Source organism: Oncorhynchus nerka, linkage group LG2 (assembly GCF_034236695.1).
Source record: "Oncorhynchus nerka isolate Pitt River linkage group LG2, Oner_Uvic_2.0, whole genome shotgun sequence".
Taxonomy (NCBI): Eukaryota; Metazoa; Chordata; class Actinopteri; order Salmoniformes; family Salmonidae; genus Oncorhynchus; species Oncorhynchus nerka.
The window spans coordinates 78,754,067-78,866,049 of record NC_088397.1 but is presented as its reverse complement, the minus strand read 5'-3'; the positions used below and the strand labels follow the sequence as shown (position 1 = coordinate 78,866,049).

Here is a 111,983-nt window from a genome sequence, read left to right as displayed (position 1 = left end):
AGGCCAGGGTGTGACATGGATGATTTATGTGTCGGCTTGTCTAGGGTTTTTTGTAGATTTATGGGTTTGTGTTCTTTCAGGTGTCTAGGTAAGTCTATGGTTGCCTGGATTGGTTCTCAATCAGAGGCAGGTGTTTATCGTTGTCTCTGATTGGGAGCCATATTTAGGCAGCCATATTCTTTGGGTATTTTGTGGGTGATTGTTTCCTGTCTTTGTGTTTTCTGCACCAGTTAGGACTGTTTCGGTTTTCACGTTTATTGTTTTGTAGTTAGTTCATGTGTTTTGTAGTTAGTTCATGTTAAGTGTCTCTAATTAAAGAACCATGAACTATAACCATGCTGCGTTTTGGTCCGCCTCTACTTCCCAGGAAGAAAGCCGTGACAATAGCTTGTTCTTGATGGGCGAACATATATATTGTATTCATTTTAGATAAATTCAACAGAATACAATATTATATAACAACATAGAATAGATTGGAATGAAATAGAATAGTCTGCAAATGATAGCCTTAAAGTGTTCAGCGATGAGTAATTCCCAATGGGGAAACACCGGTCATTTCAATGAAATTACATTGAACCAACGTGGAATAGACATTGAAACGACGTCTGTGCCCAGTGGGATGTATGTTCTTGATAGGCTATAATATATATTTTCATTCAGTTCAGTACAGTTATTCCGTTAATATTTCTTATTGGCACCAATCTGTTGGATTTAAACATGACGAGTGCTATTTTTGCCCGTGCAGAGTGTTCCACGTGTATGGAGAGTTACAGTGCATTCGGAAAGTGTTCAGACCCCTTCACCTTTTCCTAATTTTGTTACGTTACAACTGTATTCTAAAATTGATTAAATTATGAGTTTTTCTCATGAATCTACACACAATACCCGATAATGACAAAGAAAAAACGTATTTAAAAAAAAATGGTTGCAAATCTATTAAAATTAAGACAGAAACACCTTATTTACACAAGTATTCACACCCTTTGCTATGAGACTCGAAATTGAGCTGGGGTGCATCCTGTTTCCATTGATCATCTTTGAGATGTTTCTACAATTGGAGTCCACCTGTGGTAAATTCAATTGATTTGACATGATTTGGAAAGGCACACACCTGTCTATATAAGGTGCCACAGTTGACAGTGCATGTCAGCAAAAATCAAGGCATGAGGTCGAAGGAATTGTCTGTAGCGCTCTGAGAGAGGATTATGTCGAGGCACAGATCTGGGGAAGGGAATCAAAACATTTCTGCAGCATTGAAGGTCCCCAAGGACACAGTGCCCTCCATCATTCTTAAATGGAAGAAGTTTGGAACCACCAAGACTCTTCCTAGAGCTGGCCGCCCAGCCAAACTGAGCAATAGGGGGAGAAGGGCCTTGGTCAGGGAGGCGACCAAGAACCTGATGGTCACTCTGACAGAGCTCCAGAGTTCCTCTGTGGATATGGGAGAACTTTCTAGAAGGACAACCATCTCTGCAGCACTCCACCGATCAGGACTTTATGGTAGAGTGGCCAGACGGAAGCCACATGACAGCCCATTTGGAGTTTGCCAAAAGGCACCTAAATGATTCTCAGAACATGAGAAACAAGATTCTCTTGTCTGATGAAACCTGAATGCCAGCGGAAACCTGGCACCATCGTTACGGTATAGCATGGTGGTTGCAGCATCATGCTGTTGGGATGTTTTTCAGCGGCAGGGACTGGGAGACTAGTCAGGATCAAGGGAATGATGAACGGAGCAAAGTATAGAGATATCCTTGATGAAAACATGCCTCAGCATGCTCAGGACCTCAGACTGGGTCGAAGGTTCACCTTCCCACAGGATAACGACCCTAAGCAAAGACAACACAGTGACTTCAGGACAAGTCTCTGATTTTCCTTGAGTGACCCAGCCAGAGCCCGGACTTGAACCCGATCTAACATCTCTGGAGAGACCTGAAAATACTGTGCAGCAACACTCCCCTTCCAACCTGAGGAAGCTTGAGAGGATCTGCAGAGAAGAATTTGAGAAACTCCCCAAATTGAGGTGTGCCAAGCTTGTAGCCAAAGGTGCTTCAACAAAGTACTGAGTAAAGGGTCTGAATAGTTATGTATATTTAATATTAACGTTTTTATTTTTAATACATTTGCTAAAATGTCTTGCTTTGTCATTATGGGGTATTGTGTGTAGATTGATGAAAGAAAAAACGATTGAACCATTTTTAGAATAAGGCTGTAACATAACAAAATATGTCAAAAGTGAAGCGGTCTGAATACTTTCCAAATTCACTGTATACTGCTGCTAGTAGTGTGCCTCTGAAAATATATACTGAAGATGTACGCAAGATGGCACCTTCAGCATTGGAAAGTAAAATATTATTCTGACGCATTCTGCAACTGTTACGTTATTCAAATGATGTTGAAATGGTGTTTGGGAATATTTTTCACCAAAGGCTATACATACCAGGCTTAGCCCAAAGTTAGAATCAGAGACCCTTTAAATGTTCAGATCAACGGTATTTACAATATTCATGAAAACCCTATATAGTATTTTAGATTTTGTGAAACTCTGTGGAATCCCTTGTGTTTCGCCCAAATGAAAGGGGCATTCCTTAATTATCAAAACATGCAAATTCAGAGGCTTCTTTCAGTTTCTCTAGACCCCAGTGTAGAAACGCCCCCTAGTGAAGCCCTGTAGTCAGTCCTCCACTTCTTCCCGTTTAGGCGTTTTTCACACAGGGACCGACCCGGCGGCCACTGGCAGAGACACAACGACACGGACTCCCACAACACATTTAGGATTTTAACCCGCTTTAGTGTAAATTAAATATTTAAGAGGCAAATATGGCAACGGAAAACATGGAAATGAACGGAGATGCAGACAGAGAGCACGGAGGAGAGGTAAGATAGTCTACGATGCAAGAAGCTGTGAGCCCGCAGTCTGCAACAGAGACCAGCCCCAATCTACGTAAACATGTTTGGGTTTTTTTCTCAGAAAAACGGCCATAACCTATGCCGCAGTTTACTGCATATTGTTTACATTGTAACCTAACAGTTATAGTTTACCATATAGGATACAATGTAACTATTTCTCGCTACGCGGATGTTAATCGGTAGTTCATTTATTAACATCTCACATTCTGTGCTGAAACTTTTCTTTGTGGGGCTTCAACAGGACTATACTAAATTAAGCACCAGTCTCGTCTGAATGATTGCAAACCCAATACAATAGACTTACTCGTAGTCTATAATGGGCATATTAGCATCGTTTTTGAGTATAGTTTGCGCGTAATGATTACGCAGTATGCTCGTGAAAATTAAATTCTGCAGAAATACAACACGCGCCTGTTGTCATGGGGATTATGCTCGGAACAGTGGATATTTTATGAGATTGGGAGCGTAGCCAATGGGCCTGTTGGTGGCCATCAGCATCGACCAAAGGCACATAGATGTATTTTGGAACGTAAAGAAAAGGTCTATACGGATTGTGCTGCCATCCTGTTAGAAGGTAACAGATAATTTTATTACAATGGTTAAATTGGATTTTCATTGTGTTCAATGGTGTTATTTGCCCCCTAGTGGCGCTTTCTGGTACTTAGAAAGACAACGCAAACGGGAAGTTCAGAATTTGGATTGCACGCATAGAAGCAGCTACAAACAACGCTACGGTGCAGGTCTTTCAATGTAGTTATTTCTTGTCACGCTTCAGCCTTGGAAAAATATTTGTTTGTAAGTTCGATTCAAGCATTTAGCTAATGATGATAATCTTGTTATTGATAGAGTTTCTTACATATCAATGTTGGTTGCATTTACTCACAAATTGCAATGCCTTTTGTGTATGTCGTTAGCTGTATTACTTTGCTCATGCGTCATGCAAACGAATTGTAAAATATACAATACTGTAGTTTTGTTACTGTTTCTAGTGTAATATGCTTTGTTATTCTACATAGATGGTTATACATTATTAGAGTAATGAAAGGAGCAATTACCATATGGTTAACAATTAGCTATATGGTTTGGCATCATGCCAGATGCATGGTACCTTAGCGCGTGCTTTGTATTTATGCAACTTCAAATGTTTAATGTACAGCTACAGTATGTCGTTGTGAATTGAACACTAAAGTATATTCTTTTATGTATTTTGCAGTTTCACAACATAAACGTTTTCAATATATTCATTCAAGAAAAGTCACGCCTTGGGAGTTTTATTGAAGACTTAGTTGTTAGCTATCTGTCTAGTTTTGCATGGGAACGCAACTCAAGGGCAGAATACGGATAATTAAATGCCACACATTAAATGTTAAATACAGACAGAACCATATCATTTAGAATTGTGTGTATTTTATGGGAGGGGGCTTTAACCCTTTTGACTATATAGCATACACAACCCTTGATCACGTTTTAGGCCTTTTTCGAAGACCATTGTCACTAACCTTTGAACTAGTTCAGGTTTTCTATTACAGCTAATTAAGTAATCAGTTATAGTCCAAAACCCACCTGTTGAGGATTAAGTGTGAGATCATAGCCATGCTCCTGATTTAGACTACCTACACGAGGAGAATCCCTTTATCGACTATCCTTCAAATATTATGTTTGATGTGTTTGAAAACCCAAATCATGAAAAGTATCAGAGAACTTTATCTACCAAACGATTGAGCCAACAATGTTTGGTAGCTAGAAGATGGCAAGAATGTTGTTGTCAGTTGTTTATAATTAACCAAACTGTGTTGCATTAAAAATACATTACACAATTAGAAAGTAGGGGGAAGTGGTGACTTCCCACATTCATAGCAGGTTATCCAGGGGCCATGCTTGTGAATAGGTGACATATATTAAGGGGAAAGCCACATCATTTTGTTACTAACCTAGAGTAAACACCTGTTACACCACAACAATAGGTTATAACAATGTCAAAGGCCAAAGGAAAGCAAGTAGAATTCCCCACATGTCCCCATTCATGTATGTTGAGGTGACAGCTCTGAGTGTTCAGTGCTATGTGGTTGTTAGTATTTGGTGTAATATGGCACAGAAAACAAACATTCATTTGGGCAAAGGTAAACGTCCTTCCCTACCAAGAAGTTTAAGTTTAGGCCTACTCAATGTCTATGTCCGAAATGGCCCCCTGACCTATTCTCTATATACTGTAATGCACTAGCTACCAGAGACCTGGTCAAAAGTAGTGCACTATATATGAAATAGGGTGCCATTTCAGACCCATTTAGTGTTTACATAATTATGCAGGACACTTTCAAATCACTCAGTATTGATTTGTCTTGTTGGTGGTCTGCCGAAAACTAAATAGTTTTACGTAGCCTCAGAGACCATGTATGCTTAGCGGTCTAATTATCTGTTTGGTTGGCAGACCAGAGTTGTCTGCAACTCTGTCATTCTCCTCAGTGGTTTATTCAAGGTTGTCTGTTGTGCGTGTTGTAGAAAACACTGCAGTTCTCAACAAAAAAAAAACTCTTTGAAGAACATATTTTGAATGTCCAACATCCCAAGTGAATCACAATGAGCAACATAAAGGAGGTGTCCAGTCTTCACCTGCTCTGCTCTGTGAGCAAAGTGGCATAATGGCCTGGGATTCCGGAAATGATTGACATTTACAGTACCAGTCAAAAGTTTGGACACACCTACTCATTCAAGACTTTTTCTTTATTTTTACTATTTTCTACATTGTGGAATAATAGTGAAGACATCAAAACTATCTTCACTATTATTGTACAATGTAGAAAATAGTAAAAAATAAAGAAAAACCCTGGAATGAGTAGGTGTGTCCAAACTTTTGACCAGTACTGTAGGTAATGGGCTAGGAAACACTGTTACCACCGATAAATCCACAATAATTGAGAATTTCAATAAGCATTTCTCTACGGCTAAGCTTTCCACCTGGCTACCACTACCCCGGTCAACTGCCCGGCACCCTCCACAGCAACCCGCCAAAGCCCACAGCATTTCTCCTTCACCAAAATCCAGATAGCTGATGTTCTGAAAGAGCTGCAAAATCTGGACCCTTACAAATCAGCCGGGCTAGACAATCTGGACCCTCTCTTTCTAAAAATGATCTGCCGAAATTGTTGCAACCCCTATTACTAGCCTGTTCAACCTCTTTTTCATTTCGTCTGAGATTCCCAAAGATTGGAAAGCTGACGCGGTCATCCCCCTCTTCAAAGGGGGGGACACTCTAGACCCAAACTGCTACAGACCTATATCTATCCTACCCTGTCTTTCTAAGGTCTTCGAACGTCAAGTTAACAAACAGATTACCGACCATAACGAATCCCACCATACCTTCTCCGCTATGCAATCTGGTTTCAGAGCTGGTCATGGGTGCACCTCAGCCACGCTCAAGGTCCTAAACGACATCATAACCACCATCGATAAGAGACCGAATTCATCGACCTGGCCAAGGCTTTCGACTCTGTCAATCACCACATTCTTATTGGCAGACTCAACAGCCTTGGTTTCTCAAATGATTGCCTCGCCTGGTTTACCAACTACTTTTCTGATAGAGTTCAGTGTGTCAAATCGGAGGGCCTGTTGTCCGGACCTCTGGCAGTCTCTATGGGGGTGCCACAGGTTCAATTCTCGGCCGACTCTTCTCTGTATACATCAATGATGTCGCTCTTGCTGCTGGTGATTCTCTGATCCACCTCTACGCAGACGACACTATTCTGTATACTTCTGGCCTCTCTTCGGACACTGTGTTAACTAACCTCCAGACGAGCTTCAATGCCATACAACTCTCCTTCCGTGGCCTCCAACTGCTCTTAAATGCAAGTAAAACTAAATGCATGCTATTCAATCGATCACTGCCCGCACCTGCCCACCCGTCCAGCAGCATTACTCTGGACGGCTCTGACTTAGAATACGTGGACAACTACAAATACCTAGGTGTCTGGTTAGACTGTAAACTCTCCTTCCAGACTCACATTAAGCATCTCCAATCCAAAATTAAATCTAGAATTGGTTTCCTATATCGCAACAAAGCATCCTTCACTCATGCTGCTAAACATACCCTCGTAAAACTGACCATCCTACCGATCCATCGACTTCGACGATGTCATCTATAAAATAGCCTCCAACACTCTACTCAACAAATTGGATGCAGTCTATTATAGTGCCATCCGTTTTGTCACCAAAGCCCCATACACTACAAACCACTGTGACCTATACGCTCTCGTTGGTTGGCCCTCGCTTCATACTCGTCGCCAAACCCACTGGCTACAGGTTATCTACAAGTCTCTGCTAGGTAAAGCCCCGTCTTATCTCAGCTCACTGATCACCATAGGAGCACCCACTCGTAGCACGCAGGTATATCTCACTGGTCTCACTGGTCACCCCCAAAGCCAATTCCTACTTTGGTCGCCTTTCCTTCCAGTTCTCTGCTGCCAATGACTGGAACGATCTGCAAAAATCACTGAAGCTGGAGACTCATATCTCCCTCACTAGCATTAAGCAACAGCTGACAGAGCAGCTCACAGATCACTGCACCTGTACATAGCCCATCTGCAAATAGCCCATCCAACTACCTCATCCCCATACTGTATTTATTTATTTATCTTGCTCCTTTGCACCCCAGTATCTCTACTTGCACATTCATCTTCTGCACATCTACCATTCCAGTGTTTAATTGCTACATTGTAATTACTTCGCCACCATGGCTTATTTATTGCCTTACCTCCCTTATCCTACCTCATTTGCACTCACTTTATATATTTTTTTTTTTCCTAATGTATTATTGACTGTATGTTTTGTTTATTCCATGTGTTACTCTGTGTTGTGCTATGTGTCGAATTGCCATGCTTTATCTTGGCCAGGTCACAGTTGCAAATGAGAACTTGTTCTCAACTAGCCTACCTGGCTAAATAAAGGTGAAAAAAAAGATGACTATGTTACGTAGAAAAGTCCTGATCAAACTCAATGGAAAACAACTGTGCAATCATCGAGCTCTGTTAGTTTCTTGTTTTTACCCATCGGTGTTGATCTTAAACCTGCGGCTTATACTAATTGTTGAGTTTTGTTCATATAGAAGCAACATGAAGAGCCCACATATGAATCTCACAGTAAAACAACAACAGTTGTTCAGTTGATGTACTACCAGTGTATGAACAAGGAAGGCAGAGGATGTGAAGGAAAAAGGAGAGCTGAGAAGGGCTCCCATCTCTTACATGAGCAACAACATTGACAGGTCAGCAGTGTCTGTTCAGACCCACAATGATCTGTTTGTTACTCAACAATCATGCTTAAGAAAAGTGTCTGGCATCACCAGAATACGTAATACAGTACACGTACTGTATCTCAGCCTGTTATAACACTCTGGACATAAGCAGCAGAGGTAAGTCCCTCCTTGGCCCAAGAGAGGGAGAGGGACAGATAACCAGATACTGAGAACAAGGCCATGAGAAGGTTCCCTCATTAAGTATTTCTAGAACATTGTTACATTTTGAATACAGCCGTATAGGAATCTAGCCCATTTGAAGGACAGAGATGGGCAACAAGATTGAGTGAGAAAAATGTCACCCAAAAACTGGGCCAGAGAAAGGGAGTGAAAGTCAGAGAATGGAATGAATGAAAGACAAAGAAAGATCAGTGCAGGAATTTGAGGGTTATAAATCAGTGAAGGAAAGCAGGCTGTTTCTCAGAGAGAAGTAACTGTCCAACCATTGCCAGCCTCGGTCACAAGGACAACTTTTTCCTCTGTGGGCTGTGAGTGTTTTTAGAGGTGGTGAGAGGCATGTGGGCTTCTCTGTTTTACATTGCCAACCTGGGCACAAGGCTCTCCTTGTTTTTTGGATGGTCAGGCTGGACGGTTCCACCCAAAATAAACACTCTGTCCTCAACCCACAAAGACACCTGGGTAATGTTTGGTTTAGGAATCCCACTTTTTCAATAATGTAACAATTTCACTTCATATTTTCCAACCCGCTCTACTGCAGGGTGGTAAAGTAGAGAAGAGGCCTTCCTCCACAGGGTGAACTGCTTTCTCCTGGTTTACAGTTTCAGTATCTACACCCTGGTTGGCAAGAAACTGAAGAGAAGACATAGCACATGATCTCTTGACCTCTCTTCCTTTCTATCAGTTCTCTGTGCACGGTGCGCAGTCACCATGGACCGAGGGCATGGTTACACTTCCTGTTAAAATAGTCCCACAACACTTTCATTTCCCACAAATCCACAGCAGAGTCACTGTAGGAATCCCCAAAATGTCCACATACTTCCATTGAAACTTTATCCTAAATAAGCTGAAGGTCTGTATGACATAGTCAAAAGTTCAGTGAGGACATTAACTCATCATAGTGTTCATATAATGTAGCATAGCACCAGCATCTTATATAATAATAATAATATAACTAACAGTGTGCTCTCCTACAGGTTCACTTACAATTGTAACCAGCCAGTGACGTACCTGAGTTAAGTCCATAGACATGTGGATAGATAGACATATGGCTAGATATATGTTATGTTTATACTGAACATAATTGATGTCTTTGTCTAGTCTATGTTGTACTAATGTTAGTCTCTCTGTATTCATGTTAGCTTCCACACCTTAGGGGCAGGAATCACAGGGCGACGAGGGGTGCTCTGAACATGAACCACTACGCCAATAAGAAGAGTGCAGCAGAGAGCATGCTGGATGTGGCATTACTCATGGCCAACGCCTCCCAGCTGAAGGCAGTCCTGGAGCAGGGCCCAGGTTTCACCTTCTACAAACCTCTCATCACCCTCATCTCTATCTCCCTCATCCTGCAGGTCACAGTGGGCATCCTACTCATCTTCATCGGTGGGTCTCAATTCTATTCTATTCAACTTTATTAATCCCCCCCAGGGGTAAATGAAGAAAGTAATCGACACTCTGTCTGGCTCTGGTGCTAACCAGCAACTGTTTGCTTCCCAATAATATTGCCTTTCTACTGAAGAGTGAAGTCATTCAATACTTCCCACAAATCTAAAAGCATTAGATTGGTGGAGGCATGAGCTAAGAGTTTCCACTATATTTCTTATCCCAGTCATTCCATTTTCTCTTTCAAATCAGTGAAGGGCAGTGCACACTTTGGGAGGGAGGAGAGATATTTGGGATGTAGCCATAGATTGATGAGGCGTGGGGCCAGGAGCGTAGAAATATAATGAATAGAACGGGTTTGGAACCTCTTATCCTGACAATTGTACTGGTAAACTCCTGGGTACACTGGTTGCCTGGTATTGTGATGCAATAATTTCCATGGTAATATAGCATATTAATTCAAATTATGATGTGGCTCATGCAATGGAATGTATTTTTGTAATGTCAGTTGAGTTGATTCAACAAATCACAGCACTGATTGATGGGTACACTTCCTGCTTTGCTCTTATTGGTACACTCAAAATGGCTGCAGGTCCACCCATTATGCCATCATTGACTTGAACGGGGATGCCCATTCTATTCATTTTATTTCTGTGGCCAAGAGTTTATCCTGACCATGTGACCCGACCCCCATATGACATGGTCAGGGAAAACTCCTGACATTAATGATGAGACATGAAAACTTGGATTATGGTACTATTGTTCCTCCTCAGCTCCAGGAACAGATCAACTCCCTGACCCTACTTTATGATTGAATCCCAACAAATATTATGGGCTCTATTTTAACAAACCTAACGCAATGGTAGATCTATACGCTGGCGGTAGCGCTGTATGTCCAGGGGTGTGTCAGAAATACTTTAGCTATTATTCCAGAATTATGAGCTCAATAGCTGGTGGTGGCACGAAAGAGCTGAGTTTTGATGAATAAAGAAGTTATAGGTGTGACGAGGGCTTGGCCACTCACTGGCCAATCAACGTGTTCCATGGCTTAATACAGCGTGCGTTTGTCCCAAGTTTTGTAGGTTATTGGCGGTCTTTGTGTTGTCATCAACTCCAGTTCGGCTGTGGGGACGGAATATTCACTTCCTGGTCCAATGTGGATTGATACAACAGTTTATTAATAGCATATGCTACAATATCGAGTAATACAACAGTAAAAAAAAAAAAAAAAAAACGGTGTTAAGAGAGGTGCCTTAATCGACGTCATCTGCGCCAGGGTAGGAGTTGTTGCTGGGGACTAACTGCCTTGCTCAAGGAGCAAACAGCAGATTTTTCCACCTTGCCAGCTCAGGGATTCAAACCAGCAACCTTTCGGTTACTGGCCCAATACTCTTAACCGCTAGGCTACATGCCTGGATACTTGAACAAGCAAAATTAAGTATGCAAGCAGGCATATGTGCAATGTTTTAGGATGTGCAGTACATTTTAAATTCAAGGCTCTCTGACTAACAGACCATTTAAACACATTTTATGGATAGGCTACTGTGAAAAGCCAGGATAAAAAAGGCACAACACTTTGCTGTTGAACCAGTCTTAGTAGCTTAGGCCTAGGGTAAGGGTAGCCTATGGAGAGCTCGGTATGAAACAGGAAACAAACAAAAAACAGTTTGTTTTTTAAAACAACAACAATATTTCTAAATAGGATGGGGTCAGAAGCATGACATCATAAAATGCTTCTCTAGTTCCATGGCACTGTGTGCACATGTAGGCCTAAATGTCTTTAGGTAGGGTAGCCTAGTGGTTAGAGCGTTGGACTAGTAACCAAAAGGTTGCAAGTTCAAATCCCCGAGCTGACAAGGTACAAATCTGTCGTTCTGCCCCTGAACAGGCAGTTAACCCACTGTTCCTAGGCCGTCATTGAAAATAAGAATTTGTTCTTAACTGACTTGCCTAGTAAAATAAAAAATAACATTTGCACGTCTATACAAGATACTAGGCTCCTGTCAATTGTATTGTTGCCTATGTGCGAGGCATTTAATCGGACGAGAGGCGGTCTTTGAAAATAGGGATGGACAGCCTACTTGAACAAGCAAAATGAAGTATGCAGGTATGTGAATTGTGAATAATGAAAAAGCATGAGGGAAAATAACAAAATATTTCAAAGCACTCTCGGTAGACCATTTAAAACCCTGTTATTCATACGCTACTTGGCTAATGACCAGGATAAAAAGACCCATCTATGCGATGCTGCTAAACGAGCCTTGATTAAGGGGAGGGTAGGCTATGCTTGGTTTTTAATCAAATTAAATGAAATAGGGGAAACCAATCTTTTTTTAAATGTTTCTAAGTATGAGATTCACCTGCACAAAAGGCACTCTCTTCTATGGGCATTGTGTGTCATGGCTGAGCTTCCGCTCCCACTGTGTTACCATTAAGACCTCCGTTTTGTGGGTCTTTAACTTCCCACTAGCGCTGCATGAAATTGTCACTTTTGCACTTGTTTTTAAAGACACAACTCAAATATTGCCACCCCTCGCACTTCAGCGCAAACGGGCTGATGTTAGACAGGTAAGTTGCCGAACCTAGAACCTAGAAAATGCCAGTGTGCCAGATTTTACATGACGAAATTGCAAACTAACATGCTTTTTGACCTAGTGCCTCAACGCCAGATAAAAATAGAGCCATATGTGTGTCTGTCGGCCTGAGATTGGCTCTCTCAGCAAACACAATATTATCTGTGTACTGAGTGAAGCCTGGTCCATCACACCCCTGGCCATAATATCCTAATGTCCCCTGCCAGGGGCTCCCATTGTGTGTGTGGGAGAGTTCAGGAATGAGACCATTGGGTGTTGTGTTTCTCCTCTGAGCTGGTTCAAATTAGGATTACTCAGCTTAATGTCCTGAGGGGGAATTGCTAATGTTACAGGAGTTGTGTGTCTGCACTGAGAGCATTTGAAAAATGCTAAACTAAACTGGGCCCTAACTCTCACCTCAATCTCCACAACATATTAGCCATCTCCAGTGAGGAATATAATGAATGTCCTAGATAATAATTCACCTGAGGGTAGGAAATGTCAGAGGCTGTATCTTCATATCAGATGGTTCAATAATGATTAGTAAGACAATGCTGAATAAATGATGGTTAAAAAGCCAGGCGGGCCACCATGTGGTAGAGCTGAGTTCACTTGTCCAATCTTGTCTACTTGTCCAATTTTGTCTACGCACTCAGTGATTACTTCAAAGGGAGAGGGGAAGAATGCACTTTTAAGGAATTCAAACAGTGCCCCCAGTCTTAGAAGCAACACTTGAAAACACTGGCATAGCTCCCTCTGTTGGTTGGATTGAGGACATGCTTGGAGACAGTAAATTAATCCTCAACATATTTTGGTGTCTCTCTCTTGTTCTGTAGTAAAGTGGAACGTGAACGATGAGAGCATGCACTTCAAGCTGAACATTATGGAGAATGTCACCACAGCACTCGTCTTCATCATTGTTGTAGTCAATGTCTTCATCACAGCATTTGGCGTCCAGAAGCCCAACACCAACTCCTAACTGCCCTCACGCCTTACCCATGGTCATCAGCTAGTACACAGGTAAAGGCATTATACTAGTGTTATATGTACAATACGCACATACTTTGGTAGTGTTTGGTAATCATACATGTATGAGAGTTGCATGTCAAATTCAGGTTACATGAGCTTTATAAATACATGACCAAAAGTATGTGGACAGCGGCTAGTCGACAGCGGCTAGTCGAACATCTCATTCCAAAATCATGGGCATTAATATGGAGTTGGTCCCCCTTTACTGCTATAACAGCTTCCACTCTTCTGGGAAGGCTTTCCACTAGATGAGGGAACTTTGCAGTGGGACTTGATTCCATTTAGCCACAAGAGCATTAGTGAGGTTGGGCAGTTAGGCCTGGCATGCAGTCGGCATTCCAATTCATCCCAAATGTGTTCGATGGAGTTGAGGTCAGGGCTCAGTGCAGGGCAGTTAGGTTCTTCCACACAGATCTCAGCAAACTATTTCTGTATGGACATCACTTTGTGCCGTGGGGCATTGTCATGCTGAAACAGGAAAGAGGCTTCATCAAACTGTTGCCACAAAGTTGGAAGCACAGAATCGTCTAGAATGTCATTTTATGCTGTAGCATTAAGATTTCCCTTCACTGGAACTAAGGAGCCCGAACCATGAAAAACAGCCACAGACCATTATTATTCCTCCACCCAACTTTATAGTTGGCACTATGCATTGGGGCAGGAAGCATTCTCCTGGCATCCACTAAACCCAGACTCGTCCGTTGGACTGCCAGATGGTGAAGCGTGATTCGTCACTCCAAAGAATGCATTTCCACTGCTCCAGAGTCTAATGGCGACGAGCTTAACACCACTCCAGCCGACGCTTGGCATTACGCATGGTGATCTTAGGCTTGTGTGCGGCTGCTCGGCCATAGAAACCCATTTCATGAAGCTCCTGACAAACAGTTATTGTGCTGACGTTGCTACCAGAGGCAATTTGGAACTCAGTAAATCAAATCATTCTACTGCCAGTGTTTGTCTATGGATATTGCATGACTGTGTGCTCGACATTTTACAACTGTCAGCAATGTGTGGCTGAAATAGCCGAATCCACTAATTTGAAGCAGTGTCCACATACTTTTGTGTATATGTAGGTAGGCCTACTGTTACAGTTACAGTACTGTCACACATAGGTGAATCTTATATTAAATGTTTGATATTGGAATTACCTACCATAGCTGCAAAGCTGTACTAACCCAATTACTGCTACTTTACAGGCCAGAGAATTTCAGTGATCCAGTCTTCCATAGGCCTCAAGCCATCAGGTTCTCTGTTACGTCAAAGACAATGGATAGATCAACTCTACAGGACTCACACTGGCCTTTCATATCCACAGCCAGTCAACATTTCAGAGGCAATTACAAACTCAGAGTTGACCATCTTTGTCTTTGGCTTTCCATATTAATTTCTCAGGATCTCAATCAGATTCTCAGTTGCATTATCAAGATCAGAATTTGTCTTCCCCTGGTCATTTACCCTACTTCATGATGTTACGTCACACACTTCATCAGTTGCTATTTACATGCTGTGAGAACATTACATTGTTCAAATGACCAATGGCGTTCATTTATTGTCTTTTCAAATATCAAATTAAATTGATTTATATAGCCCTTCGTACATCAGCTGATATCTCAAAGTGCTGTACAGAAACCCAGCCTAAAACCCCAAACAGCAAGCAATGCAGGTGTTGAAGCACGTTGGCTAGGAAAAACTCCATAGAAAGGCCAAAACCTAGGAAGAAACCTAGAGAGGAACCAGGCTATGAGGGGTGGCCAGTCCTCTTCTGGCTGTGCCGGGTGGAGATTATAACAGAACATGGCCAAGATGTTCAAATGTTCATAAATGACCAGCATGGTCAAATAATAGGTCTGGGACAGGTAGCACGTCCGGTGAACAGGTCAGGATTCCATAGCCGCAGGCAGAACAGTTGAAACTGGAGCAGCAGCACGACCAGGTGGACTGGGGACAGCAAGGAGTCATCATTCCAGGTAGTCCTGAGGCATGGTCCTAGGGCTCAGGTCCTCCGAGAGAGAGAAAGAAAGAATTAGAGAGAGCATACTTAAATTCACACAGGACAGCAAGCAATGCATGTGTAAGACAGGAGAAGTACTCCAGATATAACAAACTGACCCTAGCCCCCCGACACATAAACTACTGCAGCATAAATACTGGAGGCTGAGACAGGAGGGGTCAGGAGACACTGTGGCCCCATTTGATGATACCCCCGGACAGGGCCAAACAGGAAGGATATAACCCCACCCACTTTGCCAAAGCACAACCCCCACACCACTAGAGGGATATCTTCAACCACCAACTTACCATCCTGAGACAAGGCCGAGTATAGGCCACAAAGATCTCCGCAAACGGCACAACCCAAGGGGGGGCGCCAACCCAGACAGGAAGATCACATCAGTGACTCAACCCACTCAAGTGACACACCCCTCCTAGGGACGGCATGAAAGAGCACCAGTAAGCCAGTGACTCAGCCCCTGTAATAGGGTTAGAGACAAAGAATCCCAGTGGAAAGAGGGGAACCGGCCAGGCAGAGACAGCAAGGGCGGTTCGTTGCTCCAGAGCCTTTCCGTTCACCCTCACACTCCTGGGCCAGACTACACTCAATGATATGACCCACTGAAGAGATGAGTCTTCAGTAAAGACTTAAAGGTTGAGACCGAGTTTGCGTCTCTCACATGGGTAGGCAGACCATTCCATAAAAATGGAGCTCTATAGGAGAAAGCCCTACCTCCAGCTGTTTGCTTAGAAATTCTCGGGACAATTAGAAGGCCTGTGTCTTTTGACCGTAGCGTACGTGTAGGTATGTACGGCAGGATCAAATCAGAGAGATAGGTATGAGCAAGCCCATGTAATGCTTTGTAGGTTAGCCCTTGCCAATCAGCCCTTGCCATGACAGGAAGCCACTGTAGGGAGGCTAGCACTGGAGTAATATGATCAATTTGTTTTGGTTCTAGTCAGGATTCTAGCAGCCGTATATAGCACTAACTGAAGTATATTTAGTGCTTTATCCGGGTAGCCGGAAAGTAGAGCATTGCAGTAGTCTAACCTAGAAGTAACAAAAGCATGGATTAATTTTTCTGCATAATTTTTGGACAGAACGTTTCTGATTTTTGCAATGTTTCGTAGATGGAAAAAAGCTGTCCTTGAAACAGTCTCGATATGTTCGTCAAAAGAGAGATCAGGGTCCAGAGTAACGCGAGGTCCTTCACAGTTTTATTTGAGACGACTGTACAACCATTAATATGAATGGTCAGATTCAACAGAAGATCTCTTTGTTTCTTGGGACCTAGAACAAGCATCTCTGTTTTGTCCGAGTTTAAAAGTAGAACGTTTGCAGCCATCCACTTCCTTATGTCTGAAACACATGCTTCTAAGCGAGGGCAATTTTGGGGCTTCACCATGTTTCATTGAAATGTACAGCTGTGTGTCATCCGCATATCAGTGAAAGTTATATGATCTACAGGGTTATTTTATACATATCCCAGAGCCGCTGTCGTGGTGACTTTGTTCTAGAAATACTTGATGTACACACCCAGCTGCTGCGCACGCGTGCAAGAGTCTTCATTCTACTTTTAGCTCTGTACAAAAACAAGTATTTCTATATTTTTACCACCCTAGCTAAAACCCAAAGCACAGCTGTCTTAACTGCTATCGTTAATGCAGTAGAGGTTTGCAGATGTTTTTGGACTTCAGCTTATCTGGGTGTGCTGTAAACGCAGTGGTGAAAAGTACTTAATAACAAAAATACTTTAAAGTAATACTTAAATCGTTTTTTGGGGTATCTGTACATTACTATTTATATTTTTGACAACTTTTACTTCACTACAATCCTAAAGAAAATAATGTACTTTTTACTCCATACATTTTCCCTGACATCCAAAAGTACTCATTATATTTTGAATGCTTAGGACAGAAAATTATCAAATTCACACACTTATCAAAATAACAACCCTAATCATCCCTACTGCCTCTGATCTGGCACAGCCCCATGCTAAACATGTGTACATCATTGTACAGCAGAGAGGAGCGGAGATAATCAGAGTCCTGTATGAGCCTGGGCCTACATATCGTGTGTATATATATATATATATATATATATATATATATATTTCAGGCAGTACTGTACAGTTTAGTCATTAAGGGTTAAAAAATTCAAATAACTATCCCAAAATAACCAGGTTTAAGTTACCAGACTTTTGCAACCTAACAGTCAACAAACCTCAACTTGGTATCAGAGGGGACTGTGCGTACTGCCTTATATATGTAATCTCAGATCTGTCAGATACAGTATGTATAGTTAGAATTTAAATGTACATGTATATACACCACAGGATGCTGCTGAGGGGAGGACAGCTCATAATAATGGCCGGAATGGAGTGAATGAAATCAAACATATTTGACACCATTCCAGTCATTCTGCTATAGCCATTACCACAAGCCCTTCCTCCCCAATTAAGGTGCCACCAATCTCCTGTCATATACAGTACAAAATATTAAAGGACACCTTCCTAATATTTATGGAGTTATCTCCCCCCCACCCACCCATTGAATGGTACACATACATGTCTCAATTGTCTCAAGACTTTAAAATGATTCTTTAACCCGTCTCCTCCCTTCATCTACACTGATTGAAGTGACATCAATAGGGGATCATAGCTTTCACCTGGTCAGTCTATGTCATGGAAAGAGCAGATGTTCATAATCTTCTGTACACTCAGTGTATATATTTGTGTTGAAGTGTGTATGTCATGCCTCGTTTAGCCTTGACAGTATAATAGTTTTTCTATTTTTGTAAATGAAGGACCAAATCATTTAACCCCACTTAATATACGTTGTTTTATGCACTATATGCAGTAGAACACTTTACTACTCTGAAATGAAGTTTGTGAATAAAATACAACAATTTGTTCAGATATTGTTTTTTTATTGTCCATGCATGGAAAGGCCAATGAAGGCACTTGAGAGACTAAGACAGTTAGTCTGTGGGGAGACTCCTAACTTCCACTTTTAGACATAAAAAGAGTAGATATTACTGGTGTATCACAGCTCTATGTCTACACATGGATTATATCTGGTAGGTTACATGTGTATTTAACATGATGTTCCCTACTATAAAACAATATAAGCCTTATAATCTACTTCCCCCATTAACAAAATTGACCTTAACAAACTAAACATAATTACAGCAAGTTAGTGAACAAAGACTTCATGCATGTGTAAGACAAAACATAAAACATGTTGGTTAGAGAAGGCTTTGAAAATTCTTAACATTTGAGAAAAGTGAGAAATAGACTGAGGTGAAACAACACGGTTGAGACCTGAAATGTATTCATTTGTATTGTTTTTTTAGTGGGCATAATAAAAAAAGAACACTTTCAAAAACAGTGACTTAGTACTATTTTCACTCAAAAAATATTTAAAGATGGAATCCGCAGTAGGGGAAACAGCGCTACTGTCCCCCACACCGCCATTGTTTTGTTGGCGAACCGGAGGTAAGGAGCCTCACACCAAAATAAAAATGCAGAAGATATTCTGCTGTTCTATTACACGTCCAATGATGTCAGAGAGTAAAAACTGTGTTTGTTGTTTACAGTAACCTCTTTGTTGTGGCAAACGGACATAGCAGTTTCACCATTAAGGATTCCAGCTTTAAACATCAGGAGATAAGTCAATCACTATAACGTGATAGTTCTAGTGAACATATTGCAATCTCTCTGATATCGCTAGGTCACACATTCATTAAACTGTGCCTAGATATACAAACATAGTGGACCTGGATTCATCTAATGTAAAGATATTATGTGGTGGACATTTAGCCCAAGCCAAACACTGGGCGCATATTATAACATTGTTATTACATTTGTGTTTCTTATAATCTCCCTGACAACAGAGACATTATCACAAAACAAATAGCAATAAATTTAGTGCTTGGTTGTTTTTTTCTTGAACAAATTAAACATATCATCTTATAAATACACCAAATAAATGTATGTTTTCTAATGTCAATCCCCTGAGTATACTGAGCAGTACAACACATACCCTGGAAAAGGTTCCGTATTTAAAGTGAGCCTGGTCTCTGGGTATTCTGTACAAACCCCTACATGTCTACTGTGTCCACGCCACACAAATTAAGATGAATGCAGACATAATCTCTGATGCTATTCAGTAACAGAGGCTTACATTTAGTGTAATAATAGTTGCTTTCACCAGAGAAGAGGCATGTCTATAACTAACCATTATTAGGACAATGAAAGTCCATAAAAACAGAGCTGTATGAAAAATAGTCAGCGAAAGTAAGATCCTTAAACCCAAAAGATAGATATATATATAGTATTTACAGAGTTGTAAAAAAACAAATGACTTAAGGGCTTTAAGGCCCTACTGAGACGAATCAAATAGAGCCCAACCAAGCTGTACTAACCGTAGTTGCTGTAACTAGCAGAGTTTGGTTCAGGCTGGCACGGTAGTGTGAAAAGGGTGTAGTGTAGTGTGGATGTCCGGAAGCACCTCTGGAGTGTGTGTTCTGATGTGCTGGTGGTGTTGGAGACACACCCACTACTTCCTGATGGGGTCTTCAGTGTACCATATGAGAACCTCTCGGGCTCGTCGACCCAATCCAAGAGCAGCCATGCCAAGAGCCCTGCTGCCCCTTGTTACTTTGGCCTCTGCAGGACAACACATGGACGGTTCAAATTTGTTTTGTTCCCCAACAAATAATCATGATAGCATTGACAACTTCAACCTAATGAAAACTGAATAGGTGTAAAAGCCCAAAACCAATGAAAAAGCTTGCCCTGTCAGGTATGAGATGCAAACACTAGAGCATTTTAAATTACATAAAAATACACTTTTTTTAAATCGGTGATGTTATTGTTTTAGACATCCTTTGTGTTTTATGTTATTTTTCTCATTCTTTTCACTGCTTCTTCCTTGTTTGTTTCATTGTAAAGTGTCATCCGATTGCACTTTAAATAAAGTTTGATTTGTCATAACATGAAGATGCAATGTTATGCTTGATTTTTCTTTTTTTTAAGTCTACAGGAGTACAGACGAGCTGTAAAAATGTATGATTTCTGGTGTTCTTACTGGTCTGTTTTCTTTGGGGAAAAAATAAAAAATAAATTTACTCACCGCCATAGTAATGTAGTAGAGCCACCCCAACTGCAACACTGAAACAACTCAGGAAGAACATATGACCTGGAGAGGGAAGAGAGAGCAGAAGACAGTATGTGAGAAAGAGAGGTATGTACCGTAAAGGGCATGTGTGTTTACAGTACATGTGTTGGTAAGTGACAGAGTGTGCACTTTCTGTGAGTATAGCTTACCTCTGTCGTTTAGCACATATCTCTGCTGAGTGGGTGAGGCTGCAGTCGTGAACGGGTCTATAGAATCTGGGAAAGAGATTGCAAAATGTCAGCGATAATGTCATCCTCACTCAATCAAATCACATTTTATTTGTCACATGTGCCGAATACAACACGTGTAGACTTTACAGTGAAATGCTTACTTACAAGCCCTTAACCAACAATGCACAGTTAATAAAAATAAGTGTTAAGAAAGTATTTACTAAAATAAACTGGAGTAAAAAAAGGTATTTTGGTGTGAATAATAATGAGAGCAAATGTCAGATCTCCAGTGACTGATTGACAGTCGGAGAGACTAACCTCTGAGGCGGAGACGCGTGGGTAGGCTGAAGTACACCTCTTCCACATGCAGGTGAAGTGCCCGGTAGAACTCCCGGCAGGCCTCTTCACCTTTCCCCTGCAGGTGAGCCAGGAGCTCGGCCAGTCGGACGCAGGTGGGCACATCAAGGTCCCTAAACTGGATCATCAAATCATATTCAGCATTCCAGGAATTCAGAAACACATTTTCTGTGAACGCTAGCCTATTACTCAATTTTAACATTGTGTTACAGTCTGTCTGGCGCTGGTCTGACAATGAAACAAGTAGTCATTCTCAGACTCTTAGTACCAGTGGAAGTTACCACTACCCTGGGTCAAAATTATTTTACTGGGGAGCAAGACTCACTTTGGTGGCCTCCTTGTCTGTGAGGATCTGCGGGTAGATCCTGTTGAGCTGCAGGATGAGCTTATCCACTAGTTCTGTGTCCAGACGACGGTCTGCCCTAAGGAACCGACTGTCCTCCAGTAGCTGGTCATGGAAGCTGTCTGACAGTCACATTGGAATGAATCACAACATGAAAATTATAATAATAAAATGGGAAGACATGAGGATCACACAGTTCATATTTGGGCAAGGATATGGAATGATTGACTCCCTAAATGAGGATATGGGATATACAGTATAAACAAACTAGGACAGTGAAATCTCAAAATATGCTACTAGAGTCAAAGTTTGAAGAGGCATTTACAGCAGAATGAAATCTAGTTACATTTTTTACATTTGGAACGTTTTGACAGAATAGGTAGGCTATGCCAGGTCGACATTGATTGTCTGGACATGGCTTGTCCTAAAATAGCCAAGTACACGTAGTGACTCTAGGGTGAAATGTAAGTTAAATGCCTTGTGCCTCGCTGGCTGCTCTCGGGGACATGATTTTCTTCGGTAGCCTATACTTGCCTCTTAAGAAAATGTGTTGAATTCAGCTCAGTCTGTGTGTGTCTAATGCTAGTAATGTACAGTATCTTTTTGTGTTAGAATGTGTAAACGGGTAGGGTACAACAACTTGTGATATCATGTTACATTAGTTCAAAGGCAGGCGCGAGGTGCAGTCTACACCAGAAACAATGTTGCTTAGAAATAGACGTATCTGCCGGGAACACTACACGTTGTAAAGGGTTAGGCTACCAAGTGTTAGCACGATAGCAAACATTACATTAGAAGTTGGAAGTGCCATGTCATTGCCATTCAAAACTCTCGAAAAGACAAGGAGGAAGCTGTCCACTTGTTGACAACCATGCTCTCCCGCCCAGACTGGTTACGTTACGTTCAAGCACAATATCATGTGGGTAAGTGTAAATGATACAATTAATTTTAAAAACATATCCATGGCATAAAAACAGAAAATACACTAGTACTATATTATAAGAAGTCTCCGCCAAACCTCCCATTGTGGAGTCGCTTCTGTTCTTTGTTTAGGACCCTCCCTCGAGATCATCAACCCGGTGTTCACTAGTTACCACAGCCACGAAGTCATAATTATGGCTAAACCCGCGTATTTCTACAAATGATCTTCTTAAAATCTGGTTTTAAACCTAACCTTAAACACACTGGTAACATTATATCCAACCCTAACCTTACATTAGGGCGAATTTCCCCCCCCCCATACATTTTACGATGACGTTCATTAGCCAACTTTGTGGCTGGGGTAACTAGTGACAACCCATCAATCCAACACAACTGCAGGGAGTGGCTATAACTTCCCCGGAAATGCCCAATAACACGTATCCATGACTAAATGTATCAAAGGTACACATTGAATATAAAGTAGCCTAACTTTCGGTTTTTTCAGTGAGATTTAACATCCATAATGCGGGATATGTAAAAAAGTTGTAAATGCTATGAAAATGTGTTATGATTTGACCTCGTTTGATTTACAGTAAGGCCCAATATCACGCATTTTAGGATTAAGCTATTATGGCTATATTTGTATTGACTAATGCATGTTGGAAAACTTCCTAAATTAATACACAGGTCATTTTAGAGGGACACATTGAATGACTGAAGCATAAATATGATTAGATAGTGAAGATACTGTAGAATAGATCAATAAATACACACACATTCACATTTGTTGTTGTTGTTTTGGCTCTGTACTCCAACACTTTGGATATGAAAATATACAATGACTATGAGGTTAAAGTGCTTTAATTTGAGGGAATTTTCACCCATACTTTGAGGGACCAAATGTATTAGGACAAATTCACTTTTGTGTGTATAAAATTAGTAAAAAGTTAAGTATTTTGTCCCATATTCATAACGCACAATGATTACACCAAGCTTGTGACTCTGGTGGATGCATTTGCTGTTTGTTTTGGTTGTGTTTCAGATCATTTGGTGCAGAAATGAATGGTAAATAATGTATTGTAATTTTGGAGTCACTTATATTGTAAATAAGAATATAATATGTTTCTAAACACTCCTACATGAATATGGATGTTTCCATAATTACAGATAATCCTGAATAAATGGTGAATAATGATGAATGAGAAAGTTACAAAGGCATAAATATCATACCCCCTCACTATTCTAACCTCACACTATTGTAATGGTGAGAGGTTAGCATGTCTTGGGGGTTTGATATTTATGTGTCTGTAACTTTCATTATTCACAATTCACTCAGGATTATCTGTGCTATGAATATGGGACCAAATAATTAACTTTTTACTATTATACACATACTGTATAAGTGAATTGTTACCCTAAAATGAGAGGACTATGTACAAAAAGTACTCTAATTTCTAAACGGTTCACTCGATATGGTTGAAAATACCCTCGAATTAAAGATGACAGTCTGCACTTTAACCTCATAGGATAACCTCATTGTATCCTTTAACATCCAAAGTGCTGGAGTACAGAGCCAAAACAACAAAACATTTGTAACTGTCCTAATACTTTTGCAGCTCACACTATATAAAATATAATCCCAACACCACATTAAGACTAAAGTGAAGTTTATTTGGCATACCTTTAGGCAGAATAAAGACTAAAGTGAGGTTTATTTGGCATACCTTTAGGCAGAATAAAGGTAACTATGAAACATGCACCTTGCCAGTGCAACATCATCATCATACAGGTAGGCTGTTGACTTCTATTGAGCACACATCTCACCTACCATCTCCATCCAGAGTCTCTTGAAGACGACATGAAAAAAGGCATCGATATTCTATCAATATGGCAATAATCATTATCGACAATGCCAACATACATGATATTGTTTAAAAATAAATACAAACAAGTGAAGTTATTTAGTACAAAGATATACAACTCAATTAGGATCAAGATTGTGAGTAAGAAGTAGTAGTAAAATGTAACAATAGCATCAGCAGACAAACAGACAGAGAATGTTTATACTGTGTTTCTATATCGATTGCGTTCAAATTGCACTTGTAAAAAAAGAGAATCCCAAATGTAACTTTTATTGCATCAACAATAAATTAAATGGCACTGCAGATGTGTTCATGACTTAACTTAGTCTGTTTGTTGAAATCACAACAACACTTTTAGAGGATGTAAAAAGGGCTCATAAAATTGCATTAAAACAGACAATACAAAAAGTCTCCACCATAGTCGCCTGAACTTTGCCATACAAAGGTAGAGTATAAATAAGTATTTGCATTAGTAATTTCTCCCTCAGCCATCACCGAAAACGCTCTGAACCACTATTAACTAGGCAGCCAAAGTTAACAGCTGTGGTATCATTACTCTTAAAATAAGGTTTACCGATTAATAATAATCATAATAATAGCCCCTAAATTTGCAACTCTGCATGCTTGCAGGTTGGCAGAATCACTTCACACAATTCACCACAGTTCCTATTATTTTCCTCAATCTGTTATTGACTGGGGTCATAACCTCTCACCACAATTCTCAAAGACATAGAGAACATTCAAATCTAAATCCAGCTTCTCTTTTGTGGACAGAACAAACTACTGGTCTAAACTAAGGCCAGAAAGTACCCACTGGGCACACACTGGTTGAATGTCCTGCTGGAACATCCTGCTCTCACTGAAAGTACCCACTGGGCACACACTGGTTGAATGTCCTGCTGGAACATCCTGCTCTCACTGAAAGTACCCACTGGGCACACACTGGTTGAATGTCCTGCTGGAACATCCTGCTCTCACTGGAAGTACCCACTGGGCACACACTGGTTGAATGTCCTGCTGGAACATCCTGCTCTCACTGGAAGTACCCACTGGGCACACACTGGTTGAATGTCCTGCTGGAACATCCTGCTCTCACTGGAAGTACCCACTGGGCACACACTGGTTGAATGTCCTGCTGGAACATCCTGCTCTCACTGGTTAACTTTTTTTAAGCACATTATCAATATGTGACAAGATTTGAAAAAAAGAGAGAAAAAACTAATTCCAATTTAAGATGTTCATCTATGTGCTTGTAGAGAATGTCTGTTAGCTTGTGAGTCCTATTGAATATTGACCCCAGAGAAAACTGGAGCAAGTTAGTTCCTATGACTTTGCTGGTTTGCTCTCCATGGAAATGTTGTTATCAATCTGACAGTTATATAATGACAAAAGCTCAAATATTTAAATGACTAATTAATGCTCCAATGACCAAACATGTAACAATTCTTAAAAGCGTATGAACACCTCACAAATTCACTGAGGTGTGAATTACAAGCAAAAAAAAGAGAAATAAAAAGACATGAAAAGTGTGCAGTCATCAGGGGAAACACAGACAGAGTAATACCAGTATAGTGGTGGACAATGTGGGATGAGTGACTGAATCACAATGGGGGGGTCAAACTGTTGGTCATAGCCACAGAAATAGACCTAGATATCTCTATGGTCATTCCCACAGAAATAAACCTAGATATCTCAATGGTCATTCCCACAGAAATAAACCTAGATATCTCTATGGTCATTCCCACAGAAATAGACCTAGATATCTCTATGGTCATGCCCACAGAAATAGACCTAGATATCTCTATGGTCATACCCACAGAAATATACCTAGATATCTCTATGGTCATTCCCACAGAAATAAACCTAGATATCTCAATGGTCATTCCCACAGAACTAAACCTAGATATCTCTATGGTCATTCCCACAGAAATAGACCTAGATATCTCTATGGTCATGCCCACAGAAATAGACCTAGATATCTCTATGGTCATGCCCACAGAAATAGACCTAGATATCTTTATGGTCATGCCCACAGAAATAGACCTAGATATCTCTATGGTCATTCCCACAGAAATAGACCTAGATATCTCTATGGTCATTCCCACAGAAATAGACCTAGATATCTCTATGGCCATGCCCACAGAAATAGACCTAGATATCTCTATGGTCATGCCCACAGAAATAGACGTAGATATCTCTATGGTCATCATACCCATGAGTCTTTGTTGTTTCCTGCAGCCACACCAAGACACCAAACCCCTGGGGATTTCACGCGTCTGTAAAGGTCAAGAGTGTGTGTGTGTGTGTGTGTGTGTGTGTGTGCAGAAACAAAGTCCTCACACTACAGCAGTACGTGTCTCTGACATTTGTCTCAGGCCAGGAGGGGACACTGAAGTAATCATCGGCAAGCTGACTGTCAACCTTTGAAGGACACGGCTTGATTAAATTACTGTAAAATAGAGAGATAAAAAAATTACATTAAAATCTGAGGTTTAGATAATCATCTGGCCAGTCTTCATTTGATAAATCTTGTTTGATTAAACGGTTACCTATGTTAGTGGCAGTGGGGAGTCAATGGGGTCAAGAGGATGGTTAGTCATGTACAGTGCAGGCCTGCTGGCTGCAGGAAGCAGAGGACTCAGGTATGGTATTGTATTCACATGCAGGTTAGAGGATTGATAATGATTTAGGAGATGCGTTTTCAGATGACAGGTTAGAGAAGATGATGAGGAGGGTGGGTTGACAATTGGGTGATAGCGTTATAAGAGAACAGCAGGAGGTATATTATACAGTCCTCAGTAGAGTACATAGTCCTCAATAGAGTAGAGTATATAGTCCTCATTAGAGTAGAGTATATAGTCCTCAGTAGTGTAGAGTATATAGTCATCATTAGAGTATTTAGTCCTCATTAGTGTAGAGTATATAGTCCTCAGTAGAGTAGAGTATATAGTCCTTAGTAGAGTAGTCCTCATTAGATTAGAGTATATAGTCCTCAGTAGAGTAGAGTATATAGTCCTCATTAGACTATATAGTCCTCAGTAGAGTAGAGTATATAGTCCTTAGTAGAGTATAGTCCTCATTAGATTAGAGTATATAGTCCTCATTAGAGTAGAGTATATAGTCCTCAGTAGAGTAGAGTATATAGTCCTCAGTAAAGTATACAGCCCTCATTAGATTAGAGTATATAGTCCTCATTAGAGTAGAGTATATAGTCCTCATTAGATTAGAGTATATAGTCCTTAGTAGAGTATAGTCCTCATTAGAGTAGAGTATATAGTCCTCAGTAGAGTAGAGTATATAGTCCTCAGTAAAGTATACAGCCCTCATTAGATTAGAGTATATAGTCCTCATTAGAGTAGAGTATATAGTCCTCATTAGAGTATATAGTCCTCAGTAGAGTATATAGTCCTCATTAGAGTATATAGTCCTCATTAGATTAGAGTATATAGTCCTCAGTAGAGTATATAGTCCTCATTAGAGTAGAGTATATAGTCCTCAGTAGTGTAGAGTATATAGTCCTCAGTATAGTATACCGTTCTCAGTAGAGTAGAGTATATAGTCCTTAGTAGAGTATAGTCCTCATTAGATTAGAGTATTTAGTCCTCATTAGAGTAGAGTATATAGTCCTTAGTAGAGTATAGTCCTCATTATATTAGAGTATATAGTCCTCAGTAGAGTAGAGTATATAGTCCTCATTAGACTATATAGTCCTCAGTAGAGTAGAGAATATTTCTCATTAGAGTAGAGTATATAGTCCTCATTCGAGTATATAGTCCTCAGTAGAGTAGAGTATATAGTCCTCATAAGAGTAGAGTATATAGTCCTCATTAGAGTATATAGTCCCCAGTAGAGTAGAGTATATTGTCCTCAGTAGAGTATACAGTCCTCAGTAGAGTATATAGTTTTCATTAAAGTAGAGTATATAGTCCTAAGTAGAGTATTCAGTCCTCAGTAGAGTATATAGTCCTCAGTAGAGTATACAGTCCTCAGTAGAGTGTATAGTCCTCGGTAGAGTATAGTCCTCATTAGATTAGAGTATATAGTCCTTATTAGAGTAGAGTATATAGTCCTCATTAGAGTATTTAGTCCTCAGTAGAGTATATAGTCCTCATTAGAGTAGAGTATATAGTATTTCATTAAAGTAGAGTATATAGTCAGTGGAGTAGAGTATATAGTCCTCAGTAAAGTATACAGCCCTCAGTAGAGTAGAGTATATAGTTCTTAGTAGAGTATAGTCCTCATTAGAGTAGAGTATATAATCCTCAGTAGAGTATATAGTCCTCATTAGAGTATATAGTCCTCATTAGAGTAGAGTATATAATCCTCAGTAGAGTATATAGTCCTCAGTAGAGTAGAGTATATAGTCCTTAGTAGAGTATAGTCCTCATTAGAGTAGAGTAGAGTAGAGTATATAGTCCTCATTAGATTAGAGTAGAGTATATAGTCTTCATTAGAGTATATAGTCCTCAGTAGTAGAGCATATTTCTCATTAGAGTAGAGCATATAGTCCTCAGTACAGTATAGTATATAGTCCTCATTAGAGAAGAGTATATAGTCAGTGGAGTAGAGTATATAGTCCTCATTAGAGTATATAGTCCTCATTAGAGTAGAGTATATAGTTCTCATAAGAGTAGAGTATATAGTCCTCAGTAGAGTAGAGTATATTGTCCTCATTAGAGTATATAGTCCTCAGTAGAGTAGAGTATATTGTCCTCAGTAGAGTATACAGTCCTCAGTAGAGTAGAGTATATTGTCCCCAGTAGAGTATACAGTTCTCATTAGAGTAGAGTATATTGTCCTCAGAGAGTAGAGTATATAGTCCTCGGTAGAGTAGAGTATATAGTTTTCATTAGAGTAGAGTATATAGTCCTCAGTAGAGTATACAGTCCTCAGTAGAGTAGAGTATATAGTTCTCATTAGAGTAGACTATATAGTCCTCAGTAGAGTAGACTATATAGTCCTCAGTAGAGTAGAGTATATGGAGTTTCTAATCCTCAGTAATGTTGTCCTGAAAACCCTCAATAAACATTTCACAACCATCCTACGCTGATAACCATTTCTTGGTTTCATTTATACAAAACCGGACCCATGTTTAAATGCTTATTCCTAACTTTAACTAAGCCTAATGTATCAATGCTCTGGTATTTCTCTTCAGAACAAACCTTGTTCGACAATCTCCATTACATAAAGTGCCACGAAAACAAACCACATCACACATAATCACTTTATGATATCAAAACACTAAAGTGCCTAAACTCACAGTTTTATTTAGTAGCTACAGTACATGTAATTGCACTTCTTTAGTTATCCCTGAGTGGTTTTGGACCAGACAGAAGCAGCAGGGTAGAAGCCTCTGGCAGTGAAAGGGCCTTAAGTCTGTCTGCCTGTCTGTCTTTGTCTGCCTGTCTGCAGCCGACACTGCCGCCTGTCTGACTGACGGTTATACTCTCTTACACTTTCCTCAAAACCTCTCGTCATAAGAGCTACATAACACTGTCATAATCATGGCATAACATAGTCATACAGATTATGCCATGTACACTCCTGCTCTAAAGTCATGTAATAACGCATACATGCTACACCGTTAGCCACCATTGTCGTGGTTACAGCAACATCCTTGACAGAACCATGCCGGTGAAGCTCAGCAGTGCAAAGCGTGATGAGAGGTTAGAGGTTATGATGGAGGTTATAGAGTTCAAAGGTCACAGTAGATATTGTACTCCTCTCTGCAGAGGACTATGGGGCCTCCCAGGATGCCGTGGGGCTCGGGGAGGACCCAGCAGGAGCATCTCTGACTTACGTGATGATTGGCCGAAGCCCCTTTGCCCCGCGCCGACGAGGTCTTGCCCCGACTGCTCGTCGTTGCTCCTGTAACCCCACCACGGCGCGCCTGCTCATGATCAAACTCCAGGTCCTCCAGACGCTGGGTCAGGGCAAGCTTCTGCTGGATGGCCATGCGGAGCAGGGAGTTCAGGGTCTTCTTCTCGTCCTCCGCCGCAACCAGCTGTCTCTGCATCTCGTCCAGCTGAGTTACGTACTCATCACACCTGAGAGACGGAGAGAGAGGGAGGGGGGACAGAGGGAGTGAGAGAGAAAGAAGGGGGAAAGAGAGAAAGAGGGGGCAGATGGAGAGAGAGGGGGGGAGAGAAAGAAAGCAAGATATAAGAGAGAGAGTAGCATGAGTCCAACATTGAGTGCGGTTACATGCACACAATAATGTGATTTTTGGGATAGATTAATATAATAGTTAGAGTAAACCGTTTACATGCTTTGCAAGAAAAACGATTTGCCTAATAATCCTGTTTACATGGACACATCTGAAATCAGGCTAGCTGATGGCACTCTGATAAACACAGAGAATCAGCAATACAAATAAATGTTCTCCCACAGCGAACACTAATTTCGAGAAGCATAATTGATTTTGAGTTTGGAAAATACTTCTAAGATGCATACATTCAGTTGATTCAAACACACTTTCCTCGCACTAAAGAGGGAGGCTTGCTTGGCTGGTGCTAGCACATGCGCATCTTCACATGTCCTAATAATTCAAAAGATCAGAAAACCAGGTATTTTAATCGGCGTATGCTTACTTTTATTTTGACCGTACGCCGATTTAAGATAAGCAGAGTAAGGTGTTTACATGACTATTGCATAATCTGCCTACTGCCATAATCAGTTAAATATCGAATTATTAGTGAGCATGTAAATGTACTCAATAACACAAAAGATTAATGTATAACTTTCTCCACCAGGTGGCAAAATTTTTATTTTTCTGCTGCTGCCAGTCGGTGCATGTTTTCTCCATTTAGACTCACAGAGCCGCATTTTCCAGATGCTGTCAGGAGGAGCCTGCCAGCGGACTCTGAGTCACTTCAGTATTACATCAGACAGTTCCCACAATGCCCTGTTTCTCCTACACACACATATGCAGACTCTGGCAGAAAAACAGCTCCTCAACTACCTAAAAGCTCACTGGTCTCTCACTTATAGCTAAAAGGGACCAATCTGTTCTGTTCTTATTCCCTTAGATTTTCTAAATAGTTAAAGAGGGAGGAGATGGATAATATGGGGGAAAAAGCCCACTATAATAGATTAATAAAAATATAATATAGGGTTTAATTAGTGTTTTAATGATTTTAACCTTTGTATAACATGAACAATTCATATTTCAACTATTTATTCCAATAAATGTCAACTACTGAATTCCAATAAACCTTTGAAGACCTACCCCTTGTTTGGATATGATGGGTGTGGACAACATTTACCCTCTTAGAAAAATGGGTTCAAAAAGGGTTATTCGGCTGTCCCCATAGGAGGACTCTTTTGGGTTCCATGTAGAACCCTCTGTGTAAAGGGTTCTACACAAAACTCAAAAAAGTGCTACCTAGAACCAAAAAGGGTTATTTAAAGGATTCTCTTATGGGGACAGCCGAATAACCCTTTTAGGTTCTAGATGGCACCTTTTTTTCTAAGAGTGTATAGATTAATAAGGTTCCAAAGGTGCCCTATTTCTTGGTGTATTAAAAGCAGACTGAGTAGGCCTACTGATAACTGCTCTTAGCGTGTATCGACTAAGCCTTGCCTTGTTGCGAACATGGCCCGTAGTGAGGAGAAGGTGGCAGCGTCTTCTTTCAGAGCCTTCAGCTCGTTGCGGAGCTTCAACATGGTATCCCTCACCATGGTCTTCTCGTTGTCGTATTTACTCTTCAGGTTGGCCAGCGCCACCTCAGCCGTCTACAGAGTAGAATAGAGCAGAGTAGAATAGAATAAATACATTATTGTCAAGTTTATTATAATGGAGGGCTGGGGTCACAGGTTACTGGGTTATCTTGACCTTTTGCTAATTTTAACTCTGTCTGAACTCCTACACACAAAGTAAATACTCTCAACTACTGTGAATTTCATACAGTATCACCTTCACTTTTAAACAGTATCAACTGCTCATGCACACACCAACACACACTCAAGCATGCATACACTCACAAACTTCTGCTCACATGTTTGTTGGCTTTGAGCACGGTCCTCAGGGTGGCGATCTGCTCCCTCTTGGTGCTGAGGAGGGACTTGAGTTTGAGGATCTCCCCCATGCAGGCCTCGCTGTCCTTATCAGCCACGGTGCTCAGCTCCATGGTGGCCATCCTCTGGCGGGACAGCTCTGTGGTGCGGTCCACCGCCTGCTGCAGGTGACGGATCTGGTCCCTGATGATGGCCACCAGGTTATAGATGTTCATAGGCTCTGGGCGGGATTCTGGGGCTGAGACTGGGGCTGGGGCGGCTGGGTCATTGGCTTCAGGTTTACTGGGGTCAGTATCAGGGACCAGCCCGTTGGAGAGCAGAACGTGGGACAGACGTCGTCCTTTCCCCTCCCGGCCGCCCCCGCCACCTACGCTGGCCTTGCCCTCCTTGTAGTAGTCAAGCATGACCCGGTTGGGCGTCTCGTTGTTGCACATGCACACGTGGTTGTAGAGGTTGGCCAGCTCCTCACTGAACACCACCAGTTCGTCCTGCGCCACATTCAGACTTCCCTGCGACTCGCCTGCCGACTCGCTCACCCGCCGCAGGTCCTTCTCCAGGCGCTCCATCTCCTCGTGCTCCCCCCGGCTGCTCTTCTCCAGGGAAGCTAGCTTCTCGCTCAGCCCTGCCACGTTGCTCTCCAGGTGGGCTCGCTCCTCCTCGTACTGGCTCCGGCATGACTGGTACTCTGCTTTAAGAGTCTTAAGCTCCTGTCTGAGCTCCCCGGCCTCGGACACAGCCACTGTGTACTTACACTGCAGGATCTCAGGCCCGTTGATGTCCAGCTCGTAGTAGTCCCCGTCACCATTGTCACGGCTGTCACGCTCCTTCTCGCTGTCCATGGCCGAGTGGCGCTCCTTGCTGGCCTGGAGTTTCCTCATGGCGCTGAGGTTCTCGGTGAGACGTCCTACTATCTCCTGCTGCTCAGACAGAGTCCCGTGGGCCACCTCTAGCTGCTTCTGGGCCTCCTGCAGGGAGGAAAGTAGTGCTACCTTCTCCCGCTCAACCTGGACAACACAGACATTGGACACAGTCACACAACAGCAATGAGAAATGTCTGCATCACAGTCCTATTTCAGCTTGGAGTTTATTAGTATGGATTGAGAAATTATTAGGCAATTACTGTGTATTTACCATTTTACTATACAATTTCTATGTAAATACCAGGTAAATAGCTGGCACTAGAATGAAGTGTAACCCAAAATGCCATACGAATTTAGGTTTTCACACTAGTGTGAGACACTGTCACTCAAGAATTTCACAGCGTATTTATTCACCTGGATAAGAGAATTATTCTAATCAGTCCATGTAGCCCATCAAGTCCCACATAGGGTTCCATTGATGTGTCTTTGACTCTGCCGCTCAGGTCAGTATAAGTAATCAATGTCCCTAAATGGATGACCACTGTGCTCCTCAAAGCTTAATGGACTTTCCAACCATAAGGCAAAGGACTGTTTACAGCTGGAGGGATGTAAGCCTATCTATTTTCCATGCATCACACACAAAGCTTGATAAGCTCGATAACGCTAAGAATTACTTTATTTCTTTACCAGGGAAGTTGACACCTTGACAGTTGACTGTGAATAAAGCAAACAGGCTAACCATTTTTAAAGTCCTTGCCTGCTGCTACTATGTGGTCGTCTGAAATGTGTCAACTGTAAACAGAGTTATCCATACCTGCATGAGCTGCTGCTTGAGTTTCTGGATCTCTGAGATGTTGAGTTCACTCAGCAGGTCATCCACTAGGCTGGGGGCGGGCCGGAGCTTGGCTCTGTTATCCTCGTTGCAGTCTGCAGCCATCTTAGCCAGGCCATTCTCATAGCCATGGAACGAGTCATCATTGTTGGGTTCGTTCGTGGCAGCAGTGGGATCCTCTCTGAACTTGAAGCCGTCCAGGGAGATGTTCAGGGGGCTGTGGTGGTACGGTAACAGGTTGTCCCCAATGGTCATGTAGTGGGACAGTTCTTTACGCAGGGCGGCCTTCTGCTCGCGCTCAGTCTTAATGGTCTCCAGAGCCTCGGTCAGCTGGTGCTCGGCGATCTCCCGCAGGCGCATGGCCTCCTCCAACTGGCTGTGGAGGCACTGGGAGTCCTCTTCCAGACGACAGATCTCATGCTTCAGACCCTCAAACTCCACCTAAGAGAGTCCACAGCACATCAGAGGAATCACTAAGTAAATACGGAGAATCCCTTCCATTCCTCATTACAAAAGCATTGTTTTGTCTCATCCCCACCAGTTGGTTCTTGTATCAATGGCCTAATTCGTTGGTCCTGTCACTTTACCACCCAAAGTGTATTGGCTACTCTACAACCTTTACCTCTACCCATTACCCATAAAAGCCCTCATCCTGCCCTCATCTCCATACCCAACAGTGCCCATTTATTTTCCTGCCTCAGTGGAAGCCTCCTCCCTCCCCCTTCCCCTTTCCTGCCCCAGTCCTGGTCCCTTGCCCTTCCTCTCACCTGGCTCTGTCGGAGCAGGGACACCTGTTTCTGCAGGGAGATGTTCTCGTCCTCCAGCTCACTATAGTCCTGCAGCAGGCGTGCCTCTCGCACCTTATACTCTCTGATGTCATCACGCAGTTGGCTGCGCTGCAGCTCCACCAGCTCAGAACTCTACACAGCACAACAGAGGAAAAAATATCAGAAAGTAGGCTGCTACTTTAAGGAAGTGTGCATATCATCAAGAAAGTTTGTTCATAAGCAAGTTTGTCTTGAATGGATATGGCACTTTCAACAGACGAGGGAAGAGAGGGGAAGAAAAGGGCGAGAGAAGAAGTGAAAGAGGAAAACATCATGTCAGAGAGTGCAATACAAGGACATGTGGATTTGATCCAGAATGCACCCAATGGTTGTACAGTAATGTCAAAGCAGCATCTTATGTGGCTGTATGTCAGTGGAACTGTGTTGGGATGAGATCTTGGCACCGTAGCAACTTTAACCAGGGGGTAACAAAATCCAGTTACCAAACCAGGCCATAGAGTGAGAGAGCCTAATAGTGTGTCTCTCACTGACGACTATTACATCATCAGTGTGACTGGTGCCAGCTGACCAATCAACCACCCTTACAGACTCCATACCAGTTTAAAAATCTCCCAGTCCCACTTAGCTCTGACTCGCTCTCGCTCTGTCCCACTATCCCATTAGCTCTGACTCGCTCTCGCTCTGTCCCACTATCCCATTAGCTCTAACACGTTCTCTCTGTCCCACTATCCCATTAGCTCTGACTCGCTCTCGCTCTGTCCCACTATCCCATTAGCTCTGACTCGCTCTCGTTCTGTCCCACTATCCCATTAGCTCTGACTCGCTCTGTCCCACTATCCCATTAGCTCTGACTCGCTCTCGCTCTGTCCCACTATCCCATTAGCTCTGACTCGCTCTCGCTCTGTCCCACTATCCCATTAGCTCTGACTCGCTCTCGCTCTGTCCCACTATCCCATTAGCTCTGACTCGCTCTCGCTCTGTCCCACTATCCCATTAGCTCTGACACGCTCTCGCTCTGTCCCACTATCCCATTAGCTCTGACACGCTCTCGCTCTGTCCCACTATCCCATTAGCTCTGACACGCTCTGTCTGTCCCACTATCCCATTAGCTCTGACACGCTCTCGCTCTGTCCCACTATCCCATTAGCTCTGACACGCTCTCGCTCTGTCCCACTATCCCATTAGCTCTGACTCGCTCTCGCTCTGTCCCACTATCCCATTAGCTCTGACTCTCGCTCTGTCCCACTATCCCATTAGCTCTGACTCGCTCTCGCTCTGTCCCACTATCCCATTAGCTCTCTGTCCCACTATCGCTCTAACACGCTCTGTCCCACTATCCCATTAGCTCTGACTCGCTCTCGCTCTGTCCCACTATCCCATTAGCTCTGACTCGCTCTCGCTCTGTCCCACTATCCCATTAGCTCTGACGCTCTGTCTGTCCCACTATCCCATTAGCTCTGACTCGCTCTCGCTCTGTCCCACTATCCCATTAGCTCTGACTCGCTCTCGCTCTGTCCCACTATCCCATTAGCTCTGACTCGCTCTCGCTCTGTCCCACTATCCCATTAGCTCTGACTCGCTCTCGCTCTGTCCCACTATCCCATTAGCTCTGACACGCTCTCGCTCTGTCCCACTATCCCATTAGCTCTGACCACTCTCGCTCTGTCCCACTATCCCATTAGCTCTGACTCGCTCTCGCTCTGCTCCCATTAGCTCTGACACGCTCTGTCCCACTATCCCATTAGCTCTGACTCGCTCTCGCTCTGTCCCACTATCCCATTAGCTCTGACTCGCTCTCGCTCTGTCCCACTATCCCATTAGCTCTGACTCGCTCTCGCTCTGTCCCACTATCCCATTAGCTCTGACACGCTCTCGCTCTGTCCCACTATCCCATTAGCTCTGACTCGCTCTCTGTCCCACTATCCCATTAGCTCTGACACGCTCTCGCTCTGTCCCACTATCCCATTAGCTCTGACACGCTCTCGCTCTGTCCCACTATCCCATTAGCTCTGACACGCTCTGTCGCTCCCATTAGCTCCCACTATCCCATTAGCTCTGACCGCTCTCGCTCTGTCCCACTATCCCATTAGCTCTGACACGCTCTCGCTCTGTCCCACTATCCCATTAGCTCTGACACGCTCTCGCTCTGTCCCACTATCCCATTAGCTCTGACACGCTCTCGCTCTGTCCCGCTATCCCATTAGCTCTGACACGCTCTCGCTCTGTCCCACTATCCCATTAGCTCTGACCTGCTCTCACTCTGTCCCGCTATCCCATTAGCTCTGACACGCTCTCGCTCTGTCCCACTATCCCATTAGCTCTGACACGCTCTCGCTCTGTCCCACTATCCCATTAGCTCTGACACGCTCTCGCTCTGTCCCACTATCCCATTAGCTCTGACACGCTCTCGCTCTGTCCCACTATCCCATTAGCTCTGACACGCTCTCGCTCTGTCCCACTATCCCATTAGCTCTGACACGCTCTCGCTCTGTCCCACTATCCCATTAGCTCTGACACGCTCTCTGTCCCACTATCCCATTAGCTCTGACACGCTCTCGCTCTGTCCCACTATCCCATTAGCTATCCCTCTGTCCCATATCCCATTAGCTCTGACTCGCTCTCGCTCTGTCCCGCTCTCGCTATCCCATTATCCTCTGACACGCTCTCGCTCTGTCCCACTATCCCATTAGCTCTGACACGCTCTCGCTCTGTCCCGCTATCCCATTAGCTCTGACACGCTCTCGCTCTGTCCCACTATCCCATTAGCTCTGACCTGCTCTCACTCTGTCCCGCTATCCCATTAGCTCTGACACGCTCTCGCTCTGTCCCACTATCCCATTAGCTCTGACTCGCTCTCGCTCTGTCCCACTATCCCATTAGCTCTGACTCGCTCTCGCTCTGTCCCACTATCCCATTAGCTCTGACACGCTCTCGCTCTGTCCCACTATCCCATTAGCTCTGACACGCTCTCGCTCTGTCCCACTATCCCATTAGCTCTGACACGCTCTCGCTCTGTCCCACTATCCCATTAGCTCTGACACGCTCTCGCTCTGTCCCACTATCCCATTAGCTCTGACACGCTCTCGCTCTGTCCCACTATCCCATTAGCTCTGACACGCTCTCGCTCTGTCCCACTATCCCATTAGCTCTGACACGCTCTCGCTCTGTCCCACTATCCCATTAGCTCTGACACGCTCTCGCTCTGTCCCACTATCCCATTAGCTCTGACACGCTCTCGCTCTGTCCCACTATCCCATTAGCTCTGACACTCTTTCTCTGTCCCATTGTCCCTGTTTTACTTCATCATTACAGACTGAGCGGTTTAGGTCCTCTTCGTCAGATTGGTGAGATACACAAATCTTTGCACATTGAGATTTGAACTCTCCACATTGACCATGTTTGTGTTTTGGGCAGGTCCTCCACCCTCCAGCTCACCTCTCTCATCTCCAGGGCAACGGAGGCCAGGCGCTCATTCTCTGATTGGTTGCTGGTGAGGGCAGTCCTGGCCAACCGCAGCTCGTTCTGCAGCTCCAGGACCATCTGCTGGTATTGGGCCTCCTTACTGGCTGACTCCAGCATTAGTGACTCCTCCCTGCTCTCCCCATCTGCAGCCACCTTCCTATGGGTGGAGTAGGCCTGGCCGAATGCCTGGGGAGAGGAAGGGAGACACATACATTAGTACCAGGACTGAACACCTTCCCATGTGGGGAGTAGGCCTGGCTGGACGCCTGGGGAGAAGAGAGGAGAAGCATACCCAGACATGGATTAGTACCAGGATTGAACAGTGATATGAGTACAACATTGGGGAAGAACCGTTGTGAACAGTTGTGAGCATCATGCCAGGTTGAGAGTCATAATACCATAATAGACAGTATAGTCATAATAATAAATAATACATATGATACATGTAGGATTAAGACAGACATTTAGTATGATAAACCAGATATCATTAACCAGTAAGGGTAAACAAAACAACAGTTTAAATGGCTTGAACAGATCAATGTGAGATTCCCACAGACAGTTGACCCCTGGGCTTATAAAACATTCAGTCTGCATCACAGGGTCTTTGTCCCAAATGGCACCCTATTCCCTATAAAACGCACTACTTTTGATGAGGGCCCATAGGGCTCTATATAGAGAAAGGGGTGCCATTTGGGACATAGCCAGGAACACTCTGTGCCAACTGATGATGTAACAGGATTCTGGAGCAGAACAGTCCAAAAACCCAGGGTTCTTCTCCTGCCTCGCTTGTGTCCATCTAACCTTTAATTCTCTGCACCCTGTAATAAACCGGCATGTCAGTGTGGCTGACGCAATGACAAAATGTTGCTAGTTGGAGCACTGAGGCATTGCTACATTCTGACAAGGCAAATGTTCCATTACTAATAGAGGCCTGGGGGGGCAGATAGGCAGTGCTGGATATGGCTGTCAGTCACAAGAGAGCACCCACCAAAATGTTTCTCTCTCTCCCCCCTTGAAGGGAAATATTTTGGTGGGTGCTCTGTTTCGACTGACTCAGCCAGATCTCTCTCTCTCTGACACGGTGACATGTATTATTACATTTTATACATCACTGCTACATCACCGTTCTGTGTGCATATTCAATTCCCAACAAGGAGGAGCCCACTCAGAAACTGAGAGATCTGGACGGAGTCATAATTACAGAATGGTTCACTTAGAGCAGGGCTGTTCAAAAGACTGCTACCTGACAGCTGCTTCATAAGCTGAGCAGAATCTGTAGTGGCCAACTTGTCTAACCTACAGTACAGTACACAGCAGCAGCAGGGCTGAATGACTGGGTGGTGATTCAAGAGACTAGAGTCCAGTTGCTTTTCTGGCAGCTGCCCATCTGGGTCATCTAATTAGCCACTGCACCCATAGTGACCCTGGGTCTAATATAGCACATATCAGTGGCTCTCTTGCCAGCGACCACACAGTACAGTACAGTACAGCACTACCTTCCCTCTCTGTCTGGCCAGCTGACGATACTGTTCACAGGACTGGAGAACATTACCAAAGCAATCCCTCCTTATCCATCAATTGTACCCAGTGGTGTAAAGTACTTTATTACAAATATTTTGGGGGGTATCTCTACTTTACTATTTATATTTTTGACAACTTTTAATATACTTTTAACTCCATACATTTTCCCTGACACCCAAAAGTACTCGTTACATTTTTAATGCTTAGCAGGATAGGACAATGGTCCAATTCACACACTTATCAAGAGAACATACCTGGTCATCCCTACTGCCTTGGTCTGGCGGACTTACTAAATACATATGCCTTGTTTGTAAATTATGTCTGTGTTGGGTTGTGCCCCTGGCTATCTGCTGTCAGGGTTCGTTAATATAATATAAGGAATATTACATTATTTATACTTCTATTTTTGATACATACGTATGTATAGCTTAGTAATTACATTTACTTTAGATAGTTAAGTATATTTAAAACCAAATACTTTTAGACTTTTACTCACATTTTATTTTACTGGGGTACTTTCACTTTTACTTGAGTAATTCTCTATTAAGTTATCTTTACTTTTACTCAGGTATGACAATTGGGTACTTTTCCCACCACTGATTGTACCATAATGTGGATGCAGTGCTTGCAATCAACAACAGCTATCTTCGAACTTCTTGATAGATAGCATGTCATTAACACCAAAAGCTCTGCCTTCACAATCTGGAGGTGACAATGCTAGTGAGCTGAAATAGTAATTCTAGCTCAATTGTTTTAGAAAACATCTTCAAAATTGAAACTAATTATGTTAGGAAATGATAGGTTGAAAGGTGAACTGCTAAGCTAGTTGTACGTCTTATTTTTCATCCTTGAACGTATAGCTAGATGCATTTAAATGAATCTATTTAGAGATTCAAATTTGCTTCCTGTTTTTGGCTGTTTTAATATGTTATGACACGGTCATAACTATGTCATAATATGTCATAACAGCTGAGATAACTTGCCATAACAGTGTCATGACTAGGGCTGTGGCAGTCACGAAATGTGATTGTCAAGCAAATAACTGTCGGTCTCACGGTAATTGACCGTTAATTAACATAACACATTTTGCATCTCCTGGCTTCCTACAAGCCACTGAGGCAGACCCTTGGAACATCTACATTTTAAAAAGTCTAATAAATCCATGTAATATAGCCTACACCTTCACAATAAATCCATTATTTATTTTAGACAGGTCTAAAGAAGCATGATATGAAGAAAATGTAGTCTATTTCTTAAGAAAATAATAGCATACTCTGATTTGTCCTTATGTTAGGTCCTGATGTGGCTACGTAAAATGGCTACACTAGTTCATTTAGCAGACAGGATTTGCTAAGAATTCTGTGGCATTATTTAATAGTATAACGTATAAAGAATACAAAGGATTTGAGGGAGCCCGCACATGCGGCTATTCTGTGTTGAGCAGTTAACAAAATAATAGGTATTCCTATATTCTTAATTTAGAGTTATTAATGTAACTTTAGTTGTTTTACAAACATTGGGCTATATGTTTTGAATTTTAATACACTCTAAGGCAGCAGGATGAGACCATAATGATCATTTGAAAAAAGTTGCTTGAAAGGCATGATCTCTAATTGTTTTTTGTTGTTGTGCAGGCTGTACACACTTCAATAGTTTCTCCTTCCCAATTTGACAATCACTTGATAATGCCTCGAATTTCACAGCGGCATCCCCTTTGTGGCCGTAATGCACCCTAAAATAATCCATGCCTTTTGCGGCCCGGAGTGCTGCGTTGTGCCCTTCTCCCTGAGTGCTGCGCAATCTGATACGCCTCTCACTCACATGGCTCTTGTTCACGTGATTGGGTCTTTCTCACAGGCTACAAGTGAAGACAGTCACAGAGGACGCAACTGCGCGTGGCCTTAGCCAATTCCGAGGTGCATATTGAACATATTGGAAGAACTGTCCATAATTACTTTTCGTCAGCCAACAAGGTGTGAAGGCCTAATGAACAGCAAAAGCACTTCCCTATATCAATTTACTATCCCCCATAGTACAAAAGTTGACCTATTCTGTGCAAGAAACAAATCAAATAAAACATTTTACACAATATGGCTGACGCAACAGATCAGAACATTTAGCTTAAAATGTTGATAAATAATTAGGCCTTTTCTTCACATTATAAACGCAGCAATGCGCACATGGCAGTAGGCTATAAGGACGAATGTTCCATTAGCAGGAAAAGTGACCACAATTGTGATTACGCATGTAATTTTATGGTGAAAATTATCTTCCTCAAACTTGAAACTCACGTGCTGCTTACAGTGCCTTCGGAAAGTATTCAGAACCCTTGACTTTTCCCACATTTTTGTTACGTTACAGCCTTATTCTAAAATAGATTTAAAAAATAAATACATCTCATCAATCTACACACAATACCCCATAATGACAAAGCGAAAACAGGTTTATGGTAGAGTAGACGGAAGCCACTCCTCAGTAAAAGGCACATAATAGCCCGCTTGAAGTTTGCCAAAAGGCACTTTGAAGACTCTCAGACCATGAGAAACAAGATGCTCTGTTCTGATGAAACCAAGATTGAACTCTTTGGCCTGAATGTCAATCGTCACATCTGGAGGAAACCTGACACCATCCCTACAGTGAAGCATGGTGGTGGCAGCAGTTGAATTCGGAAGCTTACATACACCTTAGCCAAATACCTCTAAACTCAGTTTTTCACAATTCCTGACACTTAATCCTATTAAAAAGTTCCTGTCTTAGGTCAGTTAGGATCACCACTTTATTTGAAGAATGTCAAATGTCAAAATAATAGTAGAGAGAATGATTTACTTCAGCTTTTATTTCTTTCATCACATTCTCAGTGGGTCAGAAGTTTACATACACTCAATAAGTATATGGTAGCATTCCCTTTAAATAGTTTAACTTGGGTCAAATGTTTCGGGTAGCCTTCCACAAGCTTACCACAATAAGTTGGGTGAATTTTGGCCCATTCCTTCGGACAGAGCTGGTGTAACTGAGTCAGGTTTGTAGGCCTCCTTGCTCACACACGCTTTTTCAGTTATGCTCACAAACTGTCTATAGGATTGAGGTTATTCCTTTGTGATCGCCACTCCAATACCTTGATTTTGTTGTCCTTAAGCCATTTTGCCACAACTTTGGAAGTATGCTTGGGGTCATTGTCCATTTGGAAGACCAATTTGCGACCAAGCTTCAATGTCTTGAGATGTTGCTTCAATATATCCACATCATTTTCCTTCCTCATGATGCCATCTATTTTGTGAAGTGCATCAGTCCCTCCTGCAGCAAAGCACCCCCACAACATGATGCTGCCACCCCCATACTTCACGGTTGGAATGGTGTTCTTCTGCTTTCAAGCCTCCCACTTTTTCCTCCAAACATAACGATGGTCATTATGGCCAAACAGTTCTATTTTTGTTTCATCAGACCAGAGGACATTTCTCCAAAAGGAACGATCTTTGTCCCCATGTGCAGTTGCAAACAGTAGTGTGGCTTTTTTATGGCAGTTTTGGAGCAGTGCCTTCTTCCTTGCTGAGCGGCCTTTCAGGTTATGTCGATATAGGACTCGTTTTACTGTGGATATAGATACTTTTGTACCTGTTTCCTCCAGCATCTTCACAAGGTCCTTTGCTGTTGTTCTGGGATTGATTTGCACTTTTTGCACCAAAGTACGTTCATCTCTAGAAGACAGAACGCGTCTAATTCCTGAGCGGTATGACGGCTGCGTGGTCCCATGGTGTTTATACTTGCGTACTATTGTTTGTACAGATGAACGTGGTACGTTCAGGCATTTGGAAATTGCTCCCAAGGATGAACCAGAGGTCTAAAAAATGTAATCTGAGGGTTTGACTGATTTCTTTTGATTCTCCCATGATGTCAAGCAACTAGTTTGAAGGTAGGCCTCGAAATACATCCACAGGTACACCTCCAGTTGACTCAAATTATGTCAATTAGCCTATCAGAAGCTTCTAAAGCCATGACACCATTTTCTGGAATTTTCCAAGCTCTTTAAAGGCACAGTCAACTTAGTGTATGTAAACTTGAACTGGAATTATGATACAGTGAATTATAAGTGAAATAATCTGTCCGTAAACAATTGTTAGAAAATGACTTGTGTCATGCACAAAGTAGATCTACTAACCGACTTGCCAGTTTGTTAACAAGAAATTTGTGGAGTGGTTGAAAAACAAGTTTTAATGACTCCAACCTAAATGTATGTAAACTTCCGACTTCAACTGAACATAAGTTTCCTTTTGTTTGAAAATTGGTTTCTTATGTCCTTTGTTGTTGTTGTAATTCATTCTTCACAGTCATGTTTTTCCCCATCTTATTTTAAATAAAGGAAAATACACTTCATGACACTGTCACTGTCATGAAGCATTATGACCACCCTGTGTCACTTTACTTGGACTAAGAAAATACACTTTGACACTGTCATGAAGCATTATGACCACCCTGTGTCACTTTACTTGGACTAAGAAAATACACTTTGACACTGTCATGAAGCATTATGACCACCCTGTGTCAATTTACTTGGACTAAGAAAATACACTTTGACACTGTCATGAAGCATTATGACCACCCTATGTCACTTTACTTGGACTAAGAAAATACACTTTGACACTGTCATGAAGCATTATGACCACCCTGTGTCACTTTACTTGGACTAAGAAAATACACTTTGACACTGTCATGAAGCATTATGACCACCCTGTGTCACTTTACTTGGACTAAGAAAATACACTTTGACACCGTCGTGAAGCATTATGACCACCCTGTGTCACTTTACTTGGACTAAGAAAATACACTTTGACTCTGTCATGAAGCATTATGACCACCCTGTGTCAATTTACTTGGACTAAGACAATACACTTTGACACTGTCATGAAGCATTATGACCATCCTGTGTCACTTTACTTGGACTAAGAAAATACACTTTGACACTGTCAATAAGTATTATGACCATCATAATCACATAAGCCAGATAGGCCTATCATGTACTGTATATGCCCTTATGTCAATCATCAGTCAAAAAGAGGGTTCTTGCCCTGCTCCTGAAATCTGCTCTTGCATTCATCCTAGTCAAGTACATTGGGGTAGCTGCATGTCTGATATAACTTTGTGTGCAATTACAATGATAATTTAATATGGTCAGTTTCAGAAAATATAACAAACTTACTGTTGACAAGTAGGCTATGGTGTCATGGAATGTTCTGCCTTGTGTGGTAGGTTTTGTGGGTTTTGACACTCTTATGTTGGTGTCATAAACAGCCATGAAATAATGCATTATATGTCACAACAGGTCTAAATATATGTATCATGACAGTGTTTTGACCATATTATTACAGGTTTTGACAAGTTATGTCAGCCGTTATGACATATTATGACATGGTTATGACATTATGACATGGTTATGACATGGTTATGACAGTGTCATAACGTGTTATGACGCTGGGTGTCAAGTAAAGTGTTACCAAAGTTTCCTATATTCAACTTCTAAAATACATACAGATTCAGTTTTCAAATTGAGTTCTTTCAATTTAGATTGAAAACCAGAGACAACATCCTGGTCCTTTTCCTGACAGGAAAGGTATAGGAGAACAGATAGAATCAAACATTCACTGTGGTAAACAGAAACTTCTGAAGCCAGCAGGTTTCTGAAGCCAATATTGCATGTTGAATTTATTTTCTTCCTATGAATTTGGCTCTAGCATTTGAACCGTTTTGGCTATGAGCTTTTCCCTGGAGTCTGTTCCCATCTATGATGATCACAGGCTGCATTAGAAGGGAGTGTCACAAAAACAGAAAAATGCCATTTGCATTCATTTCCGTTTCAAATAATGACATACAAGTTCAAATTATGAATTAAATTATTCCATTTGTGCATTAAACATAAACAAATATTACATTCTAATTCAATAACCTAATACAAATTACAATTGTTCCTAAGGGGAAGGGTACCACAAAATGTACAGATCAACAGAAGAGGCCTTACTGAACAAACAGTGCTACTTTATACAGCCCCCTCTCACTGAGGAACTGTGACAACACTGTTGTTAAACTGTAGTGAACTATAAGTCATAATTACAATACAGACTTTCACATAATTATAGGCCACATGCCTTCAGTGGACAAAATACAGACAGTAATTTTCATACAATCGCCTGCTCTTGAGAACATATCTACAGCATGTCACTCCTGTGTTGCTTTATACTTTGGACACTCTCTGACATGTCATGTGATGGACTCCAGATCAGATATGTGATCATTGATTAAAGAATAGGGCCTAATGGAAATACATATAAACATTAAAGGATTGTCATTGATTAGAGGACTGTTGTTGCACTGTCCCATAGTTTCTGGTAGGGTTGCAAAAGTAACTTTCCCAAAACTCCCAGGTTTTCCAGAAATTCTGGTTGGACGAACCCTAGGCCTGTTTTTGCACTGTCTAATAGTTCCTGAAGTGTGTTTTGCGCAGTAGAGTTGAAGCGAGGCGGGAGACCCGTCGGAGACATGAGGAGCTTAGTGTTAACTACCTCCACCTGTGTCTAAGCCTCTGTCTGACCCCATGTCCACGTACGTAACAAGCGCTCAGTGTGTGTGTGTGTGCATGTGTCTGCGTGCGTGTGACGTCGGCTTCACAGGAACAGACAATCCCACACGGATGTACTGTAAGAGGTTCACGTAAAGGTCAGCAAATAAACATGTAATTACTGTGTTAACTAAGCTAAGGTTTTGCTGACCTGGGCATTCCATGAATAAGAGGGTGTTAGTGTGAGAATGTGTATAACAGGAATGTGGTGAGCCTACTAGCTTGCCTTGGTTATACCTATCCCATCTGATGCCTCTCTCTCTATCTCTTTCTCAAACTCCTATGTCTGTTTTTACAAACACCAAAAGTAGGGCTATCTGAATAAATACATATATTTTCATTCTAATGTAGTTTAATCAGTAGAGATATGAGTTTAATTTTTGGCCCAATACTCTCTGATGCTGGTCCTAGTTACTGAGGAGAAAAATATATCCTTTCTCAATGATACTACTTGTCCCCCAAGTCTTAGTCCCCCCCTGCTCTGAGCATATGCAGTGTTCACATGCTAGTGGGAACTAGGAAACTCTGAAATGTCCGACTTGGAAACTAGTTGAGCTCTGAGTTTTTCACTTAAATTACTAGAATGAACCAATAAGGAGCTCTACGCAAATAACTCAACTTCCGGGTTTCCGAACACGCAATACTCCTAGGTCCAGTCCATAAACCTTCCTCAGAGAGAGATAGGGGTGAACATCTTAGAACCCAGCGGGAGATTTAGACCTTTCTTAGGACTGTTTACAAAATATTATCAATTAAATCAAATTTTATTTGTCACATACCCGTGCTCAGCAGATGGTATTGCGGGTGTAGCAAAATGCTTGTGTTTCTAGCTCCAACGGTGCAGTAATATCTAACAAGTAATATCAAAGAATTTGACAACAATACACACAATACACACAAATCTAAAGTAAAGGAATGGAATTAAGAACGTATAAATATTTGGACAAGCAATGTCAGAGCGATACAGTAGAATAGGTTAGAATACAGTTCTACATATGAGATGAGTAATGCAAAATATGTAAACCTTATTAAAGTGACTAGGGTTCCATTTTTAAAGTGGCCAGTGATTTCAAGTCTATGTATATAGGGCAGCAACCTCTAATGTGCTAGTGATGGATATTTAACAGTCTGATGGCCTTGAGATAGAAGCTGTTTTTCAGTCTCTCGGTCCCAGCTTTGATGCACATGTACTGACCTCACCTTCTGGATGATGGCGGGGTGAACAGGCAGTGGATCGGGTGGTTGTTGTCCTTGATTATCTTTTTGGCCTTCCTGTGACATCGGGTGCTGTAGGTGTCCTGGAGGGCAGTTAGTTTGCCCCCAGTGATGCGTTGAGCAGACCGCACCACCCTCTGGAGAGCCATGCGGTTGCAGGCGGTGCATTTGCCGTACCAGGCAACTGCATCGACAGTCAGCCTGACAGGATGCTATCAGTTGTGCATCTGTAAAAGTTTGTGAGGGTTTTAGGTGCCAAGACAAATTTATTCAGCCTCCTGAGGTTGAAGAGGCATTGTTTGCTTCTTCTTCACCACACTGTCTGTGTGAGTGGACCATTTCAGATCATCAGTGATGAGTACGCCGAGGAACTTGATGCTTTTCACCTAGTCCACTGTGGTCCAGTCGATTCTAAATAGAAGAGTGCTCCCTCTGCTGTTACCTGAAGTCCACGATCAGCTCCTTAGTTTTTTGACAATGGGTGAGAGGTTATTTTCCTGCCACCACACTCCCAGGCCCCTCACCTCCTCCCTGTAGGCTGTCTCGTTATTGTTGGTAATCAGGCCTACTACTGTTGTGTTGTCTGCAAACTTGATGATTGAGTTGGAAGCGTGCATGGCCACGCAGTCAAGGGTGAACATGGAGTACAGGAGGGGGCTGAGCACGCATCCTCTTGGGGCCCCAGTGTTTTGAGGATCAGCGAAGTGAAGGTTTGGTTTCCTACCTTCACCACCTGGGGGCGGCACGTCAGGAAGTCCAGGACCCAGATTGACGGTGTTATACTCAAAGCAGTCGAAGAAGGTGTTTAGCTTGTCCCGGAAACAAGACGCTGGTATCCGTGACATGTCTGGTTTTCCCTTTGTAGTCCGTGATTGTCTGTTAACCCTGCCACATACGTCTCGTGTCTGAGCTGTTGAATTGCGACTCCACTTTGTCTCTATACTGACGTTTTGCCTGTTCGATTGCCTTGCGGAGGGAATAACTACACTGTTTGTATTTGGCCATATTCCCAGTCACCTTGCCATGGTTAAATATGATGGTTCGCGCTTTCAGTTTTGAGCGTTCCTGTATGTTATCACCATCACACCATGAGTAGTTAATCATGAAACATACACCCCCGCCCTTCTTCTTCTCGGAGAGGTATTTATTCCTGTCTGCGCAATGAATTGAGAACCCAACTGGCTGTACGGACTCAGACAGTATATCCCGAGAGAGCCACGTTTCTGTGAAACAGAGTATGTTACAATCCCTGATGTCTCTTTGGAAGGAAATCCTCGCCCTGAACTCATCAACTTTATTATCCAGAGACTGAACTTTTGCAAGTAATATATTCGGAAGCGGTGGGTGGTGTGCGCGCCTCCTGAGTCGGACTAGAAGACCGCTCCGAGTACCTCTTTCCACCGGTGGTGTTTTGGCTCAGCCTCTGGAATCAGTTCAATTGCCCTGGGGGGTACAAACAAAGGATCCAATTCGGGAAAGTAATTTTCCTGGTTGTAATGCTGGTAATGCTGGTGAGTTACCGCAGCTCTGATATCCAAAAGTTCTCTAGGGCTGAATGTAATAACACCAAACATTTTCTGGGATAATAATGTAAAAAATAACACATAAAAAAACAAACTACCGCAAAGTTTCCTAAGAGCTAGAAACACGGCAGCCCTATCCGTCGGTGCCATACAGTTGAATGGATTACCCAAACAATAACTGAACCAAATAACGACTGATCCAAACAATGACTGATCCAAACAATGACTGACCCAATCAATTAAGTGTCTCTATGAGAAATAACATAGGTGTCCTGTGGCTGTGTGTGGCTGTGTGTGGCTGTGTATGGCTGTGTGTGGCTCTGTGTTTCAAGTTTTAATATCACATGCACATGAAATGCCTTTCTTGCCTGCTCAAAACCCAACAATACAGTAATCAATATCAATGTAGTACTAAAATAACACAAGGTAGAACAAAAACACACAAGAAATAAAAATAAGAACACGAGAGCTATATTCAGGGTCAGTTCCAACACCACATTTACAACGAGCAGGGATACTGGAGTGATAGAGGTTGTGTGTGTGTGTGTGTGTGTGTGTGTGTGTGTGTGTGTGTGTGTGTGTGTGTGTGTGTGTGTGTGTGTGTGTGTGTGTGTGTGTGTGTGTGTGTGTGTGTGTGTGTGTGTAAAAGGATACAATACAATACAATACAGTGCCTTCAGAAAGTATTCACACCCATTTACTTTTTCCACATTTTATTGTGTTACAGCCTTAGATTTTTTTTATCACTGACCTACACACAATACCCCATAATGTCAAAGTGGAATTATGTTTTAGAAATGTTTATAAGTTAATACAATATGAAAAGCTGAAATGTCTTGAGTCAATAATTAAGTATTCAACTCCTAAGTATTCACCCCCAGACTCACTCTGTGTGCAATAATTGTGTTTAACATGATTTGTGAATGACTACCTTATCTCTGTACCTCACACTGTAAAGCCATTTCGAGCAATGAATTTCAAAAACGGATTCAACCAAAAAGACCAGGGATGTTTTCAAATGCCTTGCAAAGAAGGGCACCGATTGGTAGATGGGTAAAAAAAAAAAAAAAATTGGACAGTGAATATTACTTTGAGCATCGTGAAGTTATCAATTACACTTTGGATGGCACATCAATACACCCGGTCACTACAAAGATACAGGCATCCTTCCTAACTCCGTTGCTGGAGATTAAGGAAAGCACTCAGGGATTTCACCATGAGGCCAATGGTGACTTTAAAACCTTTAAAGAGGTTAATGGCTGTGATAGGAGAAAACTGAGGATGGATGAACAACATTGTAGTCACTCCAGAATATTAACCTAATTGACAGAGTGAAAAGAAGAAAGCCTGTACAGAATTGTCTTTTTACAAAATGTCACCCTGTTTTCAACAAGGCACTAAAGTAATACTGCAAAAAAATGTGACCGTCACGACTTCCGCCAAAGTCGGGTCCTCTCCTTGTTCAGGCGGCGCCCGGCGTCGCCGGTCTTCTAGCCATCATTGATCCACTTTTCATTTTCCATGTGTTTTGTCTTGTTTTTCCTCACAACTGGTTTCAATTCCCTCAATCATTTGTTGTGTATTTAACCCACTATTCCCCCCATGTCTTTGTGTGGGATTGTTTATTGTAAGTGCTTGTGCACGTGCACGTGTTGATTGGTGTGCGACAGGTTTTTGTACCCAAATGTCTTGTTATTTTTATGCCGTGGGTTTTGCTATTAAACTGCTCGGGCTATTACCAAGTTCTGCTCTCCTGCGTCTGACTTCCCTGCCACCAGTTACGCACCCCTTACAGTGGCAAAGCAACTTTTTTTCCGGAATACAAAAGTGTTATGTTTGGGGCAAATCCAATACAACACATTACTGAGTACAACTCTCCATATTTTCAAGCATAGTGGTGGCTGAATCGTGTTTTATTTTGTGTTTTTATTTAACTAGGCAAGTCAGTAAAGAACAAATTCTTATTTACAATGGCCTAGGAACAGTGGGTTAACTGCCTTGTTCAGGGGCAGAACGATCTAGCAACCTTTCGGTCGCTCTAACCACTAGGCATGTTATGGGTATGCTTGTAATCTTTAAGAACTGGGGAGTTTGTTTATGAAAACAAATTATGGAATGGAGCTAAGCACAGGCAAAATCCTAGAGGAAACTCTGGTTCAGTCTGCTTTCCACCAGACATTGGGAGAAAAATTAATCTTTCAACAAGACAATAACCTAAACACAAGGCCGAACGTAAACTGGAGGTGCTTACCAAGAAGACAGTGAATGTTCCTGAGTTGCTGAGTTACAAGTTTGACTTAAATCTACTTGAAAATCCATGGCCAGACCTGAACATGTTACTGAGCTTGAAGACTCACAGCTGTAATCACTGCCAAAGGTGCTTCTACAAGACTCAGGGGTGTGAGTATTTACAGTATGTGAATGAGATATTTTTGTATAACATATTTTCACTTTGTCATTATGGGGTATTGTGTGTAGATGGGTGAGAAAATAATATATTTAATCAATTTTGAATTCAAGTGGTATGAATACTTTCTGAAGGCACCGTACAAGGGACACATATGCTTGATGCTTGGCCTGGGAACTCATGTCCTTTCATTCCCCCTCTTTGTCTCTCACACAATGAAGTTCAAAAGTGAGGCTGAGCTCAGTGGAGTGGATTTACCATCAATATGCTTGAAATGAATGACAACAGAAACTAGCTATTCTTGATAGAGACAGAAATAATCAGGTAAACATAAACAATGCTAGTGAAGTTAGCATGATAGCCAGTTGTGTTGTGTGGCTGAACTTGCTGTCATTCTGCTAGAGCACCATAGTCAGAATTCTGCGAGAATGTTCTTTCTTAGATATAAGACATAGTCTAACTGTTTACTTCAGTATACTGCAAGCGATTGAGAGGGATTCACATGCTTCAGGGTAACTAAAATCCCCTTAAACGTTGTAAGGATATGGGCTGGACCTAGAAAGGCCTCTGGACTCACAAGAGACATAATGACTCAATTTAGTTATTGAGGCAATTGAGTACAGCCCTGTTTAACAATGGGTATTAGCTCCTATGAAGCAGGGAGCAACTGCAACAGGATTCTTCTGTAACACATATGTCCACAAGATAGAGGCCATTGTCTCTCTGAAGAAAGGCTACAGCATAAAGGGCAGAGCTGATCAAAAACAACAAACAACCTGGTTGCTGTTCTCTCCCATTTGAGAAGCCAGAGGGAGAGAAACCCTTATCTAGCAGAGACAGAGCCAGAATGGGCCTGACTAGCTTAAATATAGTACTTACTGCTTTCACCAGAACAATTTCCACTGTCACACCAACAGCATGTTGGGACTTGTGAAGCCTGCTGCTGATAAATGTCAAGCAGAGATGATAACTTTAACAAAGATATTCAAATAGCACCCATATTTTGACACATAACATTTTGACACACATTTCACATGTATGTTTGTATACATCAGAAAACATCTGCCCTCTTGCCTAAAGTTAGTGTTCTGTCTTTTTGAACGTTGTCTTTTATCACACTAGGCCAACTTTAATGTTGTTATCAAAGTAGGCTAAGAAACTTCTAATACAACTTTGTGTTGTTTGTTAACCACTTGAGTCAACAAGCAAACGTATTCAATCGTTCAGAGAGCATTCTGGGTGGGCTTTAAAGTGTTTATGATTAGGTTATAACAACATCACAGCTGAATTTAATTAAAAACTTTCGAAACAAAGCAACATAGCACTGGCTGAATCGAATGAGAAACGTAAGCTACGTGCCTAATTTGCTCTTTGTTAGAAACAATGTATCCGTTAACGGTTACAATACATGCGCGCTTTGACAGTAAATTGGACACATTTGCAGCAATGGAATGTTGTGACCTCACTCTACCTCCTTCAGTTGGTCGAGTTCATGCCGAACAGTCTCGAACTCGGTCTCCAACTCGTCATAACGCTGTTTGAGCTGTTGCTTCTCTTCGAGCACCGCCAGCCCGTATTCCGCCGCCTGGATCTTCTCATGAGTCGTCTCGCTCAGCTCCCGGGATAGGCGCTCTAATTCCGCCCGAAACCACTGCGGCCCGGCCTCTGCCACCAGAGTCGCCTCGGGATATTCCTGTTCTTCCACAGACATCTTGGCCAGCCGGTTCCGCCAACAACAGCGATAACGGACCCAGCCCTTGAAGAAGCACAGAAAAATATCCTATAAAAATAAATCAGTGCCTTCTGTATTTGAACTGCATGTCTGTGTTTTTGTCTGTCTCGTCGGGTCCTCCACTTTTTTTGATGTGAACAAAGAGTTCAGCTATCTATCAGCCGGTACCGTTATAAGGTTGCATCTTCAGCTCGTTCCATAGTCGATCCCTATCTTCCTCCCCCACCTACGTCATGCCACTGAGGAAATGAACTTAACGGAGATCGTCGATTTGGAATACGGTGCGTTTCAGGTCTACAATTGTGTGCCATGGGAGATGTAGTTTTTTTTCCATTATGATTGGATGAAAGACTACGCCCACTGTTTAGCATATGGACTTCAACTACCATGGTCATTCGGGAGTTGATGCGCCGTAAAGCGCTTAAACTCGGTCTATGGAAGAAACATATGGTAAAACCCTACTGTCAATGGTAACCCCTACAGGCCCACAGTCCCCTGAAACACGGATTCTTTAACAAGACTGCCATCTAGGGATTTAAAAACGATGCTGCAGTACAGTTATGATCGAGTTATTACAAGTGCAATGTGGTTCATCTGTGTGAAAGCCCATCTGTACGTGCCTGACGACTCACACTAAATTATTCTGCTGCTACAGTACTTACTAGAGAATTACTTCTCTGTATTGTTATATCATCATCAGAACATCATAGCATTAAAGAGCTCAGTGCAAAAAAGTAAGCATGAGTAATTTCCCACAGGACATAGGGCAAGATTATGATTTTGAGATGATTTATATACTAATTAAAAATAATGATTGAGTTTGTTTTTGTGGTCGGTTACTGGGGTTCAGTATGTGGTGGTGTTCAAAAGAGTGGTGGAGTTCTGTCTGCGGTCAGTTACGGGAGTTCAGGTGACTGTAGAATGGCACTAGACAGACAGGGCCAATGAAACATAACAGCGCTAGGGTGTGTCCCCTCAGGAGTTCCATGTAGATGGACATAGACCATGGGCTCTCCTTTTGAAGGCTGCCTGAAGAGGTTGCTCTGGAACGTACAGTTATGAACATAACTACTGTTCCATGAAGGAGGAAACAAGGTATAACATACTATGGGGAGTCCATAACCAATCTTTTTCAGCTGAAGCAAACTGTAACGATGCACATCGTCCCAATGGATGCAGAGCCCGCCTTCGGAAGCCCCGCCTTCCTGGTTATAATACCAGGGCTAGCATCCATTCCTCAATTCAGTACCACTCTTCAGCAAGCCCAAACCCCCTGTCCGCGTGAGGCAAAAATATGTTATACTTCGTTCCCTCCTTCAGGGAACAGCAGTTATATTCATAACTGTACATTCCCTTTCAGTCGGTCACTCGGTATAACATACTATGGTGACATACAATCACGCCCCAAGCCAGCTCAGAGGGTACCAAACTAGGAGGCCCACGACAGCCCATGCACACATAGGTTCCACCGGCTCCTAAAAGGGTTTACAGAAGCCAACTGTCAGAGCCTCATAGTGTTATGCAGGTGAGTGAGGACCCAAAAGCGATTTAACAGAAACAGTCTTTTAATGTCCAAACAGGGAAAACATAAATCCTCTATCTTTACAGGAGAGTCCCCCTTCTAGTAGTAGAGGAGAATAGCAGGGCTGGCGGCAACAGACTGCTGGTCCCTCCGGGTAGGCGCGGGCCGTAGAGGACAGAGACACCTGCTCACACGCAGCATCTGATGAAGAGGCAGATTACGACAGGACGGGACAAGGGCAAAGCAAACAAGAATCCGACAAGGACAGAAGCAGAAACAGAGAGAGAAATAGAGACTTAATCAGAGGGCAAAAGAGGGGACAGGTGTGAGAGAGTAAATGAGGTCGTTAGGAGAATGAGGAACAGCTGGGAGCAGGAACGGAACGATAGAGAGAGAGCGAGATAGAGAGAGAGAAAGTAACCTAATACGACCAGCAGGGGGAAACAAAGAGAAGAGAAAGCACAGGGACAAGACATAACAGTACCCCCCCACTCACCGAGTGCCTCCTGGCGCACTCGAGGAGGAAACCTGGCGGCAACGGAGGAAATCATCGATCAGCGAACGGTCCAGCACGTCCCGAGATGGAACCCAACTCCTTTCCTCAGGACCGTACCCCTCCCAATCCACTAGGTACTGATGACCACGGCCCCGAGGACGCATGTCCATAATTTTCCGGACCCTGTAGATAGGTGCGCCCTCGACAAGGACGGGGGGAGACGAACGGGGCGCGAAGAAAAGGCTTGACACAGGAGACATGGAAGACCGGGTGGACGCGACGAAGATGTCGCGGAAGAAGAAATCGCACTGCGACAGGATTAACGACCTGAGAAATACGGAACGGACCAATGAACCGCGGGGTCAATTTGCGAGAAGCTGTCATAAGGGGAAGGTTACGAGTGGAGAGCCATACTCTCTGACCGCGACAATACCTAGGACTCTTAGTCCTACGCTTATTAGCGGCTCTCACAGTCTGCGCCCTATAACGGCAAAGTGCAGACCTGACCCTCTTCCAGGTGCGCTCACAACGTTGGACAAAAGCCTGAGCGGAGGGGACGCTGGACTCGGCGAGCTGGGACGAGAACAGAGGAGGCTGGTACCCGAGGCTACTCTGAAAAGGAGATAGCCCGGTCGCAGACGAAGGAAGCGAGTTGTGAGCGTATTCTGCCCAGGGAGCTGTTCTGCCCAAGACGCAGGGTTTCGAAAGGAAAGACTGCGTAAGATGCGACCAATAGTCTGATTGGCCCGTTCTGCTTGACCGTTAGACTGGGGGTGAAAACCGGAAGAGAGACTGACGGAAGCCCCAATCAAACGGCAAAACTCCTCCAAAATTGAGACGTGAATTGCGGACCCCTGTCCGAAACGGCGTCTGACGGAAGGCCATGAATTCTGAAAACATTCTCAATGATGATTTGTGCCGTCTCTTTAGCAGAAGGAAGCTTAGCGAGGGGAATAAAATGAGCCGCCTTAGAGAACCTATCGACAACCGTTAGAATAACAGTCTTCCCCGCTGACGAAGGCAGACCGGTAATAAAGTCTAAGGCGATGTGAGACCACGGTCGAGAGGGAATGGAAAGCGGTCTGAGACGGCCGGCAGGAGGAGAGTTACCGGACTTAGTCTGCGCGCAGTCCGAACAAGCAGCCACGAAACGACGCGTGTCACGCTCCTGAGTGGGCCACCAAAAACGCTGGCGAATAGAAGCAAGCGTACCCCGAACGCCGGGGTGGCCGGCTAACTTGGCAGAGTGAGCCCACTGAAGAACGGCCAGACGAGTAGGAACGGGAACGAAAAGAAGGTTCCTAGGACAAGCGCGCGGCGACGGAGTGTGAGTGAGTGCTTGCTTGACCTGCCTCTCAATTCCCCAGACAGTCAACCCGACAACACGCCCCTCAGGGAGAATCCCCTCGGGGTCGGTGGAGGCTACTGAAGAACTGAAGAGACGGGATAAAGCATCAGGCTTGGTGTTCTTTGAGCCCCGGACGATAAGAAATAACGAACTCGAAACGAGCGAAAAACAGCGCCCAACGAGCTTGACGCGCATTAAGTCGTTTGGCAGAACGGATGTACTCAAGGTTCTTATGGTCAGTCCAAACGACAAAAGGAACGGTCGCCCCCTCCAACCACTGTCGCCATTCGCCTAGGGCTAAGCGGATGGCGAGCAGTTCGCGGTTTCCCACATCATAGTTACGTTCTGACGGCGACAGGCGATGAGAAAAATACGCGCAAGGGTGGACCTTATCGTCAGAATGGGAGCGCTGGGACAGAATGGCTCCCACGCCCACCTCTGACGCGTCAACCTCGACAATGAACTGTCTAGAGACGTCAGGTGTAACAAGGATAGGAGCGGATGTAAAACGCTTCTTGAGGAGATCAAAAGCTCCCTGGGCGGAAACGGACCACTTAAAGCATGTCTTGACAGAAGTAAGGGCTGTGAGAGGAGCTGCCACCTGACCGAAATTACGAATGAAACGACGATAGAAATTCGCGAAACCGAGAAAGCGCTGCAGCTCGACACGTGACTTAGGGACGGGCCAATCGCTGACAGCTTGGACCTTAGCGGGATCCATCTGAATGCCTTCAGCGGAAATAACAGAACCGAGAAATGTGACGGAGGAGACATGAAAAGCGCACTTCTCAGCCTTCACATAAAGACAATTCTCTAAAAGGCGCTGGAGGACACGTCGAACGTGCTGAACATGAATCTGGAGTGACGGTGAAAAAATCAGGATATCGTCAAGGTAAACGAAAACAAAGATGTTCAGCATGTCTCTCAGTACATCATTCACTAATGCCTGAAAGACAGCTGGAGCGTTAGCGAGACCAAACGGCAGAACCCGGTATTCAAAGTGCCCTAACGGAGTGTTAAACGCCGTTTTCCACTCGTCCCCTCCCTGATGCGCACGAGATGGTAAGCGTTACGAAGGTCCAACTTAGTGAAAAACCTGGCTCCCTGCAGGATCTCGAAGGCTGAAGACATAAGGGGAAGCGGATAACGATTCTTAACCGTTATGTCATTCAGCCCTCGATAATCCACGCAGGGGCGCAGGGTCCCGTCCTTTTTCTTAACAAAAAAACCCGCTCCGGCGGGAGAGGAGGAAGGGACTACGGTACCGGCGTCGAGAGCTACAGACAAATAATCTTCGAGAGCCTTACGTTCGGGAGCCGACAGAGAGTATAGTCTACCCCGGGGGAGTGGTACCCGGAAGGAGATCAATACTACAATCATACGACCGGTGAGGAGGAAGGGAGGTGGCCCTGGACCGACTGAAGACCGTGCGCAGATCATGATATTCCTCCGGCACCCCTGTCAAATCACCAGGCTCCTCCTGTGAAGAGGGGGCAGAAGAAACAGGTGGAATAGCAGACATTAAACACTTCACATGACAAGAGACGTTCCAGGAGAGGATAGAGTTACTAGACCAATTAATAGAAGGATTATGACACACTAGCCAGGGATGGCCCAAAACAACAGGTGTAAAAGGTGAACGAAAAATCAAAAAAGAAATGGTTTCGCTATGATTACCAGAGACAGTGAGGGTTAAAGGTAGCGTTTCACGCTGAATCCTGGGGAGAGGACTACCATCCAAGGCAAACATGGCCGTGGGCTCCCCTAACTGTCTGAGAGGAATGTCATGTTACCGAGCCCAGGCTTCGTCCATAAAACAGCCCTCCGCCCCAGAGTCTATCAAAGCACTGCAGGAAGCTGCCGAACCGGTCCAGCGTAGATGGACCGACAAGGTAGTACAGGATCTTGAAGGAGAGACCTGAGTAGTAGCGCTCACCAGTAGCCCTCCGCTTACTGATGAGCTCTGGCTTTTACTGGACATGAAATGACAAAATGACCAGCGGAACCGCAATAGAGACAGAGGCGGTTGGTGATTCTCCGTTCCCTCTCCTTAGTCGAGATGTGAATACCCCCCAGCTGCATGGGCTCAGCACTTGAGCCAGTGGAGGAAGATGGTAGTGATGTGGAGAGGGGGGAAACGGATAACGCGAGCTCTCTTCCACGAGCTCGGTGACGAAGATCTACCCGTCGTTCTATGCGAATAGCGAGTTCAATCAAAGAATCCACGCTGGAAGGAACCTCCCGGGAGAGAATCTCATCCTTTACCTCCGCGTGGAGACCCTCCAGAAAACGAGCGAGCAACGCCGGCTCGTTCCAGTCACTCGAGGCAGCAAGAGTGCGAAACTCTATAGAGTAGTCCGTTATGGATCGATTACCTTGACATAGGGAAGACAGGGCCCTGGAAGCTTCTTTCCCAAAAACTGAACGATCAAAAACCCGTATCATCTCCTCCTTAAAGTTCTGATACTGGTTGTTACGAATCCCTTTTGGCCCGACAGTCTAGGGGGGATGGTAATGAGACCCGTAACATAACTCATGCAAATTATTATTGTGACAAAGTAAAAGTGTGCACGAAATAACCACGACAACAGAAATCTACCGTCAAACTCTAGGTTTATTTATAAACACACGGTAATGGGGGGAGCAGGAAAAGGGGCTGAGCTGGACCCAAGAAAAGAAACAATAAGTATTCAAAAACACCCCTAAGCTAGACTAGCCTACTTTAACAACAGCTAACTAACTAACCAAAAATACAGTTGGTGGTCCGCCCAGTTCTAACTAGTGTATTTAACAAAGTTCACCTACGGGTAGTGTATGCCCATGGGCGACTTGTCTTGGTTTCCCCTTTTCCCACCAGCAAACAAACACAAACACCATAACCAAAAACAATACTCACAGGTGATGACAAAGTGCTATGGAGGTGCTTAAACAAAAGAGAGGTTAAGACAAAAAGCGAGAGTGAAACACAGAGACCTACAGACATGGCATTTACAGAGAGATTGAGCTAGAGATTGAGCTAGAGATTGCTCCAGAGCAAACAAATGATGGGGTTTTTAAACCATGGGGAAGGAACTGTGATAGGGTAGGAAATAGGAGGAGGTGTGTCTTCTGATTGATGATTGATTGTTGACTGATTGGGGAGTGATGATTTTCACCTGTGAGGGGAGAAGGAGAGAAAAGAAACACACACACACAGGATAACTGTATCCGTAACACTCCCACCCTTAAAAGAGCAACCCTAGGGGTTGCGACTACAGTATTTCAATGAATACTCACAACAAAGCAACAACCTTGCAAAACATACAGAAATCATTTTCACACACGAGACAAAGCATCTGCCAACACATTATCAGAACCCTTTTTGTGGCGGATCTCCAAATTATAATTTTGTACAATCAGCGCCCAACGCATAAGGCGCTGGTTCTGGTTGTACATTCGGTGGAGAAAAACTAAGGGGTTATGGTCAGTATATACAATCACGGGTAGGGCACTGGAACCAATATATACTTCAAAGTATTGCAGAGCCAACAACAAAGCAAGAGCTTCTTGTTCTATTGTCGCATAGTTTGTTTGACATTTATTAAATTTACGTGAAAAATAACAAACGGGATGATCCACTCCACTCTTGTCCTGCTGCAGTAGAACAGCACCAGCACCTCTGGCACTAGCATCTACCTCAAGTTTGAATGGTTGTTCAAAATCTGGAGCAGCAAGTACAGGTGTACTACATAAGAGTGCTTTCGCTGATTCAAAAGCTCTCTTACAATCAGGGGACCACACAAATGATCTAGCCGGACTAAGCAAATCGGTCAATGGAGCAACTACCGCAGAGAAATTTTTACAGAAGCTACGGTAGTAGCCAACCATCCCTAGAAAGCGGCGTAGCTCTCGTCTGGTGGTAGGTGCAGGAATGCAGTTATAGCCAAGACCTTGGCATCAACAGGGCGCACCTGTCCATGGCCAACCTCTTTGCCGAGATAGGTAACAGTAGCCTTCCCAAACTCGCACTTTGCCAAGTTCAGGGTTAGAGAAGCAGCTGCCAACCGTTCACATACTACCCTTAGCGAGTCAACATGATCTGTCCACTCAGACGAATAAATCACTAGGTCATCAAGGTATGCACTACAATTAGGAACGCCAGCTAATACGGAGTTAACCAGTCGTTGGAAAGTGGCTGGTGCATTTCGCATCCCAAAAGCCATGACTGAGTACTGTAGGAAGTTGTCTGGGGTCACAAAGGCAGAAATCTCAGAAGCACGTGAAGTTAACGGAACCTGCCAGTAACCTTTTAAGAGGTCTAACTTAGTTACATACTTAGCAGCACCAATAGTGTCGATACAGTCGTCCAGTCGGGGTAACGGGAACGAATCTGGCTTTGTGACAGAATTTACCTTTCGATAATCCGTACATAACCTGGACGTACCATCAGGTTTAGGAACCAAAATGCAAGGAGAACTCCAAGGGCTTGAACTTGGCTTAGCCAGGTCATTCTCCAACAAATATCTCACCTCATCCCTCATTATCTTCCTCTTGGAAGCGTTGATACGATATGGGCGTTGCTTGATAGGTGTAGCATTTCCAACATTAATGTCATGTTCCAACACATTTGTGCGAGTAGGAACGTCATTAAAGAGACATGGAAAACTGTGTAGTAGCCTCACAATATCATTGGCCTGTCCATCCGTTAAATGAACCAGACCGGATTGGATAGACAGCAGCATTTCTGAGTTGGGCAATCTAACACACTGCTGCTGAGTAGTGCGCAACTCCAAGCCATCAACATCATCAATATGACAGTCCACTATCATAGCAGTAGTAGCAGAGGAGACAGCAGTACCTTCCTCTGTTTTTGAACTCTCTAACTGTGTGATGGTTCGGGTGTGGTAAGCTTTCAACATGTTAATGTGACACACACGAGATCGGCGTTGTCTATCAGGAGTTTGAAGCACGTAGTCAGTTTCACTTATTTTCTTTTCAATTAAATAAGGACCCGAGAAACGAGCTGACAGTGAAGATCCTGGAACAGGTAATAACACCAGTACTTGGTCACCTGGCTGTAGTGGACGAGAAACAGCCTCTTTATCATAGTGTCTTTTCATGCTCCTCTGTGAGGAAGACAGAGCTTCCTTTGCGAGAGCACAAGCTTGGTGTAGGCGCTCACGAAAGCGACTAACGTAGTCCAACACATTCTCATCTCTGGTACACAACTCTTGGGACAAGAACTGTTCTTTAAGGACTTTCATTGGTCCTCTCACTGTGTGACCAAACACCAGTTCAGCCGGGCTGAAACCTAGGGACTCCTGCACAGTTTCACGAGCAGCAAACAAAACTAGAGGAACTCCCTCATCCCAATCTTTCTCAGATTCCAAACAATATTTACGTAGCATAGACTTCAGTGTCTGATGCCATCTTTCAAGTGCACCCTGAGACTCTGGGTGATAGGCGCTTGACACACGGTGCGTAATTGACAAGGATTTTAACACCTGCTTGAAGAGCTTGGATAGGAAATTGGTACCTTGATCGCTTTGTACCACCCTAGGTAACCCGAATGTCGTGAAGAATTTTATTAAGGCTTTACTCACTACCGGGGCTGTAATCCTTCTCAGAGGAATGGCCTCGGGTATCTTGTAGCCATACACATTATCGTTAACAAAAACTGGTTACCCGATTTTGTCTTCGGTAACGGTCCGACACAATCAACCACCACATGCTCGAATGGTTCACCTATGACAGGTATGGGACAAAGAGGAGCGGGAGGAATAACCTGATTTGGTTTTCCTGTTATCTGACATGTGTGGCATGTCCGACAGAACTGAGCCACATCTTGTTTTAAACCCGGCCAAAAGAAATGTCGAAGGATCCGATCATAAGTTTTTGTGATTCCTAAATGACCAGACCACTGGTGATCATGAGCAAGGGATAACACATTTTGTCGAAAGGCTGTAGGAATCACTATTTGGTAAACAGCATTCCAATCTCCATCCGCGTCAACATGGGATTTCCATTTACGCATGAGGAGATTACCATCAATGAAGTAAGCCACGTTCTTCTTCTTCACATCTTCCAATGAGACAACACTAGAAAAACATTTAGCAAGCTTGTTGTCAACCTTTGGTTAGCAATCAGCTGCTCACGAGTGACTGGTAACTGTATTGCATCAGCAATAAGTTCAACGTTCTTTGCTTCTTTCCTGGGCTGTTTGTCAGAGGTGATCAGCTTCTCAGAGGTATCACACAATCCATCTTCTTGATCAACCTCTTTGAACAGAACAGTGTTCGACAAATCTATCACGTCACCCTCTTGTCGTGCCTGAGCACGAGTGACAGCACAAGCGGGGAACACATGTGGATAACTCTGTGCCAGCTCATTCGAGAGAGAGTGGTCACTTTTATCCAATACTTCCAATACGGGTACTACCTTTCCTCCGGCAATATCGTTACCCATTATAAAGGTCACACCTTTCACTGGCAACATAGGGCGTACCCCCACTCTGAATATTCCACTGATTAACTCAGAGTGTACGTTCACAAAGTGCAATGGCACTGGGACAAAACCCATTTCAATACCCTGCACTAACACACTGGAACCACAATATGTATCGTCAGATAAGGGCAACACATCAGACAATATAAACGACTGCGCCGCACCAGTATCTCTAAGGATTTTAACCGGTCGCTGAGACGCTTCGTCATTCGTTAGGGACACAAACCCCTCGAAAATGAATGGTTCATAACTGCGGTCGGGGACTGAGACTTTCAAACTACAGTTACCCTGAGGCACCTGTTTTGTTGCAGACCTCACAACCGTACGAATTAGAGCAACACCTGTTGGTGGCTTGGCACGAAGAGGCATCCCTTGTTTGCGTTTAAGCAGGAAGCAATCATTAATCATATGTCCTACTTTATGACAATAGAAACAGGGACGCTCATTCTTCTGGCGTGCTTGATATACTACTGCTGGCCAACTAGGGCTAAAGGTAGGAAACTCAGTGGCTCTACTCTCAGTTTGAGCCGAAAACACACTCTTGTGCGTCAACACAAACTCGTCTGCCAACACAGACGCTTCTGCCAGGGAGGATACTTTCTGTTCGTTTAGGTAAACTACAATGCGTTCGGGTAAGCAATTTTTAAACTCTTCCAACAAGATTAACTCCCGGAGAGAGTTGAAATCAGTTACCTTACTAGCAGCATGCCATTTATCAAACAGATTTCCCTTGTCTCTAGCAAATTCCACATAAGTCTTACTAGAAGACTTTCTATGAGACCTAAATCTCTGTCGGTATGCCTCAGGCACAAGCTCATAGGCACGAAGAACAGTAGCTTTGACCACTTCATAATTCAAACTGTCCTCCAGAGGTAACGCTGACAAAACCTCTTGGGCTTTACCAGTTAATTTACACTGAAGTAATAGGCACCATACCTCTTCAGGCCATTTCAATGCTACGGCTATACGCTCAAATACACAAAAATAGGAGTCAACCTCTGACTCTCTGAACAAAGGTACTAAGGCAATCTGCCTACTAATGTCAAACGTGTTTGAGGACACAGCAGGTGAGGACGGCTCACAAACAGGCACAGTAGGACCGGAGGCTAGCCTCGCTGTCTCTGCCTCCAGTTCCATCTGGCGCATTTTGAACTCCAACTGCCTTTGTTCTCTGTCTGCCTCAATTTTACACATCGCCAAATGCCGTTGTTCTCGTTCTTTTTCTGCCTCTATTTTGCACATCTCCAACTGGAGAGTCTCTCGCCTAATTTGGGCTCGCTCTTCCACCTCCAGTTGGAACTGTGCTAAACGGACATCCCTCCTGGCATCACCGTTTGACAGTGGGGAGAGTGGATCAAAACGGGACAATGTGGCTGGTGTTTTAGCCTCTCCTCATTATCAGACACCAATGGGCTCACAGGAGCAGCAACATCCCCTACAGGGGTAGTAGGCTCAGGCAGCGGTAACACAAGTACCTGCTCTTCCAACAATACATTTAATACTAGCTGTTTAACCTCCGCCTTAACTAAACTCTGCGGAATCGATACTGAATAATGGTCAGCCAAGGTCATTAAATCAACTCTACGACATTTGTCAAAAACCTCCCACGAAGGGTTATCCAAAAAGGATATCAAATCAAAAGTAGTCATTTTACACTACTTCACAAGTGCCAAAGAAAATAGCAAACACTAATGCTACTTCAGCTATGACGCTCAACACTGAACTATACCACTACAACAATCTACATGAGCGGCATGGGTGTCAGTTATGACAGATCCCGGACGAGGCTCCACTTATGTTACGAATCCCTTTTGGCCCGACAGTCTAGGGGGGATGGTAATGAGACCCGTAACATAACTCATGCAAATTATTATTGTGACAAAGTAAAAGTGTGCACGAAATAACCACGACAACAGAAATCTACCGTCAAACTCTAGGTTTATTTATAAACACACGGTAATGGGGGGAGCAGGAAAAGGGGCTGAGCTGGACCCAAGAAAAGAAACAATAAGTATTCAAAAACACCCCTAAGCTAGACTAGCCTACTTTAACAACAGCTAACTAACTAACCAAAAATACAGTTGGTGGTCCGCCCAGTTCTAACTAGTGTATTTAACAAAGTTCACCTACGGGTAGTGTATGCCCATGGGCGACTTGTCTTGGTTTCCCCCTTTTCCCACCAGCAAACAAACACAAACACCATAACCAAAAACAATACTCACAGGTGATGACAAAGTGCTATGGAGGTGCTTAAACAAAAGAGAGGTTAAGACAAAAAGCGAGAGTGAAACACAGAGACCTACAGACATGGCATTTACAGAGAGATTGAGCTAGAGATTGAGCTAGAGATTGCTCCAGAGCAAACAAATGATGGGGTTTTTAAACCATGGGGAAGGAACTGTGATAGGGTAGGAAATAGGAGGAGGTGTGTCTTCTGATTGATGATTGATTGTTGACTGATTGGGGAGTGATGATTTTCACCTGTGAGGGGAGAAGGAGAGAAAAGAAACACACACACACAGGATAACTGTATCCGTAACACTGGTTAGTACACTCAGCCCTTGCCTCCCAGATTGCCGTGCCCCACTCACGAGCCCGTCCAGTAAGGAGAGATATGACGTAGGCGATACGAGCTGTACCCCTGGAGTACGTGTTGGGCTGGAGAGAGAACACAATATCACACTGGGTGAGGAACGAGCAGCATTCAGTGGGCTCCCCAGAGTAACACGGTGGGTTATTAATTCTGGGCTCCGGAGACTCGGAAGCCCTGGAAGTAGCCGGTGGATCGAGGCGGAGATTGTGAATATGTTTCGAGAGGTCGGAGACTTGGGCGGCCAGGGTCTCAACGGCATGTCGAGCAGCAGACAATTCCTGCTCGTGTCTGCCTAGCATCGCTCCCTAGATCTCGACGGCTGAGTAGAGAGGATCCGAAGTCGCTGGGTCCATTCTTGGTCGGATTCTTCTGTTATGCAGGTGAGTGAGGACCCAAAAGCGATTTAACAGAAACAGAGTCTTTTAATGTCCAAACAGGGAAAACATAAATCCTCTATCTTTACAGGAGAGTCCCCCTTCTAGTAGTAGAGGAGAATAGCAGGGCTAGCGGCAACAGACTGCTGGTCCCTCCGGGTAGGCGCGGGCCGTAGAGGACAGAGACACCTGCTCACACGCAGCATCTGATGAAGAGGCAGATTAGGACAGGACGGGACAAGGGCAAAGCAAACAAGAATCCGACAAGGACAGAAGCAGAAACAGAGAGAGAAATAGAGACTTAATCAGAGGGCAAAAGAGGGGACAGGTGTGAGAGAGTAAACGAGGTCGTTAGGAGAATGAGGAACAGCTGGGAGCAGGAACGGAACGATAGAGAGAGAGAGAGAGATAGAGAGAGAGAAAGTAACCTAATACGACCAGCAGGGGGAAACGAAGAGAAGAGAAAGCACAGGGACAAGACATAACATGACAATACATGACACATAGGGCCTGAGCCCCAAATAGGGAACCAGAACCTGCTGCAACTTGGCTAATTTCAGCTTGCTCCTTTAACCTGACACCACTGACACGATACCACTGTAGCCCAAGTCTCTAGACCCCACGGTTCCAAGAACAACGCTTACCTTGAGAGACTGAAATGTCAGAACTAGTACAAGGAACCTCAAGTCCAAAACAACAGAACACAACCCGAGGCTCAAACACACAGGAAATCTGCAGTAACCTGGAAAATGTGTACTTGCGGGATGCCACGGCAGCTCAAGGCTCACCTCAAGCCCACAGAAAACTGTTAACCAACACAAAAATGCTACCTAACATCGACCAAAGTCCATAGAACCCTATCGGATCCAAAAAGGCTCACACTAAGACCTGAGGAGTTTGGAATGACAGAACTCACACAAGGAACCCACAGGGGAACTGTGTTAACCCAGATAAATGTGCAACCTGTATGCGATGCCTAACACCCACTTTCAGACCCAGCCATAAGAACACTATGAGCCACACTGGGAGCAGTTACGTCCAAGCGATAAAACCCTGCAAAGGCTTGTGGAGAACCCCAATTCGCTGCAGCACAGATATCACCCATTGTTATGCCCTTGAACAATGCCCAAGAAGCTGCCACACCCCTAGTGGACTGAGTACACACAGCGCTAGGCAACTCTTGTCCTTTGCTGTCAGATGCTGACACATGCCTCCACAATTCAATGAGAAAGACCCTACTTAGAAAGCACACTACCCTCAGATAGATTAGCAAAACAGACCAAAAAAATATGGTGACCAAAATGGATATCCTTGGTCCTATCCAAATACGTGCGTAAATTCCTGTAGTCCACAATCATCTCCTTTGTCTTGATCACGTTGAGGGAGAGGTTGTTGTCCTGGCACCACACGGCCAGGTCTCTAACCTCCTCCCTATAGGCTGTCCATCTGTCCATTTGGCCTTGTGAATGTTGACCTGTTAAAAGGTCTTACTTACATCATGTGCAGAGAGCGTGATCACACAGTCTTACTGAACAGCTGGTGCTCTCATGCATGTTTCAGTGTTATTTTCCTCGAAGCGAGCATAGAAGTAGTTTAGCTCGTCTGGTAGGCTCGTGTCACTGGGAAGCGCTCGGGTGCGCTTCCCTTTGTAGTCTGTAATGGTTTGTAAGCCCTCCGACGAGCATCAGAGCCAGTGTAGTACGATTCGATCTTATTCCTGTATTGACGCTTTGCCTTTTTTATAGTTTGTTGGAGGGCATAGCAGGATTTCTTATAAGCTTCCAGGTTAGAGTCCCTCTCCTTTGAAAGCGGCAGCTCTAGCCTTTAGCTCAATGCGGATTTTGCCTGTAATCCATGGCTTCTGGTTGAGGTATGTACGTACGGTCACTGTGGGGACAATGTCATCGATGCACTTATTGATGAAGCCGGTGACTGATGTGGTGTACTCCTCAATGCCATTGGAGGAGACCTGGAACATATTCCAGTCTGTGCTAACAAAACAGTCCTGTAGCTTAGCATCTGCTTCATCTGACCACTTTTTTGTTTGAATGAGTCACTGGTGCTTCCTGCTTTAAATTTTGCTTGTAAGCAGGAATCAGGAGGATAGAATTATGGTCAGATTTGCCAAATGGGGGGCGAGGGAGAGTTTTGTATAAGTCTCTGTGTGTGGAGTAAAGGTGGTCCAGAGTTTTATTTCCTCTGGTTGCACATTTAACATGCTGATAGAAATTTGTTTAAATGGATTTAAGTTTCCCTGCATTAAAGTCCCCGGTTTCTAGGAGCGCCACCTCTGGGTGAGAGTTTCCTTGTTTGCTCATGGAGGAATACAGCTCATTCAATGCTATCTTAGTGCCAGCCTCTGACTGTGGTGGTATGTAGACAGGTACGAAAAATACAGGTGAAAACTCTCTAGGTAAATAGTGTGGTCTACAGCTTATCATGAGATACTCTACCTCAGACGAGCAATAGCTCAAGACTTCCTTAGATATTGTGTAAGAGCTGTTATTTATAAAAATACATAGTCTGCCACCGCTTTTCTTAAAAGACACCACTGTTCTATCCTGCCGGTACAGCATATAACAAGCCATCTGTATATTGATAGTATCGTTGATCAGCCACGACTCCGTGAAGCATGACATATTACAGTTTTGAATATCCGTAGTTAGTTTAATCTTGCGCATAGGTCATCGATTTTATTCTCCAAAGATTGCATGCTTGCTAGCAGAATGGAAGGAAGTGGGGGTTTATTCGATCGCCTATGAATTCTCAGAAGGCAGCCTGCCCCTATGACCATTTTTCTCCGCCTCCTCTTCATGCAAATCCCGGGGATCTGGGCCTGTTCCCGAGAAAGCAGTATATCGTTCACGTCGGGCTCGTCAGACTCATTAAAGGGAATAAAGGATTCTGCCAGTATGTGGTGAGTAATCGCAGTCCTGTTATTTTCGGGCATAAGAGATGGTAGCAGCAGCATTATGTACAAAACAAGTTTTTTTTTAAGTTACAAAAACCGCAAAGAAACAAACAAAAAAACACAATCAGTTGGGGACAGGTAAAACGTCTGCTTTCGTCTCTTGCGCCATTTTATAAAGAGTGCACATTCAAGGGTAAACCCCTAGCCATCAAATTCAACCTTTCAGGGGCCAAACCCACACATCCCATATCTGAGGTCGTAGGTGACAAATTCTCCCATAACGCCTGCGACAATAAATCCCGACAACACGGAAGCCCCCACGGGTCCCTGGCCAACAGTCGGATGACCTCCGGGAACCAAGGTTGTCTAGGCCGACGGGTAGCCACCAAAATCAACAACAGACCATCCTGACGGAGCCTCTCCAGGGGCCTGAATTAGGTCCCCTGGAGGATCGCATAGTGCAGGGTCTGAGGCCACTCATACGCCAATGCATCCTTTCCCAACAGATCACCCAGATCCCTTATTGAGAAGAACAGATAGCAAAACATTTTTTTTTGCGACATGTAAGAGCTACATCAGCCCTGCCGAACCAGTCCCATATGTGGGCCACCACCGAGGAGTGCAGTCTCCAATCCTTACAGATAGGACCCCCCCTCCAACATCCTTACCCACTGAGCACCGACATCAGATGTCAATGGACGTTGTAAAGTAGTTTACATTTGGTCAGTCCTCACTGGCCTTGATTTCAAAGTCCACAGACAACGTTTTTTGTTATGATCCGGAGCAGCTTTAATTTCAATGTACATAGATTTTTTTGCAGGGGTACAGGCCTTGATTTGGCCCAAACATAGACGTCTATGATTGGTTCAGATTTGGTCCAGTCCAGACCGGACCAAATCTGAACCAATCATAGATGTCTATGTTTCACAAGTTTGGAAAGAACAGTACAGTACAGTACAGTGAAGCACAGCAGAGTACAGTAGAGTACAGTACAGTACAGTACAGTGAAGCACAGCAGAGTACAATAGAGTACAGTAGGAAATAGATCAGTTCAGTACAGCAGAGCACACTAGACTTGAGTACAGTATAATGTACTGTAATCTACTGAACTATATTCTACTTTACTGTACTCTACTGTACTGTACTCTACTCAACTGTTCTGTGCAGTGCTGTAAAGTGCTGTACTCTACTGAGCTCTACTGCACTGTACTTTGATGTTCAAACTTACGAAACATAGATGTCTATGATTGGTTCAGATTTATGGACCAACCAAATGTGGTCTTGTTTGGGAGCAGATCTCGTTAAAATAATAGCCATTGTGTAGAATAATACCCACATTTTCAAAATAGTATATTGCATTTTTGTATCTTTGTGTATGTATTCAGGCTATATCACCATGAAGATAATAATTTTCATAGCCATAATGTATGCATAACTGTACAGTCCAGATCAGGGAGGGACCCATGATGAAATTCCATTACAGTAATTCTGTTACTGGGTGTAAATCCACTTCACTTACTGTAGTTCATTAACCAAAATAGATGTTTTTCAAAGTCAAGGTGTCATGTCATAGCTGACCCCCCATTCTTTCTGCAGACATCATTGAATCTTAATTCAGATAAAAATGTAACCGTTTTGAAAAATTTGGTCACATAACAAATTGAGGTAGATTGTACCGAAATCCTGTTACCAAACTTTTCATCTGCACAGTTCTTCCAGTAAATGTGTTTTTGTAAGTGTGCATTGTTAAAAGTAGAGCATAGAGTTGTATGGTTTGTGAAATCAATGTTTTTTGTTTGGCGTACATTTTAAAGTGAAAAATCGGAGTCTCAGCGTTATTCAGTAACTGTGGAATTGCCCAACAATAAAGCCACTGCCATAATGAGCTCCGATTAAAATCTGTGGGTTGCACCACGCTGCCATACCAGGCTACCTGGTAGAGTGGAGAGAAACTGGACAAACAAACAGACGTCATTCACATTACCATCCATTCAGGAATTCACGTCAGGTTGGAGGACTTGTTGTACTTTCAAGTAAGATTGCTGTTAAACCACAATCAAATGAGGTGGTAACATATTCTTGAGTTGATGTTAAAAAAGATTTAGCCTACTTCCAAAGGCTCCTTTCACTTGGCTTGCCTGGCTGAAGCAACAGACTCTTGCTGACACGGACTATCACTTGGCCCCTTCACTCGACAGAACTTCCATCTGACTTTACAAAAAAAGATTGCTGTTTTGAAACTGCTGTAAAAGTGCAGTAACTGCAGTCGGCTGGGGTATTTTGGATGCAGTAATTGAACTGCAGTTACACTGCAAAATGTCTGCCTTTTGAACAGTATTTGCAGCATACTGCAGTTATACTGCACTCTGGAAGCAATCCTTTTTCGAAAGGGTAAGCCTAACATAACAAATTATACAGACCCTTATGAAAAAGATTGCAGTCAGATTGCCGTGTAACTGCATTTACAGTGCAGTATAACTACAATTCAACTGCAGTACACTGCAGATATTCTGTAATTACTGGGGCCAAGATACCACAGTCGACTGCAGTTACTGCACTTTTACTGCAGGTTCAAAACTGCCTTTTTTTGTAAGGAGAATTATATTAATTCATGCTACAATGAACGTATTTTGTACTTACATTGTTTAGTCCATTGAGACAAACTGTGTACAAAAACGTAAGTAGCCCTAACTAAACAAAACTGGTGTCACTGTCCTGGTATGGTGACACTAATAGTTTCACGGAACTGGTGACTTCTACGGTTGTGGCTAGATGGAGAATTAACGTAGCAGGTTAGGAGAAGTAACGTTGCAGGTTAGGATAATTAGAGTAGCAGGTTAGGAGAATTAATGTCGCAGGTTAGGAGAATTAACGTTGCAGGTTAGGAGAATTAGAGTAGCAGGTTAGGAGAATTAGAGTAGCAGGTTAGGAGAATTAGGTTAATGTTAGAAAAATAGTTAAATTTAGCTAAAATGCTGTAATCCATCTAGCCACAACCTCATTGTCTACAAAATGCTCCCTCCATCTGTGACCGTTGCGTAGATATTATTTTGGGGTCTGTGAGAGCTTGTATGGTATATTTACAATCGAGTCTCAGCACCTAACCATTTTATAGAATCCTGGAGTTTTGGACCTCCAGTGCAGCAGACAGCGACAGCTCCCTCCCTTACAGGCACGCAAATAGAGGAAGCGTTTGCGTTGTTTACACACAGCTAGTAATTATCGTTCTCCTGGCAGCAGGGTATTAATGCTGTCAACACGATCGCAGTTTTGTTTATCAAAATAAGAGTTCCCTTTAAAAACATGCTACATTTTGGCAGTGGTGGAAAAAGTACCCAATTGTCATACTTGCGTAAAAGTAAAGATACATTCATAGAAAATGACTCAAGTAAAAGTAAAAGTCACCCAGTAAAATACTACTTGAGTAAAAGTCTAAAAGTATTTGGTTTCAAAAGTAAAGTAAGTATCAAAAGTAAAAGTATAAATAATTTACTCAGTTGGGATTACTCAGTAGGGTCTGTAGAATCGCCACTGAGAATACCAAACATTAGGAACACCTTCCTAGTAAAATAAAGGTCTTTTTTTTTATATATGAAAAATTATAGGGAAATTTGGCATAACCTCTTCGCTGTCATAAAACAGACTGTAATTTCTGACTCGCAAAAAACGCAGTGCACATTAACCTAATGTGTTCATTCAGATGTAACTTCAACAGATCATTGTACTCATTCATTATTCTGTCATTGCTTAATATGTTATAATCTTCTTTAGTTAGTGGAGATGGAACCCACTGGGAAAAAACTAGTTGAATCAACGTTGTTTCCACATCATTTCAACCCCCAAAATCAATGTGATGACATTAAATCAACGTGGAAAACAAATTTGATTTGCAGAAAATCATCACCTAAGACAATTTAGTCTTTTTTTCACCCATTTTTTTCACCTACATCCAATGACATGGTGAATGGTTTTGTTGATTTCATGTTTAATTCACGATAGTTCACAACTCAAACAAATGTAAATCAAAACTAGACATTGAACTGACGCCTGTGCCCAGTGGGAAGAGTTTTGGTTGTCTTTGCAATTTGATGTTTAGACCCAGATAGTCATTCTATGTGTATTTGTTAGAGCACAGATGACTTGTCTTTGTGAGTAAAATGTTGTATTATTTTCATATGATACCAGATATATTTCACAAATGTGTAATTATCAGAAAATACTATGATACTAGATAATTCAAAGAGGTGTACGATAAATACCCTACTGAGTGCTCCCAAACTCACTTTTACATCGGCACAAAAAAGCTTTCACTATAAGACAATACTTGCCATATGGCCTATGGAATGGGTGTAGTAAAAGGCCAGCAACACTTGGCATTATTCAGCCCCACCATATATAGTGTCTTCAGAAAGTATTCATACCCCTTGACTTACTCCACATTTTGTTGTGTTACAGTCTGAATTCAAAATCTACACCCAATACCTAATAATGACACCGTGAAAACCTTTTAGGAAACTTTTGCTAATTCATTGAAAATGAAATACAGAAATATACATTTTTGCATACATATTCATATAGGTATGCCTGTATCAGTTTTGCACATTTGGATTTGGGGATTTTCATTCTTCCTTGCAGATTTTCTCAAGCTCTGTTAAGTTAGATGGAAAGCAGTGAAAAGCAATCATCAAGTCTTTCATCGGATTTTCAATTGGATTCAAGTTTTGGCATTGGCTGGGCCACTCAAGTTCCGTCACATCCTTGTTCAGAAGCAATTCTATTGTTGCTTTGGCTGTATGCTTGGGGTCATTGTCCTGTTGGAACGTAAATCTTCGCCCCCAGTCTAAGGTTGTTTGCACTCTGAAGCAGGTTCTCATCAAGGATTTGCCTGTATTTGGCTCCATTCATTGTTTCCTCTATCCTTACCAGTCTCCCAGCACCTGCCACTGAAAAGCATCGCCATAGCATGAGGCTACTACCACCAATGTGTCACAGTAGGGATGGTGTTAGACGAGTAATGAGCTGTGCCTGGTTTTCTCCAGACATAGCACTTTACATTCAGGTCAAAGAGTAACATTTTTGTCTCCTCAGACCACAACATTTTACCTTATAATCTCATAGTCTTTTACGTGCCTTCTGACATGCACTGTCAACTGTGGGACCTTATATAGACAGATGTGCTTCATTCTAAATTATGTCCAAACAATTGAATTGGCCACAGGTGGACTCCGATTAAATTGTAGTGACATCTCAAGGATTATCAAAGGAAATTAGACGCACCTGAGCTCAAGTTGGAGTGTCGTAGCAAAAGAGTGTTAATACTTATGTACAGTAAATTAAATAATTATGTATTTCATTTCCAATAAATGTGCTCAATTTTCTACAAATATGTTATCACTTTGTCATTGTTGGTTATTGTGTGTAGATCAAATCAATTAAATTAATTGAATCTGTAACAAATGTGGAATAGGTCAAGGGGTATGCTATGAATTTCTGTAGGCACTTTCTAAATGGAGTACTCCAAACCCTAATTTTACATCAGCAAAAAGAATCGTTTTTTCACTATAAGCAGATATGTATTTCATATACAGGGATTTGCGTTGTGGCCTATGGAATGGGTGTAGTAAAAGGCCAGAAACACTGTATTACGCAGCGCCTGATGAAATGACACCATGCAGTGCATTCTGAAATTGTTTTCCTTAACAATCTACACACAATACCCCATAAAAACAAAGTGAAAACAGGTTTTTAGACATATTTGCAAATGTATAATTTTTTAAAACAGAAATGCCTTATTTACATAAGTATTCAGACCCTTTACTATGAGACTCAAAATTGAGCTCAGGTGCATCCTGTTTCCATTGATCATCATTGAGGTGTTTCTACAACTCGACTGGAGTCCTCCTGTGGTAAATTAAATTGATTGGGCATGATTTAGAAAGAAACACACCTGTCTATTAAGTCCCCAAGAACACAGTGGCCTTCATCATTCTTAAAGGGAAGAAGTTTAGAACAACCAAGACTCTTCCTAGAGCTGGCCACCACGCCAAACTAAGCAATCGGGGGAGAATGGCCTTGGTCAGGGAGATGACCAAGAATTCAATGGTCACTCTGACAGAGCTCCGGAGTTCGTCTGAGGAGATGGGAGAACCTTCCAGAAGGACAACCATGTCTGCAGCACTCCACCAATCAGGACTTTATGGTAGAGTGGCCAGACAGAAGCCATTCTTCAGTAAAAGGCACATAACAGCACACTTGGAGTTTGCCAAAAGGCACCTAAAGGACTCTCAGACCATGAGAAACAAGATTCTCTGATCTGATGAAACCAAGATTGAACTCTTTGACCTGAACGCCAAGCGTAACATTTGGAGGGAACCTGGCACCATCCCTACTGAGAAGCATGGTGGTGGCAGCAACATGCTGTGGGAACGTTTTTCAGTGGCAGGGACTGAGAGACTAGTCAGCATCGAGGGAAAGATGAACCGAGCAAAGTACAGAGAGATCCTTGATGAAAACCTGCTCCAGAGCCCTCAGGACCTCAGACTGGGGTGAAGGTTCACATACCAACAGGACAATGACCCTAAGCACACAGCCAAGACGACGCAGGAATGGCTTTGGGACAGGTCCCTGAATGTCCTTGAGTGGCCCAGCCAGAGTCCGGACTTGAACCCGATCGAACATCTCTGGATAGACCTGAATATAGCTGTGCAGCAACACTCCCCATCCAAGTACTGGTTAAGGGCTTCCTGAGTGGCACAGTGGTCTAAAGCACTGCATCGCAGTGCTTGAGGCATCACTACAGTACTGGGTTCGATCCCAGGCGGTGTCACAGCCGACTGTGACCGGGAGACCCATGAGTCGGCGTACAACTTGCAAAGAGTCGTCCTGTTTTTGCTTTGTCATTATGGGGTATTGTGTATAGATTGATGAGGGAATTTTTTAAAATCCATTTTAGAATAAGGCTGTAACGTAACAAAATGGGGGGAATGTCAAGGGGTCTTGAATACATGTTGGTCCCATGTTTCATGAGCTGAAATAAAAGATCCCAGACATTCTCCATACGCACAAAAGGCTTATTTGTGTCAAATGTTGTGCACAAAATTGTTTACATCCCTGTTAATTAGTATTTCTCCTTTGCCAATACAATCCATCCACCTGACAGGTGTGTTATATCAAAAAGCTGATTAAACAGAATGATCATTACACAGATGCACCTTGTCCTGGAGACAATAAAAGGCCACAGATGTCTCAAGTTTTGAGGGAGTGTGCAATTGCCATGCTGACTGCTGGAATGTCCACCAGAGCAGTTGCCAGATAATTGAATGTTAATTTGTCCACCATAAGCTGCCTCCAACATGGTTTTAGAGAATTTGGCAGTACGTCCAACCGGCTTTACATCCGCATACCACATGTAACCACAGCAGCCCAGGACCTCCACATCCGGATTCTTCATCTGCGGGATTGTCTGAGACCAGCCACACGGACAGCTGATGAAACTGTGGATTTGAACAACCAAAGAATTTCTGCACAAACTGTCTCAGGGTAGCTCATCTGCGTGCTCGTCATCCTCACCAGGGTCTTGGCCTGACTGCAGTTTGGCACTGTAACTGACTTCAGTGGGCAAATGCTCACCTTTGATGGACACTGGCACGCTGGAGAAGTGTACTCTTCTTGGATAAATTCCAGTTTAAATTGTACTGGGCAAAGTACAGACAGTGTGTATGGGAGAGCAGTTTGCTGATGTCAACATTGTGCCCCATAGTGATGGTGGGGTTATGGTATTGGTTGGCATAAGCTACTGACAACTAACACAATTGCATTTTATTGATGGCAATTAGAATAAACAGAGATACCTATACATTTTAGTCATTCAGCAGATGCTCTTATCCAGAGCCCGTGGGAGTTCAACCCACAACCCTGGCTTCGTAAGTGCCATGCTCTACTAACTGAGCCACATAGGACATTGTTGTGCCAGCCATTCGCCCCCATCACATCATGTTTCAGCATGATAATGCACAGCCCCATGCAGCAAGGATCTGTACACAATTCCTGGAAGCTGAAAATGTCCCAGTTTTTCCTTGGCCTGCATTCTCACCAGATATGTCACCCAGTGTGTTTCAGTTCCCACCAATATCCAGCAACGTTGCACAGCCATTTAAGAGGAGTGGAACAAGATTCCACAGGCCACAATCATTTGCCTGATCAACTCTATTTGAAGGAGATGTGTCACTGCATGAGGCAAATGGTGGTCACACCAGATACTGACTGGTATTCTGATCCACACCCCAACCTTTTTTTAAGGTATCTGTGACCAACAGATGCATATCTGTATTTCCAGTATTGTGAAATCCATAGACTGATTTCCTTATGTGAACTGTAAAATCTTAGAAATTGTTGCATGTTGTGTTTGTATTATTGTTCCTTGTATATTCTACAGACTCTGAGTACCGCCAACCCCACTTTTAGATCGGCACAAATAAAATAGAAATCCCTATAAAGCCCAATATTTTCAACATACAAGCCTGAACATTGTATTGTCAATGGTGGTCTTAAAATAATATGTTTTTAAAAAAAATTCTTCATAAATTCCTTCTTGTATTTGCTTATAAGTGAAAAAAAAATCTACTTTTTAAAATGTGATATTTGTTACGTTATCCACCTTGCAATGTTTTAATTTGAAGGTTTCCTCATTACCATATTAAACTGACGTCGTTGTTAGTGTCGCTAGCATAATAGTAGTGATGCAGGAGCTGAACAAATATAAATGATAAAAGGCTACAGATGAAAGGGGAAAGTATCTTCAATCTTGAACCTAGGGGAAATGGTTGTTGCTTGCTAGCGTTCACAAGCACCGCGTTAGCAACAAAATAGCCTAAACGTTTCCTTGAAAATGTCTAAAATGCAGCTGTTGCAGGATTATCTAAACGAGCGGTTAACAGCGGTGGCTGTTGAGATATTTGGGGCCGTGGAAAATACCATAGCAGACTACCAGGAAGAAATCTCCCGTTCAAATGAGGAGATTGAACGTCTACGGAGGCTGCTGGATTTGGTTTTCCAACCCGACATAAAGCTACAGAAAGCAGGTTAGTAGTTAGCCCAATAGTGGACTAAAGGAACCCAACTTTACTCCGTAAGGAATTTACAAGTTCTGTGTAAAGGCAAATTGGCACTCGAAGCCAAAACAGCCAAATACTCCATGTAAAAATGAATCGATTCTCAATTGCGGCAGATTCTATAAACATAAATCTCCTTATTTTAATATCACATCAAAATAATTTAACAAATGAAAAATACACACATACTGTACACTTTTACCCGGTTTTAACAGTTGCAGCAGACATTTTCAGTGACAACATGTTTGTGGCGTCCGTCTTCCATTAACACAGGGTTTCGCAGACAGCTAATAGCACAGGTAATCTACTCTGTCTTCTGTCTGTTTTCTGTAAACGAGTGCTGTAACAGGGTAGGTATAATTTGTGGAACGTTCCAACAGGAATCTGTTCCAAGAACGTCATAACAAGGTTGCCAACAAACAAAGCATACAACGTTGTAGGGAGTGGGCTATTTAATTACGTTTTTCGCAGCTAATTAGCTAGGTGAACTGATCATGCTACTTTGTATGCGTTTGTTTGTTGGCAAACCATGTACTTTCCAAAGTTTTTGGAACAGATTCCTGTTGGAACGTTCCACAAATTACACCCACCCGGTGTAACATGGACATATGGTCTTGTGGGAACCTAACCCGATAAAAGGTGTGTAATTGAACCTTGTTTGTAGAAAATTATTTCTCGCTGATATGAAATATGTTTCCAAAATCGTACCGAAAGCGATGCGTATTAATGTTTAGAGCAAGCATCGGGGCTCTTAGCAAAACTCCCCTGGTCAGATCAGAACATACTGTCGTCAATAGGCGCTGAAGCAGTTAGTGTCTATGATTGCTACTAATTTTATTTATCCAATCCTCTCAGACCCCCCGCAGCTCACGCTCCTTGTCCCTGAAGAGGAGGTTCTTGCTGAGAAGCAGCACTGCGAGCAGGAGTGGAGCCCCAGTCTGGACCAGGAGGACCCAGAGCCCACTCAGATTAAAGAGGAACAGGAGGAGTTTGGGACCAGTCAGGAGGAAGAGCAGCTTCAGGGGCTGGAGTCTGATATCAAAGAGGTCATATTCTCTCCTCCATTTTCTCCCCAGCCCTCACATCATCCCCAAACCCAAACTGTGGAGAACAGAGAGAGGGACGCTCTACCCACCAAAACAACTGAAGAGATCAAAACGGAACCGGATGGAGAGGGCTATGGAGGATCTGAACCAAACAATGAATTACAGCCCCTCTCTCCAGTAAATTCCGACTGTTCTGCAGCTCATATTGGGAACAGTGAAAGGGACAGTATAGGGCTAATGTCAGGGTTACAGCCACTCAAATCAAAGACAACATGGACAAATAAAGTACAAAGCTCTATTAAGACCAGGGAAGCCAGTGAGTTGAAAGTTCCATTGAGGGCGGCTCACTCAGGGGAGAGACCACACAGGTGTCCCGTCTGCAGGAAATGCTTTCTGAAAAGTAGCATTTTAAAAACTCATCAGAGAATTCACACTGGGGAGAAACCATATTGCTGCAATGTTTGTGGCAAATGCTTCAGCCGGATGGGACACCTGACTGAGCATATGAGAACTCACACGGGGGAGAAACCATATCAGTGCAAAGAATGTAGCAAATGCTTCAGCCGGATGAGAAACCTGACCGTTCATATGAGGACTCACACAGATGAGAGACCATATAAGTGCCCCATGTGTGTAGAATGCTTCAGATCAGCAAGTCATCTAAAATGGCACCAGCGAAGACATCACACAGGAGAGAAACCACGTTGCTGACTTTGTGGTAAATGCTTCACTTGTAAGAACTGAGGAGGAGAATGAACCCAGAGGGATAAACATGACAGTGCTGCTGGGGCAAAATTGTACTGTCACTTGTAGGAGGACCTTTCCATTGTAAAACACTGATGTTTCATAACCCTTCTGAGCATGGCACAAATGTATGTACTGTAATAAGTTTTTCAGAACCTAGTAGTTATTTGGCAATTCTAGCATTATTTGCACGCAAAATCACAATTTATATGTCTCACAGAATGGACAAACAAAATGTAAATTAAACTTTTGATGTGCGTGTCTATAGTACCCCTTGGGGGAGTGTTTACCCCCTAAAAGTCGACTTGTAAATATTGACATGTTGGGCAAATAAGAAGTGTTCTGGATGTTACACACCCTCTGTTCTGGATGTTACACACCCTCTGTTCTGGATGTTACAGGAAATTGAACATATTAGCAAAAGTCTGAGTGAGGTCAAAACATGGATTGCCATTTCGATCACAAAAAAAAAGTATAATTTTCAAAAGATTGTAACAACTTATGGATCTTACAGAATCTGAAAGTTTTATTGATCAAAATCAAAAAATACATATTTTTTGGAATGTTTTTCAAATGTCAGCAGAAGGCATAGTATCTCAGGATTACATAATTGCAGTTAGCCTAAATACCACACCCTAATAGTATATGTTTTGTCTTTAAATACACTATATATACAAAAGTATGTGGACACCCTTTTAAATGAGTGGATTGGGCTATGTCAACCACACCTGTTGCTGGTGTACATTTTTTTAGATGTTATTGCAGGTATAGTGAAATGCTTGTGTTCATAGCTCCAACAGTGCAGTGATATCTAACAATTCATACAAATCTAAAAATTAAACGAATGGAATGAAGAAATATTAGGACGAGCAATGTCGGAGTCCGGAGTATACATATACACTGAGTATACAAAACATTAAGAACACTTGCTCTTTCCATGACTGACTAATCTGGTGAAAGCTATGATCCCTTAAATGACGTCACTTGCTAAATCCACTTCAATCAGTGTAGATGAAGGGGTGGAGACGGGTGAAAGAAGGATTTCTAAATCTTGAGACAATTGAGACTTGGAATTATGTATGAGTGCAATTCAGAAGGTGAATGGGCAACACAGAAGATTTAAGTGCCTTTGAACAGGGTATATTAGTAGGTGCCAGGCGCACCAGTTTGTGTCAAAAACTGCAATGGTTTTTCATGCTAAACAGTTTCTGGTGTGTATCAAGAATGAACCAATACCCAAAGGACATCCAGCCAACTCGACACAACTGTGGGAAGCATTGAAGTCAACATTGGGCAGTATCCTTGTGGAACACTTGACACCTTGTAGAGTCCATGCCCCGATGACTTGAGACTGTTCTGAGGGCAAAGGGGGGGTGGAACTTAATATTAGGAAGGTGTTCCTAATGTTTGATTGTGTGTGTGTACACACAACATTTTTTAGTTTTTTTTTTCAAAAACAAGGACATTTCTAAGTGACCCCAAACTTTTGAATGGTTGTGTGTGTGTGTGTGTGTACTTAGAAATGTCCTTGTTTTTGAAAAAAACGAAAAAATGTTGTCCATTAAAATAACATCAAATGGATCAGAAATACAGTGTAGACATTGTTCATGTTGTAAATAACATTTGTAGCTGGAAACGTCAGATTTTTTTAAATGGAATATCTACATAGGCGTACAAAGGCCCATTATGAGCAACAGTGAAGAGGCGACTCTGGGAGGCTGGCCTTCTAGGCAGAGTTCCTCTGTCCAGTGTCTGTATTCTTTTGCCCATCTTAATCTATTATTTTTATTGACCAGTCTGATATATGGCTTTTTCTTTGCAACTCTGCCTAGAAGGCCAGCATCCCGGAGTCGCCTCTTCACTGTTGACGTTGAGACTGATGTTTTGCGGGTGCTATTTAATGAAGCTGCCAGTTGAGGACTGTTTCTCAAACTAACATAATTGCAAAAGGGTTTAAAAAAGCACAAAGCAGATAAGGCTTAATAATTCATAAAGGTCATGTTAACTGACTGATAATATGGCATATAATAAAATACATAAGATCTCCTAAGCCTGTGTTTACCATCGACCTTGCTAACATAATTGCAAAAGGGTTTTCTAATGATCAATTAGCCTTTTAAAATGATAAACTTGGATTAGCTAACACAACGTGCCATTGTAACACAGGAGTGATAGTTGCAATAATGGGCCTTGTAGATATTAAAAATCAGCTGTTTCCAGCTACAAATGTAATTTACAACATTAACAATGTCTACACTGTATTCTGATCAATTTGATGTTATTTTAATGGACAAAAAATGTGCTTTCTTTCAAAACAAGGACATTTCTAAATGACCCCAAACTTTTGAACGTAGTGTATATCCTGAAAAATCTATATAAATGCAACATGTAAATTGTTGATCCCATGTTTCATGAGCTGAAATAAAATATCCCAGAAATGTTCCATACGCTCAAAATGTATTTCTCTCAAATTTTGTTTACATCCCTGTTAGGGAGCATTTCTCATTTGGCAAGATGATCCATCTACCCTACAGGTGTGGCATATCAAAAAGCTGGTTAAACATCATGATCATTACACAGGTGCACATTGTGCTGGGGACAATAAAAGGCCACTCTAAAATGTGCACTTTTGTCACACAACACAATGCCGCAGATGCCTCAAGTTTAGAGGGAGTGTGCAATTGGCATGCTGACTACAGGAATCTCCACCAGAGCTGTTGCCAGAGAATTTAATGTTAATTTCTCTACCATAAGTGGCAATGTCGTTTTAGAGAATTTGGCAGTACGTCCAACCCGCCTCACAACCGCAGACCACATGCAACCACGCCTGCCCAGGACCTGCTGATGTGAACAGTGTGCCCCATGGTGGGGTTATGGTATTGGTAGGTATAATTGCATTTTATTGATGGCAATTTCAATAAACAGCTCAGTGATGCAAACAATGCATTCTTTATCAGAAGATTCCACCGACCACCGATATAATCTCCGAAGTGCTAAACAGGCACAGACACAGGTCGGTAACAGAGGCGGTCGCTGAATACCTGGGGAGCAAGGTGGTTGGAGTTGTCAATGAAGCTCATGACAAAAGTATGATGCCATAGTTTCAGTGGTGGAAAAAGTACTCAATTGTCATACTTGAGTAATAGGAAAGACACCTTAATAGAAAAGGACTCAAGTAAAAGTCACCCAGTCTAATAGCATCTGGTTTTAAATGTACTTAAGAAACAATGGTGGAAAAAGTACTCAGTTGTAATACTTGAGTAAAAGTAAATGCTATACATTAAATTCCTTATTTTAAGCAAACCAGAGGCCACAATTTTTTTAAATATACGTGTAAATATTTTTTACGGACAGACGTGAGCACTCCAAAATTCATAAATAATTTGCAAACGCAGTATTTGTGTTTAGTGAGTCCGCCAGATCAGAGGCAGTAGGGATGACAATGTGTTAAATCAAATTGTCACATGCAAATAGTCTGGGTAGCCATTTGATTATCTGTCCAGGAGTCTTATGGCTTGGATGTAGAAGCTGTTAAGAAGCCTTTTGGACCTAGACTTGACGCTCTGGTACCGCTTGCTGTGCGGTAGCAGAGACAACAGTCTATGACTAGGGTGGCTGGAGTCGTAACAATTTTTAGGGCCTTCCTCTGACACCGCCTGGTATAGAGGTCTTGGACGGCAGGAAGCTTGGCCCCAGTGATGTACTGTGCCGTACACACTACCCTCTGTAGTACCTTGTGGTCGGAGGCCGAGCAGTTGCCATACCAGGCAGTGATGCAACCATGTTCTCAATGGTGCAACTGTAGAACTTTTTGAGGATCTGAGGACCCATGCCAAATCTTTTCAGTATCCTGAGGGGGAATAGGCTTTGTTGTGCCCTCTTCACGACTGTCTTGGTGTGTTTGGATATTAAGCAAACCAGAGGCCACAATTTTTTTTAATACACGTGTAAATATTTTTGGCTTCAATGTTTTTAAGGCTGCAGAGAAGCCTTTTCGTATCCTCTTGTCAAACAGCAGGTTGTCAATAAACACAATGCTGGCTTTCTTCATCAGGTTGTTATCCTGGCACCACATGGCCAGATCTCTGACCTCCTCCCTAAAGGCTGTCTCATCGTTGTAGGTGAGACACCACTGTTGTGTCGTCAGCAAACTTAATGATGGTGTTGGAGTTGTCATATCTTATCCATCATTAAAGGTACTAAACTATATCATAACCGCCATAGATAAAAGACAGTACTGTGTAGCCATCTTCGTCGACCTGGCCAAGGCTTTCGACTCTGTCAATCCCCGTATTCTTATCGGCAGACTCAATAGCCTTGGTTTTTCTAATGACTGCCTCGCCTGGTTCACCAACTACTTTGCAGACAGAGTTCAGTGTGTCAAATCGGAGGGCATGTTGTCCGGACCTCTGGCAGTCTCTATGGGGGTACCACAGGGTTCAATTCTCGGGCTGACTCTTTTCTCTGTATATATCAATGATGTCGCTCTTGCTGCTGGCGATTCCCTGATCCACCTCTACACAAACGACACCATTCTGTATACTTATGGCCCTTCCTTGGACACTGTGCTAACTAACCTCCAAACAAGCTTCAATGCCATACAACACTCCTTCCGTGGCCTCCAACTGCTCTTAAACGCTAGTAAACACAAATGCATGCTTTTCAACCGTTTGCTGTCCGCACCCGCCCGCCTAGCATCACCACCCTGGACGGTTCCGACCTAGAATGTGTGGACAACTATAAATACCTAGGTGTCTGGTTAGACTGTAAACTCTCCTTCCAGAATCATATTAAACATCTCCAATCAAAAATCAAATCTAGAATCGGCTTTCTATTTCGCTACAAAGCCAAACTTACCCTAGAAAAACTGACTATCCTACCGATCCTCGACTTCGGCGATGTCATCTACAAAATAGCTTCCAACACTCTACTCAGCAAACTGGATGCAGTCTATCACAGTGCCATCTGTTTTGTTACCAAATCACCTTATACCACCCACCACTGCGACCTGTATGCTCTAGTCGGCAGGCCCTCGCTACATATTCGTCGCCAGACTCACTGGCTCCAGGTCATCTACAAGTCTATGCTAGGTAAAGCTCCGCCTTATCTCAGTTCACTGGTCACGATAACAACACCCACCCGTAGCACACGTTCCAGCAGGTATATCTCACTGAACATCCCCAAAGCCAACACCTCATTTGCCCGCCTTTCCTTCCAGTTCTCTGCTGCCAGTGACTGAAACGAATTGCAAAAATTGCTGAAGTTGGAGACTTTTATTTCCCTCGTCAACTTAACATCAACTATCTGAGCAGCTAACCGATCACTGCAGCTGTACATAGTCCATCTGTAAATAGCCCACCCAATCTACCTATCTCATCCCCATACTGTTTTTATTTGATTTACTTTTCTGCTCTTTTGCACACCAGTATCTCTACTTGCACATCATCATCTGCTCATTTATCACTCCAGTGTTAATCTGCTAAATTGTAACTATTATCTCCAATGGCCTATTTATTGCCTACCTCCTCAGGCCTTTTGCACACACTGTATATAGACATTATTTTTTCTACTGTGTCATTGATTTATTTATTGTGTTACTGGCTAGTTTATTGTTTACTCCATGTGTAACTGTGTTGTTGTCTGTGTCACACTGCTATGCTTTATCTTGGCCAGGTTGCAGTTGCAAATGAGAACTTGTTCTCAACTAGCCTACCTGATTAAATAAAGGTCAAATAAAGACATAATAAATTAATAATAAATTATTATTATGTGATTCAGCTAATCATGTCAATTTAATTAACTAGGAAGTCGGGGCACCACAGAAAATCTTCAGATTACAAAGTTAGAATTTTCAGAATATAACTAATATCTGATCAATTAGTCTATTAATGAATTATTCTTTACCTCACATCAGTCTCATTCAAAACGTTGTCATTTGTTGGGTATCTGCACAAACCCAGCCTTTACTATAAATCATCCATACACCAATTGGCTTAATCATTTATCTACTAACTAACTAAATAATCACAGAAATGCACAAACAAATAAACAGTAGATATTGGTTACTAACAAGGATAGGGCAGATTCCCTAGTGGGCTAAGCCGATATGACGGCTTGGTGGACAAAGGGAAGTGGGTGTGGACTCAAAGAGCAGGAAAGCACTACACACAGTTGATAATTATATTAATTGAAATGCTAATCCTTTGCACATGAACGTTAACTAATTCGGGAATAATTGCAATCAATATATATTTACACCCATGTGTCGTTGTGATTTTCTCTGTTGGAATCCGGTCCGTCTGCTGGAGAGTTCATCCGTCTCTCTCTCTTTCTGTTTCCCTGAAGATCAAAGTAATTGGTTAAAATGGATACTTCAGAGTATCATTCAGAAATGTTGTCATAGATAGATGTTTCGGCGGTTTCCGGTATTCTCGTCCCAGGTTTCCATCATTTCTAGCTTCAGACTAGTAATTAGTATCTAAGATTTGCTTGTATTCTGTAGGGATCGATAGTCTCAGAATTGAATTTCCAGCCAAGTAGCCAATGCTCCACGTGGTATGGTTAGTAATTCAATAACTATTCACAATCACAGCTCACTCTGTGGGTTTGCTTAGTCTTGGTACTCAAACCTGTGCCACCCCAGCTTACACCGAGGTATGCGTGGTCTGAAGAGAATTTCCTCAGGAGGGGTTTTTATTCGTAACAATAGGAAAGGGCTGTTCCATGACGTCAGATCATGTCTGTGCTCACGGGGATGGGCCAATGACTTAGTTATACTTTAAAGGGAATACAATTCTCTCACATTAAAGGTTTACCATCATATTATATAATTTCACAAATAGTTTCATCTTTACTCTTTCATTTTATACAAGAATTAGATGCAAACACCATAATTGAGAAATGTACATATTCAGAGATATAGTTATGTGTGTTTCCTGTCCTTTGTGAGGTCACCAGAGGAGACACACTCAACATAACTGTCCCTTAAGTGTCCACCATTCCCACATTCTCAGTAGTGGACATATAGTTTCAGTTTTCCCATTTTGGGGATTTAGGAGGTCAACCACGTGAAATTCTTTGTTCACTTTGGTCTCTCTCTCTGCATGAAAAGGAAGATAGAGTCTCTGCCAGGAATTTACGACCTGAGATAACAGAACCTGGGTGTAGGAGAGAGTGAGAGAGGGGGTAGCCACGATCTACACCCGAAAAGGGCCACGTCATGACAGAGTCATGCCTGGCCATGCAGTCATGAGTGAACAGGGAGTACAGGAGGGGACTGAGCATGTACCCCTGAGGGGCCCCCCTGTTGAGGATCAGCGTGGCAGATGTGTTGTTACCTACCCTTACCACCTGGGGGAGGCCCGTCAGGAAGTCCAGGATCCAGTTGCAGAGGGAGGTGTTTAGTCCCAGGGTCCTTAGCTTAGTGATGATGAGCTTTGAGGGCACTATGGTGTTGAACGCTGAGCTGTAGTCAATGAAAAGCATTCTCACGTAGGTGTTCCTTTTGTCCAGGTGTGAAAGGGCAGTGCAATAGAGATTGCATCATATGTGGATCTGTTGGGGCGGTATGCAAAGTGGATTGGGTCTAGGGTTTCTGGGATAATGGTGTTGATGTGAGCCATGACCAGCCTTTCAAAGCACTTCATGGCTACAGACGTTAGTGCTACAGGTCGGTAGTCATTTCGGCATGTTACCTTAGTATTCTTGGGCATAGGGACTATGGTGGTCAGCTTCTAACAGGTTGGTCTTACAGATTGATAGGTATGTGAATTGTACCATGTTGCTATCCTGCCTGAGCAACTAGTACTTTTGGGTGTCAGGGAAAATGAATGGGAGTAAAAAGTACATATTTTCTGTATTACTGTATTAGTGCATGTAGTGGAGTAAATGTAAAAGTAGTAAAAACATATAAAAAGTAAAGTAGAGTTACAACTAACAAAACACCTAAGTAGTACTTCAAAGTATTTGTACTTACAGTGCCTTAAGAAAGTATTCATAACCCTTGACTTATTCAACATTTTGTTGTGTTACAGCCTAAATTCAAAATGGATTAAATCGATTTATTTTTCTCACCCATCTACCCATCTGTAATGACAACATTTAAACATGTTTTTAGAAATTCTTGCAATTTAAAATGAAAAACATTCATATTTGATTTACATAAGTATTAACACCCCAGATCACCGTGCGGAAGTGGAAACCCGTTCTCTGGAGTGATGAATCACACTTTAACATTTGGCAGTCCAATGCACAAATCTGTGTTTGGCAGATGCCAGGAAAACGCTACCTGCCCCAATGCATAGTGCCAACTGCAAAGTTTGGTGGAGGAGAAATAATGGTCTGGGGGGCTGTTTTTCATAGTTCGAGCTAGGCCCCTAAGTTCCAGTGAAGGGAAATCTTAATGTGATAGCATACAATGACATTCTAGACTAATCTGTGCTTCCAACTTTGTGGCAACAGTTTGGGGAAGGCCCTTTCCAATTTCAGCATGACAATGCCCCCGTGCCCCAAGTGAGGTCCGTGCAGAAATTGATTGACGAGATCGTTGTGGAAGAACTTGACTGGCCTGCACAGAGCCCTGACCTCAAACCCTATCCAACACCTTTGGGATGATTTGGAATGTCGACTGCAAGCCAGGCCTAATCGCCCAACATCAGTGGCCAACCTCACTAATGCTTGTGGCTGAATGGAAGCAAGTCCCCTCAGCAATGTTCCTACATTTAGTTGAAAGCCTCCCCAGAAGAGTGGAGGCTGTTATAGCAGCAAAGGGATACCAACTCCATATTAATGCCTATGATTTTGGAATGAGATGTTCGATGAGCAGGTGTCCACATACTTTTTGGTCATGTGGTGTACTTTACACCACTGCATAGTTTTCAAAATACCGGTAGTTTCTTTGAGAAGATATATAAAATATCTGTGCATTTGAACAACAGCATAAATACACCTATTTCACTTTTGCATGTCAAAAATCAAATGACCACTGCTGCACATGCTGCCCCTGTTTTGAACAGATTAGATTATACTTCAGAACAAGCAGCCAGCTCAAGAACGAGTGCATCAGGGAGAACGGTCGTCACTAGTTACCAATGCTAAGTCATAAAGCCTGCCTATTTCAACAGTAAAAAATAAGAACTTTCAGTCATTTAGCAGACGCTCTCATCCAGAGTGATTTACAGTGCATTAATTTTCACACTAGTCCCCCATGAGTATCGAACCCACAATGCTGGCATTTAAAACACCATGCTCTACCAACTGAGCCACATGGGACCACCTTTACAGTTTATTTTCTGACAATTTGATTTGAAACCTAACCTTAATCATACCGCTAACCTTAAAAGCAAATGTTTGTTTAAATTCATTTTTAGGATGTAGCCAGTTTTGACTTTGTGGCAGTGGAAACCAGGGAGAACGAAATAAGCATGCAGATACAATAAAGGAAAACATGATCTAACTGGGGATAGCTAGCTAATATCATGGAGTTAGTCAGAAAGACTTGAAATTGGAATGGGAGCTAAAAAAAAGAGTTTTGTCCTTCCAGATCCGCAATGAGAAGGTTCTAGCTTGTGTCTCCCTCTTTCCTTCGACTCTTGTTGGATGTAGTTGTATGGTTTATCAGGTCCCAGGCTCCTGTACTGTTTTGATTATTTATTTAAAATGTGCTTTTGCGCCATCTGTACCTGATAGAGCAGATCTAGTCTCACGTGCAGAAGTAAGCCGTCTTGCTCGAGAGACTCAGTGGGGAGGGAGTCTAGAACAGACCTAGAAGTTCTATTTATTATAGTTCACATTTGAGCGCCCCAGAACGGTCCATTTACTTTGTGCTGTTATAATTTATGCTGCAGTTCCCCCTCATAGCAAATAGCTAGCAAAACAATCCAAGGAATTATGCACCCATGGAAGTGGAGCAGCTGCTGAGGAGCAGTAAGTAACTCAACAGCTTGTTTTGAATAATACATTTTTTTAACATGAAAATGTACACATTTACCATTTAAAATATAATCCATGGATTAAATATATATAATATATATATATATATATATATATATATATATATATATATATATATATATATATAAACTCAGCAAAAAAATAAATGTCCCTTTTTCAGGACATGTCTTCCAAAGATAATAAGTAAAAATCCAAATAACTTCACAGATCTTCATTGTAAAGGATTTAAATACCGTTTCCCATGCTTGTTCAATGAACCATAAACAATTGATGAACATGCACCTGTGGAACGGTCGTTAAGACACTAACAGCTTACAGACGGTAGGCAATTAAGGTCACAGTTATGAAAACTTAGGACACTAAAGAGGCCTTTCTACTGACTCTGAAAAAAGTCAGTAGAAATAAAGATGCCCAGGGCCCCTGCTCATCTGCATGAACATGCCTTAGGCATGCTGCAAGGAGACATGAGGACTGCAGATGTGGCCAGGGCAATACATTGCAATGTCCGTACTGTGAGACGCCTAAGACAGCGCTACAGGGAGACAGGACGGACAGCTGATTGCCCTCGCAGTGGCAGACCACGTGTTACAACACCTGTACAGGATCAGTACATCAGAACATCACATCTGCGGGACAGGTACAGGGTGGCAACAACAACTGCCCGAGTTACACCAGGAACGCACAATCCCTCCATCAGACCTCAGACTGACTGCAATAGGCTGAGAGAGGCTGGACCGAGGGCTTGTAGGCCTGTTGTAAGGCAGGTCCTCACCAGACATCACTGACCGGTTGCATCACTGCCTGGTACGGCAATTGCTCGGCCTCCGACCGCAAGGCACTTCAGAGGGTAGTGCGTACAGCCCAGTACATCACTGGGGCAAAGCTGCCTGCCATCCAGGACCTCTACACCAGGCGGTGTCAGAGGAAGGCCCTGAAAATTGTCAAAGACCCCAGCCACCCAAGTTATAGACTGTTCTCTCTACTACCGCATGGCAAGCGGTACCGGAGTGCCAAGTCTAGGACAAAAAGGCTTCTCAACAGTTTTTACCCCCAAGCCATAAGACTCCTGAACAGGTAACCAAATGATTACCCAGACTATTTGCATTGTGTGCCCCCACCCCAACCCCTCTTTTACGCTGCTGCTACTCTCTGTTTATCTTATATGCATAGTCACTTTAACTATACATTCATGTACATACTACCTCAATTGGCCCGACCAACCAGTGCTCCCGCACATTGGCTAACCGGGCTATTTGCATTGTGTCCCACCCGCCAACCCCTCTTTTTATGCTACTGCTACTCTCTGTTCATCATATATGCATAGTCACTTTAACCATACCCACATGTACATACTACCTCAATCAGCCTGACTAACCGGTGTCTGTATATAGCCTTGCTATTCTTATTTTCAAATATCTTTTTACTGTTGTTTAATTTCTTTACTTACCTACACACACACACACACATACTTTTCTTCTCCGCACTATTGTTTAGAGCCTGTAAGTCAGCATTTCACTGCGCACCTAACAAAAACTTTGATTTGACTTAATTGTGAACAAAATATGCAATTCACTCTCCGACCTGTGAAGGGCAGCAATACGCAATAAAGCGTCTAGTACGTCTGCCGGGAAACCACACGAAGAAGAAGAGTTAGCCTTGTTTACAGATACAACAGGAAAATGTCTTTGCTGTTTACTTCGAGGGGGATGGATAGCTAGCCAGCCAGCTTCCACAGAAAATAGGCTAAACGTTTCCACTTTACTTTCCCTCAAAATGTCTAAAATGCAGCTGTTACAGGATTATCTAAACGAGCGATTAACAGCGGTGGCTGTTGAGATATTTGGGGCAGTGGAAAATACCATAGCAGAGTACCAGGAAGAAATCTCCCGTTCGAAGGAGGAGATCGATCGTCTACGGAAGCTGCTGGATTTGGTTTTCCAACCCGACATAATGTTACATAGAGCAGGTCAGTAGTGAATGATGACCGCTGCTAGATCAATCAGTGTGATTGAACCAGTCAGGCCCGGTAATCAACCGATTAACCAACGTTTGCTGATTCTACTAAACAGAAATATAAACGCAAGTGTTGGTCCCATGTTTCATGAGCTGAAATAAAATATCCCAGAAATGTTCCATACACACAAAAATCTTTTCTCTCAAGTTTTGGGAATAAATGTATTTACTTCCTTGTTAGTGGACGTTTCTCCTTTACCAAGATAAACCATCCACCTGACAGGTGTGACATCATGATCAGCATGATCATTACACAAGTGCACCTTGTGCTGGTGACAAAAGGCCACTCTAAAATGTGCAATTTTGTCACACAACACAATGCCACAGATGTCTCAAGTTGAGGGAGTGTGCAATTGGCATGCTGACTGCAGGAATGTCCGCCAGAGTTGTTGCCAGAGAATTGAATGGTAATTTTTCTACCATATTCCACCTTCAATCTCATTTTAGAGAATTTGGCAGTACGTCCAACTGGCATCACAACCGCAGACCACGTGTATGGTGTCATGTGGATGAGCGGTTTGCTGATGTCAACATTGTGAACAGAGTGCCCCATGGTGGGGTTATGGTATGGGCAGGCGTTTATCTACGAACACATAGCATTTTATTGATGGCAATTTGAATGCACAGAGATACCTTGATGAGATCCTGAGGCCCATTGTCATACCATTCATCCGCCACCATCACCTCATGTTTCAGCATGATAATGCACGGCCCCATGTCGCAAGAATCTGTACACAATTCCTGGAAGATGAAAATGTTCCAGTTCTTCCATGGCCTGAGTCCTCCCCAGACATGTCACCTATTGAGCATTTTGGAATAGTCTGGATTGACGTGTATGACAGCATTTTACAGTTTATGCCAATGTCCAGCAACTTAACACAGCCATTGAAAGGGAGTGGGAAAACATTCCATAGTTCCAACATTCCACAATCAATAGCTTAATCAACTCTATGCGAAGGAATTGTGTTGAGCTGCATGAGGCAAATGGTGATCACACCAGATACTGACTGGTTTTCTGATTCACGCCCCTACTTTTTTAAAGGTATCTGACCAACAGATGCATATCTGCATTCCCAGTCATGAGAAATATGTAAATTAGGGGCTAATGAATTCATTTCAATTGACTAATTTCCTTATATGAACTGTAACTCAGTAAAATCTTTGAATTTGTTGGATGTTGCGTTTTATATTTTTGTTCAGTATATATGAACATTAATATTCATTTGAACTTGGCTCAAAGCTATTGAATACTAATAATTTATCCTATCGTATCAGATCCCCAGCAGCTCACATTTCCTGTACCTGGAGAAGTTCCCCCTGAGAAGCAGCACTGTGAGCAGGAGTGGAGCACCAGTCCGGGCCAGGGCGACCCAGAGCCCAAACAGATTAAAGAGGAACAGGAGGAGTTTGGGACCAGTCAGGAGGAAGAGCAGCTTCAGGGGCTGGAGTCTGATACCAAAGAGTTCATATTAATTTCTACCTGTGTGAAAAGGGACTGTGATCAGAACCCATCCCAGTCCTCACATCTTTACCAAATCCATACTGTGGAGAACAGAGAGAGGGACTCTCTACCCACCAAAACAATTGAACAAGACATCAAAACAGAACATGGAGAGGCCTACGGAGAATCCGAACCAAACAATGAATTACAGCCCCTCTCTCCAGTAAATTCAGACTGTTCTGCAGCTCAGATTGGGAACAGTGAAAGTGACAATGGTGTGGATGGTGGAGGACTAATGTCAGGGTTACAGCCACTCAAATCAAAGAGAACATTGACAAAGAAAGGACAAAGCTCTATTAAGACCAGGGAAGCCAGTGAGTTGAAAGTTCCATTGAGGGCGGCTCACTCAGGGGAGAGACCACACAGGTGTCCCGTCTGCAGGAAATGCTTTCTGAAAAGTAGCATTTTAAAAACTCATCAGAGAATTCACACTGGCATGAAACCATATTGCTGTAATGTATGTGGCAAAGGTTTCAGAGAAAAGGGAACCTTGACAGAACATACGAGAAGTCACACTGGGGAGAAACCATACCAGTGCAAAGATTGTGGCAAATGCTTTATCCGGATTAGAAACCTGACAGACCATATGAGGATACATACTGGAGAGAAACCGTATCAGTGCAGTGATTGTGGCAAATGCTTCAGTCAGAAGAAAACCCTGACCATACATATGAGGACAGTACACTGGAGAGAAACCGTATCCGTGCAAAGAATGTGGCAAATGCTTCAGCCAGATGAAAAGCCTGAAAGGCCATATTAGGATTCACACAGGTGAGATGCACCATCAGATGAGAGACCATATAAGTGCCCCATGTGTGTAGAATGCTTCAGATCAGCAAGTCATCTAAAATGGCACCAGCGAAGACATCACACAGGAGAGAAACCACGTTGCTGACTTTGTGGTAAATGCTTCACTTGTAAGACCTGAGGAGGAGAATGAACCCAGAGGGATAAACATGACAGTGCTGCTGGGGCAAAATTGTACTCTCACTTGTAGGAGGACCTTTCCATTGTAAAACACTGATGTTTCATAACCCTTCTGAGCATGGCACAAATGTATATAATATGTTTTGTAAAACTATTATTTTGGTTTCCACAGTAAGATTTTTAAATTTGTTCCAACATTAATCCTCTCCCCTACTTGGACTATCCCCTATAAAGTCACAGCAATCTAGTACATTGGTGTTATCTAAATACATAAAAGGATGTTTACATTTTGAGGGTGTGACGATCAGGGTTGGGTGTAATTCCATTTAAATTCCAGTCAATTCAGGAAGTTAATTGAAATTCCAATTCTCCTCAACACTTTTCAATTATGAAGATGTGGAATTGGAATTTGGTTTATTTTCTGAATTGACTGGATTTTAAATGGAATTCACCCCTGGTGATGATCATCCTATGCCATCATCACTTAATATAAAGCCTTTGCTTATTATATAAATGACCAGACATGACAAACGGTTTATGATAAGAAGCCCGATATGTTGATAGTTGTTCACCTGGGAAAATAAACACGTTTGAGATTGAGGGAATTCTATTAATCTGGACCGGCGCCCCGGTAGTCGTGTTTTGCACCATGTGAAAGTTGATTGCATTTGTTTTGGAACCGTGCTGCCTCCCGGACATGAGCCAGGTTCCCCATTCAAAGCCCACGGTGAAGTCGGCTAAAAACAGAAGTGACGTAATTAACATGTGGCATAATGAGTAGGATTCTGTGTTTTCACATGCAGAAGTGATTGCTTTTGATTTAAAAAAAAAAACTTTATCTGCCTTCCCAATGAAAACTAGTTTGAAAATCCAAACATAATTTATGGGAAAGAGATTTATGTTCCGGCCGATTCACCACATGCTTCCTTGTTGGCGACATGACCAAGCAGTGCAGATTACTATTTCATTTGAGAAGGGTGCTTTTTCCTCAGCGCTTTTGGCCTTTCATGTCATGGGCCATAAACTGCTGCCTCAGCATAATCGAATCCGCCCATTGGCACGTTGGAAATTGGTTTGGCGCCAAAACCTTCTGTAGTGCGTCTCCGATAATATTACTCTGTCTGTTAATGCATTTAACGATCAGAAAGTTCAACTAAAAAATGATAATGTGTAACATTTAAAACGTTAAGGCTCATTTAAAGAAATGTGAATGATTACCTTGTTTATTCCTGTGATTGTTGAGGGTGGTCTGTCCATTTCCTGATCAGAGTTTGACAGGTAAACAGTGGGAGTGTTCGAGTGCGTGGTTAATTCATGGTACGGGGTACTCGGAAGTAGCATATTCCTGGGAGGGACTTATAAGGCATGTTGTAGCACCTTTATAAGTCCCTCCCGGGAATATTACACATGTATTGTAATAGTTGCCTTTGTCAATTGATCACCATTTTGTGAATGTATTCTCATTGGCTGTTACATTATGGGTAGCTGTATATGCTGGGTTAATTGACATTATTGTAGCCTGGATTTTTCTTTGAACAAGCTCTTATGTGGAACAGTTTATGATCCTGTTGCAACTAACAGTCTGTTTTGTTTTGTAAATATTGTAAAACTTTGCCCACTATTTCCTCACTGCAAATAAAAAGCCTCACCCTGAGCAGAAAATCAGCTTTATATTGTCTTGCCGATTCCGGTTAAAAGTCCAACTGCTGGGTCACCCTCAGGGAGGGGAAAAGGCTTCAGATTTGAAAACATGCTACCTTTATACCTGTAGTAGGAGGACAAACAAACCCATCAGGTCAATGATATTGGCTGAATGTATTAAGGGATAAACATGCACTACATTGTAGAAGCCCGCAATGTTGTGCCTAACAGAACAATGCATTTTTAAGCATACATGTATGTAAATCAAATCAAATTTTATTTGTCACATACACATGGTTAGCAGATGTTAATGCGAGTGTAGCGAAATGCTTGTGCTTCTAGTTCCGACAATGCAGTAATAACCAACAAGTAATCTAACTAACAATTCCAAAACTACTGTCTTATACACACAAGTGTAAGGGGAAAAAGAATATGTACATAAAGATATATGAATGAGTGATGGTACAGAGCGGCATAGGCAAGATGCAGTAGATGGTATCGAGTACAGTATATACATATGAGATGAGTATGTAAACAAAGTGGCTGTAGTTACTTTCCTTTTGCTTAGAATTATACACAATACATTTCAGTGACTGTCTTGTAGCTGTACTAAAATCAGCACATATTTTGTTTCATGCAGAAGGCACCTGGTTCAAATGTTGGACTGTCACCTCACCAGCTCTAGTCTGTCATTACCTCTTATGTCTGTGTAGTGGGTTTGACACCACTGCATGTTGTTCTTTCTCATAAACCTGACATGGCATTACATGGACTGGGGCTATGTTGTTGTGAGTATCTTAGAGTGGATTGGTGTATCATGCTTCTTCTTAATAAAATGTTATTTTTAATTAGTTTATCATTTTTACGTTTTTGTTGTAGGTTATTTTTATAGATTTGTTAGTACAGGGGCGCAAATAAATTGAGTAGTTTCTCAACCTTTATTATTAGTCATACATCAGGTAGAGATGAGTTGTAGGATATTTCACAGTGAATATATTTGTGAATATATATAGTGGAAAGTTAGTCCACAACTTTTGCTGTGTGTTTGATTTGCATTATAGAATTGGAACACAGCGAACACAGGTGTTCAGTTCTCATAACGTGTCACTGACACGACACGTGACACATACACGTCATGTAGACGTGGTGTTCAGTTCTCGTAACGTGTCACTGACACGACACGTGACACATACACGTCATGTAGACGTGGTGTTCAGTTCTCGTAACGTGTCACTGACACGACACGTGACACATACACGTCATGTAGACGTGGTGTTCAGTTCTCGTAACGTGACACAACACGTGACACATACACGTCATGTAGACGTGGTGTTCAGTTCTCGTAACGTGTCACTGACACGACACGTGACACATACACGTCATGTAGACGTGGTGTTCAGTTCTCGTAACGTGTCACATACACGTCATGTAGACGTGGTGTTCAGTTCTCATAACGTGTCACTGACACAACACGTGACACATACACGTCATGTAGACGTGGTGTTCAGTTCTCATAACGTGTCACTGACACGACACGTGACACATACACGTCATGTAGACGTGGTGTTCAGTTCTCGTAACGTGTCACTGACACGACACGTGACACATACACGTCATGTAGACGTGGTGTTCAGTTCTCATAACGTGTCACTGACACGACACGTGACACATACACGTCATGTAGACGTGGTGTTCAGTTCTCGTAACGTGTCACTGACACGACACGTGACACATACACGTCATGTAGACGTGGTGTTCAGTTCTCGTAACGTGTCACTGACACGACGTGTCAGTTCATGTAAGTTTATTATGAATGATCTTACCATAAAAGCCTTAACGTCTACATGTGTTACGTGTTAGTTTGTGTCTGTTCAGTTAATCAATTTAATTTTCGATTCACCTCAATGCAAAAATTATTAGGCTAGTTAATATTGCAGCCATCATTACTGTGTAGATAGGCCTATTTCTCGCATCAATACAAACACAAGGGCTTCTTGGTAGCCTAGTGTTAGAGCGTTGGGCCAGTAACCAAAATATTGTTAGATTGAATCCCAAAGCTGACAAAATTAACTTTCTTTGTAGTTTTGGCCGAGCAAGGCAGTTAACCCACTGTTCCCTGGGCAAGGAATACGTGGATTTTCATTAAGGCAGCACCCTGCAACTCTTTGATTCAGAGGGATTGGGTTCAATGCGGAAGACACATTTCAATTGAGTGCATCCAGTTGTACAACTGACTAGGTATCCCCTTTCCTTTGTTAGAAGTAGCCTAGGTCTCTAGTGGCCCATTCAAAACAACTCGGAAGTCGGCAATCTCTGACTTTTGACTTCAATGTGTTCAAGACAACTGGGAACTCTGGGGGGGGGGAAATGAGCTCAGACTGGGATTTTTGTTTTGTTTTGAACAGTCATTCAACTCAGAATCTCTGGCATCTTAGGCAGTAGCCTAGTGTTTAGAGTGTTGGACTAGTAACCGTAAGGTTGCAAGATCGAATCCCCGAGGTGACAAGGTAAAAATCAGTCGTTCTGCCCCTGAACAAGACAGTTAACCCAGTGTTCCTAGGCCGCCATTGAAAATAAGTATTTGTTCTTAACTGACTTGCCTAGTTAAATAAAGGTTTAAAAAAAGTATTTCTCTGACCTGAAAATCACTGATGTCACGATTTGACCTCAATTCCCCCCCTTTACCGGATTAACAGACACAATCACTGTCACCATGCAATCCTTCGTTTATACATTTGTGGAGATGTCTTATGGTTAAAAGCAGGGTTCGAATTGAGGGGGTATGTGAGGATATAGACTTTGTTATAGAGACGTGCAAAAAGCATGTGCTACCACTTGTTTGCTTAGCCATAGGAAAAGCAACGGTCCAGATTTTATACAGCAATCTATGCTATAACAATGACGCTGGGCCAATTGTGCGCTGCCATATGGGACTCCCAAACACAGCCTGGAAACGAACCAGGGTCTGTAGTGATGCCTCTAGCACTGAGATGCAGTGCCTTAGACTGCTGTGTCATTCGGGAGTCCCAAGAATGTATTTTTTGTTGGTCCTGTCAATGTTGAGTGATCACACATGCCTCAGCACAAATAGGTGACTTTGCCTGCTTGCAAATGTGTGCTAAAAGTGGGGATGTTTCATAGTATTTCTGATTATCTTAACTTACCAGCACCATTTTATTTTACACAGATATCCACAGAACCACAACTGCCATATAAGGCTACACTCATATACAAAGGTGCTATCTATAAACTAACAGGATTCTTCCACTGTCCACACAGGAGAACCCTTTTTGGTTCCAGGTAGAACCGTTTCTGTGTCTAGGTAGAACCCTTTTGGTTCTACATGGAACCAAAAATACTTCTACCTGGAACTAAAAAGGGTTCTGTTTGAACCCCTTTCTCAAAGAGTCTCAACCAGTTTAGCCTGTTCAGTTTACACCATTTGATTCTGTACTCAAACATCTGCCTGGTATTCAAGATAACATGCAACAGCACCACCACCTTTGAAGGTTTTCGTCAACCTCTGCTCAGACTTAAATCACAGTGTTCCAAGAACCTCCACCAGGGGTGATTGTAGTATCCTCAAGCGGACAAAAAGGAGACAAGAGGCACCCCACACTCATTTTAGATCTCAAGGGGTCTTTATTTCCATACTGTATGCTCTCACTCTCATCACTATTTCCTTTGCCATCTTCTCAAGTCTTTACTTGGAACTCCATACATACATACATACATACATACATACATACATCACACACACACTATAGCATCTTGCTTACATTCCAGGCATCCAGCTGAGGCCTTGGATGGATCATGTTACACTGAGATGGGCACAGGGGTATATGTACAGTCATTTTTAGTGTGGTGGCACAGTAGTTGAACAGGAGAAGAGGATGTGGTTACTTGTGGAGGAAGAGCAGTGGGAGGGTGGTGGGTTGAACAGCTGCATTGAAGCTGAGTGGTTGATCTGGCTCATCACATCTTGACTAAAAGAAAGAGATTTAGAAATTAGTTTGACATTGGCATAGTTCAACAGCTGAAAAGCCTTCATTAACAGACTCCCAGTGATAGCAATACATGCAGTATTCAATGAATGAAGTAGGGTACCGTTGTGATATTGTCAGGCATGATTTTAGGTCTTCCACTGGATGTCATAAGGTGAATGCACCAATTTGTAAGTCGCTCTGGATAAGAGCGTCTGCTAAATGACTTAAATGTAAATGTAAATGTAATGTAAAAAAAAAAAAAGTCTTCGATGGAAGTTGCATGTTGTACCTCGTTTCCCTTCAGTGAAAAGTAGTTATTTAATTTACAATTGAATGAATCCATTAATGAATAATACTAGCACATCAAATTATGTTATTGTACACTAGCCTACTGCGCTATCGACACAGTAAATAATATTGCCTTCGTGCTTTTGACAATACGTTAGAAACAAAAAACAATTATTTCCAAATAAACCACGGTAGCCCTAAATATTTCCTTACGATATCACAACTTAAATAGAGCCTACTTACTCCTCAATTGGATCAAGTACATCTGGGTAATTATTTTCATCGTCTCTAATGAAACTATCTGAGGCAGACACTCAAATCGCTTCTGCAGTTTATAAAAAATAAGTCTGTGTCGCCGCCGAGCTCTCAAATACTGTGCCAGTCTCTCACTCTATGAACGGTCACCGCAATCCGGATTCCTTGGGACGTCCTTACCCTGAACCCTAAGTTAACACTAAACTTAACCAATGTACATTTATACTTGATAGAGGTATGGACATCCCGAATAGCACGAACCTCTGGGGAAGTCTATGAACTGCTCTATTCGATTGAAGGGACATCCCAAGGATTCCGAATAGCACCTATGAACTCCTCTGAAAGCCGTGGACACAACTTTTATTGGTTGTCTGATGTGGAACTGGTAACAACACAGTCTGTGATTGGCTAACAACATTTAGATCTGTATACAGCTAGATAAGATAACATACCATGCCATGAGGTGTTGAGGGATTGAGTGGTTAGAGCGTTGGACTAGTAACCGGAAGGTTGCAAGTTCAAACCCCCGAGCTGACAAGGTACAAATCTGTCGTTCTGCCCCTGAACAGGCAGTTAACCCGCTGTTCCTAGGCCGTCATTGAAAATAAGAATTTGTTCTTAACTGACTTGCCTGGTTAAATAAAGGTTAAAAAAAAAATGCGATAACAGGAAAAACACAAGCCGTAGGCTACACTATAGTTCAAGGTGACTACTGCGGAATGTCTGCTTGCAGCCAAAAATAGTCCGTTTCTAACATTTATCGTTAAGATTTAATTAATATAAATTATGTACATTATGAATCTCATTAACACGCGATGTGGGCATCACTCAGACATGAGTAAGGCGTTGGTATCATGTCAGCTGGTACGGTTGCCTAGGCTTATATATGTCCCTTATCACCCCCCATACTATAAACTGATATATTTGACTAGGAAGCGTTTGAATTGTTTACACTGGCAGCACTCTTGCATGCACGTCACCGCAGCAACATTAACCAGATCCTATCCGCATTTATACTTCCGGCTTTTGGATTTCGCCTTCAAAATAAAAGTCCGCTGTAAACAATATTTTTATTTATTTCACTAGGCAAGTCAGTTAAGAACAAATTCTTATTAACAATTATGGCCTACCCAGGCCAAACCTGGACAATGCCGGGCCAATTGCACACCGCCCTATGGGACTCCCAATCATGGGCGGATGTGATACAGCCTGGAATCAAACCAGGGACTGTAGTGACGCCTCTTGCACTGAGATGCAGTGCCTTAGTCCGCTGTGCCGCTCGGGAGCCCTTACGTGCTGTGCATGATACAAAATCTATATTTTTTGCATAATGCAAAAACAAATATAACTCCATGGGGAAAATCTCAAGGATAATTGCTACTTTCTTTATAAGATTTATAAGATAAAGAATATTATAAGGTGGAGCACATTGAGAAATAGATGGAGCTTAAGTAAATGAATGTCAAGAACATAATACCCTACTGGTAAAAATAAAATATACAATTAAAATTTAAACAAAATAATCATTATTTTGACTGTTTGATTCTTGTTTATTTATATAATTGTATCATGTCATACATAGTAGAAAGCGATGGGTTAGAAGAAGCCTACATAATCAACCCATAAAGACATTTTTGACATCTATATATGGGCAGCTATGTAAACGTTAACATTGATTTATCCTGCAATAGATGTCGTTCAATTGGTAACATACATTTTTGTCTTCATCTAATGCCTCTTAAGGGGAAAGTAATATAAAAGTAACTGAATGTAATCCGATTACAATTTGACGGGTAACTAGTAACTGTAACAGATTACATTTAGAAAATAACCTACCTAAACCTGATGTTATACCATTGCTAGCACATAATTTATTTTTCATCCAATGTGCTTTTTTCCAATGTGCTTTTCACAGCTATTATTACATTCTCAAAACGCCACCAATTGCATGCTGTTCCAGGTACCTTAGGCAGAACATCTATCCGCATTTAAACTTTTTACAAGATCAAGGTACACATCAATTATCTTACCACTGAACCAATCCCAATTGCTTATTTAGTTAAAATCCTCAGTGGTTAATGAAGATAGCTTCCTTTGAGTTGTTAGGAATGTCTTTATTTTGAGAGTAATCACATTCCTTGCATTTGCCAGTGCTTAAGTGAATGACGTTTTTTCAGACCAAAGTGGAGAACCTCTACACATCTTATGCTGTCATATACAACTAGACAAAGTGTGGCTTTGTGCAGCAATTTGTTGAGTAATTCGAATACTATAGCCAACTGACACTTTTGTCTTAGTGCAATTTACATGCAAAAGCTGGTCATGACTAGTGTACATTTTCACAAATGGGTATTCCTCTGAAAATGTGACTATGCTGGAAATAGTATATGTATGTTTGCTAAATATGCAAGGTAGTGTAAAGCTTTTAGGTCATTTGCCGTGTCCATTTTTACAAGCAAAGTCTATGGGGCATGGGTTACATAAAAGCTTGAATGTGTAGATATATCACATGCTCTGTTCCATTCATTTGAACCAAAAAGGTATTGGCCTATGCTTTCTGCACAAATGTCCCTCTGTTCTACAATCAGTTGTTTTGTATTCTAACCATACACTGCCTGTGCATCACACATTGAATGTAACAAATTATCTGCTAAACATTCACAGTCTAAGAAATTTGCAGGTAGAATTTCCTGAACAAAATGTTCAACTATGTCCTTTGCACCACTGTAATGAAGTTGCTCTATGGATTGTGAAAATATCCTGAATTCAATGCTTCAATATCACGATCGTCGTCACGGAAATGACCGGACCAAGGCGTACATTTTCCTTTATTATAAATGTCGCCAACAAAACAAGAAACAACAAAAACGACCGTGAAGCTTACTAGGGCTATACAGGCCACTAACACAGATAACTACTCACAACTAAGGTGGCAAAACAGGCTGCCTAAGTATGATTCCCAATCAGAGACAACGATAGCTGCCTCTGATTGGGAACCACACTCGGTCAAACACACAGAAATACAAAACATAGAATGCCCCCCCCCGAAGGTGCGGACTCCCAGCCGCAAACTTGAACATATAGGGGAGGGTCCAGGTGGGCATCTACTTCGGTGGTGGCTCCGGGAACGGGACGCAGACTTCGCTCCACCTCTGGCTCACCCCACTTTGGTGGCGCCACTGGTGCAGGGACCTTTGTCGCCGACCCCGGACTGGGGACCATCTCTGTAGGCCCCGGACCGGGGACTCTCGCTGCAGGCTCCGGACCGGGGACCCTCGCCGCAGGCCCCGGACTGGGGACCCTCGCCGCAGGCCCCGGACCGGGGACCCTCGCCGCAGGCCCCAGACCGGGGACCCTCGCTGTAGGCCCCGGACCTGGGGACCCTCGCTGCAGGCTCCGGACCGGGGACCCTCGCTGGAGGCTCCGGACCGGGGGTCGTCGCTGGAGGCTCCGGACCGCGGATCAATACTGGATGCTTCGTGCCATGCATCCTCATTGCAGGCTCCGGGCCATGGATCATCACTGGAGGTGTCGTGCCATGAATCATCACTGGAGGCTTAGTGCCATGGATCATCACTGGAGGCTTCATGCCATGGATCATCACTGGAGGATTCGTGCCATGGATCATCACTGGAGGCTTCGTGCCATGGATCATCACTGGAGGCATCGTGCCATGGATCATCACTGGAGTGAGGAGACGTATAGGCAGCCTGGTGCGTGGAGCTGCCACAGGGCTTACCAGGCTGCGGAAACATACAGGAGGCCTGGTTCTGGGAGCAGGCACAGGACTCACCAGGCTGGGGAGACATACAGGAAGCCTGGTTCTGGGAGAAGGCACAGGACTCACCAGGCTGGGGAGACGTACAGGAGACCTGGTTCTGGGAGCAGGCACAGGACTCACCAGGCTGGTGAGACATGGAGGCTTGGTTCTTGGCGTAGGCACCGGATACACTGGGCCGTGGAAGCGCACTGGAGCTCTCAAGTGTAGAGCCTGCACAACCCGTCCTGGCTGGATGGTTACCTTCGCCCGGCAAATGCGGGGCGCTGGCACAGGACACACTGGGCTGTGCAGACGCACCGGAGACACAGTGCGCAGATCGGGCGCAGGTTATCCTGGGCCGTAGAGATGCACTGGTGGACAGATGCGCTGAGCCGGCACCATTCGTCCTGGCTGGATGCCCACTCTAGCCCTGTCGATGCGGGGAGCTGGAATGTAGTGCACCGGGCTCTGAACGCACACTGGAGACACCGTGCGCTGCACCGCATAACACAGTGCCTGACCAGTACCACACTCCCTATGGTAAGCACGGGGAGTTGGCTCAGGTCAACTCCCCGTGCCGACAGGTCATACTTCCGGCGCCGACAGAGATGGCCGCCTCGCTTCGCGTTCCTAGGAAACTATGCGTTTTTTTACGTGTTATTTCTTACATTAGTACCCCAGGTCATCTTAGGTTTCATTACATACAGTCGAGAAGAACTACTGAATATAAGATCAGCGTCAACTCACCATCAGTACGACCAAGAATATGATTTTCGCGACGCGGATCCTGTGTTCTGCCTTTCAAACAGGACAACGGAATGGATCCCAATGCAGCGACCCAAAAAAACGGCTCCGAAAAAGAGGGAAACGAGGCGGTCTTCTGGTCAGACTCCGGAGACGGGCACATCGTGCACCACTCCCTAGCATTCTTCTCGCCAATGTCCAGTCTCTTGACAACAAGGTTGATGAAATCCCTTTTCACGGAAACATGGCTCACTGGAGAGACGCTATCGGAGGCGGTGCAGCCAGCGGGTTTCTCCACGCATCGCGCCGACAGAAACAAACATCTTTCTGGTAAGAAGAGGTGCGGGGGCGTATGCCTTATGGCTAACGAGACATGGTGTGATGAAAGAAACATACAGGAACTCAAATCCTTCTGTTCACCTGATTTAGAATTCCTCACAATCAAATGTCGACCACATTATCTACCAAGAGAATTCTCTTCGATTATAATCACAGCCGTATATATCCCCCCCCCAAGCAGACACATCGATGGCTCTGAACAAACTTTATTTGACTCTTTGCAAACTGGAATCCATTTATCCGGAGGCTGCATTCATTGTAGCTGGGGATTTTAACAAGGCTAATCTGAAAACAAGACTCCCTACATTTTATCAGCATATCGATTGCGCAACCAGGGGTGGAAAAACCTTGGATCATTGTTACTCTAACTTCGTACCCCAGGTCATCCGCGACGCATATAAGGCCCTGCCCCGCCCCCCTTTCGGAAAAGCTGACCACGACTCCATTTTGTTGCTCCCTGTCTACAGACAGAAGCTAAAACAAGAAGCTCCCGCGCTGAGGTCTGTTCAACGCTGGTCCGACCAATCTGATTCCACGCTCCAAGACTGCTTCCATCACGTGGACTGGGATATGTTTCGTATTGCGTCAGATAACAATATTGACGAATACGCTGATTCGGTGTGCGAGTTCATTAGAACGTGCGTTGAAGATGTCGTTCCCATAGCAACGATTAAAACATTCCCTAACCAGAAACCGTGGATTGATGGCAGCATTCGCGTGAAACTGAAAGCGTGAACCACTGCTTTTAATCAGGGCAAGGTGACTGGTAACATGACCGAATACAAACAGTGCAGCTATTCCCTCCGCAAGGCTATCAAACAAGCTAAGCGTCAGTACAGAGACAAAGTAGAATCTCAATTCAACGGCTCAGACACAAGAGGCATGTGGCAGGGTCTACAGTCAATCACGGACTACAAGAAGATAACCAGCCCAGTCACGGACCAGGATGTCTTGCTCCCAGGCAGACTAAATAACTTTTTTGCCCGCTTTGAGGACAATACAGTGCCACTGACACGGCCTGCAACGAAAACATGCGGACTCTCCTTCACTGCAGCCGAGGTGAGTAAGACATTTAAACGTGTTAACCCTCGCAAGGCTGCAGGCCCAGACGGCATCCCCAGCCGCGCCCTCAGAGCATGCGCAGACCAGCTGGCCGGTGTGTTTACGGATATATTCAATCAATCCCTATACCAGTCTGCTGTTCCCACATGCTTCAAGAGGGCCACCATTGTTCCTGTTCCCAAGAAAGATAAGGTAACTGAGCTAAACGACTACCGCCCCGTAGCACTCACTTCCGTCATCATGAAGTGCTTTGAGAGACTAGTCAAGGAGCATATCACCTCCACCCTACCTGACACCCTAGACCCACTCCAATTTGCTTACCGCCCAAATAGGTCCACAGACGATGCAATCTCAACCACACTGCACACTGCCCTAACCCATCTGGACAAGAGGAATACCTATGTGAGAATGCTGTTCATCGACTACAGCTCGACATTCAACACCATAGTACCCTCCAAGCTCGTCATCAAGCTCGAGACCCTGGGTCTCGACCCCGCCCTGTGCAACTGCGTACTGGACTTCCTGACGGGCCGCCCCCAGGTGGTGAGGGTAGGCAACAACATCTCCACCCCGCTGATCCTCAACACTGGGGCCCCACAAGGGTGCGTTCTGAGCCCTCTCCTGTACTCCCTGTTCACCCACGACTGCGTGGCCACGCACGCCTCCAACTCAATCATCAAGTTTGCGGATGACACAACAGTGGTAGGCTTGATTACCAACAACGACGAGACGGCCTACAGGGAGGAGGTGAGGGCCCTCGGAGTGTGGTGTCAGGAAAATAACCTCACACTCAACGTCAACAAAACTAAGGAGGTGATTGTGGACTTCAGGAAACAGCAGAGGGAACACCCCCCTATCCACATCGATGGAACATTAGTGGAGAGGGTAGCAAGTTTTAAGTTCCTCGGCATACACATCACAGACAAACTGAATTGGTCCACTCACACAGACAGCATCGTGAAGACGGCGCAGCAGCGCCTCTTCAACCTCAGGAGACTGAAGAAATTCGGCTTGTCACCAAAAGCACTCACAAACTTCTACAGATGCACAATCGAGAGCATCCTGGCGGGCTGTATCACCGCCTGGTACGGCAACTGCTCCGCCCACAACCGTAAGGCTCTCCAGACGGTAGTGAGGTCTGCACAACGCATCACCGGGGGCAAACTACCCGCCCTCCAGGACACCTACACCACTCGATGTTACAGGAAGGCCATAAAGATCATCAAGGACAACAACCACCCGCGCCACTGCCTTTTCACCCCGCTATCATCCAGAAGGCGAGGTCAGTACAGGTGCATCAAAGCTGGGGCCGAGAGACTGAAAAACAGCTTCTATCTCAAGGCCATCAGACTGTTAAACAGGCACCACTAACATTGAGTGGCTGCTGCCAGTACACTGACACTGACACTGACTCAACTCCAGCCACTTTAATAATGGGAATTGATGGGAAATGATGTAAAATATATCACTAGCCACTTTAAACAATGCTACCTTATATAATGTTACATACCCTACAGTATTCATCTCATATGCATACGTATATACTGTACTCTATATCATCTACTGCATCCTTATGTAATACATGTATCACTAGCCACTTTACCTATGCCACTTTGTTTACATACTCATCTCATATGTATATACTGTACTCGATACCATCTACTGTATCTTGCCTATGCTGCTCTGTACCATCACTCATTCATATATCTTTATGTACATATTCTTTATCCCCTTACACTGTGTATAAGACAGTAGTTTTGGAATTGTTAGTTAGATTACTTGTTGGTTATTACTGCATTGTCGGAACTAGAAGCACAAGCATTTCGCTACACTCGCATTAACATCTGCTAACCATGTGTATGTGACAAATAAAATTTGATTTGATTTGGTCTCCAACCTGACTCAGCCAATCTCCTCATGTGCCCCCTCCCAAATAAAAATTGGGGGGCTGCCTCTAGTGCTCCGCTGTGCCAACTCCTCGTACTGTCGCCGCTCTGCTTTTGCCGCCTCTATCTCCTCCCTTGTACGCCGATACTCTCCAGCCTTTGCCCAGGGTCCCTTGCCTTCCAAGATCTCCTCCCATGTCCATTCCTCCAGAAAACGCTGCTCCTCCCGGCCACGCCGCTTGGTCCGTTTGTGGTGGGTAGTTCTGTTACGATCGTCGTCACGGAAATGACCGGACCAAGGTGCAGCGCGAAAATACAAAACATAGAATGCCCACCCCACATCACACCCTGACCTAACCAAATAGATAAATAAAACGGCTCTCTCAGGTCAGGGCGTGACATTCAAACTGTGAAGTGGCCTTTTTAAAGTGAGGAGACTGTTTCACTTGGTCAGCTCTAAGTAATCTCTTATGGCATTCAGAAAATACTGATGTAGTATTCAGAAACATTAAAATGGGTAACACTTCATCCACTGTGTGATTTGTATTTTTTGTATTTATTATGAATCCCCATTAGCTGCTGCCAAAGCAGCAGCTACTCTTCCTGAGGTCCAGCCAAATTAATGCAGTTTATACCATTTTAAAACATTACAATACATTCACAGATTTCATAACACACTGTGTGCCCTCAGGCCCCTACTCCACCACATATCTACATGACTAAATCCATGTGTATGTATAGTGCGTATGTTAACGTATGTGTGTGTGTATGCGTGTGTCTGTGCCAATGTTTGTGTTGCTTCACAGTCCCCGCTGTTCCATAAGGTGTTTTTTTAATCTGTTTTTTTAATCTAATTTTACTGCTTGCGTCAGTTACTTGATGTGGAATAGAATTCCATGTAGTTATGGCTCTATGTAGTACTGTGTGCCTCCCATAGTCTGTTCTGGATTTGAGGACTGTGAAGAGACCTCTTGTGGCATGTCTTGTGGGGTATGCATGGGTGTCCGAGCTGTGTGCCAGTAGTTTAGATAGACAGCTTGGTGCATTCAACATGTCAATCTCAATCTCTCTTCCACTTTCAGCCAGGGGAGATTGGCATGCATAGTATTAATATTAGCTCTCTGTGTACATCCAAGGGCCAGCAGTGCTGCCCTGTTCTGAGCCAATTGCAAATTCCCTAAGTCCTTTTTTGTGGCACCTGACCACACGACTGAACAGTACTGAACAGTACTCGCCTGTAGGACCTGCCTTGTTGATAGTGTTGTTAAGAAGGCAGAGCATCGCTCTATTATAGACAGACTTCTACCCATCTTAGCTACTACTGTCACTACTCCTACCGAAAGTGGCTCCCCTTCCTGTTTGGGTGGTGCTCGGCGGTCGTCGTCACCGGCCTACTAGCTGCCACTGATCCCTTTTCCCCCTTTTCTGTTTATTGACAGCACCTGTGTTTAGTTTAGGCTATTGGTTGGGCTTTATTTACCAGCCGGCCCGCCTGCTGGTTGTGCAGGATTATTTCAGTGTACATGTGTACACGGCTGTATGTCATGGTTGTCCGTGTGTTTGGATTTTTGCTGGACTGTTTACGTCCTCCGTGTTTGGGGCATTTGTTTGGGTTGGTGTCTGTTCACCGTTGTGGTGCATTAAAAAGTAGCGCTCCCCACTACACCCCGGGCGTTACAACTACGGCATCAACATGTTTTGACCATGACAGTTTACAATCTAGTGTTACTCCAAGCAGGTTAGTCATCTCAACTTGCTCAATTTTCACATTATTTATTACAAGATTTAGTTGAGGTTTAGGGAGTGTTTTGTTCCAAATACAATGCTTTTAGTTTTTAGAAACATTTAAGGCTAACTGGTCTAATCAGCCACCCACTCTAAAACTAACTGCAGCTCTTTGTTGAGTGTTGCAGTCATTTCAGTCGCTGTAGTAGCTGACTTGTATAGTGTTGAGTCATCCGCATACATAGAAACTCTGGCTTTACTCAAAGTCAGTGGCATGTCATTAGTAAAAATGGAAAAAAGCAAGGGGCCTAATCAGCTACCCTGGGAAATTCCTGATTCTACCTGGATTATATTTTATAGGCTTCCATTAAAGAACACCCTCTGTGTTTTGTTAGACATGCAACTCTTTATCCACATTATAACAGGGGGTGTAAAGCCATGACACATACATTTTTCCAGCAGCAGACTATGATCAATAATGTCAAAAGCTGCACTGAAGTCTAACAAGACAGCCTCCACAATCATTTTATCATCAATTTCTTTCAGCCAATCATTAGTAATCTATGTAAGTGCTGTGCGTGTTGAGTGTCCTTACCTATATAAGCATGCTGAAATTCTGTTGTCAATTTGTTTTTTGTAAAATAGCATTGTATCTAGTCAAACAAAAAAAATTCCAGAAGTTTACTAAGGGTTGGTAACAGGCTGATTGGTCGGCTATTTGAGCCAGTAAAGGGGGCTTTACTATTCTTGGGTAGCGGAATGACTTTAGCTTCCCTCCGGGGCTGAGGGCACACGCTCTCTAGTAGGCTTAAATTGAATATGTGGCAAATAGGAGTGGCAATATCGTCTGCTATTATCCTCAGTAATTGTCCATCTAGATTGTCAGACCCTGGTGGCTTGTCATTGTTGATAAACAACAATATATATCGTTTTTTCACCTCTTCCACACGGACTTTACGGAATTCAAAAGTACAATTCTTGTCTTTCATAATTTTGTCCGATATACTTGATATATTTGTGATTGGAGAAGTATTCATACTGTGGAATGACAGAAATCTCTGATTCTGAATCAAGTGTTTGTACATCATTGCAATTTGTTTGTGTGTGAGGCTCATTAACTACTTTTTAGAAATATATAATTCCTTCTGTTCTCATGCCAACAGAAATGTGTTAGTCATCTGCTCGTATATTGGTGTCAAATCCAGCTCTGCCCCCTCTGAGATTTTGCGCCTGAGTGACATATTACAGAGCTCAATGTTTCTTGTTGCCAACTGGGATTTTAATTGCAATGGATGGAAGAACTGGGTTTCTCTTAACTCTACCATTTTCTGCTACACGGGGCTAAAAAATAACAAGAATATCTGGTGTGGTGGTCCAAACAGTCTGTCTAATCAATACGCCATCACATTGACTGCAATTTGTGGGTGGACCCTCTTTTGTGATTAATTGCCTGAATAGAATATCAAGCGATGATGTGTCTGTATTTAGTTTAACCTGAAATGTTGTTGAAGTAAAGCTGATTGTGTGAGATGCTGATCACAGCTATCAGTATGCATGGCACTGACCACTGTATCATGCCCAATTCTTGTAACCAGGGGAGTAATTGATATATACAATCTAGTGGGTCATTATGCTGACCTATTACCAATGATGGATTGACATGCTTTGGGCCACATATTTGCCACATACAGTATTTGAAAATAGGCTGACAACATAACATTCTAAAATGATAGCTGTCCATGGTGCTGATATGTCTCTCACTGTTCAAATGTCAACATAAAGCTTCCTATAACATAGCTTTTTGTTCAAACTCACCTGTTTTGTATTTTAGGGACTCTAGGGAGTAGACTGGACACTGGTTTTATGGACACACAATTGATAGTTTTTCCTGTACAGTGCTAAATTTGAACCATATAGTATCAAACCATCCAATTTTAAGCTTTTTGACCACAGTAAAAGGCCAGCAATAATCTGTATTTTTTCAGAGCCCCATGAAATGACACTATATTTCGATTCTACAAACCCTACTGAATACCCCCCACCACAATTTTACTAAAATAATCATTTTTACTCTATAAGCCAATATGAGCTGAATGCATATACATTGATTTGAATTGGGGGCATTTATTT

General features: G+C 43.0%; 4 protein-coding genes, 1 long non-coding RNA gene and 1 pseudogene across 7 annotated transcripts; 3 read left to right on the top strand and 3 right to left on the bottom strand.

Moving 5' to 3' along the window:
- Positions 1 to 2,688: 2,688 nt before the first annotated feature.
- Positions 2,689 to 18,267, top strand: LOC115143091 (ninjurin-1-like). 2 transcript variants are annotated; one of them, XM_029683138.2, is made up of 4 exons: positions 2,689 to 2,877; positions 9,517 to 9,760; positions 13,170 to 13,353; positions 14,559 to 18,267. In XM_029683138.2, exons 1-3 carry the CDS (start codon positions 2,821 to 2,823, stop codon positions 13,310 to 13,312), a joined length of 444 nt encoding a protein of 147 aa, XP_029538998.1. In that variant the 5' UTR covers positions 2,689 to 2,820; the 3' UTR covers positions 13,313 to 13,353; positions 14,559 to 18,267. The 2 variants fall into 2 exon arrangements, with proteins under 2 accessions (XP_029538998.1, XP_029538987.1); XM_029683127.2 differs by lacking the exon at positions 13,170 to 13,353.
- Positions 18,260 to 22,649, bottom strand: LOC115131698 (caspase recruitment domain-containing protein 19-like). The gene is made up of 6 exons (XM_029663633.2): positions 22,421 to 22,649; positions 21,385 to 21,524; positions 21,021 to 21,177; positions 20,682 to 20,747; positions 20,488 to 20,553; positions 18,260 to 20,021 (listed from the first exon to the last, which is right to left on the bottom strand). Exons 1-6 carry the CDS (start codon positions 22,425 to 22,427, stop codon positions 19,912 to 19,914), a joined length of 546 nt encoding a protein of 181 aa, XP_029519493.2. The 5' UTR covers positions 22,428 to 22,649; the 3' UTR covers positions 18,260 to 19,911.
- A 1,324-nt stretch (positions 22,650 to 23,973) lies between these two features.
- Positions 23,974 to 53,405, bottom strand: LOC115143074 (protein bicaudal D homolog 2-like). Of its 2 annotated transcripts, XM_029683106.2 has the most exons (8): positions 52,888 to 53,404; positions 38,117 to 38,329; positions 34,661 to 34,813; positions 33,876 to 34,334; positions 32,183 to 33,205; positions 31,768 to 31,919; positions 29,986 to 30,232; positions 23,974 to 26,634 (listed from the first exon to the last, which is right to left on the bottom strand). In XM_029683106.2, exons 1-8 carry the CDS (start codon positions 53,125 to 53,127, stop codon positions 26,632 to 26,634), a joined length of 2,490 nt encoding a protein of 829 aa, XP_029538966.2. In that variant the 5' UTR covers positions 53,128 to 53,404; the 3' UTR covers positions 23,974 to 26,631. The 2 variants fall into 2 exon arrangements, with proteins under 2 accessions (XP_029538966.2, XP_064859196.1); XM_065003124.1 differs by lacking the exon at positions 23,974 to 26,634 and having other exon boundaries at positions 29,406 to 30,232; positions 52,888 to 53,405.
- A 24,206-nt stretch (positions 53,406 to 77,611) lies between these two features.
- LOC115143062 (zinc finger protein 892-like) lies at positions 77,612 to 82,218 on the top strand. Its single transcript, XM_029683077.2, has 2 exons — positions 77,612 to 77,955; positions 78,841 to 82,218. The coding sequence occupies exons 1-2, from the start codon at positions 77,763 to 77,765 to the stop codon at positions 79,740 to 79,742; spliced, it is 1,095 nt and encodes a 364-aa protein (XP_029538937.1). The 5' UTR covers positions 77,612 to 77,762; the 3' UTR covers positions 79,743 to 82,218.
- Positions 82,219 to 91,357: 9,139 nt separating this feature from the next.
- Positions 91,358 to 96,656, top strand: LOC115143055 (zinc finger and SCAN domain-containing protein 2-like; annotated as a pseudogene).
- Positions 96,657 to 99,426: 2,770 nt separating this feature from the next.
- Positions 99,427 to 100,769, bottom strand: LOC115143070 (uncharacterized). The gene is made up of 2 exons (XR_003865595.2): positions 100,326 to 100,769; positions 99,427 to 99,794 (listed from the first exon to the last, which is right to left on the bottom strand). It is a non-coding gene; the product is annotated as an uncharacterized LOC115143070 (long non-coding RNA).
- Positions 100,770 to 111,983: the final 11,214 nt, after the last annotated feature.

What these genes read in the sequence shown, in the direction of transcription:
- LOC115143091 (XM_029683127.2), top strand. Translation starts at nt 2,821, where the DNA reads ATGGCAACGGAAAACATGGAAATGAACGGAGATGCAGACAGAGAGCAC. An exon ending in ACAGAGAGCACGGAGGAGAG is followed by an intron (nt 2,878 to 9,516) that starts GTAAGATAGTCT and finishes TATTCATGTTAG; the next exon opens with CTTCCACACCTTAGGGGCAG. An exon ending in CATCCTACTCATCTTCATCG is followed by an intron (nt 9,761 to 14,558) that starts GTGGGTCTCAAT and finishes GCTACTTTACAG; the next exon opens with GCCAGAGAATTTCAGTGATC.
- LOC115131698 (XM_029663633.2), bottom strand. An exon ending in ATATGTGCTAAACGACAGAG is followed by an intron (nt 20,554 to 20,681) that starts GTAAGCTATACT and finishes TTCCCTCTCCAG; the next exon opens with GTCATATGTTCTTCCTGAGT. An exon ending in TCTACTACATTACTATGGCG is followed by an intron (nt 20,022 to 20,487) that starts GTGAGTAAATTT and finishes GTTGTCCTGCAG; the next exon opens with AGGCCAAAGTAACAAGGGGC.
- LOC115143074 (XM_065003124.1), bottom strand. Translation starts at nt 53,127, where the DNA reads ATGTCTGTGGAAGAACAGGAATATCCCGAGGCGACTCTGGTGGCAGAG. An exon ending in AACTCGACCAACTGAAGGAG is followed by an intron (nt 38,330 to 52,887) that starts GTAGAGTGAGGT and finishes TCCTCTCCCCAG; the next exon opens with GCATTCGGCCAGGCCTACTC. An exon ending in TGCTCAAAGCCAACAAACAT is followed by an intron (nt 31,920 to 32,182) that starts GTGAGCAGAAGT and finishes TCTACTCTGTAG; the next exon opens with ACGGCTGAGGTGGCGCTGGC.
- LOC115143062 (XM_029683077.2), top strand. Translation starts at nt 77,763, where the DNA reads ATGTCTAAAATGCAGCTGTTGCAGGATTATCTAAACGAGCGGTTAACA. An exon ending in CATAAAGCTACAGAAAGCAG is followed by an intron (nt 77,956 to 78,840) that starts GTTAGTAGTTAG and finishes CAATCCTCTCAG; the next exon opens with ACCCCCCGCAGCTCACGCTC.